The following is a 140,420-nucleotide window of genomic DNA, read 5'->3' on the forward strand; positions in this document are numbered from 1 at the left end:
CTGAGGTTCAAAATTTCCACAACTTGGCCAAAAACGAAAAAGTGAACGTGTTACTCAGTTGTGTCCAACTCTTTGGGACCCCATGGACTGTAGCCCACCAGGCTCCTCTGTCCATGGGATTCTCCTGGCAAGAATACTGGAGTGGGTAGCCATTCCCTTCTCCAGGGGATCTTCCTGACCCAGGGAATGAACCGGGGTCGCTTGCATTGCAGGCAGATTCTTTACCATCTGAGCCACCGGGGAAGCCAAAGTCATCAATTAATGGGCAGCATCTGAGTTCTGCTGCTGCTGCTAAGTCACTTCAGTCGTGTCTGACTCTGTGTGACCCCATAGACGGCAGCCCACCAGGTTCCTCCGTCCCTGGGATTCTCCAGGCAAGAACACTGGAGTGGGTTGCCATTTCCTTCTCCAATGCATGAAAGTGAAAAGTGAAAGGGAAGTCGCTCAGTCGTGTCCGACTCTTAGCGACCCCATGGTCTGCAGCCTACCAGGCTCCTCCGTCCATGGGATTTGCCAGGCAAGAGTACTGGAGTGGGGTGCCATTGCCTTCTCCAGTCTAAGTTCTACCCCCAGTCTAATTCCAAAGCTTGATCTCTAATTTGTTGAATCTCTGATTCATTAGAGAACAGGATACACAATCCACATTAGCTTTAAAGATCAGGTATGAGATTCCAAAGGCAGCTACTTGAGGCTGTGTTTCCAGACAGACAGAAGGGAGGCACTCTGGGAGCTTCAGTCTCCTCTCAGCCCCTCTTTGAACTTCCTCACGGTCTTGTTTTTCCAAAACCACTGTTCCTTCCTAGCTGGCCAGTTGAAGCAAATGGAAAAGTGGAAAGGCACACTGCCAGCCAGGGACCTTGGGGTCAGACCCAACTCCGTTACTATCTCCGAACCTCCCTGGGTTTTTCTATCGTAAAATCAGAGCGCTGTACTAGGTTAGTGGTTTCCCTTACGTGAGCCTGAATAAAAGCTACTTGACATTTTGAGCTGGCAGAACTTCAGCTGTCTCCTCCTAGCCTAAGATACCATGACCGGCGTGAATTCTCACCAAGCCCTTCTCGACAGCTCACACCAGCCCACCACGATCTCTTCCTTCTCTGAATTCATGGCTCATTATCTACCATAGACAATGCTGCCCTGACATTTACAGGGCCCAGGGCAAGAATGCAAGGCCCACATACCCTTTGTCTAAACACGTAAAAGTTATCAATCAAACTAACAAGCTGTGATACAAAACATGTTCTAACCTTCGAGGTAACAAATAAATCTTCATAAAGCCTGGGCTTAAATTTAGAATTCCCAGACTTTGTGGGGAGCTGCTTGGGAAACTGGGGGGCATCTTGGCTCATGGCCCCTCACCCCTCCTGTCCCCACTCGCCTCTGTTCTCACAAAGAAGGACAACATCACACTTGTGGGTGTGGACACAGCACAACACAAGCTCCATCAGCCTTCCCCAACACACACAGATACACACTGAGTGGTCTTCGCCCACTGTTGCATCCTGCCACGTGTGTTCATTCCCTGGAGAACAGACTTGGAAAAAAAACACATCCAGACCCTGAGGGTTGGCTCAGGACCATGGGGAGGAGTATTCTGGAGTCCAGGGAACCCCCAGCACATGCAGAAGGTGGGTGGGTACCTCCCCTGCCACACACAGCAGGCACTCCTTCCCTGCAAGGTGGGCTCTGGCTGGAAGAAAGCCAGGCCCTCTGAGACCTGCATGCAGAGCAGGGAACTCTCTTGCTGGAGACTTGGACGCTTGCCGGAGTTATTGATGGAGATGTCACCAATAACTTGGGACATTCCTTTCATGCTTTCTTAATCTCCCCTTATCTTCCCCTTGTCAGATAAGATCTTTAGCGAGTTTTGCTTCCTGTGGGTCCCAGTCTTTCTCTAACTACCAGGTTTAGGTAAGAGAATTGGATCTTTTCCTTCCAGACTACTGACAGAGTTTCCTTTGCAGAAAGCCTCTTCTCTTGCAAGCTTCCTTACTTCACATTTATACAGAATTCTAGAAATCCAAGCCACCAAGGCTGGTGACTCAGATGGTAAAGAATTTGCCTGCAATGCGGGAGACCCAGGTTCAATCCCTAGGTCAGGAAGATCCCCTGGAGAAGGAAATGGCAACCCACTCCAGTATTCTTGCCTGGAGAATTCCATGGACAGAGGAGCCTGGTGGGCTATAGTCCATGGGGTCTTAGAGAGTTGGACATGACTGAGTGACTTAACAAGTTCACACTCACTTTCAGGAACCAAATGTATCATCAGCCATTCGGATTTTCATAGCCTAAAAGTATTTCCTATCCACTTCATCTCAAAGTTGATTTTCTAATTTACTTGTTGTTTATTGTAAACAGATTTCTCTAGTATATTCATCACAGTCTTTGAAACAGTGTATATCCATGTAGGGCTTCCCCTGTGGCTCAGTGGTAAAGAATCCGCCAGCAATGCAGGAGACACAGGAGACACGGGTTCGATCCCTGGGTCGGGAAGATCCCCTGGAGAAGGAACAGAGTCTGACATGACTGAGCACATGTCCACGTAGGTGTCTGTGGCTCCCTGGATGTATGGCTCTTCGGCCAGATATGGGATCCTTGGAGTCCAGCCTTTTCTAGCAGCAGTTCGTAAATACTATCCAGCTGCTTCCCAGCCTCAAGTGATGACAAATGAGACAGTCAGCACTCCGGATCTCTTTCTGTGGTAAATTTCTTATACTTTAGCTCAGAAGCTTTTCTGATCTGTAAGGAGGGAGTCCAACAGAGGGTGAGGGGAAGACGGGCAAGGTCCTTGTACACCTGAATCCTGGCAGGTCCCCAGGAAAAATATGGAAGTCCCGTAGCCCAGCAGCTGTTTTGCTCAAAAGTAGCTGGAAGAGGGGCACAGAGGTGTTTAGGTTGCCATCTTCCCAGAAAACCCACTACATTTACGGCACTTTTTTTTTTTTTTTTTTGGCCTCGAAGCATATCAGGGGATCTTAGTTCCCCTACCAGGGATTGAACCCGTGAGCCCTGCAGTGGAAAAGTCCTAACCACTGGATTGCCAAGGAAGTTCTACAGCACTTGTTAAAGTGCCTATTAAATCTTGAAGGAGTCTGACAGACCACCACCCCCGCCCCCCCGCCATGGTGCCATTCCCTACTCGTATACCATAAACAATACGGTAGTGTTCTTTTCGTCCACAACTTCACAAATGTCAGATAACTGTCAGTCTTTGAAATTTTTCCCATCTAATGAGTATGAAATGGTATCTCACTATTGAGATTATTGTTTAGATAGCTTTATCCAGATAGCGTTGAACACAATAAACCACATATTCTTAAATTGTACAGTTTTCGAAGTTTGACACAAGTTGATACCCATGAAACCATCACCATAAACAAAATAATGAACATATCCAACACTCCCCCAAAATTTTCTCGTGCTTTTAAAACAATCTCTCCACTCTGCCTTTCCTCACCCACTCCACACCTGTTTTGCAGAAAACCAGTGACTGCTTTCTGACAAGACAGATTAGTGTGCATCTTGTAGAACTGTATGTAAATGAATTCATTATTTTGAGATTCATCTGTGATGTAGCGTGCATCCCTCGCTCATTCCATTTTACTGCTAAGGAAGTACTCTGCCGAATGAATATACCATAATTTATTTATTCACCTATTGTTAAACATGAGAGTAATGCTTGGGGCTTCCCAGGTGGCGCTAATGCTAAACAATCCACCTGCCAGTGCGGGAGATGCAAGAGACCCGGGTTCGATTGTGGTCCGTGGGGTCACAAAGAATCAGACACAGCACAGAAGAGTATCTAGTTTGGGGCTACTCCAAATAAAATTGCTATGGGCATGAATGTAGAAATCTTTGTATAAATGTATTGCTTCATTCCACTTAAGTAAACTCCTAAGCTGGATTTGATGTCAGACGTCAGACCTACGTTTGACATGTTAGTAAGCGATGGAGCCGCCTGGGCTTGCCATGGATTCCCCCTCCCTTCTCTATTGCCTTGATACAGATGTGGAAACGGAGGCGCAAAGTTTCAACGTGTGTTTGTTAGTCTCTCAGTCGTGTCTGACTCTTTGCGACCGCGTGGACTGCGGCCCACCAGGCTCCTCTGTCCATGGATGCTCCAGGCAAGAATACTGGAGTGGGTTGCCATGCCTTCCAGGGGATCTTCCTGACCCAGGGATGGAACCTGGGACTCCTGCATTGCAGATGGATTCTTTACCATCTGAGCCACCAGGGAAGCCCACCAACGTTTCAGTAACGTGGCCAAAGTCACCAATTAATGGCCTCATCTGAATTCTGTCCCCAGTCTAATTCCAAATCCTCACTAGAGAATGGGATACACAAGTCACATTATTTTTAAAGACTGGGTATGAGATTTCAAAGGCAGCTACTTTAAATGGCACCCCACTCCAGTACTCTTGCCTGGAAAATTCCACAGACGGAGGAGCCTGGTAGGGCTACAGTCCATGGGGTCGCAAAGAGTCAGACACAACTGAGCAACTTCACTTTCTTTCTTTCTTTCCAGACACAGAGGGAAGGCACTCTGGGAGCTTCAGTCTCCTCTCAGCCCCTCTTTGAACTACCGCACACTCCTGTTTTTCCAAAGCTGCTGTTCCTTCCCAGATGGCCAGCGGGAGCAAATGGGAAAGCAGAAAGGCCCAGAATTGCCAGCCAGGGACCACGGAGTCAGACCCAGCTGTCACTATCTGCCGAACCTCCCTGGACTTTTTCTATCACAAAATAAGAGCACTGTACTAGGTTAATGGTTCCCCAGTGTGAACCTAAAGAAAAAATACCTTTTTAGCTGGCATAGTCTCAGCTGTCTCCTCTTAGCCTAAAATACCATGACCGGCAGTGAGTTCTCACCAAGCCTTTCTCAACAGCCTACACCAGCCCACCGTGATCTCTTTCTTCTCTGATTTCATGGCTCCTCGCCTCCATTGACAAGGCTGGCCTGACGTTGACCGGGTCCAAGTTAACGCAGGACTCACTGCTCTTGTTTTCTGTTTCTCTGGGATCGCTTCTTCTGCGGACTGATGTTCAGTGTATTGGGAACCACTGATTCCTGCAGGTCACCCAGTTTTCTGTTGTTTCAGGCAGATGGGTAAATTCAGTCCCCATTACTCCATCTTGACCAAATGCAGAGAAGTACCTTTTCCAAAGCCATAAATTCGTATTTATTTTTGTCTCTCTTTTGCACTTGATCTTAGCCAAAAGGCTGAGAAGTGATATTTTCATCATTCTTTTAAAAAAATAATAAATACATTTAAGGTTACAAGTTTTCCGGTGAATGTTTCTTCCATATCCTTCAGACTTTGGATGCTTAGTTCCTTTTCTGCTCATTTGAATGGTTTCTAATTTCTGCTTTGTTTTGTTACTTAATCTATTGTCTAAAACAAGGGTCCCCAACCTCCAGAGTCTAATGCCTGATGATCTGAGGTGAACCTGATGTAGTAATAGAAAAAAGTCATCCGCAAACCATCCCCTACTTGGTCCGTGGAAAAACTGTCTTCCACAAATCAGTCCCTGGTGCCAAAAACGGTTGGGGACCACTACTCTAAAAGACTGAAGTGGGTTGACATTTCCTTGCTTGGGGGATCTTCCTGACCCAGGGATTGAACCGGAGTCTTTTATGTCTCCTGCATTAGCAGGCAGGTTCTTTACCACTAGGACCACCTGGGAAGTCCGTTATAAAACATGCCTCAAATTTCAGAGAACAGTGCAATGAACCTCTGTGTCCCATTTCCCCAGATTCAGTAGTTATCAAGATTTTTCCATATTTATTTCATCTATGCATATGTTTTCTTTTTTATTGTTGTTATTTTCAAGAGAATCCTAGACAATATGTCATTTCCCTCCAGCATATTTTAGTCCCTACAATATAAAAACATTTTCTTCTTTAACCACAATGTTATTATCACACCTAATAAAATTAACAGTAATTATTCAGAACTGTTTTATGATCAAGTTCTCCTGATTATCTCAGAATATTTATACACATTGTTTATTTAAAATAGGATCGAGGGACTTCCTTCCTCCTGTGGTTGAGACTCCACGCTTCCAGTGCCTCCACTGCAGGGGCCACTGGTTCGATTCCAGGTCAGGGAACTAAGATCCCACATGCCAAGCATGGCAAGGCCAAAAAAAAAAAAAATTTTTTTTTAAAGGATTGAATCAGGGTCCATTCATACATTTGGTGGTTGTGGATTTTAAGGCTCTTTTGATCAAACTGAATCCCCCCTCTTGCTCCTTTTCCCCGGCCATTGGCTTGTTCAATAAGCCAGGCTACTTGTCCTGTAGAATGTCCCACATTCCGGTTTTATTTACCTTCTTTTCTATCCCCTGTATGTCTCCTACTTCACCGAAGAGACTTGATTAGGTTCAGGTTCTACTTCTTTTTGGCAAGTATGTCACAGTTGGTGCTGTGTGCTTCATATCGCATTGCATCTGGAGGCAGCTAATGTCGAGTTTCTATTTTCAGAGACGCTAAGGTTGATCAAAGGATTTGGGTGGTGACAGCCTGATCACTCCATTAGAGCTCCCCACCAATCATGGGTCAAGTGACATCCTTTGCTGACTGTTGTCTGACTCAACTATTAGGGGTGACAGAGTGTTACTTTCCTATCATTTCTTGTATGTATTAGCTGGAAAGTGAAAGTGTTCGTTGCTCAGTCCTGTCTGAGTCTTTGTAAGCCCGTGGACTGTAGCCTGCCAGGCTCCTCTGTCCATGGGATTCTCCAGGCAAAAATACTTGAGTGGGCAGTCATTCCCTTCTCCAGGGGATCTTCCCAACCCAGGGATTAAACCCGGGTCACCTGCATTGCAGGCGGATTCTTTACTATCTGAGCCACCAAGGAGATTGGAATTCTAGTATTAGCTAGACTTCCACTGTAAATAAGAACTGTCATTCTTCAATTAGGGCTGTTTGACTATCTGAAGGGTGAGGTAGGTACATAATTCTTTCCTTCTAATTGCCAATTTTCAGAGTAAGAAACTGGTGCCCTCAGACAAAACCCCGATTCCAAAACCTACAGGCACCGCGATGTTCACAGCAACACCGTTCACAGTACCCGAGACCAGGAGGCCCCCTAAATGGCCACTGGCAGGTGAGTGGGCAAAGCAGATGTGGTGCATATATACATATGTACACACACACTGGAATATTACTCAGCCATGAAATAGGAATAAAAATGCCATTTGCGGCAACATGGATGCGCCTAGAGATTATCACGCTAAGTGAAGTAAGTCAGACAGAGACAGATAAATATCATATAATATCACTTATACGTGAAATATAAACTATGACCCAAATGAACTTATCTACAAAGCAGAAACAGACTCACAGACAGAGAACAGACTTCTGGTTGCCATGGGGCACAGATGGGTTGGGAGGTTGGGCTGAGCAGATGCAAACTGTTGTATACAGAGCGCATGAGCAACAAGCTCCTCCTGCACAGCACAGGGATCTCTAGTCAATATCCTGTAATAGACCAGGATGGAAAATGTGGAAAAGAATACATACACGTAACTGAGTCATTTTGCTGTACAGCAGAAATTAACACATGATAAACCAGCTATACTTCAATTTAAACAAAAGCAAGAAAGGAAATGGGCACCCTGGTACTTGCAATGATGTGCAGTGAGCTGGGTCTCTCCTTCGTTTTCTCTCTTCCATATATCCATTCAACTGGTTGAATTAATTGAATGAATACACATTTCTTATTAATTCCCTAATTGTGCCCCTCTGTGAGTTGAGGGCCCTCTAGAGCCAACAGCTTCAGGGATGAGGTGGGGGTGGGGGGTAAAAATTCCCCCAAAGAGCCAGTGGCCACTTTATCTCAGAAAGCTATGATGCTGCTGCTGGGGTGAGTCCTTCACAAGCAAACCTTGGTGGGCTCTCCCCACCTGTAGCCACTGAGTTCCAGTTTACTGCCTTCGGATGGGAATATCAGCCTTGAGAGTCACCTGGTTTCCATGAGAGCCCAAGAGCCCAGGAGCTGCTCTTCAAAAGGTGGGGTTAGGAGGGTCGCATCAAGGGGTGACAAGTTCAAAACCCCTGGGGCTGCACCTGAGTGGAGGCTCCTCTCTTTGCCCAAGACTCCACTGCCAATAATCATTAGTCACAGAGACTTACATTAATAGCTCAGACCTGGCCGAAGGCCATCCCCTGGGAACTAGTGCTCCTCTGCGTGGTCAGAATCACGCTCTCTGGCACTCATGGGACTGAAAGGGCAAGGACCTAACATCGTCCGGATATAAAAGCATCTACACCAGCAACAGTCATTAACTTCATATCTTATTAGAGAAACGCAAACTCAATATCCTTGCTGAAAGGGACCTTTGCAGGTATCCGTTTCTGCTTGGGTCAGGTCAGAGAAAAGAAACCACACATTAATATAACAGGGCATGTCAAACACAGAGAATTAATAGCTGTAACAGGATATTGGGATAACGAGGCATTGGCTATTAAGAAGAGAGCAAAAAGACTGTAGAAGCAGCAAATACAGGGAGGAGCTGCTACCCTTAGGGCTGGGACGGGACCCCCTTTTCCCCACTTACCTCCATCCATGGGGCCGAAACCCACATCTTGTTGAGAAGGCAGGGCCCCAGCAAGCCTGGTGGGAGAGAAGTTGCCTTGGTGGTTGGTGCTGGTCATATTCCTTGGAAGTCTACCCTAGAGGGTGCCAGGGAAAGGTGTTCCCGGGGAAGGACTGAGCTACAAAACTGTTTAAGGATGTTGGGGGAGAGGGGGGTTCACTGCTTCCCCTGGTGCTGCTGACTGCAGGGTCCCTTGCACAGCACAGCAGAGGAGCTTTGAGCTCAGCAGGAGCTGGGGCCTGGGGAGGCCGCATGTGCTGAAGGAGCCAAACCTGGGAGGTCCTCTCGGTGGAGCCAGCGCACCTGGACCAGGAGGCAGACCCTGTCCGCCTGCGCCCTCTACTGGCAAAAGGTAGCATTGTTCCCGCCGGCAAAGGAAATGTATTTAAGGAACCCCCAGCTATTTTCACAGAGCAGGCAAAAAAGGGTGAATTTCCCTGGTGGCTCAGAGGGTATGGCGTCTGCCTGTAATGCGGGAGAACAGGGTTTGATCCCTGGGTTGGGAAGATCCCCTGGAGAAGGGGAATGGCAACCCACTCCAGTATTCTTGCCTGGAGAATTCCATAGACAGAGCAGCCTGATAGGCTACCCCCATGGGGTCGCAGAGTCAGACATGACTGAGCAACTTGACTGGTTCACTGGATGGAGCTGAAAGGCAGGAAGCCTGTGATTGGCACAGTTCACCTATTGAAAGGGATGGTTCCTTGTATCAATATTATGAAAAAACTCCAAAAGCAAATGCTTCCCAGGTGGTACCAGTGGTAAAGGACCCACCTGCCCACGCATGCAGGAGATACAAGAGGTGTGAGTTCCATCCCTGGGTCAGGAAGATCCCCTGGAGGAGGGCATGGAACCCCACTCCAGTGTTCTTGCCTGGAGAATCCCACAGACAGGGGAGCCTGGCAGGCTACAGTCCATAGGGTCGCAAAGAGTTGGATGTGACTAAAGTGACTTAGTGCGCATGGACGCCAGAAGCAAATACAGTAAAAGGTTATGTTAAAATTTTAAGTGGTGGGACTTTGGTATTTATTATATCTGTTTTGTAACTTTCTAGATATTTTAAGCTTAGCAAAGAAAAGTCCTGGTGAGAAAAAGTGATTGATATATTACTTCAGCTTGAGAACCCTTGAGCTGATAGATAAATCCCTCTGTACTGTGCTAAATTCGCTTCAGTCGTGTTCAACTCTTCTCAACCTCATGGACTGTAGCCCACCAGGCTCCTCTGTCCAAGGGATTCTCCAAGCATAATCCCTCTACATTTAAAGAAATTGACCTACATAAACTTTTTAAACATGTAGGATCCTGAATTCTGTTGAAGACACAAGAGATAACTTGTTCCCATCATTTATTCATTGTGTCACTTGTCTTAGTCGCTCAGTCGTGTCTGACTCTTTGCGACCCCATGGACTGTAGCCCATCAGGCTCCTCCATCCATGGGGATTCTCCAGGCAAGAATACTGGAGTGGGTTGCCATGCCCTCCTCCAGGGTATCGAACCCAGGTCTCCCACTTTGCAGGTGGATTCTTTATTGATTGAGCCACCAGGGAAGCCCATTATTTATTCATACTTTAATTTATTCATTAAACCTTTAAGAGCATTTCTTCTATGATGATAATCATCCCAGCCCCCAGCCCTCAATTTCCTCACAGTCCAGGGGGCAGGAGATAAAATCTTGGCTAGTTAAAGTGGAAGAGAATGCAAGAGAGGTTTATACTCAGAAAGTGTTGGAAGTTCTCCTGGTACCAGGATGCCTGAGTTGTGCTGAAGGAAATAATAATAATTATCCAGGAGTGACTGTTTCAGAGAGAAAAGCAATTGTTTCAAAAAAGAAAGACTCTAGCTCAGTATTTCACCTATAAATTAATTAAACCAAGAGAGTGGAAAGATGTATACTCTAAATAAGAAACATCCATAAAAATATAAAAATGAGATAGATATATTCTAAATAAAATGAGTGATAAGTTGGAGGGAGTTGAAGCAATTATAAATGGTCTATGATCCTAGAGCTCTCATTGTGCCAGAAGAGTTAAGAGAAAGAGAGAGAGAGGCTAAATTTGGGACACAATTTTCTGACCATCTGCAACACCAGAGGTTTTTAAATGGTTGGGATAACTCAGCATGCGTTTTGGACTGGAATGAACACATTCTGGGACAGCTAACACATACATCTTTCATGAAATGTGCATTTTATCACATTCATCTTCTAAGTGAAAGAGAGCATTTGCATATTCTCTCCTGTCTATCTCGGGCTTCTCAAAGATCAGATCGCTGTTTTCCACGTATGTGTAATTGAGTATTTCCGATCGTATTGTCTATGTGTTGAGGCATCCTGCAGCCCCTTCCTTTGGGAGCAGTCACTGTGTTGTTCCAGGACCTAGAGTGATTCATATGTCCGGAATGAAAAGATGATCCCGGACCGGTTCCACTGATAATGCCACCCTTACTGCTGTGCTGGGCAGATGACCAAGACTGTAACCAAATCAGCTGATCTCTTGACACATGTGTAAAGCACTTAAGCTGCCGTGCAATTCGGGGTTTCAACTTGCACTGACTTGATGATTGAATTCTGATTTCTGCTCAGGGTTTTCTATTAAACGTTGTGAGAAGGGATTAGCAAAAGATCAACTTGTGAAATTTTTTTCTCGAAGAAAACTGAAATGGAACCCACCCTGTATTGTCACTTAAGTTTCTTAACTAAAATGTTAAATCTTGAGGCTTTTCATTGCCATTTGGGGCTTTTAATCAATCATTTTATTGTTTAGGGCCGTTCTAGGTTCACAGCGTATCTGAGGAGTAAGTACAAAGAGTTCCCGAATACCCCCCACCCTGGGCACCGCCTCCATCAACATTCCCACCAGGATGGTACCTTGGTGACAGATCTGTGAACCTGCCCCACAGCACCAGCCTCACCTAAAGTTCACAGTGTACATTAACCTTCATTCGTAGAGTTGTGCATTCCACCAATTTTGGCAAATCTGTGATGGTGTGTACTCACCATGATAGCATCCAACAGAATAATTTTATGCCCAAAACACCCTGTGTGCTTAATTCTTTTTCATCCCTACCTTTCCTTTAGCCCCCGACAACCACTGATCTTTTACTATAGTTTTGCCTTTCCCAGAAGGCTACATAGTTGGACTCATACAGTACATAGACTGTTCAGATTGGCTTCATCCACTTAGTAATATGCATTTCAGATTCCTCCATGTCTTTTTTTTTTTTTTAGCTCATTTCTTTTTAGCACTGAAGAATATTCCATTATCCGGGTGGATCACAATTTCTTTATCCATTCATCTATTGCTTCCAAGTTCTGCAATTAAGAGTTTATTTATGAGTAAAGCAACCATCAACATCCATGTGCAGTTTCTTTTGTGTGTGTAGACATACATTTTCAACTGCTTTGGGTAAACCAAAGAGCAAGGCTGTTGGATCATATGGTAAAAGTATGCTTAGTTCTCTAAGAAAGCACCAAACGGTCTTTCAAAGTGGCCGTACCATTTTGCATCCTCACCAACAGTGAATGAGGATTCGTGTGGCTTCACATTTCCACCAGCACTTGGTGTGCCAGTGTTCTGGAATTTGGTCATTCTAACAGGCGGGCAGTGGTATCTCGTTGTTGTTCTAATTAGCATTTCCCTGATGACGTTCTATGTGGAGCATCTTTTCATATGATTATTAGCCATCTGTGTATCTTCTTTGGTGAAGTGTCTGCGAAGGGCTTTGGCCCATTTTAAATCAGGTTGCTCATTTTCTTACTGTTGAATTTTAAGAGTTCTTTGTACAGTTTAGATAACAGTCCTTTGTCAGATGTACCTTTTTTAGATATATCTTCTGCAATTATTTTCTCTCCATCTGTGGCCTGTCTTGTTCTCTGGATATATATTTGCCCTTCGCAGAGTGGAAGTTTTAATCTGAATGAAGTCCAGCTTATCAATTCTTTCTTTCATGGAGGAAGTTTATTTTTATTGGACCCATTGTTTTGCTTTTTACTCTGAAAAGTGTTGCTGTCCTATAAGCTTGCTGCTGCCCTTGGAGAAATGTTTAATAGAAACATTCCTCCTAGGCTACCATCCCCTGTTTTCAATGCTATTTTTATGGATCTCACAACATTGCTATGAGCAGCAAATGAGGTGATGTGTATGAGTAGGTTTTGAAACCTGAAAATCACGTGTGCCCGTGTCAGGCAGCATTACTAGTCTCTTGGTAGCAAACACGTTTGTTTTCCTTTGGCCAATGGATTGTATTCATGATACCAATTAAAAAGAGACCGTGTTCTTATTACCACTGACAATACCATTTGGAATCTAAGAAATGAGTCAGTAAATACTTCCCGGGTGGCGCTAGTGGTCAAGAATCCACCTGCTAATGCAGGCGATAGATGTAAAGGATGAGGGTTCGATCCCTGGGTTGGGAAGATCCCCTGGAGGAGGAAATGGCCACCCACTCAAAGATTCTTGCCCGGAGAATCCCATGGACAGAGGAGTCTAGGGGGCTACAGACCATGGGGTTGCAAAGAGTCGGACACGACTGAGCACACACTCAAATGTCATCTTTCATTCCAGAGGTTGTCAGTGCTCACCCTCCCACAGAGAGAGTGGGTCTGTTCCAGGGCCTTCTGTCTCTGAAGGCACCAAGAATTACTTTGTGATTTTGCAAGATTTTCCCAGTTTACTTTTATTTCCTGCTTCTGGATTTTTCTTTCCATTTATTTTGATATAAGCAAAGAAAAGTGTGGTACACCTTAACTGAATAAGTGAAGACAAGAAAATAGAGAATATGTGAAGCTCCAAAAGTTTCAGAGTGTTCTTGCTGAAATTCTAGTCAACAGCTGTAGAAAGAGCAGTGTCATTATTGGCAAATGTCCTAATGAGGTGGCTTACCACAGCTTCTTCTGTCTTTATGCCACTTAAATGGCAGTGTTCATCTGGAACTGGTTTTCCACTAACTCTACAGAAGGATCTTGGAAAAGACAGTTTCCCAGAACATCTTCAAAAGGTTTATTCCTTGGCTCCTGATCATTTTTGTTATATTGTAAATGGCATATTTTAAAAAATTACACTTTCTAAAATTTGGGGGTTAGCGTATGACATGGAGAGGGCAATGGCACCCCACTCCAGTCCTCTTGCCTGGCAAATCCCATGGACGGAGGAGCCTGGTAGGCTGCAGTCCATGGGGTCGCTAAGAGTCGGACACGACTGAGCAGCTTCACTTTCACTTTTCACTTTCATGCATTGGAGAAGGAAATGGCAACCCACTCCAGTGTTCTTGCCTGGAGAATCCCAGGGACGGGGGAGCCTGGTGGGCTGCCGTCTATGGGGTCGCACAGAGTCGGACACGACTGAAGCGACTTAGCAGCAGCAGCAGATGACGTGGTTTTATACATGGTCTTGTACAAACAAACTCTATCATTAGTTCTACCAGTTTGTTGATAGAACGTACAGATTAATCCAGATTGAAAATCCTTCTGTGTGAAATTTCTTTCCTCCTTTCTAACCACAATACCTCTGGTTTCATTTCCTCGTTTTTATTGTACTGTCCATACCAGGAGTACAAGGCTGACTAGGAAAAGTGATCGCAGATACCTTTCTTTCCTCCCTGTCTTTGTCATTTCCCTCCATTTAATGTACATGGTGCTGAGGGCTCTCAGAGGATCCATTTTATCATGGTTCATGAAGTTCCCTTGCTTCGGCGTGCGTGCTCATTCACTTCAGTCGTGTTTGATTCTTTGCCGACCCATAGACTGCAGCCCACCAGGCTCCTCTGTCCATCGGGTTTCCCAGGCAAGAATAGTGGAGTGGTTTGTTGCCATGCCCTCCTCCAGGGGATCTTCCTGACCCTGGGATGAAACCCATGTCTCCTGAGTCTCCTGCATTGTAGACGGATTCTTCACCGCTGAGCCACTGGGGAAGCCCAGTGAAATATTAGTCATAAAAAAGAATGAAATAATGCCATTCACCGCAACATGGATGAACCTAGAGATTGTCACAGTAAGTGACGTAAGTCAAACAGAAAAAGAGAAATACTGTGTAATATCCCTTATGGGCAGAATCTGAAAAGACATGATACAAATGAACTTATTTACAAAACAAAAGCAGACTCACAGTGAACAAACTTATGGTTCCCAGGGGAGAAGGACAGGGGGAGCGGGCTAGACAGGGAGTTTGGGCGATACTTGTACACACTGCTATGTTTAGAATGGAGAACCCACAAGGACCTGCTGTAGGGCACAGGGAACTCTGCTCAGTGTTACGTGGCGGCCTGGATGGGAGGGGCGTTTGGGGAGGATGGATGCATGTGTATGTAGGGCTGAGTCCCTTTGCTGTCCACCTGAAACTATCATGACACTGTTAATCGGCTCTGTGTGTGTGCGTGTATACTCAGTTGCTTCAGTTGTGTCCAACTCTTTGTGACCCCCCAGGCTCCACTGTCCATGGGATTCTCCAGGCAAGAATACTGGAGTGGGCTGCCAACGCCTCCTTGTCAGTTCACTCACTCAGTTGTGTCCAACTCTTTGCAACCCCATGGACTGCAGCACACCAGGCCTCCCTGTCCATCACCAACTCCCGGAGCTTACTCAAACTCATGTACATTGAGTTGGTGATGCCATCCAGTCATCTCATCCTGTGTGGTCCCCTTCTCCTCCTGCCTTCAATCTTTCCCAGCATCAGGGTCTTTTCCAATGAGTCAGCTCTTTGCATCAAGTGGCCAAGGTATTGGAGTTTCAGCTTCAGCATTAGTCCTTCCAATGAATACTCAGGACTGATCTCCTTTAGGATGGACTGGTTGGATCTCCTTGAAGTCCAAGGGACTCTCGAGAGTCTTCTCCAACACCGTAGTTCCAAGGCATCAATCCGTCGGTGCGCATCCTTCTTTATGGTCCAACTCTCACATCCATACATGACTACTGGAAAAACCATAGCTTTGACTAGATGGACCTTTGTCAGCAATGTCTCTGCTTTTTAATATGCTGTCTAGGTTGGTCATAGCTTTTCTTCCAAGGAGCAAGCGTCTTTTAATTTCATGGCTGCAGTCACCATCTGCAGTGATTTTAGAACCCCCCAAAACAAAGTCTGTCACTGTTTCCACTGTTTCCCCATCTATTTGCCATGAAGTGATGGGACTGGATGCCTTGATCTTCGTTTTCTGAATGTAGAGTTGTAACATTTAACTGGATGTAAATTTATATTTTCCATTTAACTGGCTATACTCCAATATAAAATAAAAAGTTTAAAAAGAGAGAGTTTAGATCTGTCAAAAAAAAAAGTGTTCAGAGTGCCTTGCTTGCTAGGGATCTATTATTTCATGAGAAACCCACTCTGAGAGCAGGAGACTTACAGAGCAAAGGGTAAGAGTTGGGCTCTCATGACTGGTGAAAAGCGGAAGAAGGAAGCACCTCACTCTCTGTTGTGTTGGGTTCCTGGAAAGTCACTCTCCTTCTAGGACAGAGCCCTCAGAGGCCGGCTCGTTCCAGGCTGGCCAGCCAGGAGGCTGGAAGGTCACCCCGCACGGGGTGGTTTGAGTTTGAGTGTTCTTGCTGAACATCCAGGAAACAAGTGTAAGAAGAAAGATCTCTATTGGCAGACGTCCTAACGAGGTGGTTTATGACAGCTCATCTTACCTCTATCCCGCTGAAATGGGAGTTTTGTTGAAGGTCAGAGTCAGCATTTGGGGGAAATCAAGACAGGTTAAACTTTGGTCACATGACTCAGAATTTGGTGTAGGGTTGTCTTCAAGCTGGGGCCTCCATTTTGCCTTTTCTTTAACAATATCTTCATTTCCAATATTTTTACTCTCTCTCTCCGTCTATGCGTGGGTGAGTGTGTGAGTGTATGTGTATGTGTGTGTGTGCGTGAGATATGTGTCTTCTCTCTCTCTGTCAGATACGTCCCCTTAACTTAAGTTCATTCATTTCTCCTCTGTCTGCATCTTGGAGTTCAAGCCCACAGATGCCTGGAGTTCAAGGACTTAAGCATAATTCTCCTACCAGTTAATAAAGAGGAAGGAGTAATACGAACACATTAGGAAAAAAGATTAAACTTCTTAGTGCTTAATATGAAATACTGACACTGGAGAAGATAAATATAAAGCTTACACTTCACTACAGAAACAAGGGCATAGATCACAATCTTGTCAATAAGTAGTGTCAATTCAAAGAATATTTACAGCCAGTCTATTCATAAGAATAATTTAAGCGCCCCATAATCTTACAAGTCATGTATGAAAGAAGTAAAATTGACAACCTAAAAATTTACATTGGTTTCCCTTGTAGCTCAGTCAGTAAAGAATCTGCCTGCAATGCAGGAGACCCGGGTTCGATCCCTGGGTTGGGAAGATCCCCTGGAGAAGGAAATGGCAACCCACTCCAATATTCTTACCTGGGAAATCCCTTGGACAGAGGAGCCTGGTGGGCTACAGTCCATGGGGTCACAAGAGTTGGACACAACTTAGCAACTAAACCACCACCAAAAATTCACATGATACTACCAATAATGGGTTTTCAAGCCAAAGAAACTTTATCAATATATCTTAATTGAAATAAATTTAAATGAACCTTGACAGAAGAAAAAAAATTTATTAATGTTTTATCTTCTCTAAGAAATGTATTGGTACCATATAAAATAGTCAAAAAGTAGGCAGCCTAAAATTTAGGAAATATTTTTAAAACATTGCAGTAAGTTAATTTTGTATTATACTAATACAAAAATTTAATATATTCTTACATAGTTATATTACATAATACAGTTAATTATTATAAAATACACAATTATTACATTGTATAGTTGTAATTGTATACTGTGTTATACAATTATCATTTTATTTATTATATGTAGTAAATCATGATTATTAATACATTATTTTTAAAATATTCTATTTTTTCATTAAAATTTTTTATTGAATGAAAGATTTTTTAAGTTCTATAGTGCTTTACAGTTTTCAAAAGCTTCACATATATGGTTTATATAATCCCATAATAAATCTCCCTCCCCACTCCCGGATGGTCCCTCCCCTCTTCCTCTCCCCACTGGTAACCACTAGTCTGTACTTTATATCTGTGAGCATGCTTACTTTTTTTTATTCACAAGTTTGCTGTACTTTTTAGATTTTACATATATAATAATTATTATACTCTATTGTTATATATTATATCATATAGTTATAATAATTATATTTGTTATATATAATAAATCATGAATGTTAATATATTATTTTTCACCTTTTAAGATTTTGTTAATTTTGGTGCTTTCTTATTTTAAATAAATATTACTTTTGGACCTGAGTTTGTATTCATAATTAATTTTTTTTTCTTAAAGAGTATATTCCCCCCAGATTGCATAAACATCAGAGCCTGCCCCAAAGCTGGAGTCACCCTGGTCCCAGATAAACCATCCTGTCTTCCCAAGGTCGTAACTTCTGGCTTCCAAAAGCATCAAAACCCCAAGGATTCTGGATTCCAGGCCTGCACCTAAGTCTAACACAGCCCAGACTGTGGTGGCAGGAATCCGTTCACTTACTACTGTGGCTTTGAGTTCCCTCTTCGTTTATGGCACGTAGAGGTTTTCTTTTCTTTCATTCTTGGATATGCATTTCTAAAGCATCTTTGAAAATAGTGTTAGTCACTTAGTCGTGTCCGACTCTTTGTGACTCCGTGGACTGTAGCCCACCAGGCTCCTCTGTCCATGGGATTTCCCAGGCAAGAATACTGGAGTGGGTTGCCACGCCCTCCTCCAGGGGATCTTCCCGACCCAGGGATCGAACCCCAGGTTTCTTGTGTCTCCTGCATTGGCAGGCAGGTTCTTTACCGCGAGCGCCACCTGGGAAGCCCGAAGCTTACAGAAGCCCTGTAATTTTCGTAGCCAGTTTGTATCCTTTGTCTCCCTTGACTCCTAAAAGGACCTACAGAGAAGTACTTAGGAGATGTTATCATCTCTAACAGAGGAAGGAAAGGGAGCCTATGGGTGTGACTTCTCTGGGAACACACAGCTGGCGAGAGGGAGGGCTGGCTCCGAGGGAACCGCCTCTCTACTGCTTCATGCCCGTCTCACGCCTTTCACCTGGATCGATACTGAAATCATTCAGTACATCTTCCCAAACCCACGACCGCACGGCCCTTGATGAGCATCCATGCTTCTCAAATTGAGTCTGCCCGAGAATGAGGGGAAAGAATGAAAGGAACGCTCCATGGCGGCTCATCCCAGAATAGTCCCACCAGGTAAACATTCTTTCCTAGGCAAAATCTGTTGGGAAAAAATGATCTTTCTGAACACGGACGGGTCAACTGCTGTTGCTAAAACCAGAGCATGATGAGTTACTGCTAAGCCCCTCTAAAAAGCACCATTTCCAAGCAGCTGATGGCGATACGGAAAGAACAGATGGCATTGGAGGCATCCGCTCCTGGCAGGGAGCTGGGAGGTTGTTGCAGTCACTTCTGCTTCCTAGATCTGACAATAAACCTGGAACCCAGGGAGCATCTCCCATACTTACTCTCAAAGGTGACTTACTGTGAGAGTTTGTTTGTTTTTTCCAGACCAATAAATTCATTTGGTTCCATCTAGCCTACTATTAAGATAAACATCAAAAAGTTACGCTTTACTAAATTTTAAATTAAGAGCGATGTTACTAGCAAACCAGGCTTCCCTGATAGTTCAGTGGTAAAGCATTTGCCTGTCAATGCAAGAGATGCGGGTTTGATCCCTGGGTCAGGAAGATCCCCCAGAGAAGGAAATGGCAACCCACTCCAGTTTTCATGCCTGGGGAATTCCATGGACAGTGCTCGAAACCCGGTGGGCTACACTGAGCCTGGTGGGCTACAGTCCATGGGATAGCAAAAGCGATCGCACAACTTAGAGACTAAACAACAATTAGCAAGCTCACTCTTGTTTCATAGATATTTCCATGTCAGGATTTCTTATGTAACCTATTTCCTAAGTATGACATTCCTCCACGTGATGAGTATCACAGGCTTATAGCTCAGCTCCAAAGCACTCTTGGCTATTTCGATGACATGAACCTTGGCGATGACCAGTTGTAATTTGTACATGGTGACAGTCGAAGATTCTTCTAAAATAATGATGACATTTCTTTGAGGGGACATCTGTCTTTAAGAACTGGCTTGAGGAAAAAGTGAAAATAGAAACAAACAACCAAGTACATCTCTTCTCCAAAATGCATGGAACTCCTTCAAGACTGCTGTGGTTTCCTGTCAGAGCCATTTGATAAGGAGGATAATTGACAGGAAGCCAGCCCTTTCCATGTGATTGAGTGTGGACTCAGATGCTTAGGACCAGGCTTGTGCTATTTTTAAAATGAAAAGACTGGAACGTCACTCGCTTTTTCCGAACATATTGGATCGCTTCACTCATATTCTTTCTTCTCTCCTCACTGGTAATGTGTGTCATTATACAAAGGGTATTTCAAATGAAACAGAAGTATATGCTCTATGTCCACATGGCTGACAAAATTTAAGTGTTACCTGAATGTTTTTTAAACTCTGACTTTAAAATTTCTGATGGTAGTCTCTCTTTAACAAGACAAGGCATCCATCTTCTTTATGTTTCAGCCAAACCAAGACAAGAAGAATTCTACTGTAAGGTCCTGCTGGGCAGGTTTCCTATGTCTGATTCTCCACAGTGCGGACTGGTCTAGACCTTTACATTTCCCCTTAGCAGCATCAGTGAACCCTTGCCCCTGGCACCTTCACGGGCTCCCCAAGAAGTCTGGCAGGCGAAGGGGTATGCTGCAGCCCTAGATTATTGGGTTGGTCAAAAAGTTTGTTCATTTTTTTCTATAAGATGATGTGGAAAAGTATGAACCAATTGGTTGGCCAACCCAGTATTTGACATGAGTATCATAGACTTTGAGGCACTGTATTTCCAAATTATTGAGGGGTCAGAAATTCTGGAATTGTGACCAAATATTATCTGCATAACACACTGAAAAGCCACACGCTTTTTAAATGTTAGTGGTTACCAGGCTTTAGGAGAACATCTAGTTCTCCACCAAGACTCTCATCTCCCTGGAAGCGTATTCCCACCACAGTCTCCCTTATAAGTAAGGATGGTGTGTGTTAGTCACTCAGTCACATCTGACTATTTGTGACCCTGTGGACTGTCGCCCGCCAGGCTCCTCTGTCCATGGAATTCTTCAGGCCACAATACTGGAGTGGGTTGCCATTCCCTTCTCCAGGGTATCTTCCTGACCCAGCGATTGAACTCAGGCCTCCCACATTGTAGGCAGATTCTTTATCATCTGAGCCACCAAAGAAGCTATAAGTAAGGATAATGGACACATATTTGTCTGATCAGCAACCCTTCCTTGGCAGAAATTTTGGGGAAGGTTATGTGAAAAGCAGTGAGTCTCTTGTTCATATTCTGGGTCGGGACCAGTGGCTCATGATAAGTGGTGATGAAACAGTTATTGTCTTTGGTCTCCTGGAAATGCCTGCCTATTGAGAGGGAAGCATGGAAGTAGTGAAAAAAAATGGCATCATCTAGAGGTTTCAACTTGAAGAACGGCTCCATTCTCTCAGGATGCAGTGGCCAATGAAAAGTAAAGTGAAAGTCGCTCGGTCCTGTTCAACTCTTTGCGACCCCATGGACTGTATACTGGAGTGGGTAGCCTTTCACTTCTCCAGGGGATCTTCCTGACCTAGGGATTGAACCCAGGTCTCCCACATTGCAGGCAGATTCTTTACCAGCTGAGCCACGAGGGAAGCCCAAGAATACTGGAGTAGATAGCCTACTCCTTCTTCAGGGGATCTTCCCGATCCAGGAATCGAACCGGGGTCTCCTGCATTGCAGGTAGATTCTTTACCAACTGATCTATGAAGTTATCTTCCACTGTCGAGAAGATGAGTCCCCATTTTTAAATTGTGTTTATGAAAATAAGAAAGTGGGCATGTACAGCATGGCCGGGAGGAGAGGAGGGCCACACACAAAATTACTTGTTTGGGGCTCAGCTTCCCTCTTGGAGTTGCCAGCCCTCCTCCTTGTGATCCTGCCAGATGCTTCTCTCACCCGGACCAGCCCTGTCTAGAAGGCAGAACTTATGACCAAGTTAGACCAGTCAGAATCGTGTCCCCCAGGTCCTGAATCTGCAGTTGCACAGGTGGAAGGTGACTGTGGTTGAGGCCCCCACGGCACTGTTCAAAGAGGAGGCCATGAACTCCTGATGCTACTGAGCCGTCTAGGACCAGAGCTGCCCTGGGTCTGTTATTTCTGAAGCCTTGATGCTCAGCTTTTTCATTTGCTTCAGAGAATGACCCAGAGCCCTTCCAAGCAAAATTCTAGTCCAGCCCACAACTTGGACAACATACAATTTAATACAAGATGTGTTATTGATGACCTTCTAGGCCACCAGATGCTGTGCCAGATTCTTTCCAGTGTATAAAATTTCACTTCTTACCGTGGGCAGAGAACTGAGACCATCTCACTATTCCTTGGACACATCTGAGCGCTGCAGCCTCTGTCTCTGCATCTGTGCTGACTTGTTGGTGTAAAGACGGCCCAGAAGCCCTCCAAACATAGAGTAGAATGGTTCTGAGGTCTGTGTTTTGCCTCATTTCCAAGCCTTTTCCCATGTGATTAAGTTTGTATTGTCCCCTGTGGTAGATGCATGCGTGCCTGTCTGCTCAGTCATGTCTGACTCTTTGCAACCCCATGGACCGTAGCCCACCAGGCTCCTCTGTTTATGGGATTTTCCAAGCAAGAATATGGTACTGAGTTGCCATTTCCTTCTCTAGGGATCTTCCCAACCCAGGGACTGAACTGGCATCTCTTGTGTTTCCTGCATTGGCAGGCAGATTCTTTACTGCTGAGCCACCTGGGAAGCCCCCTGTGGTATATACCACTTCTAAACATCCTTCTCTGGATTATTCTCCTTTCCTTGTCCTGCCCCGCCCCCCACCACCCCCCAAAGTACTTTCAAATCGTTGTCTCTAGGTCTGGTCCTGGGAGAAACCAGAAAAAGCCAGGGGCTGCAATGCTGGGTCTCTGTGGGGCTGTAGCTCAGAATCCAGCGTGTATTAGCCACTCTGTAAGTGCAAACGCACCCATTTTATGGATGAAGACCCTGAGCATGAGGAGGCAGGGATTAGCCTGCTGGTAGACGGTATTTGCAGGATGGCAATTAGAATTTACTCTGCATGACAACTCCCACCCATCGCCTAGACTAGGGTTCTCAACCTGGACCCTGCTGACCTTTCTGGTGGGTTAGGTCTTTGCGGGGTGGTGAGAGTGCGGGGGATGTCCTGAGTGACATAAAACGTCTGGCAGTATCCCCTCTCCCAGCTGTGACAAGCCAAAATTGCCAGATGGTCTCCAAGTTGCCAAACTTTTCTGGGAGGAAAGGAAGGCTCCCCTTGGTCGAGGACCACTGGCCGAGAGAGTTGGAAGACAGCCCAGTGGTACCTTGGGATCCATGCTGATGCAGGAAGGCAGAGTGGCCCCATATATGCAGCTTTCTCCCTGAGCCTGCGTAAACCTTTATCCGGGCTTCCCTGGTGGTTCAGTTGGTAAAGAATCTGCCCACAACTCGGGAGACGTGGGTTGGATCCCTGGGTCTGGAAGATCCCCTGGAGGAGGAAATAGCAACCCGCTCCAGTATTCTTGCCTGGAGAATCCCATGGACAGAGGAGCCTGGGAAGGGACAGCCTATGGGGTCATAAAGGGCAGGACACGACTGAAGCAACTGACACACACACAGACTTTTATCCAACCTTGCATCTTCTGGCTCTAAACCTGGCCCACTGTCCATCAAGCTAGTTCCCCATGATCAGTTGTTTCGGGGCTCGGCTTGTTACAGAATTCTTTCCGATTGTGCCCAAATCTGCCTCCTGGAAACTTACTTCACCAGTGTGCCCCGTAGAGCCAGGCAGAAGGCTAATCCCTCTCAACCAGCGGCACTTCAGCTATGTGAAAACAACCCGCTTGTCCCCTGCCCTGTGGATGGACAGCTACCGCCCGCCGGGTGCTACAGACATGCTAGGAACAGTTGTCCAGTGGGGAGTTCAAACTCTTAGGCTCTTTCTTAGACCAATTGCCAAGAATTCTCAGGAGCTGAGTCTGTGTTCTGTAAAGCCTCCAGGTGATTCCAATGTACCCCATCCACAGTTCAGCCTTCAGGAACCTTGGACTAACTTACTCGAGCTCTGGGCAGTAGACTTCTGATTTGCTTCCAAAAGCAGCTACCAAAAAGATCGATTCTGAAAGCAGTATTAAAAAAGCAACTCTTAATAGAATATTCCATAGTAGCTCAAAGACACACATACTTCTATCTGGTTTCATTTCTAGTCAAACAGCTTTTATAAGGTTTATACAAAAAAAAAAGCCTAGAAGTTGACATTAAAAAACGTTGGCCAGGCTTCCTTTCCCAGATATTGGAATTAAAGAGATCCAAAACATCTTTTTTTTCCTTTGTCCTTTTCTTCATTGTAAGGCATGCAGGATAAATGTGTGTGCGTGTAAACATACACACCCACGTAGTGTATAACTTGCAATCAGTTTTGAAGAGTTATCTATGGACATGTAATGATGGCCCTCTTACTGCTGTCTCTACCAGGGATGATGATACCTGGTGGAAAGGAGTCAGCAAGTGCAAGCCGCAGTCAGAGGACTGGACCATTTGGGGAATAAGAGAGCTTTCGAACCGAATGCCAGACTTGAAAAAGACTGCAGGTCACCTCCTTCGTTTACGGGAGGAGGAGAGGAGACAGTCGGGAGCAGAGCACGTCTAAATGAAGACCCAAAGTGAACAGAAATGGACCAGCGGGAAAAAAGTGACAGCAGAAGAAAGGCTTCCAAATTTGGGTAACAAAATAGGCTCAGATCTATTCAAATTCAATCATTCACTCAGCTCATTGGGTAAGCATGGTGCCTCATATATGTGAAGATCTATTTAAATTCCCATTTGCCCAAGGCTTTAGTTTACAAGCCCTATCTTCTACTCTAAATGTTTCCAGGCTACCTTGATGAGCACACGATCTTCCTCCTTCTTAAATTGCCCTTTATTTCACTGAAATCAATGACAACAGCTTGCTTTTTTCTTGGAAGACTTTTCTGACTTCTCATTCACTCCTGCCCCAGCTAACTTTACTCCTTATACGACTGTAAGCCTTTCACTCAAGCCCCTTCTTATGGATAGACGTTCTCTAGTCCCTCTCAGGGCAGAGTCTTCTGCTATTTTTGGCTGCTGGAATCAGGGTCTAGGAGAGAGCCCACTCCAGACAGGCCCTTTCATTCCCCCACAGGAGCTGGGCTGATGAGCATCCAGAGTGCAAGTTTGTACGAAACCCCAACTGTCCACCCTCCACTGTTTTTCAAAGTGAAACGTTAAGTCTACATTTCAGTCCACATCACAGCCACTGGATACCACAGAGAAAAAGGTCTATTCTGCTGCTGTGATTTTCTGTGTCTTTTGAGAGTGATTCCTTTTCATGTTGAAAAAATTGTGTGTGCGTGTGTGTGTAAGATAGAAAATTGAGAAAGCCATAGAGAGAAGGAGAAAATTCTAGCAAAATATGTCTGGGTACTGGTGGGTAATGCTACCCTAAATAACTTGGATTTCCACTGGCTGGCTTTTGTTCATAAAATGCTAATCCACTCAGGTGCAGACCTCTATAAAACATTGAGGATACAAGGCTGTACAGAAATCTCAACTCTCTTCTGCTACATAAGGTAAAGATCTGTTTAAACTAACAGTTTGAAATTATTTTTTTTTTCTGTGTTAGAATTTGCTTCCTTTTTATTTTATTTTATTTTTTTATGTTAATAAACTTGTTTGATTTTGTCCTGCTATTCTGTCATTTCTTACAGAGATCCTCAGCTAAGAACTCAGAAGGGTAAAGGGAAATAAGCCTCTATGTCACCCTAAGTCAGCTTCAATAATTGCCATAGTGAGCAGTCTTTTTTTTTTGGGGGGGGGATGAAATGTCCTATAGCTATCAATTAGGTCTAACTGGTCTATTGTATCATTTAAAGTTTGTGTTTCCTTGTTAATTTTCTGTTTGGTTGATCTATCCATTGGTGTGAGTGGGGTATTAAAGTCTCCCACTATTATTGTGTTATTGTTAATTTCTCCTTTCATACTTGTTAGCATTTGTCTTACATACTGCGGTGCTCCCATGTTGGGTGCATATATATTTATAATTGTTATATCTTCTTCTTGGATTGATCCTTTGATCATTATGTAGTGACCTTCTTTGTCTCTTTTCATAGCCTTTGTTTTAAAGTCTAATTTATCTGATACGAGTATTGTGACTCCTGCTTTCTTTTGGTCCCTATTTGCATGGAAAATCTTTTTCCAGCCCTTCACTTTCAGTCTGTATGTGTCCCCTGTTTTGAGGTGGGTCTCTTGTAGACAACATATGTAGGGGTCTTGTTTTTGTATCCATTCAACCAGTCTTTGTCTTTTGGTTGGGGCATTCAACCCATTTACGTTTAAGGTAATTACTAATAAGTATGATCCCGTTGCCATTTACTTTATTGTTTTTTGGGTTGAGTTTATACACCATTTTTGTGTTTCCTGTCTAGAGAATATCCTTTAGTATTTGTTGGAGAGCTGGTTTGGTGGTGCAGAATTCTCTCAGCTTTTGCTTGTCTGAAAAGCTTTTGATTTCTCCTTCATACTTGAATGAGATCCTTGCTGGGTACAATAATCTGGGCTGTAGGTTATTTTCTTTCATCATTTTAAGTATGTCTTGCCATTCCCTCCTGGCTTGAAGAGTTTCTATTGAAAGATCAGCTGTTATCCTTATGGGAATTCCCTTGTGTGTTATTTGTTTTTTTCCCTTGCTGCTTTTAATATTTGTTCTTTGTGTTTGATCTTTGTTAATTTGATTAATATGTGTCTTGGGTGTTTCTCCTTGGGTTTATCCTGTTTGGGACTCTCTGGGTTTCTTGGACTTGGGTGATTATTTCCTTCCCCATTTTAGGAAGTTTTCAACTATTATCTCCTCAAGTATTTTCTCATGGTCTTTCTTTTGTCTTCTTCTTCTGGAACCCCTATGATTTGAATGTTGTAGCGTTTAATATTGTCCTGGAGGTCTCTGAGATTGTCCTCATTTCTTTTAATTCGTTTTTCTTTTATCCTCTCTGATTCATTTATTTCTACCATTCTATCTTCTAATTCACTAATCCTATCTTCTGCCTCTGTTATTCTACTATTTATTTGCCTCCAGAGTGTTTTTAATTTCATTTATTGCATTATTCATTATATATTGACTCTTTTTATTTCTTCTAGGTCCTTGTTAAACCTTTCTTGCATCTTCTCAATCCTTGTCTCAGGCTATTTATCTGTGATTCCATTTTAATTTCAAGATTTTGGATCAATTTCACTATCATTATTTGGAATTCTTTATCAGGTAGATTCCCTATCTCTTCCTCTTTTGTTTGGTTTGGTGGGCATTTATCCTGTTCCTTTATCTGCTGGGTATTCCTCTGTCTCTTCATCTTGTTTAAATTGCTGAGTTTGGGAGTCCTTTCTGTATTCTGGCAGTTTGTGGAGTTCTCTTTATTGTGGCGTTTCCTCGCTGTGTGTGGGTTTGTACAGGTGGCTTGTCAAGGTTTCCTGGTTAGGGAAGCTTGTGTCGGTGTTCTGGTGGGTGGAGCTGTATTTCTTCTCTTTGTTCAGTCGCGCTGTGGGGAGGGAGGGAGGGATGCTGCAAACAAATGACACTGGCGTGGGCTCGCAGTGCCTCAGCCACACTGGGTCTGCCCCCGCTCACGGCGCGTGTAGCCTCCCTGCCCACACTGCTCGGGCTCTAGGTTGTTCCGCCGGGAACAATCCGAGGCTGGCCCTGGGTTGCATGCACCTCCCAGGTCCAAGCCGCTCAGGTTCAGGCACTCAGGTAGTCCTCAGAGGCGCAGACTCAGTTGGGCCTGCGTTTTGTGCTCTTCCCAGGTCCGAGCAGCTCAGGTGATGAGGTGTTTGGCGAGCGCCAATGCTGCGACTTATCGCCTCCCCGCCACTCGGTTATCTGGGTGTAAAACCGGCGCACCTTCTCAGGCAGATGTTGACCGTCCAGACCCCTAATAAGTTTTAGTTAGCAAAGAAGCCAGTTTTATAGATAATGTCTCTCTGGGGCTGCGATTGCCCCCTTCCGGCTCTGGCTGCCTGTCACCAGAGGGGAAGGTCTGCAGCCGGCTATCTCTGTTTAGTCCTTTGTTCCGCGCGCGGGCTGGCGGTGTCTTAGGTTAGCGCTGGCTTTTCGCATGGTAGATATCCCACAGTCTGGTTTGCTAGCCCAAATTATTTCGCTCAGATAGTGCTCAGGGTATTCAGGCCAGATTCTTACTCTCAGCCATGCAGCCCGCGCCGCGCCTCCCTGCCCAGCCCCCGCTTGCTAATGGCGGATGCAGGCGTCTGCCTGAAATTATTTTGAAGGTACTAACAAGAAGTCCTTTTCAGAACTTCCCAATTCTTTATTAAATATTAACCTATGTTATAGAGCCTATGGTGTATTGACCTAATAATGAACACTAGGTAGACTACTGTAGTTATTTTCAAGGTTGCTTTTTGGAGGAAAAGTTAATTTTTCATGTCAACTACAATAATGGGGAAGGGAGTCATCTCATTCCACAAGGAAAATTATTACTTGTTACTGAACTGAAAACAGATCTCCTTTCCTTGCATGCAAAATGAAGAAATGTCTTAAATTTGATGCTCGGGGTCCCATGGTGCTGGGAGGGTGTCTTGTAAAGAGCATTGTCTTGATTATTCTCTGACTTCGGAGATGAGAGTAGCATCTAATACTGTATGTGTGAGAGGTTTTGCAGAGATTACCTTGATTAATTCCTACAACCATCACCTGAGATCAGAATCACCCTTATCTGCATTTTCAGCAAAGATACTACATGGCAGAGCCGACATCCAAATGCGGGGTCCCTCCCCGAGTGCTGAAAATACCCTAGGTACTCACCAACAACCAGCTGTCTTTTAGGGGAACAATTAACTTCCTGGAGTTGGGGACAAGTTGAAAAGATGAAGCAAGTAAATATCTGCAAGAGAAAAAAATTTCTTGGGTCAGCAAATTGGGGTAAATATTTGTTTGATTCTTTATTGTTGCTGTTCAGTCCCTCAGTCATGTCCAGCTCTTTTCTACCCCAGGGACTCCAGTGCACCAGGCTTCCCTGTCCTTCATCATCTCCTGGAGCTTGCTCAAACTCATGTCCATGGAGTCAGTGATGCCATCCAACCATCTCATCCTCTGTCGTCCCCTTCTCCTCCCTCCTTTAATCTTTGCCAGCAGCAGAATCTTTTCCAACGAATCAGTTCTTTGCATCAGGTGGCCAAAGTATTGGAGGTTCAGCTGCAGCATCAGTCCTTCCAATGAATATTCAGGGTTGATTTCCTTTAGGATGGACTGGTTGGATCTCCTTGCAGTCCAAGGGACTCTCAAGAGTCTGCTCCAGCACCATGGTTCGAAAGTGATTCTAGAGCAAGTGAAAATGCTAAATTACATTCACAGCAGCCTCCATGGTTTGAGTCCTGCTAAACATTGATGGCAGGGCACACAACCCTTCCAGGTACAGAATAATTTAGTAACGGTGTGGCCAGTGTGGCTGGCTGCTGTCCAAGGTTGGCTGAAAAAAATATGATGGGGCAACTGCGGAGTGTAAAAGCAGATGAGGAAAATAATTTACATTTTGTTTAAAAAAAAATGGAAGACTAGAAAACATCCCTGTGACAACTAAGCGTTATGAGTCACTTCAGGGAAAAAATCAGCCAGAAAACCCATGGCTGAAGTGAGACAACTCGGGCTGCGTCCCACCTCATGGTCAAGAACGTGGCCCCTGCAGTTGGGCCTCCTGGACCGAATTCTTGGCTCTGCCTCTGGCCGGCTGCGTGATCCTGGGCTGCTTTCGAGTCTCTCTGTGCCTGAATTTCTCTCATCTGAGAAGAGGCGTAAGAATAGCATCTGCTTCATAGGTTTGTTGTGAGGATGAGACGAATCGATACGCTAAAAGCACGAGAACAGAGCTTGGCAGCAACCCGCGGAGTCCCGCAGGAATGCCACGCGTTCTTATTTGGACGCTGAGCAGTGGTCCCCCCAGCTAGGTCCTTTTTTTTTCCTCCCTGAATTGGTAGGGTTTTCCTGAGCTGCTTTTCACTTTTGCTCTCCTGTTTCTCACCACGGCTCTAGGAGGTAGGCAGATATCATTATCTTTCCCTTTTTGCTGATGAGGAAACGGCGTGGAGGGAATTAAGTGAGTCGCCAAGAGTCAGAATAGGGAGCCAACAAGCTTCCTGGCGCTCAGCCCCTAGAGCTTTCTACTATCTTGCGCTAAAGCCTCAGATGGAAAGGGAGCAGTCTTGCCTTTGGGCCAAATGCATGATGTCATCAAGCCTCGATCCACAAGATACTCTCAACCATACGTACCGCTGGGTCAGGCTTTCTTTGTCAACATTCAGTCCCCAAAGCTCTTAGAGATACACTTCAGACCACAGCGAGGCAGCGCCTGTCTCGCTACCAGAGGCTCTGTTTCTGCCTTTCTCCAGGCACAGGAAAGTTGGAGCAATGCTTCCTCGTCTCCTTCCACTTTTCTCTGCAGCACCAGGATGGCAGCTCGGGGTGGCTGCGTTCCTCATCCAAGGAACTAAGCTGAAAAGCAGGTGTTCTTTCCGGCTCAGCAGATGCTAAGGCGATAACCTGCACCTTGCGGAGGCTCTGGGCAATTCAGACCCGGCGGAGCACTCGGACCTGGCCGGCTCTCTCCTCCCCAGTGGCCCCGTGATGGACGCGTGTCTGAGCTCCGAGCAGCAGCCCCGGCCCCTGGACGAGGGCCCGAGCCCCCCGGACAACGAGGCTCTGCACACAGACGGCACCAGCAAACGCCCGGGAGGTAACCTCCTTCCTCACCTCTCCACGCTCTCACTTGGGGATGGCATTTTCCAGTGAACCTCAGGGGCCAGACAGTCCATTTCCTTTGAACTCTAGATCTTTTTCTGATCATGAAACGGTAGGATGCCCTTATGCCAGCAGAAGCCTGGCAGTAATGGTAATAATCCCTACGTCCACAACTTTGTCTTCTCCAAATTCTAGGAGAGTCAGATGTTTGTTAACAAGAACTTTTAAAACAGAAATGAAATCTAGATTCCTTCCTGCTCTTGGCCAAAATGTATTCCTGGCAGCCGCAGTCTACAGTGAATCCTTGTAAAGCCATTTTCCCATTAGGACAACATAACCAGTCAGGCTTGCATTTCTGGACAGCGAATCAGTAGGAAATAAGTAACAGACATAACAAATGATGTCATAAGAGCCAAGTTATAACATTCAAAACATGTACAGTCGTTGATCCTGGGAAATTCTCTTCCAACTCTGCTAAACCAGGACGGTATTTATTTTTACTAAGTTGTTTACATAAAAATGCGACTCTGCCTATCTCCAAAAGCTGACCTCTCTAAAACTATCAAGTGAGCATGTGTGTGTGTGTGTGTGTGTGTGTTAGTTGCTCAGTTGTGTCCAACTCTTAGCAATCCCATGGACTATAGCCCACCAGGCTCCTCCATCCATGGGATTCTTCAGGCAAGAGTCCTGGAGTGGGTTGCCATTCCCTTCTCCAGGGGATCTTCCTGACCCAGGGATCGGAGCCAGGTCTCCCGCATTGCAGGCAGATTCTTTATGGTCTGAGCCACCAGGGAAGCTCCTACAGGTGAGCATAGATACAATAAATGAAAATCATGCGCAGTCAACACAAATTTCTTTATCTTTGTAGCAAAGAAAGGGGTCTTATAGGAGGGATATTTTTATGCCCATTTTCTTTACAATGTTGACCCAGAAAGGAAGACCATCAACTTATTGTTTGTCATCCTATGAAAGGATGAGCCATTTGTAGAGCAGCCCATCGACTTTTCTTTCAGTCTTGAGAGAAAAGTTAGCTTCCATGTGGTGATCTGTGAGAAGAAGGAAAGAAGGACCGGTCTGGCCAACGTGGAAGGGCTGGAAACTGGCAGGAAGTGCCCTGGGTCCCTGATGGTCTGCCTGCTCCAGTGACCAGAGGCTCAGATGGAAGGAGGGCAGCCCACGACTCCCTCCTCTTACCCAATGGCTGGTCCAGCTCCTGCATTTTGGGAATTTTTGCAAGCTGTTTTTTTAAACATGGCCATTGTTAAAATTTAAGTCATATAAACATACAATGAAATGGATTACATAAAGGGGAAAGTTATATGAAAAATCTTAGGTAATAAATACTCATGTCTCATCATGAATTATCTTCCCACATCTTACGATGATCTGTGCTCTTGAGGCTGTTGGTGGATGTCGCACCTGTGGTAGAAACGCCCATGATGCTCAGCAGCTGCGTCTCTTCCCGGGGGACGGCCATGTTGGGAGCACTGTCACCATGGTGATGGCCAAACCCTACAAATCAGTGGTTCCTCATGCTCCCAGCCTGGTTGTTGCATGCTCCTGGGCACCACATGATCTGTTCCTCTGCCTTCTTGCTGCCTCTGAAACCAGAACTCAGAGTCAGCTGCTCAGCCTATGGGAGAAGATGGGTCCTCTTTGCTGTGTGATAAATTTGAGGTTCATGTTGTTAGATGTCAATAGCTTCCCTTATAAGAAGTTGGTGAGAATCATAGGCCCCCTTCTCTCCCCAGGGTCTCTCCAGGGCACATGGCAGGAAAAGATGATGTCTCAGGACTGACTTGGCCACTGTGCCTCAGAAGGTTCTTACAAGCTTCAGTGAAGTCTGCGTTTCTTGTCTTTGTGGTCAGGACAGAGAATTCTCCTTCCGGGGCTGGAATAGTCTAGATCAGAACCCACGGCTGAGAGCTGCAGGTGTCATTCTGTTAATTTACAAACCGGTCACTTGGCTCACAGAGAAGGCACTGGCACCCCACTCCAGTACTCTTGCCTGGAAAATACCATGGATGGAGGAGCCTGGTAGGCTGCAGTCCCTGGGGTCGCTACACGTCAGACACGACTGAACGACTTCACTTGCACTTTTCACGTTCATGCATTAGAGAAAGAAATGGCAAGCCACTCCAGTGTTCTTGCCTGGAGAATCCCAGGGACGGGGGAGCCTGGTGGGCTGCCGTCTATGGGGTTGCACAGAGTCGGACACGACTGAAGTGACTTAGCAGCGGCAGCAGCACTTGGCTCACACGACAATCAAAGACCATTTGAACACTTTTTTATAAAATGCAACACAAATGAATTTCTGGAAAAACAAGATGAAAAAACGTACAAAGGCATAATACCCAGTACAAGCTTCAGTTTCTCATAATCAGATTCAATAGGCATGGTCAAGTTTTCGTAAATGTTTGTAAGTGTTTACTCCACATGTCTAGACTCTTCTGACTGTGACCCTCTTACAGGGATTTGCAGAGAAAGCTGCAACAGAGAACTGCTCTAGTGCAGGCGGAATTCAGTGAAATGTGAACTCCGAGGGGTGGACCCCTGATTTGGCTTCTTCAAAGGCCCCCTACCCTTCACCCTGCACTCAGCCTCGTCTTCCTTCCTGAACATTTATTTCCGACTAGAGCCCTACACAAGCTCACTGACAGCTCCCTTCTGCTATTCCATCCCTGGTTACCTCTCCCCAGGCACAGCTCAGGCAACAAAGGCTGGTCTCATGTGCCGTCCCCCACCCAAACTCCTCGCTACCCATGCCTCTCCCTGGGGACACCAGCAGTGCCCCCCTCTTCTGTACATGACCCCTCCATGTGATTAGCATCCTCATTCTGACCTTTTCACTCTTTTTTTTATTAAATGCTGAAACCCTCTGGGAAACCTGTGACTTCTGGGCTTCCATGATATCATCCCTGATCAGGTGCTCGTTTCCTCTCATCTTATATGATATCTGAGCACCGCTCAAGTGGGTCATGAGTGTAAAGGAGTATTTAAAGGAAGAGTAATTTAATAGTCAGGGCTCAAATGACAGCCTCCCCCAGGGCTGTGCAGCTGGCTTGTCTTTGGGTGACCTGTACCTTTTGAGGAGCGGTTGTAGAAGGACTTAAGGAACATGTTCCAGCCACCATGTGGGATGTTACTTCACTTCAAGGCCTAAAAATAGTCCAGTGTGTGCCTGCCCGGGTCCTCCTTATTGCAGACGGCTCAGTCGTGCCATCCTGCCTGGTAGTAGAGCTGCCTCCTCACGCCCAAACTGAGGGAGGGGCGGATCCACACCCATCTCTGTCCGAAATTGAGGGAGGGGCCTGGGGCATCCCAAGGCGTCATGTCATCTGATAAAAATCCCCATCGGACTGTTCCGTCCCAGTCACCCCATGACATTCTGTCTGAGCTAGTTTGTGACCATTGTCACCAACAACATTCTCTGTTTCTAGAAGATGGCTCAATCTTTTCCCATTTGACTAACTGTACCTATAATTAGTATATTTGCAGTGGATCCACAAATCATGGGGGCCTTCCCTTGTGGCTTAGCTGGTAAAGAATCCACCTGCAATGTGGGAGACCTGGGTTTGATCCCTAGGTTGGGAAGATCCCCTGGAGAAGGGAAAGGCTACCCACTCCCACATTCTTGGGCTTCTCTTGTGGCTCAGTTGGTAAAAAACCTTCCGGCAATGCGGGAGACCTGAGTTCGATCCCTGGGTTGGGAAGATCTCCTGGAGAAGGGAAACGCTACCCACTCCAGTATTCTGGCCTGGAGAATTCCATGGACTATATAGTCCATGGGGTCGCAAAGAGTTGGACACGACTGAATGACTTTCATTTTCACAAATCATGAAGCCTGTTATTTTTGGTCCCACAGACTCTAATGAGATAGAAGCATCACTTCGAAGCCTCCAGAAATTTGTTCCTACGAATTACGCCAGCTACACCCAGGAGTACTATCGGTTTGTGGGCAAGAAGATTGTCATTCAGGAATCCATCGAGAGTTACGGAGCGGTGGTGTGGCCGGGGGTGAGGGGGCCGTGACGTCGGGGCGTCCGGGTTTCTGGGGATGGGAACAGCACTTTTGTACAACTGTGTTGCCTTGGGCGCCTTGCCAAATGCTTTAACGTTCTGTGCTTCTCAGATGGAGGGTCCCTGGCTGGCCCTGAGGGTGAGGCTGGTGTGCTTAGAAGCTGCAAGAACACAGCGTCTCTCCTAGAAACCATTTCTGCCACGCTGTGTTTCTTGAAACACTCTTTTTTAACATTAACATAAACTTGAGCATATTGGGAAGTAGGATGAAAAATTCGTATGAATTGTTAAGAAAGAAAATCAGAAGTCTTTAGGGTTTAGATTTTGCAGTGGGCAAAATCTTTGGGGCCATGTCCAACAACCCTCAGGGGGTCCCCCCGCTTTCACGGTGTGGCTGAAAGTGAACGTTAGTCCCTCAGTCGTGTCTGACTCTTTGTGACCGCGTGAACTGTAGCCCGCCAGGCTCCTCCACCCATGGGACTTCACAGGCAAGAATACAGGAGTGGGTTGCCATTTCCTTCTCCAGGGGATCTTCCCAACCCAGGAATCAAACTGGAGTCTCCTGCATTGCAGGTGGATTCTTTACCGTCTGAGCCACCAGGGAAGCCCCGGGGAGGTGGAGGAGGGTTTGCTAAAAGATGTAGCTGCTCCTTCGGGAAGACCCATCCCCGGGTGGCACCCACCGGACCAGCTTCTCACAGGGCACACCCCACAGGAAGGGCACCTAAGCCACCGCTCCAGAAGCCCTCAAGTCACACGTGAGTCTTGGTGGCCCTGGTGACACTCTTCCAAATGGTGAAACCCCCACTCTGCATAACGATCCTTTCTCAAGATCCAAAGGACGCCTCTCTTCAAAACGTCCATTCCCAGCCTGCAAGTTCATGCCATGGGTTGGATGCTGGAGTCACCTCGCACCTGTGCTTCAGTTTCCATCCCCCAACTCCTGGCCGCCCCCTCCAAGCCCCTTGAGAGGAGCTAAGGATGAAATGGACAGACCCACGGCCTTGGGTATGCCACCCGCCCTGGGGCAGGCCACCGTGAGTGCGGCTGGCGTGTCTCACATGATCCTGGCCAACCCCCACCCCTGCCACTCCAGCCTTAGCTACAAATAGGAAGTGAGTCACGACAAGTCCCGAGCATCTGTCAGAAGGCGAGGCCTAAAGGTGTGTGCACACTTGAGCTTTCACACTGGTTCTTCAGCTCAGGACTCACGTTCCCAACCCGGGTCACGCCCTCACGCTCACTCCCCTAGTCTCTGTGGCCCCCCGGCATCACTAGCTGACCGCACCCCCCCCCACCGTTGCCTCACACAAAACACCTCCCGCATCCACACACATCGAATTCCCTTTATCTCTTCACAGACAGGGGGCGGGCAGAAGGGAGTGAAGAAAGAAGGAAAGGGACCTTTGGTTTTCTGTGTAAAAATGGATCTAAATGTATTCACCTTGGTTCTTTTGGGCGGAGTTGTTTTTGTTTTGACTGTGCAAAGTATACAATTTCTTTGCTACCACCCAAAGCGTGGTCCATGGGCTGGCTGATTAGAAAGGCAGACTCGTTAAGAGTTGCAGTCCTGAGCCCCATCAGACCTACTGCACGCGGCGGGGCGTCTTTAACCAGGCTCCCCAGTGATCCGAGTATGCACCAGAGTCTGGGAAGCGCTGTCCTCCCAGAGTGTTTATTAGATGAGCTACTTAAAAGAAAAATGACTGCCCCGCTGTCCAGTGTAGCAGGCAAGGTCCGGGGCGACCTGCTTGCTGATGGGCTCTGGAGGGAGGTGTTGAGAATTTTAGAGCCCAGCGGTCTTCCAGCAGGTTGGGGGCCTGATGCGACTTGCCCAGGGTGAGGGGCTGCTGTCCTGCAGCTCCTCAACTCCTGCTTCTGGAAGAGCTGAGTTGCTCTTCCTCCTGGGGGTTGATCAAGAGTCTTCGGATACAGGCCCTTTAGCAAGTCGGCATCTCGAGTTCCTCTGATTCAAGTTGCTGCTGCTGCTGCTGCTGCTGCTAAGTCGCTTCAGTCATGTCCGACTCTGTGCGACCCCATAGACGGCAGCCCACCAGGCTCCCCCGTCCCTGGTTGCTCCTTTCATATTCCACAGGTCAAAACACTCCGTGGCACGTGTGCTTTGATTCCTGTGGACCCCTCAGTAAGCTGGAACTGTGAACATGCCTTCTAGCAGTTCACTGGCGGTGGGAATAGGGGTCTCTGGTTTTCAGTGTCCAGTGACAAGTGTGAATGTTTTCCAGGCCATGGCGTTGTGCCAGTATTTGGAAGAACACACAGAGGAACTCAATCTCCGAGGTGCTAAGATACTGGAAATCGGTGCTGGACCAGGCCTCGTTTCCATCGTGGCCAGTATTCTAGGTGTGTCTGTGTGTCTATTCTCGACCTTGTTTCAAAAGATGCTTACCAGGACAACAGTAGTAATACATGTTGACTGAATGATGGGCTGTGGTTTAGGTGCTTGGCCGTGATCGCCCTCACTGAGTCCCCGCAAACGTCCAGGCCAGAATGACTCCTGTTATCCCTGAGATAAGATAATGGCATCTTAGAGACACTGGAGAAGGCGATGCCTCCCCACTCCAGTACTCTTGCCTGGAAAATCCCATGGACGGAGGAGCCTGGTAGGCTGCAGTCCATGGGGTCGCACAGAGTTGGACACGACTGAAGCGACTTAGCAGCAGCAGCAGCAGCAGAGACACGAACATCCAACCCAGTGCTTAGCATGTGAGAAAGTTGACATCCTGAAGGGGTGACTCTCGAGTTCCGGTTGTAAACAGCTATGTTATGCTGTGTCCTGCTTTTCATTGCAACTATCATAACTAAGGTTTTAGAAAAAAAAGAAACCAAGTCAGTGAATCCAAGATGAAAACAGATTTACACCCCAAACACCAGCTGTGCGTCCTGGACGCTGCGTAAGAGGTGGCTGTGTCTGGTCTACTTCTGCCTGTGTGATTACACATCTATCAAAATCAGTCTGGAAATACGGCCATCTACTTTGTGAACACTGATCACTTTCTTTAAAATGCCTAAAAATTAATTTAGTACATTTAATAGGGGGGAGAATCATACAAAATAGATCATCCCCTGTGGAAAGCTTTGTGCTGATACCTTCCAGACGAGAAAACCAAAATTTTCAGATAAACACAGTTTTAGAAGGAAAACATCATGCATTATTATAGAAGTGAAAGTGTTAGTCACTCAGTCATGACTCTGCGACCGGGCTCCTTTGTCCAAGGGATTCTCCAGGCAAGAATACTGGACTGGGTAGCTATGCCCTCCTCCAGCGGAATCTTCCCGACCCAGGGATCGAACCCAGGTCTCCTGCATTGCAGGCAAATTCCTTACAGTCTGAGTCACCAGGGAAGCTCCAAACCTTGGTATGTTAATTATTCTGAAATCTCCCCAAACACTGTTTTAGTTTTTTAAAAAGTTTAAAAAACTTTTAATTTTGTTGGAGTATCATTAAAAATGTTGTGATACTTTCAGGTATACAGGAAGATGATTCAGTTACATGTATACAGTATCTATCCTGCTTCAGATTCATTTCCCATTTAGATTATTGCATAGTACTGAGCCGAGTTCCCGTGCCATGGTTTCAGTTTCTTAAAAGACGGAACCGTTATTCTACCTCAGTGGTTCTCAACCAAAGGCGGAGTCTGACCCCTGAAGGACATTTGGCAATGTCAGGGGACATTTCTGAGCATCCTGCCTGGGGGTTGGGTGGGGAGGTGCCGTGCACCTCGTGGGTGGGGACCAGGGATGCTGCTGAACGTCTTACAGGGCACAGCGCGGGGTCTACCCCACGAGAAAGAATCCAGCCCGGATGTCCACAGGGCCAAGGTGGGAAACCCAGCTCCATTCTCCCCCCGAGAGTATGTGTCCACTGGGCTGCCCCGGTATTTCCAGGTACTTAAGACAGGCTTTCTCTCTCTCTTAGGGGCTCAGGTCACGGCGACAGATCTGCCTGATGTGCTGGGGAACCTACAATACAATCTCCTAAAGAACACACTCAACTGCACCACGTATCTGCCGGAAGTGAAGGAGCTGGTGTGGGGGGAGGGCCTGGAGCAGAGCTTCCCCAAGTCCACGCTTTACTACGATTACGTGCTGGCCTCCGACGTGGTCTACCACCATTACTTCCTGGACAAGCTGCTCGCCACCATGGTGTACCTCTGTCAGCCAGGGACGGTGCTGCTTTGGGCCAACAAGTTCAGATTCAGCACCGACTACGAATTTTTAGACAAATTCAAGCAAGTTTTTGACACGACGCTCTTGGCTGAATCTCAAGAGTCATCAATCAAACTCTTTAAAGGAATACTAAAATGGGACTGAACGAAACAAAATGCCTTTCAAAACATTAGCGGGTCTGTTGAACAGTGTTAGAAATTTTATAAGACGGCGAAGGTAGTGTGTAGAATCAACGTGTCTACCTAGAATAAACCTGATTGTTACAGCAACTCTCTAAAATAACCTATTTAGGATTACCTGGTTAATCGAAATATACACAGGCACAGCACGAAAACATGAAACTAGCTTTGTTGGCTTCCTAGAGTTCTCAACTTAGTGTTTAATAAATTTTACATGAACACATTAACAAGTGGATGTCCCCTTGTTATTTCTGCTGGAGAGCATGGTCTTAAACTTGTCAATATACTTTTGTCAGCAGACTCTACTTCATACAAATTTTAGCTGTAGCAAAAGGAGAGGGTACAGAGTAATAGAAAAGTTATAGGCTTAACTTACAACTTTGGAAAACTCAGCAGTGGCCACAGAACTGGAAAAGGTGTTTTCATTCCAATCCCAAAGAAAGGCAATGCCAAAGAATGTTCAAACTACTGCACAATTGCACTCATCTCACTTGCTAACAAAGTAATGCTCAAAGTTCTCCAAGCCAGGCTTCAACAGTATGTGAACTTAGAGATGTTCAAGCTGGATTTAGAAAAGGCAGAGGAACCAGAGATCAAATTGCCAACATTCACTGGATCATCGAAAAAGCAAAAGAGTTCCAGAAAAATATCTGCTTCTGTTTTATTAACTATACCAAAGCCTTCGACTGTGTGGATTAGAACAAACTGGAAAATTCTTAAAGGAGATGAGAATACCAGACCACCTTACCTGCCTCTTGAGAAATCTGTATGCAGGTCAAGAAGCAAGAGTTAGAACTGGACATGGAACAGTGGACTGGTTCCAAACAGAGAAAGGAATACATCAAGGCTGTATATTGTCACCCTGCTTATTTAAGTTATATGCGGAGTATATCATGTGAAATGTCGGGCTGGATGAAGCACAAGCTGGAATCAAGATTGCCGGGAGAAATATCAATAACCTCAGATATGCAGATGATACCACCCTTATGTAAGGCAGAAAGCCAAGAGGAACTAAAGAGCCTCTTGATGAAAGTGAAAGAGGAGAGTGAAAAAGTTGGCTTAAAACTGAACATTCAGAAAACTAAGATCATAGCATCCAGTCCCATCATTTCATGGCATAGATGGGGAAACAATGCAAAGAGTGACAGACTTTATTTTTGGGGCTCCAAAAGAACTGTAGATGGTGATTGCAGCCATGGAATTAAAAAGATGCTTGCTCCTTTAAAGAAAATCTATGACCAACCTAGACAGCATATTAAAAAGCAGAGACATTACTTTGCTGACCAAGGTCCAAATAGTCAAGGCTATGGTTTTTCCAGTGATCATGTATGGATGTGAGAGATGGAATATAAAGCTGAGTACTGAAGAATCGATGCTTTAGAACTGTGGTGTTGGAGAGTCCCTTGGACTGCAAGGAGATCAAACCAGTCCATCCTAAAGGAGATCAGCCCTGAATATTCATTGGAAGGACTGATGCTGAAGCTGAAACTCTAATACTTTGGTCACCTGATTTGAAGAAGTGACTCATTGGAAAAGACCCTGATGCTGAGAAAGATTGAGGGCAGGAGGAGAAGGGATGGCAGAGGATGAGATGGTTGGATGGCATCACTGACTTGATGGACATGAGTTTGAGTAAGCTCCAGGAGTTGGTGATGGACAGGGGAGCCTGACGTGCTGCAGTCCATGGGGTTGCAAAGAGTCGGACACGACTGAGCGACTGAACTAAAATGACTGATAGGCGTTAACACTGGCTGAAACTGAAAAATACAGAAACAGTGCTGGGACGAGGCCTCGAACTAGTGCTGAGCACAGTGTACCAGCCCCTGGTGCTTCTTTCAGAAGGTTTCACCTGCATCCAGCTCTTTCCACTGTTTTCAATGGTGTGGTGCAGACACTGGCCAGCAGCACCTCAAAGAGGAAAACTGTCTCAGTTTTTAATAGTACTATTTTCCTAGTGTCATCATTTGAATCAACCATCAGCTGCTTTGCAGTATTTCTCTATTGGCTTATTAAGAGATGATATATCCTGTATGCTGTTGGCTTGTAACATAACTCTCACAATGAACCTCTGTTAAGTAAATTATTGGCGAAGACAGTCTCTGAAACAACCAGCAAACAATTTGCTGAAACAATTTATCTCCTCAGGAGATAAGTTATCCTTAACAAAATTTCAGTCATAATCATGGTTATCACTAAAGACTGTTTCTCTGTTTCTAAACTTTACATAGATGAAATCTGTGTATATTCTTTTATGATATGCTTCTCCACTGAATACTGTATTTATGAGACTTATCATGTGTTAACTTGTAAAGCATTTTTTGAGGTTGATGTACATTTTCCAAATTAATTTAGTAATTCCCTTTTTTAAGTTATTTTTTTTGAAGTAAGTATGTATAAAAAATAAATGTACACACCATTAGACTACCATTTTGGGAATTCTCTGGTGGTCTGGTGGTTAGAATTCTGCCCTTTCACTGATGAGGGTGTGGATTTGATCCCTGGTAGGGTCTAAGATCTCAATAAGCCATGTGGCATGATAAAAACAAAACAAAAAAATCCCCATTTTCCTGTGATAACCATAATGGAAAAGAGTGTAAAGAAAGAATGTATGTATGTGTATAACTGAACTTAAATAAAAATTTTTAAGAAGGTTATCACTTTTCCTCAGGTTTCAATCTCATAGAAATCTAAGTTTTGCGAAGAGTGCCTTCTTCCAGGATGCATTAGGGTCTGGCTGTCAGCATGGAGGCACCGAGTGATCTCAGTAGAGGGGCCAACAAGGCAGCTTCGTGTCACTGCCGTGGATAGAACTGCGGGGCTGGTCTTCCTAGGATAAACAGTTCACAGCGGATTCTGCCAGCCTGTGGACCTATCTCTAACTTCCACAGTGAGCTCAAAATTATCTGAGAAAGACTTATATCTCATTGAAAGAAGTATTTGGATACAAAAGTCCTTGGTACAAGACAGCCAGACATGACTCATATTAAAAAAAAAAAAATTCATCTGTGTATGAATTTTATGGTGTTATCATAAATACATCCATGCTGTATCACACATTCTATTAAGAAGCACTGTCAATCACCAGCTCTCTCTGCAGACTGGCACCCCACCTGATTGCCTCGCACTACATCAGGACCTTGACGGCACCAGAAGACCAGGCTCCTGTGGGCCTGGCCTGCCATGAGGGCCCGGCGGTTCACTGCACTCGGAACTCCACACTTTCTTTAAAGAGCGTATCCAAAACTCTCCATGGGCTTAATTTTTCCTTCCACGTTAAAAAATACAGCAAAAAGACCAAAACCTGAATAATAAAGTGAGAAATCAGGGAACTCTGTAACAATGGTGATTTTACATAAAAAAGTATTTGAAGGATTCACTATATCCTGAGACAATTCAGAAGGTAGTAAAATCTTCAAAATCTGTTACTAGAAGTTTCTAATCTTAAAATTACATTAAAATTGGACACTAAAGTCATGTTCTTGGAAAAAAAAAAAAAAGGTGTGATTTCAATGAAATGGTGTCAATGAAAGAGCACCTCTGAAAATTCTCTCCTCCATCAGGTTAAGAGAAAACTGACAAAAATTCTCAGAAGCAACTTTTTTAAAACTCAGTCATTTCCCAGAAAACACCACATGCAAGGTTGTCCTGGACAGGACTCCGCTCTCTCATGGACCAAGAAGCCTTTTCCCGGGGGTGTTTGTTGAGATAATTACAAGCAACTGTATAATTCTGTGGCTGCCTGAGATGGAGGACAACTGTTGGGACTAATTCAAAAGCTTAAAGGCAAATGAGATGCTCAGAGGGGCTCTGAAAGCTGTCATATTCCTGGATGTCAGCCACACATGTCGCGGGGCTGAACGCATCCTCACGGAAAACCCGGGCACTTACCCATGGCTGAGCCTGAGGCTCAGTGCGGCAGGAAGTTCTTTCGGAAATGAAAAACTTGTTGTACAACACCTTCTCTAATTAGTAGTCAGCCAGCAGCACGACCTTGGGGAGCCACCCTACCCCTCCTGAACGTCTCAACTTTCTGACTGGATTGAACCTGTGTATGTGGGCGCCCATATGTTTAGGTCAAAGTATGTGTGTGTGAGAGAACACGAATGTGGCTGTTCATGGATGGACTTGAGATGAACAAAGACGGCTCAGAAACTACAAATGTCTGCATGCATATTTGCACTTTTTCATCTGATTTCATCAGATACAGGAGTCAATTACTCAAAAATAGTTATGAATGATTAATAAGACCAGATCTCTGGTAGGCCTTTTACAGTAGTGAATTCTAAGGAAAGAAGATTTAGAAGCCACATACATACATACACACGCATGCACGCATACACATGTATTTGCTATAAGTGAGTAGAGGCCTCTTAATATTGTCTATGTGTGTTTATTTTACAGAAGAAAGATGAAAGAAGGATAGTAGCCAGAAAGATAATAATAATAAAATTAAACATACACAAGTTAATCACATAAAAGATGCGGAAATATATTCAAATAATTGCAAGCCTATAATAAACAGTATAAATTAAATTACTTCATATTGAATTTTTTATCTGTAGGTTTAATATATTATTTCTGTTCTAACCCCAAATTTTATTCATGAAAAATTAAGACCAACTTTAAGAAGCTTCAATATTCACCTTTATTATTTATAAAAAAAAATTAAGGTATCAGAGTGCATATGGTGTGCTGCGATCTTGGTTTTGCACATTTATTCACGTTGTTTACATTATTTCAACTGTAATAAACAAACCATAGGGTATCTTTACAATACCTGATACAGATTTAAGCTGTCTGGCACTTATACATGTATTTTGGTTCATTCTGATGCTCTGCACGTCAAGAGATACTAAGAATGATTGGCCTGAAAGAACTCCCAGATGAAGAGTGATTGAAGCAGTTATCTGCTCCAGCAATTGCCACGCATTTATTTGTGCCGGTTTTATTTTTTCCCCTTAATTGAATGTAAACGTTTGCCAAAAAAAAGAAAAAAAATCTGGAAATGAAGTTCTGTTACTTTTTAGTCCAATAAATAATTTAGCTACGCTTAATGTAGCTTTTTTAAGGCCTTCATACCATTCAAAAAAATTAAGTCAACCATGTTAAAACCCTGTTCATTTATAAAATAAAAAATAGAATTTTACAGGTTTGCAGTTAAAAGTTACTGTTCAAATCCTCTCATGCATGTAAGAGCTGCAACCCAACTGAAAGTCCTTGGTGCTGGCACCCAGGGCACAGCCCGCTGCCAGCAATGTGAGGCATTAAGAAAACACCATGATGTCAGAGGTCTAGATTTACATGTATTAAGCCACACGCCAGCAAATTCTCTGATAAATACACATCATTTTAATAATCAGTATTTGATAGCGGATGAAAACATGCATTAGACTAAAAATGCCACAGATTTGCTTTTATATCCATTCACTATAAAACCTTCTTTTTTAAAATGTAAAGTCTTGGTTCCTATCTTAGAATACACAATAATCAGGAGGATACATGATGGGGAGCCAGTTTTCAGTAAAAGACGCACAATGGGTCCATCCAAGCAGCTTCATCAGCTGTAATAAAACATGAAAATAATAAAACATACAAAAATACTATTAAAAAATAGATGTTCCAAGCTCAGAATTTAGGGTAAATTCCGTGTTAAATACGTAGCAATAATAAAGAAGTAGCAGGTAGAACTTTCCTTCCATCCAACCCACCATCAACCCACCCACCAACCTTCCTTCCTACCAACCAGTGTTCTTCATGACCAACTAGTCTACCAACTTTCCTACCAACCAACCTGAAAGTGAAAGTTGCTCAGTCATCTCCGACTCTTTGCAACCCCATGGACTATATAGTCCATGGACTTCTCCAGGCCAGAATACTGGAGTGGGCAGCCTTTCCCTTCTCCAGGGGATCTTCCCAATCCAGGGATCGAACCCAGGTCTCTCACATTGCAGGTGGATTCTTTACCATCTGAGCCACTAGGGAAGCCCAAGAATACTGGAGTGGGTAGCCTATCCCTTCTCCAGGGGATCTTCCTGACCCAGGAATAGAACCGGGGTCTCCTGCATTGCAGGTGGATTCTTTACCAACTGAGCTGCCAGGGAAGCCCACCAACCAACCTCCCTGGTGATTATCACCATCCAGGGAGACTTTCCTGCTTCCCTCCCGTCTTCTTCCCCATCAACATGACTTGACCTGCTCCTTTCTTCCTTCCCATCCTAGCTTCCCTGCTCTAGGTGTTAGGAAAAAGCATTCAGCAAAGTCACTTCCCACTTGCAAGAAACTTATGTTCTGTTCAGGAAAGTAAAAAGCTATTGAACAGATGAATAAATAAGTAAATAATTAAGAATATATCTGGTATATAGTAAAAATAAAATTTGCTGTTAATGCAGATTGGGAGGGGGTGGGTGTCAGTCACACAGACAGGGGAAGCAGAGGGCGGACGTGAGCGACATGAGAATGAGACGTGAGACATCGGTGAGCTGCGGCGGGGGAGAATGGCAGCAGCAGGACCCCCGGGCCTCACGAGCCACGGGGGATGTGGATAGTACTCTGAATGTGACGGAGCTTCAGCCCGAGGGTATGAAGCTGTCCTTTCCAGCTGCTGTGTGGAGAACAGACAGCCGGCGAGCGGACAGAGACAAGGTGTGCAATGTGCCCTGCTGAGTGAGTCTGGGTAGACGGCTGGCTTCACAAGTACAAGCGCTGGGTTTATAGAGTCCGTGACGGGACGATAGTACTAGCTGGTTCCAGGAAGAGCTCCCTCCACCTCCTCGAAGCTCTGCACACGTGAACTGAGATCTAACAGGGCTTCCCTGGTGGCTCAGAGGTACACAATCCGCCTGCCAACGCGGGAGACGAGGGACGGATTCCCGATCTGGGAGGACCCCACCTGCCTCGCAGCAGCTAAGCTGATGTGCGCCACAACCACCAGGCCTGTGCCCCAGAGCCTGGGAACTGCAACTGCTGAGGCCTGTGAGCCCTGGAGCCCCTGCTCTGCGACAAGAGACGCCACCACGATGAGAAGCCCGCTCAGCGCAACCACAGAGGAGCCCTCAATCACGGCAACTCAAGAACAGCCCACGCAGCAATGAAGATTCCCAAGGTAATAAAAACATTTTTTGATAAAACAAAAATTTCAAATGTTTTATAATCTGAACTGACTTGGTCAAGATACACAGAAGAGGTCCAAGAGAAAAGGTAAGCTATAGTTTACCAAAAACGGCCACAGGTGAGTTTTTACTGCCACCTGAAATATGAAGACCAGGCCCCTGGCCGCCTTGGCGTGACCAGCTCTCAACTGTCATCTACCTTTTTGGCATAAACTAATCATGTTGGTCCAAAGACAAGACTAGGCTGAAACAATTTCTTCAGAATTCACTAAGTTTCTACACTTGACATTTAACTTGTGCAGAAAGCTCAGGCACAGAACTTGCTTGCATATAAACACATGGTAAAATTAAAAATGGCCTATCCTTTTAAATGACAAAGCAAATGAAACAGACTCTAAAAGCTCAACCATTTTGGCTCTGAGCCAACATGTATTTAAAGAGAATTATTTGTTTCCTTCATAAAGGAAACCTATCTTCTAACTACACAATATTTGCAACACATTTTGCCTGTGTTGAAAACACTAGAGGCTAAATATAGGTTTTCTAGACAGGAGTGAAAAATGTTAAAAAAAAAAAAAAAAAAAAGTAAACAGCTTACTATCTTTCATGCATTTATAGTGTATTTCCCATCACGTTAATTAGACTAATAATTAAAAGTCACGATGAAGCTGGTGTTATCCTGTCACCACGAGGCTTCTGTCTTGCCACTAACGACACTGAAACGACACTCCACATTGCTGATTTAAGTACTGAGTACAAGTCACTTACTTGAATACAGTTTTTCCAGTTTTCTTTTGTTGGTTTTTCTTCTACAAGTTTGGTTGCAAATTTAAGGCCTCTCCCATACATTTTATTCACTAATGCATGTTTGTATGCAAATGTCAAAACCTAGGATATAAAACAAGATACAGCTTATCTACAAAATAGTTTACAATTTAAGCTATTGCTTTAATAATGAAAGAACTGAAGCATTAACAGAAGTGTAATTTTTCAAATGAACATATCACATCAAGCCAATTTTTGAAACTTTTTAAAAGAACAATTGGTGTCTTTAAAAGACCGGAGTATTGCAAAGAACAGATAATTGATTGGGGGAATAAAGCTATTATGATAAATCATTAGCAGTTACTTGTAACCATTTATTTTTTCCTGCCTCAGTAGACCATGTTTTGTCAAGACCCTTCACTATGACCCATCCATCTTGGGTGGCCCTGCATGGCATGGCTGATGGCTTCATTCAATGACACAAGCCCCTTCAGCACAAGGCTGTCATCCATGAAAGGGGTTTATATGCAATAGTCTCTACTTTTAGAATGTGGAGAATGTCCTCAAAGAAAGGAACCCACTCCCATTTATATGTACTCTAGAGTCAAGCAAAGGGTTCAACACCCGTTGCTACAAACACAGTAAACAGATAGGTAATAAAATGCAGAAGTGGCCCTGAATGACAGAAGCACTATGGCAAGAAGAGAATTACTGTAACAATTTTACCGTGACGCTCAAGTGTTTAGCCAGGTTCTTACTCATCTTTTCCCAGCAGCAAGTGCCGTGTCTGGCACACGGCAGACATGTGGTAGCTGCTGCAGTAACAGTGAGTATTGCTGACGCCCATCCGGGCTCTCAACACTCACTCCTGAGAGCCTGCGGGAGCCCACAGCCCACATCAGAAGCCAGCCACCCGCCTTGGCCCGCACGGTCAGCACTGCAGGGGCAGGCCTGGCTCAAGCTCCAGGCGCTGATTCCATATCTAAATTCTTAACCTCTGGGGCTGACTCCTTCAGTCTCCAGAACGCAACTGAGTTCCTTCTCTAACCACACTTCTGTCCTCAGGTGGAAAACCCTGGTGGACAGGAAGAATTTCCTCCTACTTCCATCCAGAGGTCGTTACTACTAATTACCATAGCTGTTCTTGAAAACAAGCATCTGTCTGCTTAAAACAAACAAACAAAAATCAACAACACACCCAAGAGTCTGTGCTGGGTAAGAAGCATTCCACTGACTTCATTTCCTTTATGTCCAGGAAAAAGACAGGCTGACCGCTCCTGCAGTCACATAATCTCTACCCTAAGAATTATGGCTGAGCGCCAGAAGGGATTTAAAATGCTTCTATAATGAAAATCCAAAAAGCTCATCCAGGTTGCTTTTTCTAAAACTAGGTTTTAAAAACTGGTCAGCTATAAATCGAGGTGGTATCTCCTCAGCAGTTAGAGCCTGGAGGGAAATAACACACACCGGAACTAACCAGAATACCCTCGCCTCCAACCCTGACAAGCGAGCATGTGGACAGGTGTGGGAGGCAGAAGACAGCTCCCAGGTGCCTCAGTTTGGGCTCCTACGTAAACAGCGTGACCCGAGCCTCCAGCTCCATATATACTCTCCAACTCTTTCCAAACTAGCGTGGCCACTGGTAACCATGCACACAGACAGAACAACGGTCAAGTGGTTTTCAAAGCCGGGAAGCCAGGGGGACACCTTGCTAGGACCATGGCTTCTTCAGAGCCCAGCTCAGCTTCCATCCATGTACTCTGTCCTCTCTGGTCCGCCTGCCGGGCCCAAGAGAGGCCTGGGACACATCCTCAAGAGCTGGGCCCAAACAAAAAGCAGAAAGGGTACCTTATTGTCAAAGAGATCGGTCCATTTAGTCGTCTCCCAGAAGGTCTCCGTCAGAGAGTCCAGGGTGCTCTCTCCTTCCTCCTCTCGCCCCTCTGAGTCGCTCGACACGGCACCATCTTGATCCTGGGCCTGGAGAAGGTGGTCAGCCAGGGCGCAGCCTTTCCGGCAGAGCGCATCTACCAGCGTCGACTTCTGCTTGTCCATGTCACTGCACACCAAGCCCAGAACAGTCCACAGGTCAGTAACACAGCATTAAGAACACAGCCTTATCTGAGATTAAACTCATGCACCTTTCGCCTGAGCTTTACAACACAGCAATATCGTACAGCCCTGGATAGATGTTTGCTGGTGTGACAACATAAGCCATGTATTCACACGCACGGATTACATGAGTGGGGTCGCTGTACTTGGTTGAAGCAGCCATAGGCAACAGAGGGGAGAGTGCTGGGTTCTAAATTCTGTTGGCTACAGAAGTCTTAGAACAGCATCTTCTAAGTGTTTAGGCTTCTCGTAAATATCACTTATTACATATTTCTGTAGTTGTGAACTTCTGTACATGCGCAGAAATGCAACGCTTACTCTGCATGTGCCACCAAGTGTTCTCAGTATTCTAACGTATTAACTCATCTATACTCAGAATAATTCTGTGAGTAAGCGACCACCAATGGCCCCCCATTTTCCACAGGAGGAAACTGAGGCACAAAGCAATCAGGCCATCTGTTCAAGGCCCCAGCCAGGAAGTGGCAGGGCCAGGACTCAGCTCCGCGGTTGGTCCCGCCACTGCTGCTCCCATCCCGAGGTCCCCTGCTTTCTAGGCAGGCGTCTCTGTTTTTGGATGTATTCCAAGTGCCCAGAATAATGCCTGGCACAGAATACTCAATAAACCATTGAAGAATGAAATGCAGTAACTGCCTACACTCTGGGGAACAGCGTGCGCTTCAGAAAGCTTGCTTACTTGAGGCACCCTGTCCAACTCGTGTGCAAACAAGGACCTAAGTGCTGAGATGACGACCAGAAGGCACTCAAACACAGGACGGACAGGCTGTCTAATGATAAGGAGGATTCTGAAGGATGCAGAGTGAGACGTGCCCCATATGAGATCCACAGGGACTACCAAGTCAACAGTTATCAGTACAATAGACAACTAAAACGGGAAGGGAAAAAACCCCAAACAACGCAGTAACCTGCTACAACCTAAGCTACCCACCTTGATACATTTGCAATGCAGATGAAATTATGCCGAAAAGTTGCCTAAGAGTTTATCAGCAAAGAGTTTCAAAGTTTTAAAAGAGCCCACTCTTACATCTTTTCATGGAGACGTTTCCGGGGACCTGACGTGCTTGGTCACTCTGGACTTGAGAACAGAAGGACGGATGGGCTTGGGGCAACTATGCAGCTTTTTGTTTAATGGGGTCCCCTCACCCCCAACCTTGTAGATGCTGGGCAGCATCTGGAACGTCTCAGGAGTATTTCACTTGTGCTCACAGTAACTCCAGGAGTCAGGCACAGGCACGGCGCCCACTCTGTGAAGAAGCAGGGCCGTGAAACAGGAAGGGGCAAGCATGGCGAGGTCTGGACATCTGGTCACCCATGGCATCCTGACTGACTGTGCCTGCTGCCCCAAGAAGGGCTGGAGGACGCAGAGGGTGGAGGCCAGGCTGGGGGGAGGCTGTGCCGGACAAGCCAGGCCTGGATTAGGTCACCTGTAAGATGCCCTGCTATTTCCACATTTTCTGATCCAACAGTTCAGATTCCATATATCTGGAATATTCTTTTCCTCCCCTCTTCCGAGAACTGACCTGCTCAGATTAAATACCTATCATTCCATGAGGTTTTTCCTTCCTTGAAAAAAAAAAGTCAGCTCTCCTTCCCATAAGCGTTCACAATTTAAAATACTTCTTCTCTCAGTCACATTCTATCTCACCATTTCAACTTCCATATTAGACAGTACATTTTCTAAGAGTAGAGACTGTCAGGTTCTTCTTCTTTTTTTAACATTCCTCTCAAGGGTGTCCCAAGCAGTGTTTGCTCAATAAACACCTCTGAATCAAATTTAGTTAGGGACTGATGAAGGTGGCAACAGATACATTTGAGGAAGCAACTTCAATCAGACACTTTAGTGGCCAGAGTAAATTGTAGTTTAAATGTAATTAAAACTTAGTATTAGATCACCTAAAAAAATTAGAATTTTTAAGATTACAAAATGGCTGTCTTACAATTGTTGACACAAGAGACTTAAGTGAAAAAGCAGTTTTGCATGGAAATGAGAAATTAATGCTCCTAGGAATCCCTTGTACATAACTGGCAGCTACACTGTCCACTATTATTATTTTTTTAAACACCCAAAACATTTTGTATTGGGATATAAGTCAATTCCACTATCATTAGTAACAAGAACATAGCAATGTTTCAAGAAGGCTCCGTGGAAGGATGCTGACAATGGCCAACCACCTATTTTGCAAACATTTTATTCTGCTTGAAAACTGCTGCTTGTAAGATTCATAAGACCTTTATCAGCAGTACGAATGATGTAATGCCAAGAGTTCCAGCAGTTTACCATCAAGCATTTTGTATTTAAAAAAAAATCCTGACTGCAGCAGGCGGAATCTCGAAAGGAAATGACCGTCCTTTCAGGCAGTCTGAACAGTTTCTGTTTATTAGTTTATAGCAACTCTAAGAGAAGGTGGGACTTTCTACCCTTGTCAGTTAAGGACCCTGGGGTTGGAAACAAACCCAGGCGACAGAGGAAGAAGTGATCCTGGACAATCCATCAGGAGATGAAGGCAGGAGCTCACGAAGGGTAGACCGTCACAGCAGCACGTGGAAACACTCCCACATGGAAGGAAACTAATAAACGCACAAATCTGGCTTCACTAGTTTTACATATCACACTAGGGTTTATTACGGCTAAACTATAATCCCCCTTCTCAAGTATTTCTGTCAACCAGTTTCATAAAACTGAGGTTGCTAGATAATAGTTTTAAGCTAATTTTCTTTTCATTTTATTAAGCGTTACAAGCTAAATTTGGAGTATGTCATGCTATATTATTCGTCAATAAAAGGTTGAAAAATTAGTTTTACAGGCTGCTATGTGCTTCTCCGTATGTCCAGTTCACACAAACCCCCAAATGGCTGGACTGTGTGATGACAGTCACTCTAATCTCTCCACCACGACAGCACCTGATGGTGGAGAAAGCCAATGACTTTGCTTTTTCTTAAACGACTAGAGAAAACTACCACCAAATATTTAAGGATGGAGTATCCCCAACCTGATAACTCCCAACGATAAGGATATAAACAAATACCAGAAAAGGAGGATATTTTCAATAACCAAAAAAAGTCACCAAGAAATGAGATGCAAGAAAGAGTATTTACTGGTTAGGTACTTTTTTATAATAGCTGCATCAGGCCTGGGGTCAGTCTTCATCGCAATATAAACTGCTAGGGCTGTTTGATCTATGTGAGAAATTACAGCATTTGCAGCTTCAACAATTTCGTTCAGTCTTTTCATTCGTTCCTGAGGAGGAAAGAGAAGAATAAATAAGAAAAAGGAAGTATCTCTGAGCAGCCGGACTCTGAGGAGTGACAACCGCGGTGGTGCAGGAGCAGGCGGGCTGCAGGCCAGGGCCGGGTGCCACCTCCCAGAGTGACCTTCATGACCACCAGCACCTCTAGAGAACCTGAGCGCAGACGGGAAAATACCTGCCCCTACACTCCCTGCCAGCAATGAACAGTAAGACTCAGCCAGAGACCAAGCTCATAGAGACGTAAGTGTTTTCTCCAAGGCAACCCCTTTCCCGGGTATCTTATCAAGACTTAAGAAATGTGATTGGCTATGTTACCCTGGTTGCACACCACACGCAAACAGGAGTAAGAAAAGCACTAGCTGATGAGTCTCACTTTGAGGACTGCAGTGTGGCGGCCCCAGGAATCTGCTCCCATCGGTACCTTCTGGCTCACGCTCAACCCTTCAGGACTCTGAGCTGATCAGGGCTATAAGCACCGTCTACAGCCACGGCTCCCATCAGGAGCCGGTCCAGTCAAGACAGCTGGGAGCTAGGACAATCGTTAAACACACAGGAGGATCACTCTGCTTCTGCTGCAGCTGCTCAGGCTTCCAGGAGGCCAGGACCACTGCCTTCTGCTTCCAGCTGTTTTCAGGTCAAGGTCAACAGAGCAATCCTTAGGGTTTCCTATCTCCTCTTTCTCCCATTGACCGAACAAGACCAGCTAAGAATATTCGTTCAACCAAATGATATAGTAATGGCCAAGTCCAGAGCTTTAGGAAAATAGCTCAACAGATCATTCAAGGTGAGGAAACATGTTTTCAGTCACCAGGAAGAGATGATCAGGACTGGATCTTTATTTCAAATGCAAACATTATATAATACTGCAAGCAAAGAAATACACTCATAGTAAAAAATAAGCATGCCCAACCTTTTCAGCATCCAACTGATGAAGTCGTGCAACGTACAAAGGAAGGTAATTAGGGTACGTTTCCTTCAATTCATTATAAATGTCACTAGAATCCAGCCTATGGAAATAAGAAAGAAACAGTCATTATTTAGTTCTTTTAGAAAGAAAAAGATCTGTCACTCCTATTTAATACTGTTTTGAAGCTCCAGTCAATATCCTAATGCATCGATCTGAAATATAATTATTAACAAAGATTTACAGGTAGTATAAATCCATGTCTCTAGAAAACCAAAAGAATAAAACTGAAAATTATTTCAATTATGAGTTCAATAAGATGGCTGGATAAAAATAAGCATCAACAGCTTTCCTACATACCAGCTACAACTCAATTTATTAAAAGGAAGCAGGAAAAATTCAGAAAGAGTTAAGATGAAAAGATCTAGAAAGGTCTAAGATCTACAAAGAAGGAAAATTTACACTTTCTTGAAAAATCTGAAGTCTTGAATGAGTACAGAGACAAATGTTGCATGTTCCTGGCTAGGGAAGCTGAGTAAACTATATTCTTGCTGATTATATGTTGGGAGGAACAGCAGCTGAGGTTGGGGTTTGCCACACTGGGTGTGATGTCACTGCTTCCCAGAGCGGGCAGGGCCTCGGGGTCTCAGCGGTGCCCGGCCGGGCAGACCCTCCGCTTCAAAAGCAGAGGCTGAGCAGGAGGGAGTCCCTGCCTCTCAACCAAATTCACCCAGGACTTGGCCTCAGCAAATGCTGTTCCTCCATTGTCTGCGTGTTCCCGGGATCATTTCCAGATGCCTGAAAAGGTGGTTTTAAATTTGCTCATAACCAAACTGTAACTGGAAAACCAGGATCCGCCCACCTGCTACGTGTATAAACACAGAGACAGGTAACAACGGGACACTGATGATCTCCGCAGAGTGGGCAAACGGTGACAGGTTTTCTTTGCACCTTCCAATAAAGTTCCCTTCCAAGAGCAAATGAGGATAGGATTAAAATAAAAACTCTCATTACAAAGGGGAATTCAAAAATAAACAGAATTACAGGAAAAATTTAGAAGCACCTGCAATCCTATTCACTGTTGACATTTCTGAATACAGTCTTTGCATATTTACTAAGGGCTGTTGCAGCTGGGAAAAGAGAAGTAAACACTTGGAAGATTCAAAGCCATTTAGAACTTACTTTGTCATCCACTGAATTTTAAGATCTCGTAATGCTTCGGTGAACTCTTCTTTCAGATCTTTCTCTTTTTCCGAGTCTTTTTCCTTGTCCTTGCTGCCGTTCTTAGTCTTTGTTGGAGGAGATATCAGGTAATAATGAACAGGGATTACATCCTGCGGAGAGAGTCTTAAATTAACACGCGTGATTATTTTGCATACTTAGAAATCTTCACTAGCTGAACAGCACGTTAACACGGGCTGCCCCTGAGCGGTACTACATTGCACTTTGGATTCTAAGGGCCACAATGCATCTCAAGTTCCAATCTGTGATCAAAGTCATTTTCTCCCAAACTTTAGGGAGATGATGCTTCTACTATCTCCTTTAAAACAAAGGAAATAAGGACAAATTTTTCCCCATGTATGTGTATTTGGTATTCTTGGTTTTCTGTGAAAGATTAACTACAAAAAAGTACTGAGCGATCCACATTTTATTTCTGAGGAGGGAAATTAATTAGAATTGAAAAAAGGAAAGATCCTCTTTTCTAAGTAAATTTAAAGAGAAATTTCTTTCTTTATTCAACTGAGACCCCAAGACGTGCAAGGTAATTGCTCTAAAACAAAGCAGACAAGGGCCTTCAGCGCTGCGGGAAGACAGCCAACAAATGGGGTAACGGGTGAGTAAATAAACAACTTGGGTAACGACACAGAGTATCAGGAGAACAGACCAGGGTGAGGGCACGGTGTGACAGCTGGGTAAGGGGGGCTGGTGGTGAGCCTGTGTAGACAAAGTTGTTAACAGAGACAGTCTAAGGAGCTGATGTCTGAGCTCATGGAGCCTCAGTGACCTAAATGAGAGAACTGCAATGAACCTAAAGAACCAAAACGAGGCGGGGAAGGAGCACTTGCAGGGACAAGACGAGCAAGGGCAGAAACTTGAGCGGGGGCGGCAAGCGCAGGGCGAGCTGCTGAGACTCGGGCGGTGGCACAGGGAGCCGAGCTGACAGGACACGGTTAGAGAGGACGGGGGTTATTCTGAGCCCAACAGGAGGAGCCGGGCGCAAGGCAGTGGCATGATCAAAGATCTGTGCTCTTGGCTGACTAACACTGGATCCTGGATGGATGAACCATTCTGGTTGGCGCTTAAGAACTCTTTGATACGATATTTGGAGACTGGATGACAGAGGGCAAAAGTGGAGAGAGAGCGGAACGAGTTGGCAAGAAGCCCGGGTTTCCTGACACAGCTTGGAAAGGAAGAACGGCTGAGAGAAGAAATGAACAGACCGGGGATGCCCCGTGAGTGCAGGGCCGATGGTGTCTGCTGGGGTGCTTAAGATGAGGGGCTGGACGAGACCAGCAGGGGTAGAGAGAGGGAAGAGAGTGGGCCCTGGTGTGGGCCACAGCGCTCCATCGCGGGGGGACCGTCTGAGGCCACCTGAGAGGTGGCATCAGACGGGAGAGGGAACTGTCAACCTGGCTGCACAGTGGCCATGGGCACTGACGGGGGAGTGCCTGCAGGGGAGGAGGGCAGGGGGTCGGCAGTGAAGGCCGAGTGAGAGGGAGTCGAGGAGAGAAGGGGAAGTAAACAGGTACAGATGGTTCTGAGAAGTTCTGCTTTGACGAGAGCCCATGTAACTACCTCGATCTGCATCTATTTCATCAACGTGTACATCTGCTCTTGAGAAAAGTTAACGCGGTGTCTGGGCAATGACAGCCCATGTTATACTTGCTGTTTTTGACCCAATAACTAAGCGGCCCTAATTACATCATTATTAAGACAACTTCTAAAATTCTATCTTCAGGTTTATAGTAAAAGTGGTGCTATGCTAAAATCTTGTATGTGTTTTCATTAACGGAGCTGCTGCAATTGAAACAAATGGCACTTCTGATGTTTTTAAGGCCCCAATCACGTAATTTCAGGAAAAAACTCTGCACGGGTTGAGCCACAAAACAGTACTGGCTTCATCTTTGCTAAAACAGGCTTCTGAGGTGTGAATGCTACATAAAATACGTCCATTCTGACAGCTTCCACAATTAAACTTTACCTGGGGGTACTGTAACAGGAAGCACGGGAGCCACTGGGTAGCAGTGCTAAGAAAACAACAACTGCTGTTTCAGGAGGACTCACTCCAAGCGCAGAAACCCACGGACGGGGAGCAATCTAAGAAATCCACTCTTGGCCATTCTGGCGCCACACAACCTCTGAGGTCAGGGGGCCAGAGCCCGTGGACAAAGGCCTCCAGAGACATGTGAGCCCGGGGAGAGGAGAGGGTCCCTGCCACCACCCTGCTCACCCTTCCAGGTTCACTGTCCTGGGTGGGCGCTGGCCTGCGCTGGAGCCAGGTCAGAAGTGCTGGCACCCTAGAGTCAATGATTCGTCACCAAGTTCTTAAAGGGACAGACACTGTGTGTCATCTGTGTAGCAGAGGCCGCACACCTAAGACTTCGAGGGGGAAGTGACTCCAACCTCTGCCCCACTCCCTTGGAGTCACGCTCCTGTGCGGTGCTGGACTTGCCCAGAGGAGGGCACCGGGCAACCAGCACTCCCTCTGACCGAATGTGCGTCCCCCTGGGGAGCCCGCCTCCTCGCCTGAGCAGGGAGAGGGACAAACTTCAGGAGGGGAAGCCTCTCTGTTGTGAGGCAATGCCTCCTCTGAGGCCCACAGGTAAGGCATTGGCTAAGATGTTTTAGTAAAGAGAGAAAACAGTTGAATTTAAAATGAACAATCCATTAAACAGAACTGATGATTAACAATGAACTCTAACAAAGATCTATATATAGATAGAGAAAAACCATATATAATAGCAACCATAAACTACACTGAAAATGCAAGAGACGGGGGAAGTTAATGATGAAGGATCTTGATTAGGTAATCAGCATTATATACATTAAATATATAACAAATTAGTAATTATAAATGTTAACACTGTCCTATAACAAAAGTTCAAGACAAGCACTACTTTTTATTATTAAATATTATGGACATGGCAGTTTTAATCCCCAACCAAAAAAAAAAAGTTATTTTTTATTTATTTTATCATGGTCATCTGTTCTTTTTGTCAAAACATATTTTTACAACTCAACTTCTAAAGGGCTTAGTATAGGGTCAATTTAACAGAAATAATTTTATACCATTAAATCAAAAGAAATCTTGATTATGATTTAAAAAGACAGTCAAAAAAGACTGTTCAGAGCAGAAATGCTAGAAGTTTCTCTACAGCAGACAATAGTAAGCCTTTTTTTAAAGAAAAACAATCACTCCAGCTATTCACAAAGAATTTCAGCAGTGTTTGAATTTATCAACAGTTAGAAAATCAAACCTATCTGCCAAATCAGTAACTATTCTTTGGACAATAAAACACACCACCATTTAAATTCTGGTTCAAAACATAATACCTTTATCTCTTAAATTACTTAAAAAATATAAATTCAAAATTTTAATATCTTCACACAAAGTACAATAGCTATTTTAAAAACTAATATCATATTTGAGTGCTATTTATGATGTTAACTATATTCTTTCACATTACAATGAACTTAAAAATGGGTAGCATACATTTTCAAATCAAAAGTCACCGAGACCCAGAGGACAAATCCACTGAAGATTATGTACAAAAAGTTGGTATTTTGTTCAGGTGATAAATTATATATATATAAAATTTTATAATATATAATTAAAATATAAACTATATATTTATATAAAATATATAATATGAAATTATAATTTATATAAATTTATATTATGTAATTATATTATATATATAATTTTATCATTGTAATGCAATTAGAAAACTATAAAAATGATTATTTTTAAAATAAGAGTGTCCCATGCACTTGCACTGAAGACGTGGGAGAAATGGAGGCGGTGACTCCAACTATCAGCTCTAGAAGCTTCCTAACCACAGGAATAAGGTTTCTATTCATATGATAGTTTCTTATCTCAAGTAATCTAATACTAACAAAATTCACCAAAACTCCCGAAGACCAACCAGACTACACAACAGGAAGAAAACACCCGCTCTGCCTTTGAGACGTGCACCGTCTTTTGAGTAGGCAGAGAATGCCCGCCCTCATTCTCTGAAGCAGTGGCTTTCAGGATTCAGGATGTTTTCAAAATGAATCAAAGATCAGCTACACACAAAATGAAATTACAGTTTTGTGAGCCTGATGAACTGACACTTTGTTTCCTTCTGTTTTTGTTTTAACGCTGGTTAAGTTCCACTGGATGAATCGGCAGGGCCTTCCAATGGGTCAAGATGCTCAGCTGAGGAATGTGGTCTTCAGAGAAGACAATGTTCCTTTATCCCCCTGTGGTGCATTTTGTTTGAACAGTCTTTACCGTCACATAGTAATACAGAATTTCAGAAGTCATTTTAATAAAGACAATTGATCTTTTATAAAATGGTGAACCCCATTTTCAGATCACTATGAATTTTCTAGATCACTAGAAACAGCATTATCTTTTGTTTCTATCTCAAAGCACTAACTCTCACCCTGCAGTACTTACTGCCTGAGCCATACATCTCTACAACAATGCATGATGTCAGCAGGTCCTCTTCTCTAAAGTAGACTTGAAGGAGAGTTTTTCAAGTTAAATTTCGCTCCAGCAGCCAGTCAGAGACTGTCTTAAAAAGCAGCAGGGGAGCAGGTCAGGTCACTTACTAGTTATGGTCTTAAGGTCTGCTCGTGCTCAGTGTAAGTTTTAATTTGGGGCCAACAGTTCTTAACTCCTGTTCCTGCTACACCTGCTGCTCTTTTTGTCTCTGCCTTTCTAGAACTAAGAAGACGCAAGGGCAGGAAATACACTTCACTTTAAATATTTTAATAATATTTTATTAATCAAATCATCCCACTTAAGAAATGTCTTTAGACTTTAAAAATAACTTTGTCATATATAGCTAAAAAAAAAAAAACACAACACATTCATCTCTCTATATGATTTTAGAAATTCAAAAGTTCAAGTATTATTCCTTGGTTACGTAGAGTACGAAATGAATAGTATTAGAATTTTCTCTATACACAAATAAACCAGGGGTCTTCAAGAAATTTATGGCAGGAAACAACATTTCAGAGAGCAGTATGTCAACACTGATAAGCTAAAAGCATTATACTGCAGAACTCAAAGAAAGGAAACTAAGGGAGAGATTTTTTTAAAAAGATAATAGTGACAGAAAAAGAAGTTTAACTAATATGCAAATAAGGCTTTAAGACATCTTTGTAAAGAACTGACAATCAGTACCTTTTTAAATTTTCCTTGTCGTTTTGCGGCAGACTGCCCCTGGGAGTTAGAAGGACATTCTGTAAGAAAACATGCAAAATCTACACAGGATGGTGACACCACCTCTGCCTAATTCTCGTCCAGCTTCCGTTCTACCTGGATGTGTCTTAGAAGGGTCAGGTCTGTCACCAAAATGGCAGGCTTTTAAAGAAAGCAATCCCGCCACTTGAATTGTGTTTTTTGGGAATAAAAGTGCACTCAAAAATGTTATTCCTAAGGGTCAATGTATTGCAACAATTTGTAAAGCAAAATCCCATCAGTTATCACAACAGTTTTGAAGACGTTAAAAGTTAGCTGACGGTTCAGAGCCGGATTTTCAAGGACATCACAGCAAGCACACACGTCCAGGCGCTAGGACAGCATCATTCGAGGTGACTGGGAGCATCAGGGAGGAGCAACACGGACCACAGTTACCTTCGCCACCGCCCAAAGTTTAAGAAACGCAGGCCCAGACTGAGGTCAGATGAAATAAACAATGTGCTGCGAATGACAATTAACTCTATGGCTTTAGGATTCCTCAAGAAAATCTACCCTGTAAGTAATAACTACAGCCAATCCCGTCTGCTTACAATTTAATTTCACAATGGCCTCTTAAAGAATACAGCCAGGAAGCAGAGCTCTGAGTGGCTAAAAGCGAACTTCCACGATCACAATACTCTTCTGCCTTACTCATTACAGGCAGCGGACACTTCAGAAGAGTTGTCTGGATGAGAAGCCTCGCTGGTGAGGCCCCAGAGCAGAGGCAGCAATGTTTCCCTTACCGGAAAATGAAATCTCCCTAAAAAAGACTACTAGGACTTCTCAAAATCAGTGCATCTATGAATTCCAGAAACTACGGATTCACTGCACATTACACTGAATGTTTATAACTTACACTAAAGTACACATAAGCAAATAGTATGAACTGAAGTAAGACTCAAGGAATGTTAGGGAAAACAACTCCTAAGGACAAAAGTCACAACTGATGACACTTCTCTGTTAGCAAATAAACCATCTTTGGTTCAACAGTGGTTAAAAAATCAATGAGCATACTTGTTAAGATGTTTGAGATCTATTCATTTTGATAACAGCACTCATAAATTCCAGAATTAAGTGGTAGATTTACTTTGTAAGAACTAAAGCTGAAGAGAAATGTAAAATTGTTAAGAACGACAACTTTTATTGGCATGGAGATGAAATGACTTTAGGACAAAAGGAAATATACCCACATAATAAACACTGTTCTCACAATAAATCTGTAATGAAAACAGATGGAAAGCAAAACAGATACCATCAAACCCAACATTTACCTCTAAAATATAACAACCAGATATGTTTTTAACAAGAGGCGCAATTTTGAAACTACAACACCAAAAGAAGAATCTTGCAGTTATCTCTACAATTACACAAAATTCCCATAAGAGAAAGATCTGTGCAAGTGAAAATTACTGCTTATTAGCAATAATTGTTCTGACTGGTTTTTAGAAGTCACCCAAGAAGATCTGATTTTTTTCCCTGTATCCACAATACTACATTCTTAAAACTCAATAAATTCTCTAATTTTAAACATCCCATTCACTTAAGACAAGTTTAATCTGGATCTATGTATTTCATGGGAAGTTCAAGTACAGTAACCGTGCAAGAGAGGACAGGTTCAAGGCCCAAGAACTTAGACTTGGGAAAAAAGAATACTAAATATATAAAAATACAACCAAACATTAATTAACCTTTACTAATAACTTGGGAAAAAAACTATTAAATTTCATTTTCCAGAGAGATCTTCTCTTTTACTGTAATGTGGAATTAATTTCCATTTTTAAAGAAAAGGAAATTTTAGAACAGGCAATTTCAATTTAAAAAAAAAACAAAAAAACTACTTACAGCTTTCTTCCCAAGTTCAGTCTTTGACAACGTTAAGGATCCTGTGAGGTAGCACCCAGGCCCGGCCCCTTTAGGTACTCTAATCGGAAGATTCAAAAGAGGAGAAGAGGAACAAAAGAGAGAGTTTCACAAGGGGAATTAGGGGGAAACATCACAACAACTGCATCCTGAAACGATCCCCTTGGCTAAGATTTCAAAAGCCAAAGGGAGAAATAACTTATCTCTAAAGGGGCATGACAACGCAGTCTAAGTGTAGCCTCAGGCAATAAACTAGCACTTTAAAGACCACAGAGAATCAGACAGACACTGAAAGCAAGTCATGTTATCACTTACTTGTCATCGGGTAAGGAAGTGACAAAGAACGGCTGGTTGTATTTGGGGGGTAACGTCAAGTTACTTGATTTCTTCTTTCCTAGAAGTGCAAGGCTATGATTCTCATGGATATCTAAGCTCAGGGTATTAGACAACCTATGAGAAACAATGAATGGGAGATCTTTCAGACGTTCCAGATCACTGATTTGCTCGTGACGGATCTGCAGTCGAATTGTGTAATCTCCTTTCTCCAGTTTCAAGGAATACTGCAAAAGAAAAGTATTTGGGAAGAGTGAAGTTGAGCCACATGAACGAAAGCCATCACCTAGGGGACTGACAGTAGACGCCCCCTTACACAGCGCTCAGTGTGCGACGCACAGGGCACGTTACGACGCACCCATTTACACGGGCAAAACATCCCGACTGTGCAGGTGAGCAAGGGTGAGGGCCAGAGTCGTCACGTGACCTGGCCGGGTCACGTGCAGAGTAGAGAATCAGGGAGCTGAAGGCGGCTCTGGCTCTGGAGCCCTGTGCCTCCTACAACAACAGGCTACTCCTACGCTCTCAGCTGACTCCGTCTCCACTCAAAGGCAATGACCTCCCTGTTCATGGGTCTTCATAGGCACGTATAAAACAACACGAGAATGAGCGAAACTGAGGTGCTGTGTAATATCGCAGACAGACACAGACGCTTGTTTCCATACACACGACTGGTAACCTCTGGATTACATCCAACACGCCACCCCGCTTACTGCAGACAGCAGAAACGGGAGCCCGTGGACATGAAGGAATATGCATCTACTCAGCACTGTGCTCCATCCAGTCAAGCTGCTCAAGAGGATGGAACACTGTCCTCTCTGTACCAACAGGTTCTTCTGAGACTAAAGCAACCGCAGGAGCGGCTGCAATAGTAACCCGTCCGCACTCGGGACACGTGCCTGGCCTCGCCGTGATGAGAATGGAAACCATTCCTTAAGTGACTGAAACCCTACAGAGGTTATTTTTACTATTTAGCACTGAATTATTAATGTTACAGGAAGTATGTAATTTCTTGGTCATAACATTTCAATCAGGGATAAAATTCTTATAAATGCTAGGATTAAGAGACTGTTTTCCTTCCAAACGACAGTGCCAGGCACAGCACCTGGCGGACAGTCAGTGATCAGTACTCAGCCCGCCGACAAGGAACACATCTCAGAGTTCTAATAACCTGAGGACAGGTGCTCAGATCCAGTTCAGACCTGGGACCACTTTTCAGTGCTCATGTATCCTGATGGTTTGCTCTCAGCATTCAGATGGCAGTGAGCACAGGGTCGGAAGGAGAATAATGAAAGGCTCTGCCAGCCAGTGTCCGTGAGCGTCCTTCTGGGCCCCTCTTGACCCAAAGCCAGACGGAGCCCAAAGGTGCAGCTGTGCAGCTGCAGCAGACAGAGGAGCTGCCAGCCTCGTGTCAAGCACTGAACACGCATCACAAAGCAGGGACGTCACCAGAGCAAGAATCCGGGCTTCACTGGCTCAGGAAACGGCTTCTGTGAATTCTAAAAATCACTGCCCACTTCCTACCTGATGAGGATACGCGTCGCCGGAGCCCATCTGTCTCTTGTTCTGGTCAAATATGATCCAGAGCTGACTGTCGAATTCTGACTCATACAATAACTCACAGAGCAGCGGGCAGCTGGGGGTCACTTCCCCGCTTTTGGGCTGTAAAAAAAAAAAAAAAAAGAATGATTACTTGAAATGGTTTATACGATTTCTAACAGATCTGTAATACTGTTATCGATGAAACTTACATTAAAAGTATCAAACACATTTTATTGAGGTAACCAATCTTAAAAATGCAGAACACTCAGTATTTAGGGACTAAAAAAACGTATTTCTCCTTTACAAGGTTTAAAAAACACAAACCTAGGTAACTGCATTCATTTATAAAGCAATATGTATTCTTTAGGATGCTTAATTCATTGGTTTTTAATAAAACAAATATATTTATAAGGTTGAAATTAGACAATCCACCAGTATCAAACCTCTCCCCAGCGGTAGCTCATATTATGCTTCAATAAGAGTTTTACTAAAATCTTACTGATTCTCCATAAACTTCGATCTGACATTTATGCTCATCTCAACTACCTTTACCACCCATTCAACCAAGGAGCCATTCTGACATCTCACTGTGTCAACACAGAGAGCAAAGAGGCCCAGTTTCCTAATCAGAAGGCAGGTGGCTTCGACAAGACACTGAACCAGAGGACAGGCACCGGAGGACAGATGTCAGTGACGACAACTAAGACTCAAAGGTCAGGTCGCCACGAAGTAAGAAGTTGTGACTTCAGATCTGAATGGTGCTTACATCATTTATATCATAATTTCCCAAAGAATAATTCTAAACTAGCCAGTGTTATTTATTTGATTCTATTTCATATATATGTATGTATACACACACACCCCCATTGAACACACTGTCCTTCCCTTTTTTATGATTTATAAAAACACAGAAATTTGTTGCAAGGGTATACCTGATCACACAAACACTTACTTGATGAAAGTTGTAAGTCAGGATCATCTCATAAAGTTGACGATTATTTGGCAAAACATCTCTCGATCCTAAAGGTTTTGTTTTTGCACTCAGTGGGCTGTAATCAGACAATTGCATAAGAGTCAAAGGTTCATTTCAATGAGAAAAAACTATAAGCAGCGAAAACTATGGCAAATCACAATAACTGATAAATGAGCATTCCTGGACACTATCCTTCCCAGTGTATTTTATAACACTTTAATCATTAACTTACATAATTCTTTATTGACCAAACCACAGAAACACACAAAGTTAAAACTCTGCAGCATTAAAAAGGTAACACCCTTTTCATGATAAAAACATTTTCAACTACCAACTAAGAGTCCTAATGTAATCAGATCCTGGTACTAGCGTGATGATCCTTAATGGGGCTGAAGGACAGGTCTGAACGCAGACAGTCCTGCCCTCGTCACAGGGTGGGTCCTGTCAGGTGCCCCCGAGGGCTCCAGGTGCATGTCACGTAAGGTCTCCCCAGAGACCTGTCCAGTTTTCTAGGCTGGAAAGTCATGCAGTGAATTTTCATCTCCAGCCTTCATGTGACTTAAGGAAAAAAAAGACCCTTTCCAAGGAGCGCAGAGGGCCCTCCCACCCCCTTGAAACCCAACACTGTCGCCCTGAAGCACGTAAGATACCGCAGTGTTTGCACCCAGCTCTTCAGAGTTATGCAGGGAGCCAGGTCTTCATACTTCAAGGAGGACTGCACGTCAAAACGGTTGATTCCTTCTGATGCATGCTACGAAGGATATTTATCAAATTAGTTTCTCCAACTTACTGAAAATGAACTACATTTTAAAATACTTAAACCTCAAATAAATGTGTCAAAGTTTGTAAGCACCCATTAAAAAAGACTATTGCTATTTCCTGAACATAGGTAATGTCCCCATTAAAATTTAAATCTAACCATCGACATTATTTCACAGTGACATGCATAACTGACCTTGAAAATGATGGAAAGGTGAACTTACAATGTTTAACTGTGGAGCAGTACATACAATCCCATGGAAAGAAACAGTGTAGTCAATGTTGACATCGCTGAGACTTGCCCACCAGCGAGCAATGCAAAACTCGATTGCTTTCCCACCCTACAGAGAAAAATGAAACATACTGTAAATGTGTGAATCACAAAATACAAACAGATTTGCACAGAGAGAAAACTCCAAGAATCTTGTTATTAGCTACGCCTGCTGCTGCTGCTAAGTCGCTTCAGTCATGTCCAACTCTGTGCAACCCCATAGACGGCAGCCCACCAGGCTTCCCGTCCCTGGGATTCTTCAGGCAAGAACACTGGAGTGGGTTGCCATTTCCTTCAGTGAATGAAAGTGAAAAGTGAAAGTGAAGTCGCTCAGTCGTGTCCAACTGTAGCGACCCCATGGACTGCAGCGACCCCATGGACTGCAGCCTACCAGGCTCCTCCGTCCATGGGATTTTAGCTACGCCTGGAGTTACCCAAATCAGCTGCAGAGACAGAGCACAGGTATTTAAATACACAGTTATCTACCCATAATCCTAAACTGCTTGTTGTAAGAGATCTGAGACGGTTTCCAAGTACATATAATAAATTAACAGTGAAAACAACCAGAATAAAAACAGGACCAAAGGAAAAATCATTAAGAACGATGGCAAGAGAAGGGGTATGACAGCTGTGTAGGAATTTTCAGTAGTCACAGGTAGTAGTCTTGGGCTCAGAGCTGCCTGGCAACCATGGTCAAATGAAATTATGGTCCCTCCCTTCTTTCTTTTTATTAAAAAAATCAGAAACAAAAGCTGTTCCTTGGATACTGAGTTTTCAATTTTCTAGTAATCAGTGTACTCAGTTCAGTCTCTCAGTCATGTCTGACTCTTTGTGACCCCATGGACTGCAGCACACCAGGCTTCCCTGTTTATCACCAACTCCCTGAGCTTGCTCAAACTCAAGTCCATCGAGTCAGTGATGCCATCCAACCATCTCATCCTCTGTTGTCCCCTTCTCCTCCTGCCCTCAATCTTTCCCAGCATCAGGGTCTTTTCCAATGAGTCAGTTCTTCACATCAGGTGGCCAAAGTATTGGAGTTTCAGCTTCAGCATCAGTCCTTTCAATGAACATTCAGGTTGATTTCCTTTAGGATTGACTGGTTGGATCTCCTTGCAGTCCAAGGGACTCTCAAGAGTCTTTTCCAGCACCACAGTTCAAAAGCATCAATTCTTCGGCGCTCAGCTTTCTTTATGGTCCGACTCTCACATCCATACATGACTGCTGGAAAAACCATAGCTTTGACTAGATGAATCTTTGTTGGCAAAGTTATGTTTCTGCTTTTTAATATGCTGTCTAGGTTGATCAAAGCTTTTCTTCCAAGGAGCAAGCGTCTTTTAATTTCATGGCTGCAGTCATCATCTGCAATGATTCTGGAGCCCAAGAAAATAAAGTCTCACCGTTTCCATTGTTTCCCATTTGCCATGAAGTGACTGGACCAGATGCCATGATCTTAGTTTTCTGAATGTTGAGTTTTAAGCCAACCGTTTCACTCTCCTCTTTCATGTTCATCAAGACACTCTTTAGTTCTGCTTTGCTTTCTGCCATAAGGGTGGTGTCATCTGCATATCTGAGGTTATTGATATTCCTCCCGGCAATCTTGATTCCAGCCTGTGCTTCCTCCAGCCCAGTGTTTCTCATGATATACTCTGCATATAAGTTAAATAAGCAGGGTGACAATATACAGCCTTGACGTACTCCGTTCCCAATTTGGAACCAGTCTGTTGTTCCACGTCTGGTTCTAACTGTTGCTTCTTGACCTGCATACAGATTTCTCAAGAGGCAGGTAGGGTGGTCTGGTACTCCCATCTCTTGAAGAATTTTCCAGTTTGTTGTGATCCACACAGTCAAAGGCTTTGGTGTAGTCAATAAAGCAGAAATAGATGTTTTTCTGGAACTCTCTTGCTTTTTCCATGATCCAACAGATATTGGCAATTTGATCTCTGGTTTCTCTGCCTTTTCTAAATCCAGTTTGAGCATCTGGAAGTTCGTGGTTCACATACTGTTGAAGCCTGGCTTGGAGAATTTTGAGCATTACTTTGCTAGCAATGTTAGATGAGTGCGATTGTGTGGTAGTTTGAACATTCTTTGCACTAGAAAGTTTAAAGATGAATCATATTACTGAGTTGGTGATGGACAGGGAGGCCTGGCATGCTGCAATTTATGGGGTTGCAAAGAGTCAGACACGACTGTGCGACTAAAGTGAACACATACAAGAACACAAGTGAAAGTTTATCTTCTCATCACTTATCTTCTGAGAAGAGATAAAGATAAGGGATCCAACTCAAAACACTAGGTAGCAAGTTTGAAGAAGGTCACCAGTGTATTCCCCTTCTAGAAGGAAGCCCCCATTTCTCACACTATAGGTTAAGTGTGGAAATCTGCAACACTGAAGTAATTTGTAGGAAGGAGTGGCAGTTTTCACCTATAGAGCAAATTAACCTCATGGATTCTTAACAACAGGGCAGTAATAAAATGACTAAAGTAAATAAAAAAGTCTTAAATATGGAAATAGTCTACCATACAATGAGAAAACAATCTCAACCAGGGTCCACTTTGTCAAGTGCCAGCATCTAGCATACCAGAACTTTCTTTTGACTAAATTATTTAGGAGTTAGAGAGATTAGTATTTACCTCACTTGGTCTTCACTTGGTCTTAAGTGCCTTAGTAAGATGACCTATCTTCTGACATTACTCAGCATTAATAAAACACACAGGCCCAGAGTGCTCTGAATGCAAACTACCAAATCAAATCAAAATACTTAAGTCTTAGGTCACACCAAGGGCTTTCAGGTGGCTCAGTGGTCAAGAATCCTGCTTGTCTGCCAAGGAGGAGACTTGGGTTCAATCCCTGGGTTGGGAAGAGGCCCTGGAGGAGGGTGTGGCAACCCACTCCAGTATTCTTGCCTGGGAAATCCCATTGATATAGGAGCCTGCTGGGCTACAGTCCTTGCAGTCACAAAGAATTGGACACGACTTAGCGACTGAGTAACAACAGCTCACACGAAAGACAAATGGAAAACAGTTTTAGGATTTCAGACTGTTAATTAAAACTTACTAAGACTGGAAAAGCTTCAGTGAGCGTTCCCTTCTCTGGAAGGGAACAAAATTTGTAGAATTCGTGACTTCTGTACGCTCTCTGCTTCACAAGCTGCACTGCGTGGAGGACGAACTTGGCAGACACCTCAGAAGAACAGGAGCACACGGTGACCTCTGAGGCGAGAAGGCAAGAGGCAACACTGTCACTCAGGTTTCAAAGGGACACAAATTCCGTAAGGCCTACGCCTACATTAGGGGAATCAGCTATCAAGAATAAAATGATACATTCAAGTGAAACCTGCATATTTCCTTAAAAACAATGAATTGACAGAATATTAATTAAGATGAGAGGGTAGGAAAGTTAGCTATGGAAAATAAACAAATCAGGATTTAAGTGAGCAACCGCTATGCTACAAAGAACATGAAACAGAAGCGGTCCACAGATGGACACACAATTATCCTAGCTGGGGTATTTTAAAAATCTCTTCCTCCTCTGTTGCTAAGTTCAGCCTTTTCTCTTACTTTAGCTAAAAGCCAATCAGTCCCTGATAAAGAGGACTTTACTTTTAGAAACCTCTGTTTGTTACCATGCCAAAGTTCCATTAGTTTCCCTCTATTCAACTTCACTGATAAGTTTTCCTAATCTCTCCCCCTTGGTTTATCTGCTCTGGCCTTCAGAATCCACATACAGATGGGGGGGGCAGGTGGTGGGAGGGAGTTTCAAGAGGGAGGGGACATGTGTCCTGACTGATTCACGCTGTTGTATGGCAGAAACCAACACAACATTGTAATGCAATTATCCTCCAGTTAAAGAAAAAAGCAAAAAAAAAAGAAAAACAAAAAACAAAAAAAGACAAATGGGCAAGACAGACTTTAATTTTACTTACCAGCCCATGTTGCACCCTCAGGAACTTCAATAAAATGCCTTCGAATCTGACCAGGTTTAAAATGTACATCTGTCAAGGCTAGGTCATAATGTGTTGATTCATTTACTCTAAAAATTAATAAAAATTAATGATTAAACATGATACTCTCATTAAAAAGGGCTTCATATTGTAAACCAACTGGCACTCTAGATTTCAACAGCTCCTGAGAAATGAACACAGGAAGTTAAAGGCTGGGAACAAAACGGTATGCACAGTATCATCTCATCTTTGCAACACTTCAGCAGAGAGAACTGGGGGGAGCCCAGTGTAGATGATTTTTCTGCTTTTTATTCGTTTTATAATTTGTCTATAATACACCCAGACACACAGTTCTTTTTTGTTGCTGTTGTTAACGGAATTCTACAACATCCACATAATTTTCCAAAAACCAGAATCTGGACTGTTTTGAGTCTAAAATGCTAAAATCAAAGGCAATGTTTTGTGACTCTGATACTGTCTTATCCTCTGAAACTGCTATTAAATTTAATCCCTTTTGTAGCTTCAAAATGCACCCATGCCAGAAATGACACAGTATGAAGAAAACTACTTTCATAGGATTTTTAAAAAGGATCAGGGAAACCCCAAAGTCAAATGTTTACTTATCCACACTGGAAAGCTAAAGTAGACACTAAGGACTAACTCTACTCAGTGTGACGAACATTTAGTGAGTGCCTACTCCATCGGGGGCACAGCTACTAGAAGCTACAGACGCAGCAGTGAATGTTCTGTTTTCCTTTTCCTCGGCCAGTCCCGTGGGACAGAGCGCCCAGCAGAGATGCTGAACGCAGCATGCTCTGGGAGGCGGGGAGTGCTGGTGGAAAAGATGCAAAGTGCTTCATCTGTGCGGAGTGGTCCCAGACAGCTTCCATCAGGAGAAGAGGTCTTGGCCGATTCCTGAATCTTACACGTTACCTCGTCTAGTAAGTTCCTGTCGGACTTGCAGGGAAAACGCGGCTGAGAATTTAACCGTTCTGCATTTCCTCACCTGTGTCACTAGTTATCTCTGTTTCATTCTATGCTTCATACAGGCTGAGACCTACTGCATGTTAAATATTACTATGCAACTAAGTCAAAAGAAAGTGCTAACTCACGTTTCCCAGTTTCCAGAACTCCCATCTCGGTCTTCCCCTTCCTGTACTGGACCATTTTTTTGTCTGTTCTGTACAGTGGGCTCCATGTGGGATTACATAAGATGCAGGCCCTGAGTCTTCTGTGGGCTCACAGTCAAATGGGGTCAATTAAAAATGACAGCACACTGGCTCAAGCCTAAACCACGGGCGTGTAAAAGCGAGAAGCAGCAGAAAGGAAGGACTCCCTTCAGCTGGGGATGACCGGGAACCTGCCTGGTCGCTGGGTTAGGAGACAGGGGCCTAACGCAAAGAATCAGCTGTGCAAACAGGCCCGTCCTGGAGACAGCGGAAAGGTCAGCTCTGGTGAGCTCGTGGGAATGTACAAAGTGGTGATGGAGCCGCAGGAGACACGGGCTCTGCAGGACCACCGCTGGCCAACTGCAGAGCAGGATGCTCGGGCGAGATGCTAAAGGACCTTATACGGAAGCAGTATGATCAGACCTGACCCTTCAGTCCGGGGTGGAAGGCAAGATGAGAAGGGAAGAGCCTGGAAACAGAGGGGACTAGAAATGCGGAAGAACCAGGGGACAATATGATTCCAGAGATGGGGGTAGCGGTGGCAAGGTCGGGGTGGGAGGGGACAAAATCACTGTCAGGACACTGCAGAGGCTTCAGGCCTCCAGCCCAGGCGGTCGGGAGGGCGCCGTCACCCTGGTGGAGGGCAGATGGCAGACGCCATTAATCCTCCTCCCTGTGAACAGGAGCAGCTGACCGACCACATGCCATCTTGGATGCTGAGCAAGGAGCAGAACTAAAACCCAGTTCCTTGGTTCTGGCCTGCGGATCCTTTACAAGCTCAGCCTGTTTCCATGAACAGCCACCTCACACTTACACGAACAGCACACTGCTGGTGACTGGGCACTTACTTTGCTGCGATGACCGCGGTGATGGGGACTCTGAACAGAGGACCTGCGTTGGGCGACGCTATGTCATAGCCACATACCTTGAGAAAAGAGTTAAGTGTCAGTATCCACAAACGAAGCTTCTTTAAAAGGAGAGAATGAAAGAAGGTGGACCTACTCACAGAATAAATTAATCTCATATTAAAGGTGAAACGTCCTAAGTAAAAGCATCAATTTTCTGATGTCACAGCACATATCAATGGCAAACAGCCTGAACAACTACATGCAGGCCAAGCCTTGACTAACTCAGACTAATGGGTAAACGGTCTGCCACACAAACACTCTGCACAGTGCAAAGAAGGCAGAGCAAAGGCACACAGGCCGTACCTCCGTGTAATGCAGTCCTTCCCGTAAGCCCCTGGGGTCCACGCGGATGTTTACATGTCTGCACTGGTTCATGAGCTCCAAGTGGCTGGGACACTGAACCCACGACGAATTCGAAGTTAAGGCTAAATGAAGCTGGAGGGATATCTTCTCAGAGTTTTCTGGCATTAAAAAAAACAAAAAGTGAAGATTAGCTCTGTTTTCCTCTTCCATTTTAAAACGTTCTGTAGTCTCTCAAGAACATTCAGCAGCAGGAAAGCACCGTTGGCTATAAAATGTAGGAGGCACAGGCTCCCCAAGCACAGCCCACACACACCAGTCACACAGCCTCCCTCACACGTGTTTCAGCACGCTTGGTGCTTGGGGTCCATCCACACGCCTACCCAGCACGGCCACAACCTTAACATAAGGCGTTTAGCGCTGTTTTCTCATACTGCGTGCAGTCAACAGAATCTAAGAGACTCCTAATTTACAGGCACGACAGTCTTGTTTACATTCACTGAGCTGGGCTTCTCCCTGGTTGCTTCTGATTTTCCCACTCTGCAACCAAAATCTGGCTCTTACACTCAAGCAGTAAAGGTGGGAAAGAAAAGGCATCTGACGCTTTATGATCCACAATTTAATTAAGAGCTCTAGGTGACTGAAGGCCCATTCTATTATTTTCTTGTAATCACACTGCTAACTCAACTGCCACTGTATCAGGGTCCCCAGTTGCCATCAGTTTCCCTTTGCTCTGAAATGCACAGTAATATTAACATTGTTCATTCCTATCTCCTCTTTAAAACATCAGCCTAAACAGCACCTCTCTATTACAGTACAATTCAAACCAAAAATGTGAACATGTGAGCTTACTCTCTGGCTATCACCCACCAGTATTTTCTGGAAATACAGGTTCAATGCCAACGCCATGATCCGAAGGTGCGGCCACCTGAACAGGATCTCGGAGGTAGATGCCACGGTTAGTTCCCACAGTAACAGTGAAACCTAATTTATTAGTGAACGATGTGTTCTGAACGAGGTAGTCATAGGCTTTATCAACCTAATTAAAAGGATACAAACAGTAAGATACACATAGTTGGGTCAAAAAAACCTTCTGTTGCAAATCACCCATTTCATTTCAGTTATAGCAAAGTACAAGCAAGAGTCAGCTTCAACATTCTCCTCTCTGAACTACATGACAAAGCCCATCAGGAGGACAGTTCTACCTCACTGGACAAAACCCTGGTCCAGCCACGGGACTCACCTTCCACTTCACCCTCTTACTCCCAAGTGATGATGCTAGGAATCCTCCAAGTGCCATTATGCCTGGTCAGCTTTTACCTGCTGCCCTCTGCCATCTCTCTATATGTCTTACATCAATTACATTTCTCTATCTTACCACCACAAATTCAACTATAAAATCTCTTTTCATACCTTCTTCGTTTATGGTTCAGAGAACTACTCTGGCCATATAGTCAACAATTAGAAAAACTCAATCACTATAGTAGGGATATTATCCAATAACAGCTAAAATATTATCCTATTGATCTACAGCCTGCTTCTCAAACGACAATACCTGAATAATACCGTGTCCTTGGGCAAATACTTCTATGTTGTCAGCCTTCACTGCAGTGTTTTCAAGAGCTCTTCTGACCGAATGAACTGTGTAGTTAACATCATTAGCTTTCAGACCTAAAATCAAAAGATGAAATCAAGAAACTAGTGTTTATTACAGAAGACAGTTACTGGAAACGCTTCCCCAGCCTCCCCCACCCTAGTATGGATAATGTGTACGTTTTCTGCTTTTAATGTTTTTGTGTCTCAACACTCATTTTTTAATCTTTTTTTTTTTACAGTATGACTCATAACACAACGACTTCATTCAATGAAAACTTCCGCATGCCCACTGTGACACAGCATGAAGGTGGGCTCGGCACAGGGACCAAAAGGCATTCCAATCACGTTTTCCTTAAGACAGTGCTGGTCAATCAACATGGTCACTGGCAGAAGGTCTCAACCAGGGCGCACAGGATGTACACCAGGGGTACGGAAACAAGCCAGAAAGATGCTCAGGCCCCACGCAACCAATCAGCACCTTGGAGACCGGATCCCAGGAGGCTGCTGACAAGCCTCCTGGTCGACAACAGGGACAATGAGGCTGCGGGTGACTGTCTACATGACGCGGAGGCCACCCAGCCGCCCACCTTCTGATGTTGACTGTTTTGAGGTGGAAGCGAGTAAGATGGCACGCCTGTCCTCTCCAGAACTAAACATGCAAATACTCATGAGGAGTGTAGAACGTGAACCAAAAAACATGGGAACATGACGGCACTTTAAGAGTCAACCGAAAAAGCAAACAATTTTGTCAGGATCTGGAGAGGCGATGCTCCCATCAGAACAGATACTGGGTTGGCTCTCAGGGAATACACGGGCGTTCACAGGGCCAAGACTCGGCGGGAAAGGAATTCCAGGCAGACAGAATAGTGTGCCACAGACAAGAGGCACCAGCGAGCCCGAGATGCTTGGAGAGGCTGCACAGTAGAGCGAGAGTGGAGCCCAGTCAGTGCCGATGGCCCCATCCTCCACGTCAAGCATGCAGCCGCCTGCCCATCAACCTAGAAAGTCCCGCCTCCCCATGGTCCGGTTCACCGGCTCCATGGCAACGCTTCCTACCCTCTACTATGTCAAGGAAGCGATTTTTTACTTTGTTCATAGTCTGTTCCTCCTCCAACTTTAATATCAACTCCACACAGGCAGGTCTTTTTGATGTTTTGTTCCCTACTTTAGCCCCAGGCCAAAATAAAGCTTAATAGTCAGTAACAGCCAATAAATATGCTTGCTGAGTGAATGCACGTTCAAACCATTAAGATCCCATAAATGATTCTCCACCACTTTACTGTGGGCCAGGTCATTACCAATTCAACCACGTTTTCTTGCCCTGAGAACTTTAGAGAACAAAAATATCTGTCTGCAAGAAGAGAAAGGTACTCAATTACTTTTTATGGCTACAATTTGTCTTTATTTTATGCCATCAAATTTATTTTATGAAACTGTCTAGACACTTCACACCTCCTTAAGCAAGCTTATAAACAAGGAAGCCGTGGATTTTACAACTAGGACTGAGGTGAAGCACAGGAAGGACAGAGGATCCTGGCACGCTGCAGTCCATGGGCTCAAAGACAGACACCACCGTGACTGAACAACAGCAAGGCGAAGTGTAAAATGATACTTTGAAAATCCATTTCTCCGTGTCACTTCTATCTCATTAAGAGTACTTAAACTGACAGAAACATGTGGAAGAGCCGACGACTCGCAGCTCCAGCAGGAGACTCTGCGGCGGGGTTAGCTGGGCCGCGGGGAGGCGCTCCTCACCTGACAGGACCAGGGCGATGCCCCCGCAGGCGTTGGGAGACGACATGGACGTCCCGTTCATGAGCTGGGTGCCCCGCAGCGTCCAGTTGGGGACGGAGGCGATGGCGCCGCCCGGGGCGCTGACGCTCACTCCGAGGGCCCCGTCAGCGCTGAAGGAGAGCAAGGCAGAGTCTGCTTAGGGAGGTGGGCACTGGGCCAACGGGCAAATGAACTCAGGGCAAAGCCCTGCGCTCCCCCCAGGCAGTCGGACAGAATGGCTGTGACAATCCCATGTTGGGAAGACCCCTGGAGAAGGGAAGGGCTACCCATGCCAGTGTTCTGGCCTGGAGAATTCCACAGACTGTGCAGTCCATGGGGTCGCAAAGAGGCGGACACGACTGAGCGGCTTTCACTCCACTCCACTTCCACGCGCAACCTACCTGGGGCCTCGAGAAGACCACGTGTACTGATTTGCAGGTAACTTCTCTCTCAGAGAGTACTCGGCAACCATCATATCAGGAGAAACGTAGGCGCCGACACCTGCGGGGGGCGGGGAATGTGGTCACTGACAGAAGGATACAGAACAGGGGTCGCGACTCGAACCCCACTGCTCCCCCAGCCGTGGGATCCCGGCGAAGCCCCTGTTCTCTGGACACCACCGTTCTCTCTCACAAGATGGAAAGGTGAAAAAACTTAACGACCCAGGCAAGGTCACTACATACCAGACACTACATGAGGTGCTGCGCTTTTGTATATAAAAATACCTACCAGCACTATTATGTGGACTAAACAGGATAATGTAACTAAAAGTGTGTGTATGCGTGAAAGAGAAAGAGAAATGTGTTTCAAACTGTAAAAATATAACTTCAGAAAAATAAAGGAATTAGTTGATTGATCTTCATTTTTAAATGGCCATGGTATAGAAAATTCTACCCGTGAAATTGGCAGTAGCCTCCCCTGCAAAGTGGCTGCAGTAACATGCTACGGTCTCCTAGATAAACGTGCAGATGAAACTAGTTAAGACTCTGAAATCACAGAACTCAGAGATCAAAGTCAGGTCCTTCATTCCAGGGATGTGCAAACAGGGCAGAGAGGGGTTAAAAAAATGTACTGAAGATAATGACCGGCAGAGACAAGACTCAGAATCCAAGACTATCAGCTCCTCATTCTCCTTCACAACACACACATCTCCTGGGTAGAAGGCTGGACAGAATGAGTGAATTAAGAGGACTTAGGTCAACAGTGCTGCCACATGAAACTGTAGTCATTTTGTAGAATTTAGGTTAAAGTGTTCTGCCAATGCGGGGATAAGAAAATGACAAAATGCTGAGCGCTGTAGAGGAGCAGTGCATTTTTATCACTAGGTACCTCTCAGGATTATTTTGTTTCATTTTGTGTCCTTAAAAGTATCCAGAGATCTGGAACACACAATGCATGAATCACTGGCAGGCACTGCTGTCTTAACACACGATTTAACAGAATTACTTTATCAAGAGATTTTAGGTTACTGAAAGCAAGCGACACCATGCTTAAAATTTACAAGCCACGAATACAAGCATGTCCCATAAATATAAGATCACTGATATTTTAAAACAAAAATATTTTTAAAAGGACCAGTTTCTACTCTAACCTTTAATGCCCAAATATTGCTGTGTATCTATAAAATCTCTAATACCTACGCAACTATAGTAACTCCTATGATACGTACGTATTGTGCAGTTAATGGTGGATACACCAGGAAAACTGCTTGGGACCAGCTTTTATGGTCACATGTTCAGTCACAAACATTAAGTGTTTTGAGCCCACATTTAAAAATAAACCAAAAATCTTCAGGTCTCATTTACTACTTAAGGGATCTCAATTCACCGTTCCTCATTCATGCCTCACATTAAAAAAACCAAGGGGTGGATTTCATGTTTTGTGGGGTTTTGTTTTTTGCACAAGATGGCAGCTACTGTCGTATAATAGAAGCTAATTTTATTATTTTCATATTATGACTGCAAATAATTCGATCTCTTACAACTTTCGTTGACAGGCATTATTGTTTCCTGTTGGATTCCAGTGAAGCAGACAATACCGTATCCGATCCTGAAGACAAAGGGTGGGGAAGGCCACAGGCACACAGTAAATGTGTTTCAACTGCTTTTCTCAGTAAGGAAGCTCCCTTCCTCTACCTCTAGGTCTTCCTGCATGCTCCAAGAGAAACTAAACGAGGGAACTCTGCTATAAATACACAGGCGGACACTATAAATAAAAAGTGAAGCAAGTGTCTTCATTTATGCTGCTCACTTAGCCTGGAAAGCCCTTCTCCTGCTTCTGTCTACCTACTGAAATCCTTGTTCTCACACTTCTTCCAGAAAGCCTTGCCCAGATCCTCAAATCAGAGGGAACAGCACTTTTGTGATCCCACAGCCTGATCTGGGACTGCAAGGAGATCCAACCAGTACATCCTAAAGGAAATCAACCCTGAATATTCATTGGAAGGACTTATGCTGAAGCTGAAGTGCCAGGACTTTGGCCATCTGATGTGAAGAACTGACTCATCGGAAAAGGCCCTGATGATGGGAAAGACAGAAGGCAGGAGGTCAAGTGGGCGACAGAGGATGAGATGGTTGGATGGCATCACCGACTCAATGAGTTGGAGCAAGCTCTGGGAGACAGTGAAGGACAGGGAAGCCTGGCATGGTGCAGTCCATGGGGTCACAAAGAATTGGACATGACTTAGCAACTAAACAACAGGCCTGATCTATACTTCTGCTACCCGTGATCTGTACCTCCACACTTACTCCAGTCTGCTGGAGATGAAATTCTACATCAGTGGGTCCCTACGAGAGTTCACTTTCCTGAGGGTCTATTATAGGCTCACAGTGTCCTGTGTGTGGGAGAGATACGATTAACACTGGATGGACTAAATCTTTTTGTCTGCTTGTTTTTAAGTTTATTTCTAACACTACAAACTCACCTATCACACTGGACGTGGTTCCTCCCGGACACCCGACTGTAGACAGGCAGGGGCCGTTATTCCCAGCACTTGAGACATAAATTATATTGTGCTTCCACACAGCTTCACTGATTACTTCACATATTCTCCTGAAAGAGGGAGAGGATTCAGTTGAACACACGAACTGTCCACTTTTCAGGAAATGGATTACTGTAATGTGAAAATATTTTCAAACATGGTTTATATAAAAAAAAAAAAAAACCATGGGTTGCGAGTAGCAGCAGCAATAGAATGGTGGTCACAGGTCAGGAGGGGTGCTTAGAATCACTCAGGGACATTCTCACACTGCAAGTGCCTTGCTTCTACTCACAAAGTGTTTATAAAACTAAAATACATTCAAACGCGAGGTCAGGTAAATTCCGGCACATGTGCCATTAGCAGAGCGCGACAGAGCCATGCCCAGAGACATACCCCAGTCGGGTTTCAGCGGAGGGAGTTAGGAGGCCCCGTTTTTAGTGGGGAATGTGCTAAAAACAAAACTGTATATATGTGGGGAAAATAAACTGCCAAGGGGCCAAAAGCAAAGACTGCAACGTTAGCAGAGACTGGGTCAGGGGCCACAGGGGGTCCACTCCCCCCCGACATGAAGTATGGAGAACCAACTCCTCACACAGCTGTCACAAGCGGCAAAGGTGAATGGGGAAATAAGGCGCTAGGGAGAGAGATTTAACATATAAGAGATCTGGTTAGAGCTTGACAGCAAGGAAGAAAAATACACTGGTAGTCATTACAGGAGGTAAAGTTAGACCACAAGGAAAAAAAATGAGGTCAATGTAAAAAAGGTTAAGGGCCAGGGATACTCCAAAATCATAAAAGTGAAGGAAAAAGCACATTAGAGTAAGAAGACTGCAGAAGAAGGAAGGTCCCAGGAGAGAAAGATATACACCGCGATAATGCAGACACGGAAGCAGATTCCTTCTCCCTCCTGCGAGGTTACGTTCACAACTGACGCTGACAGCGTGCTCGCTTCCAGGTCTGGAAATGAGCAATTGTCTCACAAGGAACCGTGTACCCGTCAGCTGAGGAAATTATGGGTTTTAAAATTTTTATTTCTTAAATCAACATGTGGTAGAACCGACCTTCTCTTCGGTGCGTAGTTCTGAGACTGCACATATGTACAGATTGTGAGACCCCCACCGTTACGTACAGGAATGGTTCCAGCGCCGCATTAAGCCATCTCCCGGGGTTATCGGGCCATCTGCAGGTACAGGGCCCCTTCCCAGGTGCTCACGGATCGTTCTGGAGCCCTGTCACTGTTCATGTCACCTAAACACAATCCTGAGACACAGCCACTGAAATGGCTCTTTTCATCTAGCAAAAGCATTTATGATGCACCCATGAAAACTCAATCACTGACGACAGCCAACTACAGGCTCGTTTGGTGACATTTGCGTTTCGGCAGAGCTCTGTCACAGAGCTGCAGAAAATGCACAATGGGTGTATCTGGATGGGGTGGTGGGAGGAAACTCTCCAGATAGGGTCACTGCCAAGTTAGCGCTATGAAGACAGAAAGGCTGAGGCAACATGAGGTCACGCTAAGCCAGAGGCTGGAAGACCCTTACAGCACAGGGAGGGGAGCAGGGCAGGGAGACCCGGCGATGGACAACGGTGAACACACCTGTCTCGGTTTTGCTGGAAAAGCAAAGGCCATGGGAGATGAGGAGGCTTGTTATTAGTTAGTTTTAAAGCTAGTGGATACTTGAGCAGGTCTGTCTAACAGTAAAGAGAGCCAGGAAAGGAGCGAGTCGATGCTGGAAGGCATCTCTGAGGGCGGAGGGGACCAGAGCCGCTCTTCATCCCAGGCACACTCCATGAGAAAAGAAGGGACGGCAGCTGGTGGGGTCAGGCGGGTCACAGGAGGGCCCGGAGTCCCCTCTGAGCGCTTTCATCTGCTCTGGGAAAGAAAGCAGCAAGGACGCCAGCTGAGGACTGACGGGGAGGTCGCCGAGAGTCCCCAGGAAAAGGTGTGCAACGGCCGTCCCAGAGGGAAGGGCACGCACTGTGACCAGAGACAGAGCTGACCGCACACCCGCGGCTCACGGCCCCCGAGCATGCCGCCAGGGTGGCCTCCGCAGAGCCGGCAGCTGAGGGGCGCCGTCACCGCAGGGCCCGCGGTGCACACCCGAGGTCCGGCTGCCTGTGGACGGGGGTCCGAGGGGCCGTCGGGTCCACCGGCCAGGAGGGGACACCAGCGTCAAAGACATGACTGTGGACCAAGGGCCTCGGGGCCGCACAGGATCTGCCCAAGTCTGCTCCTCGTCAGTTGTGACGTTCGCTCCAGTTACACAGAAGCGCTCACTGCTCTTACCAGCTACGCCCCCACGGCTGACGAGTGGCAAAGAACACTCACCCGGAATTTGGCCAGTGAGTCGCTTCTCCGTAGCTGTAGTTGACAAGATCACATTTATGATTTATAACCTCTATCATCTATTAAAAAGAGAAACAGTCCAGCTTAGACAGCCATTTATAAAAACAGAAAAGCCAGCACAAAAAAGGCATCCCACAGTTCTGTAACCAATCATATTCCAACTCATACCTATATTCATAAGTTACTGCCAGACATATGGCTAACGAACTTAAAAAAAGGTGTGTGTGTGTTTGGGGGTGGTGTTGATACACGGCACAGGAAGTAGTCAATAAAAAACAAACCAGCATCTGCAGAATTGAGTTGGAGAAACGAGGGAGGTCTCTTTAAAGTCTAAATTCACTCAAGTGAAATAGAATTCATATGTTAAAGTCAAATGAAGAATAAATTCTTACACTGATGGAGCAGGCTGGCTGAGATGTCTTCCTGTCTTTTTTCATGCTTTTAAAAGTATCTCAAAATAGTTTGCTAAGGGATTTACTACAAGTGAGAGGTATAATGTAAACAATGTTTTCATGTTTCCCCAAATCTCTTTAACCCAAATAATTTCTAATAAAAATATTTTTAAATGAGTTAAGCATTTTGGGCTTTTGCAAACAAAGTCCTATACACTAAATACAGTGCCATGTATTTTTGATAAAGCAAGAGCAGCTTGCTAATCCAAGTATCCACGACCATGAACCATCAGTCCTGGACACCAGCAGCTCAGGAGCACTCACAGCTCTGATGAGGCCTGTGCCTGTCTCCATCGTGCTGAGTCTCGTGTCTCCAATCTTGATGGAAAGAATCTGAGCACCAGGAGCTACGCCATTCCGCTCAGGTTCTTCAGGAAAATGCCCAGCAGCTATACTAGCTACGTGTGTTCCGTGGGCTCCTAGAGGCAAAAAGGGGAGAAAATGAGGAAACACCCTCAGAGGCTCAAAGTTTTAACCACGAGATTCAATCTGCGTAGTAGTAATCAGAATAAAAACACGGTTATCTTAACGTGTAAGGGGGTACTGTTTCTTCTGTCTCTTAACAATAATTCACAAAAAGTGACTGTGATTTACATACGCTATTCTGCCATCCTGGATTCTACGCTGTTAAGTCACAAAGGTGAGAAAGTATTTGCACACATGTAACTGACAAAGTGCTTATATCTAGAACATAATCTTTCAAAAAAAAAAAAAGAACCCCCCCCAAAAATGGGTAAAGAGCGTTTGAAAAACATTTCCCAAGAGGATGACCAAATGGCAAATAAACGTATGAAAAGGCGAGTCACCTGGGAGACGCAGAGGAAGGCCACGCAGAGCCACCCCTTGCTGAAGAGCTGAGGCTGAGGGTGGCCGCTGTGGGCGGGGGCGTGCACTCTCCGCTGCGGCGGGTGCGACACGCCTCTGCTACTGCCAAGGGGAGCTCGGAGGGTCTTCAATCCTGTATGGCCCTACCACACCCAACCAGCTCTCCCAGACATGGGTTCCAATTAAAACAAAAACCAACTTCTACACAGACCTGTACACAGTTGTTCAAACAACCCAAGTGTGTATCAGGAGGTGAATGGATAAATAAACCATGGTGGACACACACGGTGGAACACTGCTCCACAATAAGGAACAAGCCACTTATAATCACAGCACGGATTCAGCCCAACATGCTGCAATGGGCAGGCAAAAACAAACTTCATTTTTTTAATTCCATTTATATAAAATTCTATCAGATGTACAGTAATCAAGGGTGGACAGAAAGCCATTCAGCGGCTACCAGAGGATGTGAGTGGAGACAACTGGATTATAGGAAGAATAAGCCAGCCTTTGAGGGTGGTGGTGATGGAGATGTTATTTTGGTTGTAGGGATGGTTTCCCGGGTGTGTGCACACATCAGAACTCACCACATTATGAGTGTGTAGTGTGTGCAGTTTCCTGTACCTAAGCTGTGCCTCTATGGGCGGGGGGAGCTGGGTACCCTACTTCACCCTCCTCACTCCCTCCCAGAAGCAAGCACTGCCCTGCAGCTGGTGCACACCGTCTTCACACCTATGCTTTCATATTTTTACCAAACACACCCATAAACAATTTTCACACAAATTTTTTTAATATCAATATATTTTTTTCAGTAAAATTTATATGAGATTTATACATAGTTATATGCAGATTTATTATGATTACTATATAACATATTCCACAGGATGAATAACATAATTTATAAAAAACACACAAATTTCAAGAAAGTTTATAACTTTTTTGAAATTACACAGAAAGCTGTGTTAAGGATCCTTTTACCTGATCCTTCACACTCATGGGTGAATTTTCAAGAGTTAGTATTTGGAGGTGAAATTATTGTTCATAGAATGAACTGTGTTTACATTATTTTTTGTAGCTGGACCATGCTCACACTCCTGGAATGGATCCTACATGGTTTCGGCCTTAAAAAAAAACAATACCCAATACCTTTCCAGGAAATCAAATCACATCCGTGACTCCAGACCTAGTTCTGTCGTAGGGATCGGTCAATTCTCCTTCGGGCTGTTTTTGGGTAGAGGAATTTATCCTCCCGGTACTTTGCACGTTCATCTCTAGTTAGCAAACCTAAGACAGAATACCTCCACTGGTCACTATGGAGAGCAGGTTCCCGTCGTCGTATATGTTGACAGAGTAGTTCAGCATCTCGGCAGCACCGAAGGAGCCATACTCCTGAGCCTCTTTGTAGTTTCTCAGAACAGTCGATTTACTCAGATCCCCATCTTCACTCGAATCAATGCAGGCTCTGGAAAAGGAGAATTAAGAGCAGGTAATGCAATTTATCTTCTTTTTCTACCTTTCTAAAAATCACACAATACTGTTTCTCGAGGATCTTCTCACCACACTATCTCTGTTTACCAGCACAAATGTGGCAGCTTCCTCTGTCACAGAGGCCTCAGTAAAGACTGGGTAAAGTGACTTAAGCAACCAGCCCTTAAATGAAGTCACGCACAAGGGTCTCTAGGAACCGTCCTTCACAGACCCCCAGGAAGAAAACCACCCACCCGCTTAAGGAATCAGACCAACTTAGCGTCTAGGTCTCCGGTGGTAAATCTTTATGCCATTTTCCTCCTCTGCCCTTAAAACATTTATAGTAGATACTCTTGCCAGACCCTCCTGCACTTACTTTACAAAGTGCCCAGCTTCAATCAGGAAGATTCCTATGATCAACCTGCTGTTGTATATTTAATGACTGCTGTCTGGTTAAGGGGGTAAGATTCTCTAAGAGAGGTAAGAGTCAGCTTTCATGCCTAAAATACTAAGAAGTTTAAGAGGCTTTATCCAAAACTACTCAAAAGCCAACCCGGCTCTCAAGGAGCTTTGCTTAGAGATATTAATGTCTTGTAAACCAAATCTCCGGGTAGTTTGAGGGCTTAATGTTCTTCAGAGCAGGCAAGACCATGTTTAAATGAAGATGTATAAAATCCACATGGCTTACCTCCAGGTCTCACCATCAAACCACACCAAGCAGTCGTACACAGGGCCAGGATCACTGTACTTTTTCTCAAAAGAGTTTAGCAATTCCACTTGACTGTGAAGCTCCTCCTTGATTAATTTATTTGCCTAATCAATTAGAACATGTGCTAATGTTAGCACTTTGTGCTCTTGGCAAGTGACAGTAACAGACAACCAAAGACAATGTGACCCAGTAGTAAAGTCATTTTACCCTGGAAAAACGGAAGAAGACTTTCCTTTTATGTCTGTACAATTTGAAATTCAATTTAGTGGCAGATATCAATTAAAATATTAAATAAAAAATCCTTCCCTCACTATCACAGTCAGCCCCTCACTACAGCTGCTTTGGGGAAGACACGGTGCTACATGGCGGGGACCTCACTTGGCCAAGGGTATTAGTCACATGCCTGTACCTGCATGATTCAGTTCCAAAAGCAACACTAAAACTGCTACACGTTAGTTCATCTACCTTTAGATTTTTATAGCCAGGAACATTTCCACTTCAAATCTGTTTCTTAAGAACCCAAATAAATAATAGGAATTATGAATAGTCTCGCCTCTGTTGAATTTGCTGAGTTAAATACATACTGTATTTTTGACCAAGTACATATAAACTGCTATTCAACCATTCTGAGCTATAAAAATGGAAAATTTGTATGCTTCAATCTAAGCACTTTAAAAAAAGTACTGTATGAGATGGTCCTATATTCGCCTGACTAGTCCAGGTGAATAAAAACTTAGATTTCACATGTTCCCAAAATCTTAAGTTACGCTTCATTTTTTCCTTATTCAATATATTCAATGTTTACTCCTCCTCAAGGAAAAAGACAATTATATAAACATTTTTGGCATACAAAATAAAATGGCTAATTAAATTCAGATCCCTCTTCTATAGTTAGTGCTCTATATGTAGTACTTGAAATACTACATTTCACGTCTCCAACAGGAGGTTGAAGAACCAAAAGTGATCTAACCAAAAATTATACAGCTGTTAAAAATGAACACAGATAAAGTAAATAAAAGTGTGCGTGTGCAGATCTATATAGGCTGGTGGGCATTGACCCGACCTGCATGTTAATGAAAACTCTTGACAAGTTTTTAAAATATCTGCCTCCTCTGTAAGGTTCTGATTTATTTCCTCTCTAGGACACAAACATGGAATTTTTAAAGCTCCTCATGTGATCCTAGCAGGGAGCCAGGGTTCAGAATCGCCAATACAATCCCATTTCTGATTAAGAAATGCACGCCCTAGAAGCCTAAGTAGACGTTTCCTCCAAAAAGACACACATGTGGCCAACAGGCACAGGAAAAGATGTTCAATGTCACTTATTATTAGAGAAATGCAAATCAAAACTACCATGAAGCCATCACTTCATGTTGGTCAGAATGGCCATCCTCAAAAAGTCTACAAATAATAAATGCTGGAGAGGGTATGGAGAAAGGGAACCCACCTACACTGTTGGTGGGAAAGGTAAATGGTACAGCCACTACGCTTCAGAAACAGTCTGGGGATTCCTCAGAAAACTAAAAATAGAGTTACCACATGCTCCAGCAATCCCACTCCAGGGCATATACTTGGAAAAGAGAAAAGCTCCAATTCGAAAGATAACATGCACCCCAGTATACACAGCAGCACTGTTTACAACAGCCAAACAGGAAGCAACCTACATGTCCATCGACAGGTGGCTGGATAAACAAAACGTGGCACGTATATAAATACACACACACACACGATGGAGGACTGCTCAGCCATAAAAAGAACAAAACAATGTCATCTGCAGCAACACGGATGGATATAATCATACTACATGAAGTAAATCAGAAGCAGAAAGACAAATACCATGACATCACTTATATGTGGAATCTAAAAAGGAATGACAGAAATGAACTTCCTGACTGACAGAAAAGACCCACAGACACGAAACACATTACGGTTACCAGGGCGGGAGGGAGGGGAAGGGGTAAGTTAGGAATGTGAGCGAAACAGATACACACTACTACATATTAAATAGATAAACAAAGACCTACTGTATAGCACAGGGAATTATATTCAATATCTTGTAATAATCTATAATGGAAAAGAATCTGAAAAAGAATATATATATATATGTATGTATAACTGAATCACTTTGCTGTACACCTAAAACACTGTATATCAACTATACTTTGATTAAAAAATTCATTTAAAAAGTGGCATGCATTAACAGAAAAATTCAGAAGGACGAACATCAAGTTGCTGCTAGCATCCCTGGGTGGTGACCTTCCAGAGACTTTCACCTGCTAACCGTTACATACCTCTGGTGCTCCAGTTTCTGCAACAGCACTTATAGCTTTCATAATAAACTGAGATGCTATTTTCATCTCATACACTGATTTACAAAACATGCAACACAAGAATGTAGAAGAATGGGAACTCTCGTACACTTCCTATGCAACTGGTACGGTCACTTTATAACCCACCAGAAGACCGGCCCAAGAACTTCCAAAACAGGATTTTTTCATCCTGGCCCAAAACTGGAAACAAAGCAAGGATCAATCTGCAGAACGGACACATACATTGTGGTCCAGCCCTCACAGAGTAACGAGAGTGAACTACTCCAACACCCCGCACTGGAGGATCGTACGGAAAACATCGGATGAAAGCGGTGATGCGTAAAAGGACAGACACCGTATGATTCCATTTTACAAAATCCAGAACGGGTGAGGTCACTTGACAGTGTCAGCCATCAAGGACAGTGGCTGCTCCTGGGTGGAGGTGGCGGTGAGCAGCCAGAGGCACGAGCGGCGCCGGCGTGCTGGCGCTCGGGGTGCTCCCTCTGTGACAGTTCATGACACCACATCTAGATGTGCGCACTTTTCCGTGCGGGCACTCTATGTTCATTAAGAACTTTTAAACATTCAACCAATATATAAATTGATTTCAGGACAAATGAGGAAAGGAAAATAAGTAAAATTAGACAAGTTAAAACATGGGGGAGAAAACAAACTTGGGGGAAAAGTCTGTGCATTCTCTAAGAACTGTTAATTCTCCAAGAACACGCTAATGTTTAAATAAAAGCGACTAGCACCAACTTGAGAAGGACAGTTGTTGGCAACGTCAAACTCTTCCTGCTTCCGACAGGCCTCCGCGAGGGCTGCTCTGTGGACAGGGTCCCAGATTTTTTCCTTCCGTTCTTTCTGCAAAGACAGAGAAATGGCCTTCCAATGAGGTGGACTAATATGCAGGTAAACTGAGATAGGAACTTAAGAGTTGCTATTAGCTGTGATGCTATACAATGCTCATACAGAGGTTAAAAAAAATCATTTATAATCAAGTTGATAAAGCAATGAACGGATCAGTTATAAAAAACTTGATTACTTAATTCACCATGCCTAGACTCTAAAAGCCCAAGTTTACCAAGGCACAACCAGATGTTATTTTTATACATCATAGGCCCCCATTTAAATCCTTCTCCAAGAATAGATAATATCATGTCAAGTAACAGCCTGAAATACCATCATTTGAGGAAAAAGAAATGCCTTCAGCCAAGAGCAAGCAGAAGACAGGGTAAGCCCACAGCTACACTCTGGTGGACTTCCTGTCTCCCACCTCCCTGGCCTGTTCTTTTTTCCCACCCTCGTTGACTTGATGGTTCTTTGCTGCTGAAACTGGTCTTCCCGCCATCCCGAGTGTCTTGAACCACAGTGCCTCCCAGTGGAAGTCAGCTAGTTAAAGAAAGCCTCTCCAGTAAAAGAATCAACTCCACTGGACTAAAAAAGGGGATCTGCTTGAACCTAATCCATACCTGAACATGGCTGATTAAATTTAATGTAATGCATAAAAATACTGTGCATTTCAGCCTGAAATATTAAAACAAAATAGTATCTAATAGAAGTTGCGTTACATGACATTTGTTTTCTGATTTTTTTTTTTTTTTTTTCAGAATGACTGGAATCTGCCAAGTAAATATTTATATGTAAAATACTGAGTAACTTCTTACTGGCTCACTGACCCCTGGAGAAGCAAATCACAACCCTAGACTACATGGCCCATGGGTCTCACCCTGAAGGCCCAACTTGCAAGGATCACATCTTGTTTTACTACTTTAAAATCTTACATAAAATTAAAACTTCACTTCCTTAGTCATACTAACCACATTTCAAGTTCTCAATAGCTATTTGTGGCTCGTGGCTCCTATAATGGATGGATAATGAACATTTCAAACGCTCCCGTGACTACCGAAAGGTCGACTGTGCTGTCATAAAGCAGGCTCCATCTCACTGGTTTTACAATTCTTAGCTCTCCAAAGACAGACTATGTTTCCCGTCCTTCAGCTGCATTAGGTCTGAGTTACTTCCTTCCCTAGTTCTGAATCATCACTAACTGGGATCAAGAAAGCAAGGCAAAGACTAGGAAAATGGGAAAAATTACCAGAGAAACGACAGGAACAGGAATAAATAAGGCAGTCTAGGCTTTAAATTGATTGTCCAATGAAAGCATATCCCTCTTCCCAGAAAAACACAAATACACAAAATGTGAATAAAATTTCAAGGTTTTCAGATTCCCTAAACTTATCCATGTATCTCAGATTAGGAAACACAAATGGGTAACATTTCACCGGATACCATCTTTCTTGAAGCAGATATCATTTGAAAGTCTCCAGATCCCCTTAATAATCATCAGGTTAGTGAGAGCTAAGGAAGTCTCTTTCTTCAGTCTGAATAGAATCTGAAGAAGTCATCGATACTAGATTGTCCGTTACCTGAATTCTTTCCTTGAGAGCCTTTGGATAGAAATCGTAGCCATTTTTTATGCCAATGTGATATCTGCCTGAGGGATTTGTCCAGGTCACAGGAATCTATGGGAAAAAAGAACATTTCTCACTCACTAAATGCTTCCCAATTCCAATGGTGCAGTCCTGGGGGAAAATCTGTCCTTGGGGCTCAACTTCAAGCAGGCCGCCTTAGAGCATATCTTTAATACTCTAAGTTGCCATTTAACATATCTCTGGCTCCTTTTGTCTCAACAGTGAGATAGCTTAACTAGAGTACTTTCATTTACACAATGCTTTACAGTTTATGCAGGGCTATCAACATCACATTAAACCGCTAAGACATTCAGTTCCCAAGCGCTCAGGACAGCTCACTCCCCCATCACCCAACTGCCCATCAACCAGGGGAGGGAAGCAACTTACAGAACCTCTCCGCCCTCGGATGTCCCGCTAAGAAAAAGAACTTCACTCTCCTCCAAGATACTACAGGGATGGGCCCAGAGCCTATAAAAAGAGCTCTTTGTGTTCTTAAGAAAAAAGCTCTATAAAATTATGATAATTACATACAACATCTTATAATAGTCTTTCCTGCTCTCTCAAAGTATTTAAAAATAACACTTCAAGCTTTTAATTTACATAAAATACAAAGAGCATGCCCAGTTTACAAATGGAGAAAGCAAACAGGCAAAGAGAAATTAAACTTCTGGCCCAAACAGGAGGGTTGAAAAGAAAGCTGGAATCTAGTTCTATCAAGAGACAAAAACCTGGTGTAAAGGATACAGAATTTAAAGCCAGACAAACCTGGCTATGGCCCAGACTCTGCTCCTCACCAGGCGGGAGCCACGGGCTTCCACTTCCTCATGTGCAAAAGGAAGAAAATCATCTTTACTTCACAAGTCCCATGAATAAGAATTTGTGTGAACATCAACCAACTTTAACTGTCAAATAAGACCATGGGGACCCTTCACATTCTATCATCTCAGGACCCATGATCACTAAAAACAGCTTTTAAAGTGTACAGGTTACGAAGCTGAACTAACAACCACCAGAAGCTGTGGACTGACTCACAGTCCTCACTTGTGCAGGATCTCTACTCGACTCGGATCCTCAAGTCCCTCTTCATCAGACTATTCCCCAGGCAGGAAGCCTGTGGAGGAAATTTTCTCACAACTCAAGAGAGGAAGACAATTGTGCACAGAACTTCCAAGATCTACTGACCTTCAAAAGCCTGCACATACTGTAAAGCAATTATCCTTCAATTTAAAAAAAATTTTTTTAAAAAGTCTGCGCATCAGTCATCATTTCTGAACCAACGACATCTAGAGTTCGTGAAATTTTAAACATGCTGGCATACAAATTAGCACTTTTCATTCAAAACTGACCAGCCTTCTTTAGATAATAGAGATTCTTATTCTCGCAACATCCATGACACACAATAATAACGTGTTGCAACAATAAAAGAGTGAGCAGCCACAAGCCTGTTTAATCACAGGTGTCCCACCACCCAGGTGGCTTTGTTCCCATATGCTACTGACAACTCCTTTGTGCAGAGATTACGAAAAGCTGTGAAATGCCAAAGGATTAAATGAAATAACCGATCAAAGTAACTGCAAAATAATCAGGTGTTGAGACAATCACAATTACTTAAACTATGTATGTAATACAATAAAAATAATGAGTAGACATAATTTGTGTTGAAGTAAAGCAAGACTAAATTCTGCAGGGACCACGAACCAGATATTTCTCAAACTGCTACCACGCATTTTCTTCACAGTACATGTGGACTAGTTAGTTACAAAAATGTAACTAAAACAAAAAAATAAGAAAATAAAAATTATGCATAATCACGGTTCTACTAGTTAACCTTCACCATGTTAAAGCTAGCTCTGTTGCTTGTTGTTCAGTTGCTCAGTTGAGTCCTACTCTTTGTGACCCCATCGACTGCAGCACGCCAGGCCTCCCTGTCCATCACCATCTCCTGGTGCTTGCTCAGACTCATGTCCATTGAGTCAGCGATGCCATCCAACCACCTCGTCTTCTGTCATCCCCTTTCCTCCTGCCCTCAATCTTTCCCAGCATCAGGGTCTTTTCAAATGAGTGGGCTCTTCATATTAGGTGGCCAAAGTATTGGAGCTTCAGTTTCAGCATCAATCCTTCCAGTGAATATTCAGGGTTGATTTCCTTTAGGATTGACTGGTTTGATTTCCTTGCAAACCAAGGGACTCTCAAGAATCTTCTCCAACACCACAGTCCAAAAGCATCAGTTCTTCTGTGCTCAGCTACCTTTACTCTGAGGCCATCGGAGAATATGTTATTTTACATATTTGAGTATTCCATACAAATGAAGTTATTTTGGGTCTCTCTTAAAAATCAAAGCATTTCATTTATTTTTTACCATTTTAAGCTGCTCTCTTTAAAAGAGTTTTAATTACATAGTAACTAACAATGTGATAAGAGTGATTCTCAAACAAGAAACAGAATTTCTTTAATTACTAATTACACCTCATTTTACTGACTCTTTTAAAGAAAGGCTGTTTAATGAACTAAAGGTTTTCTCAATGAGACAACTGTCACCGTGAGTTGTTGACATTCCATGCAAGAAAATTATGTTGAGTTTTTTGCCTCAAAACGGTACTTCAGACTTGTCAGCCTCACGGTCGGGGTGGACACAGGGACCCTCTCCCTTCAGCTGTCACTGCACCTAAATTCGATGTGAAGTGTGGCTGAGGCATTCACGGTCTCTGAACTAGCCTAAACTAGGCTAAAAAGTGATGATTTGAAAAATGACTTCAAGTTAAATGAGGCAGAACTTTAAAAGGCACTGTGCTTCCTTCCAAATGCTGCTAAAAGTAGAATAAGGAAAAGGAAAAAACCAAAAATCCTAACGACAAAGAATGGGAAATGAGGCTTTAGAAGCCAAAAGTCACCACGTTTTGAAGGCTGCAAAGTAAAAGCCGGCACTGAAAATTGGTGGGCAAACTATGGACTTTTAACACATGCGGTGGGACGAGTGGGTGTTCAGATGGAAAAAAAGAATATAGGGACTCCTATTTTAAACAAAGTGTTAAATCAATTCCAGGTGAATTCTAGAACAAACAAGAAAAGAAAAATGATGGATGCCTTTAGAAAATAAAAATGGGAGAATATCCTGATTTCAGGTCAGGAAGGGTTTTTTTCTTTGCTATCAAATACAATTTAAAAAAAATGAAAGCAGGTGATCATATTTACTCAAGACCTTTACAGTTTCTTTTGCTTGTCCTTCATTTCTGCTGCCCCATGTTTTCCTTTGAAAAGTCTTTTTTTTTTTAACTATTTTTAAAAAGTGTATCTGCTGGCTATAAATACTCTTACTTTTACTTTATCTGGGAATGTCTTTATTTCACCCTCTTCCCCTGAACATATTTTCAGTGCATATAGAATCTGGGATCGACAGATCCTTTCTTTCTGCACTGGAAAAATGTCACGCCACACCCTAGGATTCTGATGAGAAGGCCGAAGTCAATCAATCCTTCCCATCTATATAGTGGGTCACTTTTTCCCGGCTATTTTTGGCAATCTGATTGGATGTTTCCGGGCATGAATCCCTTTCAGTTTATCCTATTTGGGGTTCACTCAGCTTCTGGAATTAGTAGGTTGGTATCTTTGCCAAACTTGGGAGAACCTCTCCCCCAATTTTTTTTCCCCGCAGCACACCCCTTTCCCATCTTTCTTAGGGTCTAATGATGCAAATATCTGACCATTCATTACTGACCCACAAGTTCCTCAAGCTAAGTTCGTTACTTCCCAGTGTTTCTCTTCGTTATTCAGAATGGTTATTTTCTATTGGTTGATCTTAAAGTTCGCTCAGACTCTTCTGTCATCTGCTTTCTGCTACTGCATCCTTCCAGTGATGTTGTCTTAAGATGTTGTCTTAAAAAAAGTTTCACCTATCATAAAAATATTTCAGTTCTAAAATATCCATCTGAGTGTTTTTTACAGCTTGTACATCTTCTGCCGAGTCTATTAGTTACTGCTGTGTTACGAATTACCACAAATGTGATTTAAAAGAACACACATTTCCTGTCTTACACATTCTGTCAATCAGAAGCTGGTCTGGATCCTCCACTTGGGTTCAACTGAAGTGCTGGCCAGGGCCCTACTCTCATCTGTGGCTGGTCTGGTGGCAGGTTTGGGGGTGTTCGTTTCCCTTTGGTCTGTGAAGTTAAGGGCTGGTACTTCTCACTCATTGTCAGCTGGAGGAAGGATTTCGTAAGACACAAAAAGCCCTAACCAGAAAGGCAAAGGGCTGATTTCCAACTACAAAAGATTTGATGTCCTACGCATGAAGAAACATCGCCTGGAAGGTGAAAACGAGCACAGAGTGGGAAAAGACACCCGAAACATATGTGACCCAAGGACAGGTCACCCCACACACGAGGAAGAAAGTGACGGACGACTCAGGATTCAAAACCACCAGCAAAGGCACGCGGAGGGGCACTTCACAAAAGAGAAGATCCAGACGCCTAAGTGACACATGAGAAGGGGCTCAATCTTAATAGTCGTCGGAGAAACACAAATTAAAACTACAAAGTGATACAGCTAAATTCTAAGCTATTCGCAAAAATTAAAAAGCCTGAAAACATCAACTGGTAGCAGCACAGCTACTAAGAGGCCTCCACATTGCTAGTGGAGACGTATTTCAGTACACCCAGCTGGAAAACTGGTGAAGGTGTACCACCCAGGAAAGGTGTCTCTATGACTCAGCAATCCCACTCCCAGGCACGCATCCTAGAGCTCCCTGCGCATGGGTGCGCAGAGTATGTCTGCAAGAACGTTTTCTCAAGAACTGTGACAGTCCCAAAGCGGAAACAACTGTTCCCAGCACAACGGACACCCCGTGGTACAACCATGTCCCAGAGACAGCAATGAAACCGAACACATCACTGCCCCACGCGAATCAGGGCTCAATCTCATGCATCTCATAAACACCCAGGAACAGAGGACACAAAATGACACGGAAGTGAGGCCATTCATATAAAGCCCACAAACAGGCAAAACTACCAATAGATCCCATGAATCCGCACAGAGGTGGTAAAGCCGTAAAGGAAAGCAAAGAACTGATTTCACAAAAGCCAAAATCCGTTGTGATCTGGAGAACACAGTGAAGTCCTGAGGCAAGGCTCTGCCTTATCTATAGCAGGCAAAGCGGTGTTCACTTAAACTACTCATTCAACTGTGCATATGTGCCTTGTCACTTTTCTTTTTGCCTGTACAATTAATCATGAAAGGCGTCTGCTTCTATTCACTTTTTTGCTCTTATCTGTTCCCCTAACTACTACTGGCCGTAAGTAACCGACCACCAGTTACTCAAGACGGCTTAGCAATAATAGAATCCTTAGAGAAAGAGAGGACGAGCATCCTCAAAGCACCTGAGCAGCAGCTGATCTCACACTGGCGGAAGAATTAGACGTCAACCATCGGCAGTTTACGTGCTATTTGGAAGAAGCAGAATTAGAACATAAGTTATTTAACCAGAGCACAGCTAAGTCAGAGAAACGTGAAGACTTTACTGTGTTGCTTTCCTGACGCACAGAAGCCGTGAACGTTTGAGGCTTGAAAGCATGACGTCTCGGGGTGATCTGTGACACAGCAACAGGTAATCAACATTACCCCACGGAACGTAAGGTAAAAACATAAGATGCCTTGAGGTGACAGCACAAAAAAATAAAGAGAAAAAATCAGTGAAAAGATAAAGGCTCCAACCTTGAGCACCCTTCCTGAAAGACCAACAATTTCACCATCCTTTGGCTCCACCACCGTGGCCGTGTTCACGTCGCCACTTCCCGTTGTGTCGATGATATCGATGATTTTCGGTTTCCCATCAGTTGTAACCTGAAGATTAAGAGACCATTAAAATATGAATTATGGAATCCAGTTTTTATTCTGAAAGCAATGCCAACCCCCAAATGTGTGTGTGTGTACACGTCCCAATACATAAAATATCCTATAAAACCTGCATTCATTTGAAAAAGGGAACTGAATGGTTTTAAGCCAAAAGCTTGACAAATACTCTCAAGAAAACATAGTCATATATTTAGGTAAATACTTCCTGAGCACTTACCATAGGCCATACTCCACTAGGTGTACAGTACAGAAAATTCTTGACCTCAAAGACTTTGTGTTATATGGACTCAATAAACCAAGAAATATACAACATGTCAGTCGGTAATCACTACAACCAAGAAAATCAGGCAGGGAAAGGAGACAGGTGGTATGGGGCATTCAGCGCTAACGAGGCTGCTCAAGAAAGGTCTCGTTGAGAACGCTAACATTTTTGAAGAGAGATCTGAAGAAGGTGAGTTTGGGGCTGGATGAGTACAAAGCTTGAAGGGAAAAACGCTTACTAACATTTCATTACTGGAGCCCACACTAGCACTCAAACTTCTTAAGTCAGGTTCAGACTCACCACTCACACTTGCCCCCTCCCCAGGCCTTGCCAGCCCAGGAAGCCAACACCCACTCGGGTGCCCAAGCCAGAAACGCAGGAAGGCCTTCTCAGCCTCTCTAGTTTAGTGCTCACAGCCAGCTTCCCGAGGTCCTTCATTCTACCTCTGAAGTGCGGTTCAGACCCACCTTCTCTGGATGATCACACGGGCATCCTGAGCTTCTCCACCACCGTCACCTCCTGCCTTCCGAACGGGATGCCACCCCCGGGAGGCCCTCCAGGATCAACAGGCGCACCCTCCCGACCCAGACCACTTGGCCTGCTTTCCACTTGTCGGCCATGGCCGCCACCTTCCTGCACCAGGGCCTTCTGCTGAGAACTGTCTGTCCCTTCAGTTGTTCACAGGGTCCTGGTCTCGTCTCAGGGACCCCGTTTTCTAGAGAACGCTGCCCCTTCACAGAGACCTCCCTGCTGGCCTGGTCTAAGCGCTCGTCACCCTAAACCCAATCATTCCTCCTCACGGTACCGTGGGGCCTTTGCAGAACTCCACTCACTTCGTAATCACGGCTGGGACTCTTCCCCGATTCGCACTAGTGGAAGGGAGGCTGCACCGGGGGGAGGGCCGTGTCTGTCTTATTCCCCAAATTACTCCAAACCCGGCAGCGTCTGTCAGGTACATGAGGCTCCTGGCTTGTTGGACAGCCTGACACTCCTTACTCGGCATTAAGATGGATTTTCCTCAGCTGCGGGGTGGCCTCCGACTGCTGCAGCCCACGGTAACACTGAACACCCCACTGCCCTTATGGGGGGGACCCTGCTGGGGCTCTTTCTGGGCTAGCTTCGCCAAGGGGATTTGTCACATTCAAGAGACACGTGTTGAGTGAGCAGTGGGAATCAGGTCCGGAGGCCTTAAAAAGATAGAAAACAGAAGACCCCTGCCCTCACAAGAGAAAGAAGAACAGCCAGCCAGTGGGAATCTGCTGGATGAGGCAGGGAGCTCGAGGCAGGGAGCTCAAAGCCGGCGCTGTGTGCCCACGAGGGGTAGGAGGTGGGAGGGAGGGACGTGCGAGAGGGAGGGGACCCACGTGTGCCCGTGGCTGACTCATGCTCATGCGTGGCAGACACCAACACAACACTGGAAAGCAATTAACCTCCAATTAAAAACAAATTAATTAAAAAAGAGAGAAACAGGAATGTAAAAAAAAAAAAAATGCCTACAGGGTGCCAAGAGCCCAGTCTGCAGATTCCCCCTGCACCCGAGAATTCACCCTCTTTGAGCTGAGCTGAAGTGCAGGGTCCATTCCTGGAGTCTTTCCCGCCACACCGCCGCCACACACACACCCACCACTGCAGGGTCCTCAGAATCTGCAGTTACGGTGCACCGGAGAGGAGGAGCGGGGAGCTCGCTATACGGAGGAAACACACATGCTTTTTTCTTTACAAGGGAAAATTAGGGGGTGGCTGGTGGATCTCAGATCTCACTTCAATCATCGACCAACCAGGGGCTGAGAGTTCTGTCGGGGGCTGCAGTGCTGTTATTTTTAGGTGACAAAATTCTTAAACTAGGTGATTATTTCTCGGGGGCTGTCTATATTAGGAATAAGTATTCTAATACACTCAGAAGGCTCCAAATCATAATTAAAAGTCACGGCAGAAATCACATCCAACCCCGACAAGATTATGATAAGACTTAAATCAGACACTGATTTTGAAGGGACTGGCTAAGTATCTTCAAACATGAAATGAAAATATAAGAATGAAGAATCTAACAAGATAAAAACAGAAACCACTAGAAGGAAGTGCAAACTCTCCTATAAACTCTCCTATAAAACTAGCTAGGATCATGTGTTAAGACCATACACAAATAATCCATTTTAAAACGTTTTCCAAATAAGTGTGTGATTTGAAAGCTGCATAATAGCACTAAGAATACAAACCATTTGCCTTCATTTTCTCATTCAAAAAAGCAAACAATATCAGTGCCTTGAGATCAAGAATCGTAAGAGATCGCTAACAAGTCCGACACGGATCCTTCTCATTAGAGACCTCATTCATCAGTGTGAGAGCAAAGAAAGAGAGCCTGACGGGATTTCGTGCTTTATTCTGCATCTGCTACTGCGATCAGCTTTACTCAATAGGACCTCTCTCTTACCCATGAAAAATTCTCATATGTACGGTTTTCTATCTGTGTACTTCTCCCTTCATCATTAGGTGAAGGGACCTACTCCACTAGAGAGAAGATGCAAGAGGGAATTTAAGGGTAGGAAGGTTTTAGAAAGGCAAACCGGCTGAGAGTTCTGCAAGGAGCTCGAGGAGGAGGAGAGGAAACTGCACTGCTAACCTGAGACCGCTGTCCCTCTACTGTGAGGACTGGATGGTCACGGGGGACTGAAGACACAGCCACTGTGACAAGAGCAAAGGTGATAAGCCCTGGGAATGGAGTGGGAGACTGAGAGATGCTTCCTGGGCGATGCTGACTGAACAGAAGAGAACTTGCCCAAAGGATCTTCCCCAACATCAAGAACCTCAGCTACTTTTTATCTCCAGTGAAACACTTATTGTGGCAAAGTTGGCGAGGGTTTACAGAAGATCAGAATCAGAGTGGGAAGTTCGCCAATTTTTCTGCATAAACTGCAGTAAAGGAGCAAGCGCTCACTTGAAATTTCAGGGACAACACTGAAAACGCTCCTGTGAGCAAAGCATGGTTATGTTGCAAACAAACACTACGAAATGACTCTTGTTCTAAGAACACAGTGATAAAATGAGTAAGACAGGCTTTGCTTTCGGAAAGCTTACAATCCAGCTGGGAAGACAAATGAGACAAGAGAACAGTGACGTAGGACAATGAATAATAAAGATGAAGGACAGTGTCCAGGAAGGCACATAAGAACACACAACCCAGCTCGGAGGAAATCAGGAAAGGCAAACTTAAATCCGGCAGCACTGCTATTAGTAACCAAGCACACATCTGTGATAGTTTCTTCCCTGTGCTCTGTCTTGCTGTTGAGTCGCTAAGTGGTGTCTGATGACCCCATGGTAGCCCGCTGGCTTCTGTCCATGGATTTCTCCAGGCAAGAATATTGAAGTAAGTTGCCATTTCCTCCTCCAGGGGAGGACCCAGGGATCTAACTCGGATCTGCTGCATTGGCAGGTGGATTCTTCACCACTGAGTCACCAGGGAAGCCCCCTCTATTACATTTTAGTGAATACAAAATTAGAAAGACATTTACAGGACTACTTGTAACCTCTGTCCCCAAATTATATTTTTTCCCCCATGAGGAAATTACAGATATTATCACACATATACATTTTTCCCCCCATTCAACACAAGCACATTTCACAGAAAATGAATCTGGATAGGTGCTTTTGAGGAATTTTAACTTAACCAGGAAAAAGGTATGAAAAGCAAGAGACTAAAACGAAATGCTAAGTGCTACAGGAGGATATGAATAAACCGCTATGAGAGCAAAGAGAGAAAAGGAACTGTGAGCAGGGACTGGGCCCTATCCCTCTTTGAAGTCCCAGGTCCTGACACAGCGGTTGGCATATACACAAAAATACACAACACGTGCGGTGGGAGATGGCTGAAATAAATCAGTAGATATCCCCAAAGGTAACAGGTGAGGGCCCAGCCAGGGGTTACGGGATTAAACAGGCCTTTACAGGTGCCTGTAGAAGGCCTGCGGGCAGATTAAACCCCACGTGTAGCGGCATGCGCTGGGGAAAGACCTGGAAGATCTGGGAAGGGGTGAGTGTTGGTGGTGGAAGCCCAGGATCAGGGACGTGGGACAGAAGTGCTGAGACGCGAACCAAGGTTACGCAAGGAGCTGCAATCAGGTGGCGATGGCCCAGTGCAAAGTTCAGGACTGGGGCTTTTCATGTAAAGACAACTGGGAGGCCCAAATGGGTCACTGTGGTATTAAGCAAGGGTGTGATGGCGGGGTTTTTTCTTAGTTTTTAAGGAAGGGTACTCTGGCAATGTGGAGGATGACCAGTGGTGGCCGGGAGGCCCCTGAATTCCAAGTCCTGTCCAAGCTCCGCCGCTCCTCCGTGAACTCTGGTTGGCCCACTGATCAATCTCTGTTAACAGTTACAGTCTGCACGACTCCAGCATCTTTTAATGCAAAACCGTAGATGCCTGAATATCTGCTACAGAAAAGACTTAACCACTTATTTAATTATTACTCCTCTCATCCTGCCACCCTCTGCATTTAACAAGCCTACACGCTGTCACAAAAAAGAACTGAACCCGAGGCTATCTCCAAAGAACGGGACTCTCCACCATATTCCTCAAAGTTCTCCTTGCACCTCCAGTCCTCTGCTCAGACTTCACTGGCTTTTCAAATGTCCAGTTCAAGAGCCTCTTCCTATTTCACTGGCTCCTTCCACTTTATTTCTATCTACCTTCTTACCTTAATGATGCATACACAGATCTACAAAACACATTTGTTACAGGTAAGGAGGGTAAAAAAAAAAAAACCTTAAAAATTCACTCATGTTTGCAAGTCACCTTATTGAATTCTTTTTGGATGGCCATGTTTAGGCCAATCTCTCAAAGCTGTTAGAAGGTAAGAGTTAAGTTTTCATTTCCCTTCAAATACACTGTCGTGCAAACATTTATTGTTACATGCACACACCTAAGGGCTCCCCATGTGGTGCTAGTGGTAAAGAACCTGCCTGCCAGAACAGGAGAGTTAAGAGATGAGGGTTCAATCCCTGGGTCAGGAAGATCTCCTGGAGGAGGGCATGGCAACTCACTCCAATATTCTTGGCTGGAGAATCCCAGGGACGGAGGAGCCTGGCGGGCTACGGTCCATTGGGTCATAAAGAGTTGGACAAAACTGAAGCAACTGAGCACACACACATCGAACGCACATTTATCCCTCAGAGAGCTGGTGATTTAAGATCCAGCATAAACTCCCTCAAGGTTATTTAAGCCTTGCTTAAAAGCATGAGTTTCTTGAAGGCTTTTCTTGAGCTCTTTAAACAGTCACAGGTAACTAATCATCTCAATTTTCAGAGCAGGGCGGTGGGATGAGAGTCACTGCCTATACTTTATAGAGGGAGGAACGGAATGACGGGATGAGCAGGTCTGGGAGATTCTACAAAAGCGTCTTTTCTCCAGACAGTACTCCTCCAAACTCTTCCGATCCCTTTATTATCCTGACAAAAGAGCCAGTGAACCATGTCCTCCACCCGTTCTCCTCCCACTTATCCCTATAAAAAGGAAACACACACACCACCCCGGAATGGAAACCATTACTACCCGGGAATAGGAGGTGATGGCTGTCACTGCTGTGAGTCTCCTGAGTTATTAACACAACTGGACCACTCGAGCACAGGAGGAAAGGCATCACCTGCTTCTCTTTTGAGGCTCCAGAGCGGCCCACAGGGCCAGGAGCTTTAAGGGGAGGAAGCAAGATACCCCCCCGGGGGGGATTCTCTACAGAGCGGACCTGTTTCCTCTTTCCCTTGAATTACACCCTAACTTGCCAAATGCTATCTCACTTATAAGAAAACACAATCAAGGATTTGAGAGGGCGGAGGCATGGGTGAGGAAGAGAATCCCTCAACTTCAGGGTTTTAAGACATACAGGTGAAGGGCTGACACAGGGGAAGAGATCAGCAACCAGCTACTTTAGACGTCCCAGAGATGGGACCTTGAGCAACGGTGAGGTTCTGCTGACTACTGGGTTTCCCTGCAAGTCTAAGGCTAAATTTACAAAAGCCAAACTTTGAAAACTTTAATCAGAAGGCTTTCAACGGAGATACAACGTTTTAAAAAAATTACCTTTTTCACAAGGGTACCTTGATTCAGCGATTCCAAAGGTGCCGAAGGCCAAACAAAATCGTCTTTTAAAAAATCACAAAGTACGTGGTCTTACATTTTGAGGTTGAAAAATTAAAAAAAAAAAAAGCAAGCATAATTGAATGCACCCTGGAAGAGTTCGCAAAAAAAAAAAAAAAAAAAAAAAACTCAATCGGCTTCTTCTTTACGTAAAAGCCTAATAAGCCCTGCGTTTCAGCTGACCCTAAACAAGTACACTGCAGAAGAGGGTTTAAAAATAGCACACAGAAAACTACCGGAGGAAACAATTCCGGAAGTTGACTTATCTTCTTGAAACCGGCGGCTTTCGTTGTTTCGAGATTAAAAAAAAACAACAAACCATTCCACCCCAAATCAAATCACCCGAACGACAGTGAGAAAAAACAGGAGAAAAAAAAAAGCCACTTAAAGTTCTGATTTGCCTCTTCTCTGTAGCCTCCCCACCAGCACCACACCACCCTCCCGAGGATAATAAAATGGTAAATAACGGGCACTGGTCGCTCGGGTCCACGAGGCAGCCGCGGCGGCGGAGGAGGGCGCTGGGCTGGGTAGGAGGGAGCCCGCGGGCCCCGGGGCCTGGCGGCGCCCAGACTGGAAGGGACTTCCCGGGGGTGGGGGGGTCGACGATCGGCTCCCCGTCCGACCGCGCCGGGCCCCTCCGCTTTGTCTGGGCCGGCATCGGGGCCCAGCCCCGGCGCCCCGCGCCTCCCAGCTCAAGATTTCCTCCCGGCACCCGGCTCGCCCTCGGCCGCACAGCAGGGCTCCGAGGCCCGCGTCCCCTCGCCGCCCCCGACCCCTGCGCTGGGGCCCTTGGCGGCAGCCGCACCTGCATGCCCGGGGCCCCGGGGTCGACCCCCGTGTCCAGGACGGCGATGAGCACCCCTCGCCCGTCATACTCCGGGTAGCGGCACAGGAAGGCCGCGGCCCCGGTCTCCTTCTTCGGGAGGAGGCCGTGGAAGGGGAAGGGCTCCTCGGTCGCGGCGGTGGCCATGGACGTAGGCTGCAGGGTGGCGGGGAGGCAAACGGCCGGGCGGCGCGCGGACAAGCGGCGGCGCGAGGACAACCCGGGCGGCCACGGGCCTGGGCTAAGAGGGGAGGTGCGGTCGGGGTGGGCGGGGCCAGCGTCCGGCCAATAGCCGAGCCTCCAGGGAGGGCTGGCCAATCCCGCGCCGCTACGTCAGAGCCGACGGCGCCGCTCTCCGGAAGCCGAGCCCGAGAGGTACCCGGGGCCGCAGAGAAGGGGGCGGAGCCTGAGGCGTGGCCGGAGGGCTTAGGGGGCTGGAGGGCTTAGGGGGCTGGAGCCCCCGGGGGGCCTTAAACCAGAGAGAAGTGCGGGGCGGGGATTTTGTTTTTGTTTTTTTTAAGGGGCGGGCCGGCTTCTTAAGCAGAGGGTCCGCGTATCCCCGCCCCACCGCGGGGGACAGAGAAGGAAGTGGGGGCTTGCCCTCTGGAGAAGCGGGAAGCCCCCTTCTGACAGTCGATGGTTTCTGAACGTGCAGGGGTGGATGAATGAAACTGCGGTCAGCTGCGGCGGAACCCTCCGGGTGGACCCCGAGCAAAGGGAGCCCACGCGAGCTCGCTTAAACTCCTTAGGCGTATCGGATATTGGCGAAAAGCCAGGAGACCAATTTTTTGATTTGGGAGAGTGGAAGTGATTTTTCTGGTTGGGAGCTCTTTGATTTAGTGGTATCGGGCTGGTGTTCCCGTCTCGAAGGTGTGTCCCTTTGAAGGATGGTGGTGGTGGTGGGCACGGGCCAGGGCTGCAGTCTGCAGTCAACAGGAAGCGGGTTGCTGGCCATTCCATCGGCCTCTGTAGCCAGTAACAAAGTAGCATCGCAAAGGGGCCCCTCCTATCCTCCTGCCTTACCCTGGGCTTCCGGGATTTCTGAAAAACATTTTTTTTTTCTTTTTTCTGCCCCCACCCCCCCCCCCCCGCCCCGACTCTCTCTTTAAGTTGGTGTTCCTGGTTGATCCTCAGGGTTCTTCACTCAGCTGAAAGTGAAAGTCACTCAGTCTTATTTACTCTTTGTGAACCATGGACTGGATGTAGCCTGCCAGGCTCCTCTGGGCATGAAATTCTCCAGGCAAGAATATTGGAGTGGGCTGCCATTCCCTTCTCCAGGGGGGATCTTCCCCGACCCAGGCATCGAATCTGGGTCTCCTGCATTGAAGGCAATTTCTTTACCATCTGAGCCACCAGGGAAACCCTGATAGAGCCATAATTGGCAATTTCCAGATAAGGGGGGCTGCTATCAATTGCTCCATGCTGGCCCAGTGGCCCTTTAATGATTTTTCTGTCTGTATTCATGCCAGGGTAATCTCAGTCTTTGTGAGGATGTGCCAAGGATGGATGTCTTTGGCAATCTGGTCAGCCTTAAGGTCAGCTTCTCAGAACAATTTTAAACTCATAAAATATAATATAGAGAATTACAAAAGAAATTATGTTGGAATAGCTATCAAAATATGAAAACCAACTTTGTTATACAGAAATAGTTTTATACATGTGTGTATGTAGTTATACATATGCTTCTTTGCATAAAAACAGGAGCTAGTGCCAAATCTAATAAGTGCCTGTAATTGCACAATAGTAATGAGCATAAATATTTTGAGACCTGTACTATGACAAGAAGCTGATTTTTTATGGGTGACACAGGAACAAACAGTAATGCTAATACCATTCTGGTTATTACCTACATCTACAATTGAAGGAAATACTTAACTAAAAGGTTAGTGGAAGTTAGGCTGTATTTATCTTTTTCTACTCAAGTTTTTGAACCCCTCAGATTCTATCATGGACTCCGGATTATGAATGCACGGTGTCAAGGGAAATCCCATGTACACCAGTTTGCACTTCACGGGATTGGGGGATTCTCCATGAAGTCTCAGAAATTACCGTAAAGGCTGTGCAGTTCCTTTGAATTGATTACTTGCCCGTTCATTCTACTCTGTAAGTCTTAGAGAAGCACATTCTCTTTAGTGAAGAGGAAACAGGATAGTTAAAGTTTTCCTTCCTACTCCCAACTGTGTTTATGTTACCTCAAAAAGGACTTACAGTGATTGAGAAAGAAAAGAGAAGGACAAACCCAGAAGACATTCAGTAAAAACATACAGTGCCAGTGGCATAGCTTCCAGGCTCAACTGTTGTCCAGTCGTTTCATTTTACAGATGAGGAGCAAAGAGACAGGGTTACTGACTGCCACAGATCACAAAATGAATCGAGGAAAAAGCTGGATCTCTATTCTGTCTCTGATGTTTCTCTACCACACCAGTTGAGCTCTGCTGGAGTGTCACCCAATGAATGGATGGGGAATGAACTGTTCACTATGAAACCAAAGTGGCAGGCTTTTTTTTTAGACTCCTGTAACAGTGTTTAAAAAATTTCTTCTGCTTATGTATCCCATAAAAATGTTTTAGAAAGATTATGTACCCTCTTATATAGTTTTAATATAACTTAGAATTTGTCATCATACTCTCAAGGAATAAAGGATGTAATATCTGACATTTTGTAAATATTGACATTCTTTAAACTTCTTTAAATAATGTTACTCTTTGATACTCTGTTGTTGTTTGACACTTAGCATTGTAGTTTATATACCTGAACATATCCATTTAAATTCAGTCAGACATTTGACATCACTCTTCCTTCTTGAAATTTTATCATTCTACACAGAATTTTATCCTAATGTAATTTATAATGGAAAGCCCTATTGATCATTTATTATCTGCAACAAAAATATGTATGTTAATATTTTAAAAATTTTCCTGGGATCAAAATGTTAATATTTTTCTTTTGGATTACCTTTCAATTATTGGCAGGTTGATCAAAACAATATACATCCTAAGCTTTACTATTTGATTAAGATAAAAATTACAGAACAAAAAATTCTTATTGAAAATGCAGGTCTTAAAAAGATGCACGAGATGCATGCTTTGGGGCTGTGATTAAAGATTTTGCTGACGGTTTTTCAAATCATCCGTTTATTTGATGTTCAAGAAGCTATTTCACCTGCAGGAGATGCCCCATTGTAAAATGCCTTTTTATCTTTAAGGCGGGAGACCCAGCTGTGAAACAGGTGGGAAGGCGGTATGTCCTTCCATCACAGGCACGTCTTCAAGCAGGTCAATTTGGAAAAGAGGAGATAGGACATTTAAGCCTCTGGAAACTGATCGGACTGAAGTTATCCAGGACTTTGTACCACAGTTTGAAGACCACTGCTTTTTAAAACCTCTGAAATCACTTGAACTCAGGACGAAGTCTTATGCTTTGTCTTGGAGCCCCAGTATTTTTCACTCTGTGTTTTGACCCCGGCTGCTCTCTGGATTTAATGACATTCCCAGCTAAGGCAACTCTTTCAATGCTCAGTCCGTTTGCGCAACCGGACAAACAGCTCAATGGTTCACCCATCATTGGCTCTCCGAAGGAAACAATGAAGATACAGATAAACATAACGAGGGCTTAGGAATGGGGAGGAGGAGGAAGGGGAGGACGGGACACGGCAGGGTCAGGAGGGCAAGGCCTGGTATCCGGAGTGAAGTGCCAGGCGGGACGCCCGCACCTTCCCGCGCAGCACTGTCGGAGCGGGAAGCCCTGAGCCAGGTGTCCCCAGGCCCACCTCCCTTCCGCATCACCTGCGGGGCTGGGCGGGGCGGGGGGTGTTCAGCGTACCAAGGCAGAGGCGCGGGTAAGAGCAATCTCTTCCCCTGACTCACCTGCTTTGTAACTATTGTGGCACCGTATTATTTGCAGAATATCCTTTGATCGCATCCCAGGCCGCGCCGAGATTGGGAAAGCATCCCACGTGTCCAGATGCCGGGCTTGGCAATTCAGCGCCGTTTGCCAGCGAGGCCCCTCCTCCCGTGGGCGACCCCCCCCGGGGCGATGATGCGGGGGAGAAGGAACGAGAGAGACGCTCGGGTCCTGTAAGATGAGCAACTTCCTTGACAGCAGACTGGGGCTGGAGGACTCCCCCGGCGGCTTTGCCAAGCCTTCGCTAGGCTGCGGGGCACCCAGCGCTGGCTGTTCTCGTCTTTACTCAGGGGTCGGGCTCGCAAACCCTCACGGCTCTCCCAAACCTTTGGTGGACTCTTCACCGTTTTTCTTCGGGCAGGCATTTCCCCTGATAGCATCTTTGCTCCTTGAAGCCAGGCTTGGCATCTGCTTCTCGGAGGATGCGGATTACAGCAGCTCACACCAGAGAAAAGGTGATTCAGATGCTTCAGACTTGAGCACTGCCGCCCCCCGGAGGCAAAGACCGTCCTTGCCTCGCATAACAGGCCCACTGCCTGGACAATCTCCAGGGCACAGCCGGATGGACCAACGTGCTCCTCTAAGTTTAAGGCCCAGGTCTGCGCTTAGCTGTAAAGGAGGCTGGGAGATTAAGTTCTGACTTCTTGCATGGGCAGGCAGGACTGATAATGTGGGAAATTCTATAACCATAGCAAGGCCGTTCCAAAGATGCCTCAGTTCAAAAGATTTGTTCATCATACCGAACGTTCACTATACCAACATATAAATAATATCTATTCATTTAGTCTTAAGACTTATATGAGTCTAAATACTTTAAGTGATACTTGCCATCCTCTCTATTTCTATTCTTTCTACTTCCGAACTCAATTAAACTATGTAACACAGGTCCAGCTCCAAGAAACTTCAATACGAGAAATAATAAACTAGATAATTTGGATCAAGACTCCTACTGAGAATGTTGAGGGAAATCTGGACGACATATGAAAAATACTTGCTTGTAGGCCTCCTAGGGCTAGCAGTAGGGTGAAGAATTTCTGGAGTAGATATAAACCCAGAGCCTGGAGCTGAACATTTAGTACAGTTTTGCCTTTCAGGGCAAAGGGAAGTGGGGAGAAAAATCCTGGAAAAATTGAAAAGGTGAAGATCATGTGCCTGTGGGGTAGGCCATGTCAGAGGGCCGTTCATGTCTCCCCCGCGCAGAAATTAGCACTGGGAGGTGGATGTGAGCTGCTGAAGCTGAAACTCCAATACTCTGGCCACCTGAGGCGAAGAGCTGACTTATCGGAATAGACCCTGATGCTGGGAAAGACTGAAGGCAGGAGGAGAAGGAGACAACAGAGGATGAGATGGTTGAATGGCATCACCGACTCAATGGACATGAGTTTGAGCAAGCTCTGGGAGATGGTGAAGGACAGGGAAGCCTGGCATGTGGCAGTCCGTGGGGTCGCAAAGAGTCAGACACAACTGAGCGACTGAACTGAACTGGGAGCTGGCTTTAGGAATCTGGAGACCTGACCTTTAGTCCTAGTTCATTGGTTTGTCATTTTAACAAGACAGTGAACCTCTCCGGACTTCAGTTTACTCGTTTGAATGGGAAAGAGTTAACGGAGCCCCCTTCCTTTGTAGTTACAGCCGGGGCGGGAGGTGGGGGGCGGAGTGTGGGGAGATTTTGAATCAATTTCAAAACAGTACATTTTATTATCAGTTAATCTAGGAAAGTTTAAACATGTCCCCCAGGGTATGTGCTCTTAGCATACTAAGGCTAGAGTTGTCAGTTCGTGAGAAATAGAGTCAGTGTTATATAAATAGGACAAGTGTGAGTTTTTCACATACGAGAGAGAGGTGCCTTTGGAAGGAAATAAATACTGGGAGAGATGAGATGCGTTTAACTGCAGATATTTAGTGCAGGTAAACAAGCACACCGGAGAAGGCAATGGCAACCCACTCCAGTACTCTTGCCTGGAAAATCCCAAGGACGGAGGGGTCGGGTGGGCTGCAGTCCATGGAGTTGCTAGGAGTTGGACACGACTGAGCGACTTCACTTTCCTTTTTCACTTTTATGCATTGGAGAAGGAAATGGCAACCCACTCCAGTGTTCTTTCCTGGAGAATCCCAGGGACGGGGGAGCCTGGTGGGCTGCCGTCTATGGGGTCACACAGAGTCGGACACGACTGAAGTGACTTAGCAGCAGTAGCAGCAGCAAACAAGCACACGCCACAGCATAAGTCTCTCTCCATTTTTCTCTCGTTTCTGGGACCAGGCTGCTCTTTACCCCTCTGACCAGCTGTCCCTGGGACCAGAGACCACCCCTTCCTTCTGCAGAATCAGTAGAAAATGGGAAGAATAGCGAATCCATTGGCTTCCAGAGGACATTTGGAGCCGGTAGACTTAATGGCCACACAAAATACATGCAGTGGTTTGGGACTGATTATTTGTGGAGATCGCGATGGTGGGGATTTAAGATGGATCGTGATTTAAGAAGTATGGGGAGAGCTTAGGCTTCCCTTCACACAAGGCACATGGTCCCCACTATGTGGGCAGCAAGAATGTCCCCATGTTCTATCTGGCTGTAGCTGAAGGGACTAAGAGTCGTCCTGTGCTCAGGCAGATGAAAGAAGCAGACGGCATGTAGTGTGTGATGGAGGGTTGGACCGAGGTTCTTGAAAGTTGGTTCTTGAGCCCCACTGCTGGGGGGCTGAGAACACTCCATTATCCAGGACTATCATATTCTCAGAAAAGCCCTAGCCCACTGAGCTGTTGCTTTTGGTTTGATTGGTGATCCCCCCAAGTTGTTGTTTAGTCATTAAGTCCTATCCAACTCTCTGTGATCCCCTGGACTGTAGCCCGCCAGGCTCCTCTGTCCGTGAGATTTCCCAGGCAAGAATACTGGAATGGTTGCCACTTCCTTCTCCAGGGCATCTTCCTGGACCAAGAATCAAACCTTCATTTCCTGCATTGGCAGGTGGATTCTCTACCACTGAACCACCCTCCTTATATTAAACACTTTTATTTCATAGTCTTTGGAATTTTGTCTTACTTAATTGAAAGAGCTTTACCTAGAACAGAGCATGTGGTATTTATTTTGTTCCACCCTTATTAGTTATGTGTATCAGTTAGCAAACACATTGCTCCCATTGAATCCCAGGACAGTAAACCACACTTACGTGGACAGACATGAATTAAGTTGTGCAATGCAGGAACTACCCAAGGACAGTTCCTGCCCTCTGAGATGTCACTGCAGGAGGCAGTGGGTCTCTCTCGACAGGGCAGGCACAGGCCGGACCAGCCCAACCACTGCAGTTCTTGATATTTGCACACCTGTATGGGATTTCTGAAGTCCCATCCATCTGCCCAAACTCAGAGTGCCAGGAAAACTTGTTAGTTTCAGTATCCAATTAAAGGCCAGTCCTAATGATGGTCCCAGGGCTTCCCTGGTGGCTCAGCTGGTAAAGAATCCTCCTGCAATGCAGGAGACCTGAGTTCGATCCCTGGGTTGGGAAGATCCCCTGGAGGAGGGCATGGCAACCCACTCCAGTATTCTTGCCTGGACGATCCCTATGGACAGAGAAGCCTGGTGGGCTATAGTCCATGGAGTCACAAAGAATCAGACATGACTGAAGGACTAAGCACAGACAGCATAATTATGAGCCCAAGTTTCCTGACTCGATGGAGAGAGGCCAAGAATTTGCCAGCAAAAGCACTTAGAAGCTAAGGGATCTTGCCTCGGGGGACTGGCTCTGCCACTGATTAGCTTCATGACCTTTAAGAAGGCCTCAGTATCCTCAACTACAAATCTGAAGGTTTTATCAGGGTTAAATGAGAAAAAGTACCTTCCACAGAGACAATAAATAATCAAATGATCACTATTACTTACTATTACTGTATAATATTACTATTACAGCTGGCTCGGATGCCCTAGTGACTCAGTGTGTGGGGGCCAATCATATCATGTGGCATCCCGCCACCAAAAGGTAAGACTTCCAGAGAGCAGGCAAATCAGTTTTTTTAAAAAAGGATTATTTAGTTTGTAAGAAATGATCTGTAAAAATCAACTGAGGCTGGGCTTCCCTGGTGGTGCAGGGAAGATTTAAGAGTCTGCCTTGCAATGCAAGGGGCACTGCTTCCATTCCTGGCCCGGGAAGATCCCACGTGCCATGGAGCTACTGAAGCCCGAGTGCCTGGAGCGCCATGCTCACTGAATCAAAGAAAAGCAAGAAAAGTCACGGCAAAGAGAAGCCCGCGCACTGAAACGAAGCAGCAGCTAGAGAAAGCCCACACGCAGCAATGAAGACCCAGCTCAGCCCGAAAGAAAATAACTAAATAGAAAAAAAAATCAACCGAGGCATGTAGTAAAGAGACCTTAAACACCTGTTTTCTCGAGGTAAATAGATCAGACAGCTTGCTGCATTGTTGGTGAAACTTAACATGGACAGGTAAGTTTTTTTTTTACTACTTATAAATGCTGGAGAGGGTGTGGAGAAAAGGGAACTCTCTTACACTGTTCGTGGGAATGCAAACTAGTACAGCGACTATGGAGAACAGTGTGGAGATTCCTTAAAAAACTGGAAATAGAACTGCCTTATGATCCAGCAATCCCACTGCTGGGCATACACACTGAGGAAACCAGAAGGGAAAGAGACACGTGTACCCCAGTGTTCATCACAGCACTGTTTATAATAGCCAGGACATGGAAGCAACCTAGATGCCCATCAGCAGATGAATGGATAAGAAAGCTATGGTACATATACACAATGGAGTATTACTCAGCCATTAAAAAGAATACATTTGAATCAGTTCTAATGAGGTGGATGAAACTGGAGCCTATTATACAGAGTGAAGTAAGCCAGAAGGAAAAACACCAATACAGTATACTAACACATATATATGGAATTTAGAAAGATGGTAACAATAACCCTGTGTACGAGACAGCAAAAGAGACACCGATGTATAGATCAGTCTTATGGACTCTGTGGGAGAGGGAGAGGGTGGGGAGATTTGGGACAATAGCATTGAAACATGTATAATATCATGTATGAAACGAGTCGCCAGTCCAGGTTCGATGCACGGTACTGGATGCTTGGGGCTGGTGCACTGGGATGACCCAGAGGGAGGGTAGGGGAGGGAGGAGGGAGGAGGGTTCAGGATGGGGAACGCAGGTATACCTGTGGCGGATTCATTTCGATATTTGGCAAAACTAATACAAATATTGTAAAGTTTAAAAATAAAATAAAATAATAAAAAAAGAATTTTAAAAATTAATTTGCTTTGACTACATACACCTCCAGTCTCAAAGAATTACAAAGTGTCAGACATGACTGAGCAACTAGAAGCATGACAACATATTCACTAACTTTTCTTGTATCCATTCGTCTGTTGATGAGCATTTGGTTGTTTCCATATCCTGGCTATTATGAATAATGCTGCAAAGATCATGGGACTATAGATGTCTCGTCAAGATCCTGATTTCAATTCTTTGAATATATACCCAGAAGTGGGATTCCCGGAGCATCTGGTAGTTCTATTTTTAATTTTTTGAGTGACCTTCGAATGGTTTCTCATAGCAGCTGCATCATTTAACATTCCCATCAAGAGTGTACCAGGGTTCCAATTTTGCCATATCCTTGCCAACACTTCTCTTTTTAAAATTTTTTATAATAGCCTAACAGGTGTGAGGTGATACCTCATTGCACCTTTGATTATAATTAAAACCATTGTCATTCCACTGCTCTGAAATAGAGACCAATAGCCAAAATTAAACTTTTACTATGGATTAGAATTTCATATGCAAACTTTTCATCTAGCATTGCATTATTCTCATTTTCAGAGTTTAAAACATTTATATACATGATCTTTATATAGTCCCATGAATATACCAAATTTTTAAAAACATTCCCAATTTTTAACCATTTCAATTGTTTCTTAGTGATTAAATGATTGTGATATTTGCAACTGAGAACTGATGATAGAAGAAAGTAAACTGCAAAGCTACACATTGTAGGAAAGCGTGCTGCAGTGGTCACAAGGTTAAAATATGTGTTTAGTTCTACAGTTATAATTATTCTTAAAGGGGTAAAAATGTCATATACAAGCTTTAATTCTATTTCCGTGTCTGTGTGTGTGAATTCTGGGAAACGTTCCTTATCCGACAATTCGTTTAGGTTTATTCACTCAGCTTTGCCTTTGCAACAGTGCCACCGTCTGGTTAGAATTGGCCTTTACAGGCTGGTGTCCCACCTTGCTGGGTAACTTGTGATTCTGTTCCAGTGAGTGAATTCTGGTAAATCAATCTCAGCAGAGCACCACCCTGAAGATGTTGGTCTGATAGATGCTAGAGGACAAAAAGCATAGGGGATGCTTCAAAAACTAAGAAGTTATGTCAAGTATATAAACAAAAGAAACGAAAAGTGTTAGTTGCTCAGTCCTGACTCTCTGCTATCTCATGGATTGTAGCCTACCAGGCTCCTCTGTCCATGGGATTTTTCAGGCAAGAATCCTGGAGTGGGTTTCCATTCCCTTCTCCAGGGGATTTTCCCGACCCAGGAATCAAACCCAGGTTTCCTGCATTGTAGGCGGATTCTTTACCATCTGAGCTACCAGGGAAACAAAACCAACCTTGTAAACTTGGAATGCTCCTTTACTTCTAATTGACCCTTTCTCTTTTAGAAAGATGTAATGGAACTGTTTTTGTTTTTTTTTTAGTTGGAGCAGAGGGGAGACACTCAAGTGTCAGGAACAGCTGGAGGAATCATCCTTGAACCACAGAAGGACGACTGTGCCATGACGTTTGCGTGTAGATCTCTGGCACGTGCTCCTTTGTGGACTGCCATCAGCAGTTCCTGTGTCATTTCCATCTTCTACTGCCCTTCATTCCTGAGGGACCACCCTCCCTGTCCCCCAGATTTGACATTTCAGTGGATTCCGCAGGATGTACAACCTTCTTAGTTGAGGATTGAGGGAGGTACCCAAACTGGCGGGGGCAGGTGGTATGCCAGACTCTTCCTGGCTGTGAGGCAAAGCCAGGCACTGCGTGCGTTAAGAGCTAGGTCACTTGCAAGAAGTCTAATACAATAGGCTCTTAGGTTTTCTGAGCAATGTGTCTCGTGCACAATAGGTACCTCATAACTATTTAGGATTAATGGTTTCTAGGACTGGCATTATGGATGTCGTCTTTGCAGCCCACCATTCTGTCTACATGTACCTGTGCGTGCTCCGTCGTGTCTGACTCTTTTGAGACCCCATGGACTGCAGCCTGCCAGGCTCCTCTGTCGTTGGAATTTTCCAGGCAAGTATACTAGAATGGATTGCCATTTCCAGTAGTCCAGATCTCCAGCGGATCTTCCTGACCTAGGGATCAAACCCAGGTCTCTTGCGTCTCCTGCATTGGTAGGTGGGTTCTTTACCACTGCCCCACCTGGGAAACACACCATTCTGGATAGAGAGATGAAAATTTTGAGACAACAAGCCATCCCTGTACTTCTAAGTATGACTCTATCCGAGGAAACAATCTAATATTGTCAATTTCCTACCAGAGTGCAGTTTCCCGTTGTTTACGCTGAATCCTGTTGAGCATACGTACATGACGACTGCTCAGACGATTCCCCGTGGCACCCCCTCAAACGGGAAGGCATCTGTTTGGTCTCAGCTGGGAAGGCATGCTAAAAACGTCCTCACTTTGTCATTGAATCAGTTTTTTTGGAACGTGTACTCTCCAAACGAGATGCTCCTTACATTTCTTTTTTAGTGAGGTGTTTCACATTTACCGTCTATTTCTGGAGGATGCAGGGTCTTTAAATACAAGGTAAGGACTTGTTTTTGCTAGCTAAAAATAGTCACTGTTTTAATTACAGAGTGAAATGATCAAAGAGGAGAATTTCTTCACCAAATATCTGAAAAGATTTACTCCTGAGATAAAAATTGATGCGGACACATGGAAATATTATCTCAGCAGAAAAATCACTTTCCACTCTAAGTCAGAAAAGAGTGTAACAAAGCTGAACCCCAAAGGAGGTTTTTCATAGCTTGGTTTTTGACAATAAGCTGAAAATTTACTTCTAAACAATGGCGGGGGAGTGGGGTGGGGTGGGAGGGTGGAGGTTGGGGTGAGGGATGGGGAATCAGGTTATATAGAAGCTTATAATAAGGGGCAGGTAGTCTGAACACCAAAAGAAAACCAGGAAATCTCAAGTTAAGGAATATATCGCCCTGTTGTGCTATATATATGTATGGGAAGATGCAAGAATCTGGGCTTCCTGAAATCATTCGTTTAATGATTATCTCAGCTATCTGGGACCAGCATCCTGTGATCTGATTTTTCGAATGCTTCACTCCTCCTCATAGTGGGGAGTGGTGGCAGACTGAGAGCTACCAGATCACAGGCATTGTTTTTTTTGCCTGGGCGCACTGTGGGTTCAGAAATTCACATTTGGAGGGCCAGAACAGCTGATGGCTGTGGCATCCTTGTTTATTGCTGTGGCAGGAAAGACTCCATTTCATAGGGCTGACATGCAGAGGCTGCCTGTGACCTCACAGCCAGCAGCTGGGACCCAGTGCTTCCTGCAGTGGGATCTTGGCGGCGTCTCTTTGAGTTCACTACAACCCCATGGCTTCCTCATCTGTATTCAACTCCCCCTAGGTCTTCAGAAGTGTCTCCACATTAAAAGTTCTTTCTGATTTTAACTTTTGTGTATAATCTGAACTCCTAGTCTGAGCCAAAACAATAACAACAACTACAAAAAACAACATTTACTGAAGGCCAGGGATAATCTGCCTGCAGGAGACACCAATACAGGATACTCGGGTTTGGGTTCGGGTTCGATCCCTGGGTTGGGAAGATCCCCTGGAGAAGAAAATGGTAACCGACTCCAGTATTCCTGCCTGGAAAATCCCACGGACAGAGGAGCCTGGCAGGCTACAGTCCATGGGGTCGCAAAGAGTCAGACACAACTGAGCATGAGGCTTCCCCGCGATTACAGACATTTTCATAAACATCTATGGATGATATATTACAAATCTCTGTATGAAGCTCAGAAAGGCAGAGCTTAAGACAACATGCCTGTTTGGCATGGATACTGCTGATTAAAAAAAAAAGGCCTAATGTCAGAGACGAGAGTTAAGTTTTATTTCAGCCCATGAAACAGCATTTCAGGGAGCTCTGAGAAATTGCTCCAAGCTGTTTCTGCAAGGGGAGGAGCTAGGAAATGTAGGAGTTTTGCAACAAAGGGCAAGTACTTGGGAACATCAAAAGATACAGCTAATTAAAGAAACTGGATATGTCCAGGGATTTAGGGCTTTTCTCTGAGAAGAGGCAAGAGCCAGGGCTCTCTGAGATCATTCCTTTGATATGCACCTCAACTCTCCGGGGCCAGTATCCTGTGTTTTCACATGAGTTTCCTTAACTCTCAAAGCAGGGAGTGCCTGCACTCTGATGGCTGCTAGAAGGCAGGTGTTCTTTTCAGCCCTGAGTTCCCTCAGGGCTCAAGGTGGAGGGCTGCAAAGGCTGATGATTGTGACACCCTTGTTTACTGCTATAGCAGAAAATTCTCCATTGCTCAATACCTACATCATTGCCACTATGAAATCCTTCATGCAATGAAGCAGGGGTAATTTAGTAATTAAAGTAAGTCTAAGAACACATCCGATGCTCTTTGTACCATCCACCTGATGAAGATGAACTTAGGACCAAACACTATTTGGTAAAGAATCCACCTGCCAAGCGGGAGGCGCAGGTCCAGTCTCTGGGTCAGGAGAAGGAAACAGCAGCCCACTGCAGTATTCTTGCCTGGGAAATCCCATGGACAGAAGAGCTTGGTGGGCTACGTCCATGGGGGCACAAAAAATCCTACACGACTTAATGACTAACCAACAACAAACAGCAACCATGTTAGAACTAGTGAGTTCTAAGTTACCCCTTTAAACATGCTAATTTCCCCTCAAACTCATTTTGGGCTTTTTGCCTAGAGAATCCTCAGCTGTTGCTTCTGACTGTCTTGGCTCCATCTTTACCAGCCGACATCTGTCCTAAAATTGATTTACCTTCGCTTCCAGACTCCTTGGATCCCATCTTTGTGTCTCCATCACAAGCGTCCATCTGTGTGCTGTTAATCTCCCCGCCTCTCCCTTCTGCGGCTCTTTCTGCTTTCAGAGCCCTGATATTGCAGGGCTCTTGTCATTGTTAGTTTGACCAGCCTCTTCTAGCTCTTAAGGGAAAGAAGACACCTCGTAGGGGTAGGTTCGGTTTCCGTGTAACTCCGCTTGGCTGGCGGACGTTGTCTTTGTGCAAGGGAGGGTGCAGTCCTCATCTTGGATGACGTGGATTTGGCTGGAGGAGCATCAGTACATGTGTGAATTGGCAAAGGAGTCTACATGACCAGTCCCCCTGTGTGGGATTACAAAGTGGGTGTCAGGACAGGCACAGGGAGACATAAGTCAACGGTACTTAGGGGAAAAACATTTACAACAAAGCTCTCAAGTTGGTGGGCATGTGAATCTCTAAGCATAAATCCGAAATACATCCAATGACAGAGATGAAGGTTGTTTTCAGCCTCCACTGTCTATTCTTTCTGCCCACCTGATTTACATATGCTTTTCTAACTGAATGTTAGAAGTTTGAGTTAATACGAGGAGTTCCTGAAACTGACACAGATAACAATTTGCTATTAGAGACTTTTGGTAATTAAACTATTCATATTTTAAGATGATGCTTTGGAATTATGGTGCCAGAGAAGACTCTTGAGAATGCCTTGGACTCCAAGGAAATCAAAACAGTCCATCCTAAAGGAAATTAACCCTGAATATTCATTGGAAGGACTGATGCTGAAGCTGAACTTCCAATACTTTGGCCATCTGAGGAGAAGAACTGACTCATTGGAAAAGACCCTGATGCTGGGAAAGATTGAAGGCAGGAGGAGAAGGGGATGACAGAAGATGAGATGGTTGGATGGCATCACCGACTCAATGGACATGAATCTGAGCAAATTCTGGGAGATGGTGAAGGACAGAGGAGCATGGCGGGTTGCAGTCCATGTGGTCTCAAAGAGTTGGACACTTGTAGCAACTGAATAACAAGAAGACTCTGGGCCCCACACTCCTTTCCTTCTGCCTGTTACTTTAAGAAGAGCTCCATGGTGCAGAGATTTTGTCTACAGGCTTTCACTTCTACTACATGTAAGAGTTAATTCTTTTTTCTTTGACCAAATCTTGGGGTCATGTGGGATCTTAATTCCCCAAACAAGGATCAAATCTGTGTCGCCTGTATTGGCAGTCGTAACTACTGGACTGCCACGGAAATGCCAAGGGTTAATTCTGATGGAGGTTACCCTCCTCTGGCCTATTGTTGAGTAAGACAAGACCCCATACTTTTCTTAAATAATTGAAATAAGCATACAGCATAGACGGTTGGACCATAAAGAAAGCTGATCGCTGAAGAATTGATGCTTTTAAACTGTGGTGCTGGAGTAGACTCTTCAGAGTCCCTTGGATGCAAGGAGATCCAACCAGTCCATCCTAAAAGAAATCAATCCTGAATATTCATTGGAAGGACTGATGCTGAAGCTGAAGCTCCAATACTCTGGCCATCTGATGTGAAGAACTGACTCATTGCAAAGACCCTGATGCTGGGAAAGATTGAAGGCAGGAGGAGAAGGGGGTGACAGAGGATGAGATGGTTGGATGGCATCACTGACTCGATGGATATGAGTAAGCACACTCCAGGAGGTGGTGATAGACAGGGAAGCCTGGTGTGCTGCAGTCCATGGGGTCACTAAGATTCGGACACGACTGAGCGACTGAACTGACAGAGCCCCTTAGGTATGCTTCACGGTTATTAAACACTAGTATCTACAGAGAAATAAGGGCAAAAGTGACAAGAGAAAACACTGAGACTTTGCTAAGACTCCCTGAAGAAGTCGCCACTGATGTTCATTGGAGCGAAACTCACCTTGTTTGCTTTCCTTTGCTACAAACTCCTCTCCTTGTTCACAAGCTTCACACAACCTTCTTTTCTTTTTTCCTTCCAGAATTAGTGGGCTTGGGTGTCCCTTTCTTATAAAATAAGGCCAACCCTACGTCTTCATTTCTCTGTTGTTTGACTCCTGAACTTAAATGAGTCATCCTTTTAATTTTGGAGTTTTTTGATTAACCTCTTGGGGGCAGCAATCCCTCAGTTCTTTAGGATATATCCCCAGATTAGATGATGTTAAATTTCAAGTGAATCAGCATTGGCTTATGTGTTTTGTTTTTCCCATTCGAGTTTGTTATGATGTCACTCTGTTAATTTCTGCCTCATTCCATTAACTAAAATAGTAAACCTATGAATCAAATTCAGATGTCTTTGTAACTGAACAGAGAACAAATCTGCATGTTCAATGAAGAAGCAGTTGATAAATTGACTTTCAGTTTCATTTAGCTCATTTTCATCCTTCTGAAAATCTACAGGGAAAAATTCACCTTTACCTCATTAAGCAACCCAAAGAGTTGGATTATTATTCTTGAATTGTTTTATGTGTTTGTTTCCATAGCTGATTGTAACCTCCATGAGATCAAGGGCTACAAATGACAGTTCCATTTTTTCCCCATTTATTTTGTAATTAGCCTGGTACTCATGAATCTATTTACATAGGCAGTGAACAGTGAGAACGCCATTGGCTTGAATTGAATTATATTCTTTTAATGGATATTTGTGTCCATTTTAGAAAAGGCACAATGCTAGATAATTAGAACACAAAGACAGATAAGATATAACCCCCATCATTCTCAAGGACCTCACACGTCTTTACCTTTGTGTCTTAAGTCTCCGTGCTTTGTTCTGAGTAGGTAACTAGAGACACATGGTTCGCAATGGAAACGAGATATTGAGATTTTCGGGGGCTTCCCAAGTGGTGCGGCGGTAAAGGATCCACCTGCCAATGCAGGAGATACAAGCGATGCAGGTTCAAGCCCTGGGTCAGGAAGGTACCCTGGAGAAGCAAAATGACAACCCACTCCAGTGTTCTCGCCTGAAAAATTCCATGGACAGAGGAGTCTGGCATGCTGAAGTCCATGGGCTCTCAGAGTTGGACACGTGACTTAGCAACTGAACAACAATAACAATACTGTAGATAGTTTCCTGTGAGAAGGTGATTTAAAAATACCTAAGAGCTTATGGAGACAATATCTTATTACTGTGTCACAAAGCTTTGATAGTCAGTGCGTGAAAGAACCTCACTGTTTAGTTTACAAATCTGGAAAATTTCCTCTGTGCAACTGTTGACATGTTTTCATATATGATATATATATAAAACATATACACGCACATACTATATATAATATATATACACACATATACTAGATATAGATACACACACATGTATACACATATATGCTATACATAATAGGGCTTCCCCAGTGGCTCAACAGCAAAGAATCTGCCTGCAATGCAGGAGACTCAGGAGACAAGGGTTTGAGCCCTGGGGTGGGAAGATCCCCTGGAGGAGGAAATGGCAACCCACTCCAGTATTTTTGCCTGGAAAATCCCATGGACGGAGGAGCCTGGCAGCTACAGTCTGTGGGGTTGCGAAGAGTTGGACAGGACTGAGTAGGCACAACTATTACTACTACTATATATGATATATACATTTACATATACTATATATACACACAGTGTATGTGCATTTTACATTATAGACATATGTGTATACATATTATGTACACATATATATAAGGTATATAATACATATATACTTTGGATACATAGACAAGTAGATATCTTTATATATAAGTATTATATATGGTATCTGTACAAATGTATATTATGTATGTACGTATAAAAATGTATATATAATTATCTGTGTATTCATATATAGAGTATGGGCTTCCCTGGGGGCTCAGACAGTAAAGATTCTGCCTGCCAATGCAGGAGACCTGGGTCCCTGGATTGGGAAGATTCCCTGGAGAAGGGAATGGCAACTCACTCCAGTATTCTTGCCCGGAGAATTCCATGGACAGAGGAGCCTTGTGGACTATATAATCCAGGGGATCACAAAGAGTTGGACACAACTGAGCAACTTTCCCTTTCACACGCATTCATCTATAGAATATATTCATATTTGTATATGTACGTATATAGCTCCATTAGAATGTCATTAGGACTCTGTGTTCTTGTGCTGGTAAAATTTACTCTCTCACAAAGCTCTCATGATGATGTTAGTTTTCTGCTTTGTAAATATTTCTGGAACTGTTCCTTCTGTTGTTTCTGGTTCAAAATCGCCTCTACTCCAAGGTTCCCTTTGGACTCTGTCCTGAAGCTGTTATGGTCTTTGCTGTCCTGTTTATTATCAAAGGAGATGGAAGAGGTGGCTACATCTCACCCAGAAATAGTGCTAGAAGGCCAGGCAGCATTAACACGGAACTGAAGAGATGTAAAAGGAAGTCATATTTCAGGATATTATTTTGCCTAAATTTGTTAGCAGTCCCCAATTATTCTCCATTTTTCCATAGAGGGCTTACTTAATCACAATAATTGAGATTTTCATTTCTGGGGCAATTTAAAGTGTTTTATGAAGGTTTCACACTGACTCATTATTATTAACCTCAGGGAGCAGAGGAATGTAGAGAAAACAGTGCGCAGAGAGAGTGAGCTCTTGAGAGGCTGAGAGGCTAAACACAGGAGAATATCTGCTACTTAAGGAACAAGGCATTTAATAGAAACCACCTTGGGAGATTCATAAACACAGAAGCTTAACACATAACAAGCGCTAACTTGAGCTTTAAATATTAAAAGGGTAAAATGAAGGCGTTTAAACACGCCTCAGGTTTTAGGCTGTTTTTATATCACCTTGGGTGTACTTTCCCTTCTTAAAATATGAATTAGCTGTGCCAATACATAAGTGACTCCCCTTTGTAATCACTGTAGGGAAAGCCTCAAAGTTAATGACACAGTTTCTATCTTATGCCACTCATCTTCCAGGCCCCCACATCCCCACTCAAACCTAACTCCCCTCCACCATTTTCGGGGCCTTCAACTCTATTCTTAAAGCTCTTGGGGCATTTCTGTGTATAGTCCTAGTCAACAGCTACAATGATTGGTGATGTTTCTGTCTGTGTTTCCTAATGGAGCGTGAAATATTTGGAGACAAAGAGTGTACCTGATTCAACTTTCATGCCCATTATCATGAACAGTTTGAGACACATGGTACTGAGGAAACAAAATCAAGGAGGGCATCACATGTTTTTTCCCAGCTCAATTTTCCTTTTAAAAATCTCCACGGTTGTCACTGAAATATTGTGCTGGGCAAAATGTTCATTTGGGTTTTCCATACTATCATATGGAAAAACCTGAACAGGCTTTTTGGCCAACCCAATATTTACATGTTAAACAGTACCAGGATTTCCGTGTCACTTTAGTGCTAGGCATGCGGGTAGCTCCTTCTTGCTGAATTTCCGTGTTGGCCAAGAGACTGGTTGATGGCACACAGCGCCTCTCAGGCAGTCTGCAACCTTGGTGGGAAGTAGGCAAGCAAGGGAAACGTGTGCATGGTTTGAGACAGAAACATATTTCTCTCAGATATTCAGACAATAGAGTCTGAGTATTTCAAGCTGTTATGGGGAGACGTTATAGGGCTTCTCTGATAGCTCAGTTGGTAAAGAATCCGCCGGCAGTGCAGGGGACCTCAGTTCGATTCCTGGGTCAGGCAGACCCCCTAGAGAAGGGATAGGCTACCCACTCCAGTATTCTTGGGCTTCCCTTGTGGCTCAGCTGGTAAAGAATCTGTCTGCAATGTGGGAGACCTGGGTTCGATCCCTGGGTTGGGAAGATTGTCTGGAGAAGGGAAAGGCAACCCACTCCAGTATTCTGGCCTGGAGAATTCCACAATCCATGGGGTCGCAAAGAGTCGAACACAACTGAGCAACTTTTACTTCACCTCATGGAGAAATGTAAACAAAATATGATTTGTTTAGTTTAGGTTGAAAGTGAAGTTGTTCAGTCGTGTCAGACTCTTTGCAAACCCATGGACTGTAGTCCACCAGGTTTCTCCATCCGTGGGGTTTTCCAGGCAAGAATACTGGAGTGGGTTGCCATTTCCATCTCCAGATCTTTCCAACCCAGGGATTGAACCCAGGTCTCCCGCATCGCAGGCAGACTCTTTACCATCTTGAAGACAGCACAAATGGCCAATTTAAGATAAAACCCACCTTAGGTATTGCAATGGCCAGATTTTTTGTTGTTGTTGTTATCAAATAATTGCCAAGTCTGTTTTTTCTTTCCTATGCTGAAACAGCGGAAGCAGTTGTTTATTTGAGTCACTCAGATAATTGTCTTAGGTTTCCTTTCCTGATTGATAAGTTTCAGGGGATTAGATTCCCTTCCTATGACTAAATGATAGTCATAATGAAACCAATTTTTCAACAGAAGAACAATAAGGGGAGAACCTACAATAGATATTTCAGGAGAAAAAGGAAAGCGAAAGTGTTAGTTGCTCAGTTGTGTTCAACTCTTTTACGACCCCCTGGACTGTACCCTGCCAGGCTACTGCCCATGGAATACTCCAGGCAAGAATACTAGAGTGGGTTGCCGTTTCCTTCTCCAGAGGATCCTTCTGACCCAGGGATTGAACTCTGGTCTCCTGCATTGTAGGTGGATTCTTTCTGTCCGAGCCACCAGGGAAGCCCCTACCGTAGATAATTCAGGAGAAGGAGGAGTTGAACTACTGAGTGGTTATAAGGGTTGTGAGACTGGTCCCCACACTATTATCAGGAGTATCCTAATAGCAGGGGTTCGTTCAGGAATGTCTTTGGCTCTTCAAAGTGGTTTGAGGCTCAGGTCCGTATGAACCAGGCCCCAGCCTGGTGGGGCAGGGGGTAGGGTGGTGGTGGGGGGCACTGCTGAAGGAAAAACTAGGGGGCTGGGGCTTGAAGCACTTCCTTTCTTGGGTTATGAGTTGAGAGAGTGGCATTGACGTACACACGCTACCATGTGGGAACTAGATGGCCAGTGGGACGCCGCTGTATATCAGGGAGCTCAGCGCTGTGCTCTGCGATGACCTAGAGGGGAGGCATGGGGGGAGGGGGGGGGTCCAAGAAGCAGGGGATGTATGTGTACATATAGCTGATTCACTTTGCTGTACAGCAGAGACTAACACAACATTGTAAAGCAGTTATATTCCAACATAAAAAAAGACTGCCGTGAAAATGCATTTATTTTGCAAAGCTACCATTTGATTGAATTACCCATTGTGCATGTACATCCTAGTTAAATAGCATATAGAGTGAGCTTATTTCAAAGAAATAATTTTGCAAATTTTCCCTGCTTCACCCTTGAGTCATTTTGCTATTTTTCACATAAAAACATCCAATTAATTATAAGACATTTCTCCTGGGCCATTACCCTTTCAATCATTTAAAAGTATACAGGCTATAATTACGTAATTATTGGCTGTTAAAATGTCAATGCTTCGTTTTTAAAATGCTAACTTAGATTTCAAAAGGAAGATATGCAACAGAAAAGTGTTTGTTGTATTTCAATTAGCGCCACTACAGTAAGAGAATTTCTAGTCACATTACATAAACATCACTTTTTTTTCTCTGTTAAGGTGGAAGAAATTAGCAACTGTTCCTTCATCAATTATTCTCATAATAACTTCAACATTATTTTGCCAACAAAGGGTCCGAGTAGTCAAAGCTATGTTTTTTCCAGTAGTCATGTACAAATGTGAGAGTTGGACCATAAAGAAAGCTGAGCATCAAAGAATTGATGCTTTCTAATTTTGGTGCTGGAGAAGACTCTTGAGAGTCCCTTGGACTGCAAGGAGATCAAACCAGTCAATCCTAAAGGAAGTCAATCCTGAATATACATTGGAAGGACTGATGCTGATGCTGAAGCTCCAATACTTTGACCACCTGATGCGAAGAACTGACTCATTGGGAAAGACTGATGGTGGAAAAGATTGAAGGCAGGAGGAGAAGAGGGTGACAGAGGATGAGATGGTTGGATGGCATCACTGACTCGATGGACATGAATTTGAGCAAATTCTGGGAGATAGTGAAGGACAGGGAAGCCTGGCGTGCTGCAGTCTGTGGGGTGGCAAAGAGTTGGACACGACTTAGCGACCAAACAACAATAACAAAATGTAGGAAGCAATAAAAAAGAACTTTTATTCTGAAACAGACCTGCTTTATCTCTTGAAAACATCTATGAAAAGTTCTACACCCAGAACTTCAGAATTTCTTCCTCGCAGGGAGAGCACTTTAAATTCATTATAAAATAAGGTCCTCTCCATAATTCTGAGAGGGAGAGTGTTATTCAGGCCATCTCTTGATCTGGTCTGCTAACTCTAGTAGCGGTGGGCAAGAAAAAAAAAAAAGCTAGAGTGTCGTCTTTCTTGTATCATAAGAAGAATTTGAAGGTCTAATAAATGTTAAACTTTCATAAAGAGCGTGGGAAGAAGTAAGAGGTATTTTCCTGTCTGCAGCGTGAGTTTTTTTTTTAAAATAATATTCAAGGGCCATGTGTTAATAATGGAAACCTCATTTGGGTGTCCAGGAAGATGTTGCGTATTGAACTGCAGGCTGTGGATCAATCCCTGATAGCTCAGTTGGTAAGGAATCCATCTGCAATGCAGGAGACCTCGGTTCGATTCCTGGGTCAGGAAGATCTGCTGGAGAAGGGATAAGCTACCCACTCCAGTATTCTTGGGCTTCCCTGGTGGCTCACTTGGTAAAGAATCTACCTGCGGGAAATACGGGAGACCTGGGTTCAATCCCTGTGTTGGGAAGACCCCCTGGAGAAGGAAAAGGCTCCAGTATTCTGGCCTGGAGAATTCCGTGGACTGTATAGTGCAAAGTGTCAGACAGGAGACCGAGCGACTTTCACTTTCACTGTGGATCAAGGCAGTCTTTGCTTGTTTTCATTATTCATTGTTTGCTAAAGAAATCTTTTAAAAAGCAAGCATCCTTTCTAGGGATATACTTTTTGACTTCACTAGTGGTTTAGACAGGGGTTTTTCAAAGGATGGTCTCTGAACCACCAGCAGCAGCATCACTTGGGAACTTGTTGTTCAGTCACTCAGTCGTGTCTGACTCTTAGTCACTGACCCAATAGACTGCAGCTCTCCAGGCCCCCCTGTCCCTCACCATCTCTCGGAGTTTGCTCAAACTTATGTCCATCGAGACAGTGATGCCATCCAACCATCTCATCCTCTGTCGTCCCCTTCAATCTTTTCCAGCATCAGAGTCTTTTGCAATGAGTTGGCTCTTTGCATCAGGTGGCCAAAGTATTGGAGAACTTGTTAGAGATGCAAATATTCAGGTCTTGAATCAGACCTACTGAATCAGAAACTCAGGGGTTGGGGTAGTGCCATCTGAGGTTTAAGAGCACTCCAGGTGATTCTGATGGAGTTTTAGTTAAACTAAATCAGGCATTCTCTACAACAATGGTTTTACTCGCCAAGCTGCCCCTAAGACATTTAGCTATGTCTGGTGACCTTTTGGGTTGTCACAACTTGAGGTGATGATGATGAGTTGGCAATGGACAGGGAGGTCTGGCGTGCTGCTGTCATTGGGTTGCAAAGAGTCAGACACAACTGAGCAACTGAACTGAACTGGAGGTAGGAGTGCTAGTGCCATCTAGTGGTGAGAGGCCGGCAATGTGGGTCAACTTCTTACAACGTATGGGGCAGTCCTCCCTGCGCCAATGAACAGCACCCCAGAACTCACCTGGCCAAAGCATCAAGAGTGTCGAGACTGAGAAATTCTGCACTAAGTCCTTTAGGAGGAACTTCTTCAATGTCAGTAACCTGAGTCTACAGAAAGGCAGAATGAATTAGGGAATGAGCCAAAGTCTAGAATTCAGGTTCTGACCCTGTTAATTGAGTTGTGTAATTTCACGTTACATATTAAAAAGCAGAGACATTACTTTGTCAACAATGGTCCGTCTAGTTAAGGCTATGGTTTTTCCAGTGGTCATGTATGGATGTGAGAGTTGGACTATAAAGAAAGCTGAGAGCAGAAGAATTGCTTTTGAACTGTGGTGTTGGAGAAGACTCTAGAGAGTCCCTTGGACTGCAGGGAGAGCCAACCATTGGAAGGACTGATGCTGAAGCTGAAACTCCAATACTTTGGCCACCTGATGCAAAGAGCTGACTCATTTGAAAAGACCCTGATGCTGGGAAAGACTGAGGGCAGGAGGAGAAGGGGATGACAGAGGATGAGATGGTTGGATGGCATCACTGACTCAATGGACATGAGTTTGGGTAAACTCCAGGAGTTGGTGATGGACCGGGAGGCCTGGCGTGCTGCAGTTCATGGGGTCACAAAGAGTCAGACACAACTGAGCGACTGAACTGAACTGAATTTCACATTGGTCTCTCTATCTCTCTGTTTCAGTTGTCTCACTTATAAAGTGGGAATGATCCCTGCCTCTTGTGTGGATTACTACGAAGATCAAATGAGATAATGTGTATGAACCCACTTTGTAAACTGTCATGCTAATTAAAATGAACTGCAGAATTTTTCCAGTGGGAGAAAGACACAGACCTGAGGTGGGCGTAGGATGCTATAAAAGGTTAAAGCATCTGATTCAGCTGTCTGGAAATAGCCGGATTGCTTAGTGTAAATGTGATTTGTGTTGGAGACTTTTTTTTCCCTTTGTGCTTCTTAACCCTTTCCTATAACTACTTGAATTTTGCATTTTATTTTTCACACTTAGTCATTGCAAGGAGATCAAACCAGTCACTCCTAAAGGAAATCAACTCTGAATATTCATTGGAAGGACTGATGCTGAAGCTGAAACTCCAATATTTTGGCCAATGTGAAGAGCCGGCTCAGTAGAAAAGACCCTGATGCTGGGAAAGATTGAAGGCAGGAGGAGAAGGGGACCACACAGGATGAGATGGTTGGATGGCATCACTGAATCAATGGACATGAGTTTCAGTAAACTCCGGGAGTTGGTGATGGACAGGGAAGCCTGGCGTGTTGCAGTCCAGGCGGTTGCAAAGAGTCAGACTTGACTGAGTGACTGATTAACAATCGAATGATAAGGAAATAACTGGCTCCTGACTTCTCTCTATGGCTCAGTTCAGTTTAGTTGCTCAGTCGTGTTAGATTCTTTGCGACCCCATGGACTGCAACATGCCAGGCTTCCCTGTCCTTCACAATCTCCCAGAGTTTGCTCAAACTCGTGTCCATCGAGTCAGTGATGCCATCCAACCATCTCATCCTCTGTTGTCCCCTCCTCATCCTGCCTTCAATCTTTCCCAGCATCAGGGTCTTTTCCAATGAGTCAGTTCTTCACATCAGGTGGCCAAAGTATTGGAGTTTCAGCTTCAGCATCAGTCCTTCCAAAGAATATTCAGGACTGATTTCCTTTAAGATGGACTGGTTGGATCTCCTTGCAGTCCAAGGGACTCTCAAGAATCTTCTCCAACGCCACAGTTCAAAAGCATCAATTCTTTGATGCTCAGCTTTCTTGGGTCCAACTCTCACATCCATACAGGACTACTGGAAAAAACATAATTTTGGCTAGATGGACCTTTATCAGCAAAGTAATGTCTCTCCTTTTTAATATACTGTCTAGGTTTACAGGTTCTCAAAGTTTTACCTGCATTGGAATCACCAGGGAATTCTTACTTTATATTAGTAATTACACTTGAAATGAGATCTACTCTGAACAAAATTTTAAGTGTGCAATTCCATACATGGTTGACTCTAGGTTGTATAATGTTGTACAACAGATTTCCAGAGTTTATATGTTTTACTGAACTGAAACATTATACGTATTGATTAGCAATTCACATTTCTGCTCCCCCACCAACTCCCAGAAGCTACCATTCTATTCTCTGCTTTCTATGACTTTCCTTCCTTTAGATACCTCCTGTAAGTGGAGTCATGCAGTATTTGTCCTTCTTCAACTGGCTTATTTCACTGAGCATAATTCCCTCAAGTTTCAGTCATGGTGTTGCATGTTGCAAGATTTCCTTCTTTTTAAAAACTGAATGGTATTCCATGGTATGTATATGCCACATTTTCTTGATCCATTCATCTGCTCGTGGGCATTTAGGTTATTTCCACACCTTGGCTGTTATGCATAATTCTGCAATGAACATGAGCGTGCTGATAACTTTTCGAAATCCTGATTCCACTGTTTTTGGAAATATACCCAGCTATGAGATTGCAGGATCCTGTGTTAATTTTTTGGGTGAGCTCCACACTGTTTTCCATAGTGGCTTCACCATTATATATTCCCAATAGTGCCCACAGGTTCCAATTTCTCCACTTCCTCACCAGCTGTCACAGTTTTAGCCAGAAGGCTCTTGTTAACCTGCAGGTTGCTGGGCTTAATCTCTAAGAGTTTCTTACATGCTGGGACTGGGAGGGGTTTTAAGATGTTACTTTTCTTCTTTTTACTAGAATCCCAGGTAATGCTGGGATAAGAGGATGAGATGGTTGGATAGCATCACTGGTTCAGTGGACATAAACTTGAGCAAACTCCAGAAGATAGCGAGGGACAGGGAGACCTGGCGTGCTGCAGTCCACGGGGTCACAAAGAGTCAGACACAGTTCAACGACTGAACAACAACAGGCGATGCTGCTGGACTTGCCCTGGGCCCACGCTACGGAAAACCTGCTCTGTTGTGAGACACTGGTGGGAACTGCTCATTTCTAATTGTCACTGACGAGCTTTGACGTCAAGCTTCTTTGCCAGGCCTCTCTTGACATAAGGAATAGTTTCTATTTTCTTGGCAAGTGAATCCATTCCCCTTATTAATTCCTTGCCTGAAAAGACCCATTTATTGCTCTTTCCTTGTCCCAGGGATGTTAACAGCTTCAGCCATCTAGTTCTGATAATAGCTTTGCCTTGTTCTCAGCTAATTGAGGCCACTCTACTTTAGCAATCATTGTTAATGACAGAGGACGCAGTCTAAAGACAGCCTGTCCTAATGTATTTTAGATAAGGGGTTGTTTTGTTATTTGGTGTTTCTCTTTAATTCGGGAATTTTGGTACTATCGAACATGCAAAAACATGAAAACGAAGGGACAGATCTGACTTGAAGTCTCTGTGTTTGAAATGCCTTTCTGCAGTGTGGCTCACAGACTATTTCCTCAGAGTAAACTGGGACATTTGCTTAAAAGGCAGTTTCGTAGGCCCCACTCCAGGAGCGCGCGTGGTGCTGGAATGCTAGTTGCTGCAGACGGACCCTGAGAAGGGGCCACTCAGGGCTCTAGACAGTGACAGTGACTCAGCGAAATGGCAGAATGGTCCCTCCAAGAACGCTGATGAGCCTATGTGGACACGAGATTATGCCCTGATAGTCCATCGTTTATACTGGGGCTCACTCTCGGTGTTGTAGGTCCTGTGGATTCGGACACACGCAAAAAGGCCTGTATCCATCATGATGGGATCATACAGAACATTTTCACAGCCTTAAAAATCCTGTGTTGGTTTCATTCTTTGTGCTGTGTAGATTATGACGTAATACAAACTCATTGAATAAATACTGGGTTGGCCAAAAAGTTAGTTTGGATTTTTCCATAAGACGTTATTCACTTCTTGGTCAACCCAATGTCTGCACTATATTCAAGCATGCTATCAGTTCAGTTCAGCTGCTCAGTCGTGTCCAACTCTGTGCGACCCCATGGGCTGCAGCACGCCAGGCTTCCCTGTCCATCACCAACTCCCAGAGCTTGCTCAAACTCAGGTCCATTGAGTGGGTGATGCCATCCAACCACCTCATCCTCTGCCATCCCCTTCTCCCCCTGCCTTCAATCTTTCCCAGCATCAGGGTCTTTTCCAATGAGTCAGTTCTTCTCACCAGGTGGCCAAAGTATTAGTGTTTCAGCTTCAGCATCAGTCCTTCCAATGAATATTCAGGACTGATTTCCTTTAGGATTGGCTGGTTGGATCTCAATACTCAGGTATATTTTTTACATGAATGGCTTTTAAATCATTGAGTTTTTCACCCAGAAAAGAGTCTTGGAGATTATTTACCTGCCTTTGTTTCTGTTGTCGTTGAAGTCCAAGACGGTTGGGGTGCTTGTTTAAGGTCCCGCATCAAAATTTCTGTTCTAAGGTGTTTTTCCCTCACTAAGGGCTTTTTTTTTTTTTTTTTTTGCTAATCACTTACCTCTTTTTGTTTTCTGGCCATAGCACACTGCTCACTTCCAGTCCCCAAATGAAAGAACTATTTCCACACCCTTGTGCCTTTGCTGATGCTGTTCCTGATTCCTGGAACATCCTTCCTTCCCTGCTCAGTCTTCAAACCCCAGCTCAGTAGTGACGTGCTGACCTAAACCAGAGGATCACTTAGTTTGCCTCTGATTTCTGGCAACATTCCAAGTATTACCGGTCAAACTGTATGCAAGATGCTGTCTCCTCTCGTCTCCTACTAACTGATGATCTAGTGATAATTCGAGGTCTTGAAGGAGAAAAATGCACAAACAATACAGGACCCTGATGTTTATTCTGAATCCTTCTTATGTTGAATCAAAACCAAAGAATTTATCCAAAGAAAGTAAAGTCTCCCTTTGTATTGACTTGTAGTATATTCAGGCAAGGGACCTTTCTAGTCTTCCAGGCACAATATTTTATATTGATTTCTGACCAACTAAAGCCTACTGTTCATTTCTGACATCAAGCCTGATGTCTTTCTCATATGAGTGGCAAAAGGGATGACTTACTGTTTGCTGTGAAATTTTGCCTTTCACATACCGTTCATCTTTCTGCCCACACAGCTGTCCCCACAGTAAAACAAGATCTTGTAAATTCAAGAATTACAGCACATAAGAACTGTACACGTATGGAGTGGTTACCCTCTCATCAACTAGCAGACTCTCAGTAAATATTGATTGAATGACTATATCAAGGAATAAAGGAAAACAACCTGTAATTTCATATGCTTGTTGTTTAGTTGCTCAGTCAAGTCTGACACTTTGTGACCCATGGACTGTAGCCCTCCAGGCTCCTCCGTCCATGGAATTCTCCAGGCAAGAATGTTGGAGTGGGTTGTCATGCCCTCCTCCAGCGGATCTTCCTGACCCGCTGGGTTCGAATCCATGTCTCCTGCATTGGAAGGCAGATTCTTCACCACTTCATGGTAGTGAAATGAAAATATCTTTTCCTCTAGGCAGCGAGACCTACTCAATATTGTTTTAATACCTTAGAAGAGGTAAAAGCTTGCCCTTCTTGAGTATAAAAGTAACACTATTTAATTATAATAGCAATGAAGTTTGGAATGTCCTCCCAACCCACTATTTGGTCTCTACTCACACCCTATATTAACCCAGGTTGCATATATTTCTTTATTCTTATACTTAAATTTATTTATAATACATGCAACATATACTTATTATGTTCTATATTTACTTATTATTACACTGAAATGATTAAATAGGAGTAATTTGTATTTTTGTGTGAAAAATGAGGTTTTTTTCAGCTGGAGAAATTAGTCAGCTGGGGCCTAAGGTCATCTCACCTTTGGTGAATGATCTTCTTATGACCCCTCGAGAGTCATGAGCTGTGATACTTCCATTGGTCACTCCTCCTGGGCCTTCTACCAGTATTAATCAATAACTGTAAAGATTAGGTCTTGGTCTATTGGTCTATATTAATAGAAGGCATGTAGCTTTCAGGACTAGTATAAACCTTTCGATTTCACCAGAATAGAGTGTAACGTCCATAAAGAAATCTCTTTTGTGATACTAAAGTATATGGAAAACTCTCAAGAAAAGTTTACTGGTCATTCATTAATTTATTGATGCCAAGCAATTATTTTCAAAAAAAAAAATCTGTTTGCAAGGCTGGGATACTGCTCTCTTCATCTTTTGACTCATCTATCCAGCCAAATATCTGTAACTTAAAAATTTCTGAGCTTGATGAGGAAACTATAACAACCAAAATATTGGCTTCCCCAGGTGCTAAGCAGTAATGCAGGAGACACAGGAGACGTGGGTTCGATCCCTGGGTTGGGAAGATTCCCTGGAGAAGGGAATGGCAGCCCACTCCATTATTCTTGCCTGGGAGGATGCCATGGACAGAGGAGCCAGGGGGAATGGGGGCTACAGTCCATGGGGTCACAAAAGAGTCAGTTACAACTTAGCAACTAAGCAACAACAAAAATAGTGACGATCGAGGCCCTGCTGGCACCTGCACTCACTGTTCCGAGTGTCCTATGTGGTCCTTCGTGAGCACATCGTGAAGAACTGTATAGTTTTAATTCTGGTTAACCCACTTAAGAAATTAAAGCCATTGATCTGTATGCCGTTTGTAAATAGACTGAAAAGCAAACCACATATTTGATGCTCATTTCAACAAAAGGATGGACACATTACTGAGGACCTAGGATGTATGAGGCAGGAAAGAAGGATGTGTATATTGACCATAGAGGGGTTATGCAATCTGGTTATTAAGTCATACAACTACAAAAACATGCATGTTATAGAGTGCCTTAAAGTACTATCAGGCTTCCCTGGTGGCTCAGATGGTAGAGCGTCTGCCTGCAATGCAGAAGATCCGGGTTCAATCCCTGGGTCAGGAAGATCCCCTGCAGAAGGAAATGGCAACCCACTCCAGTACTCTTGTCTGGAAAATCCCATGGTCGGAGGAGCCTGATATGTTATAGTCCATGGGGTCTCAAAGAGTCGGACACAACTAAGCGACTTCACTTTCACTTTCTTTCACTTTAAAGTATGATATGTGCAGTTATTGGAAGAATTCAAAGAAAGAAATATGCATCCAGGATTAGGCAACTGGATTGGCTACCCTCATTGCTTTTGACTGGCAGGTGCAGAAGTCACAAAGCTGTAATGTGGCTGAGGCTTTGCTTCAGTAATCTGAGGAAAATATGAACAAGCCTCACTCTGATTTCTAGTTTGGTTCTTTGAAGCCTTACTTTTTATCCACTGGCCTACCAGGCTTGCTTTAGCATCAGACAGAGGCTGAAGATCGGAAAGAGTCCAGGTGGCAAATGTTTGCGTCTAACTCACAGGGGAAAAGAAATCAACAAGAAAAGAATTTCATTTCCCTGCAGAAACATGGAGCAGCTGCTCTGTGCAGGAGGAGCAGTGGCTTCTGTAGACTGTTATACACAGTGCTCGTGGTGTGCAAGCCTGAAGTTCTGGAACCTTATAATCTATGTGTCTGTGGCTCCGATCAGCCTCCTTGCTGAATGAGTCACCAAGGAGCTGTCATGGGGGAAAGACAGAAAGATGAATCAGATAAACCTGCTCTTTTCAGAACCTGTATTTCCACCCACAAGCGTGTCAGATGTGGCAGCCCTCCTTTCTGGAAGCTTCTTTTGGAAGGAATTATTGTGATTCTGCAGCAGTTCATGGCACAAAGGTCACTGCAGGCTGTTTTTATTTATTTATTTGGCTGCGCCACGTCCTATGCGGGATCTAGTTCCCCAACCAGGGATCAAACCTGGGCCCCAGCATTGGGAGCACAGTCTTAGCCACTAGACCACCAGGGAAATTATTATTATTTTTCAATATAGAGCTTTTGAAGAGAGTTTTGAGCCTGGACAGCCCATGTTTTCCTGGGAGATAAGATGATGTTTTTGAGAAAGTGAATGAATGAAATGAAAATACAAGTTTCCTTGCCCCTAAAATTAGACAAATGTCACGGTCAAGTAAAGGGGGGAAAACTAGTGACCATCTTGAAACCATTTTTGGTAAAATAAGCTAAGTGGATTAAAAAAATTTATATTCTCTTTTCTCATGGTAATTTGATTTATTATGCCCAGTGAAAAGAAGTTTCTTCATATCTTAATATATTCCAAATTTGCTCATTACAAAAATGATCTTCTCTTTGTTGACTGGTTTTTATTTCATTATTACATTATCCATCAGAGATTAGTGAAACCCTGCTACGTGCATGCGCACTCATTCTCTTCAGTCGTGTCTGACCCTTTGTGACCTCATGGACTGTATCCCACCAGGCTCCTCTGTCTGTGGGATTCTCCAGGCAAGAGTACTCGAGTGGGTTGCCACGCCCTCCTCCAGGAGATCTTCCTGACCCAGGGATCGAACCCAAGTCTCTTACATCTCCTGCATTTGCAGGCGAATTCTTTACCATTAGCATCACCTGGGAAGTCCTGAAACCCTGCTACTTAGATAAAAATTTAAATCATTTTTATTTCCTGTAAGTTTAATTTTGTAACAAATTCTGATATAATGTGATTCCTTTTTGCAAGTAGTTTCAAACTATTCTGTGGCAGAAGATAAATATATATTGTATAATATTATGTGAAATAATATGTAATAAATATCTATATATTTAAAGAGCTGAGTGCGTGTGTGTAAAGTCCCTTCAGTTGTGTCCAACTCTGTGTGACCCCGTGGAGTGTATGTAGCCCACCAGGTTCCTCTGCCCGTGGGATTCTTCTGCAGGCAAGAACCCAGGAGTGGGCTGCCATGCACTCCTCCAGGAGAATCTTCCTAACCAGGGGTCAAGCCCGAGTCTTTTAAGTCTCTTAAGTTGGCAGGTGGGTTCTTTACCACTAGTGCCGCCTGGGAAGTCCAAAGGTCTGAGCAGCTCCTGGATATTCATAGACACATGACTGTTAATCTGAGGTCCATGGATCAGCTGCAATCTGGGGCACAATTTTGTGTGAATGTATTATTTTCTGAAAATTAGACGCAGACCTCAAAAGCTCTGTGATTCAAAAAAGATTATAACTTCCTATATTAAAGACATAATACACCTTAGTTTATATATTGACAGTGTTTAAATGCCTTGAGACCCACCTTACAATGTTAACAGGGATTATTGTAATTAAGAAAAAATGCGTTTTTCCTGGTACTGAAACAAGAGTGTCTTTCCCTAAAGTCTGCATTGCAGTGAGCACTTACACCATAAAGAAGTCTTTCTGGACATTTTCATCCTTTTCTTCCTTCAGGTATGGCACCTCTGCATGTTCTTGTTGTGTGACTGATGTTTCATAGGTTAAGACTTGGGGTTTCATAGCTCAAGATTTCATCTAGAACAGGCAGGGGTTGAATTCACACACTTCATATCTTTGACTCCACAATTTCCTGGTAGATTCCTTGTTATTTAAGTGTATTAAATAATACCGTCATAGATCTCTGAAAAATTTGTCAGAGATGGATGTAATTTGTCAGAGTGTAGATGTGATTTGCCTGGTTCTCTCACTTACATTGCCAGGACTGGAAGACTGGCAATTTTTCCCCCTCAAAATAGGTTTTCTTAATACATAGACTATAGAAGTGATTTTTCTGAAAAACATTTTTCCCCCCCAAGAGAGTTTCTTAGTAGAGTAGACATTTGTAGAATATACTGATCCATTCTGACATTTAAAAGGAGTCAGAGGGAAGTAAAATTTCTTTGTTTCAAAGCGTTGAAAGTCTCAGATGTTTAGTTGCTCAAAATTCGAGTTCCTGGTGTATCAGGCACTGTAATAGGCCCTGTATTCTAGTCTGGTGGAAATGAAAAGGCTCTATAGTCCAAATCATTCATTTATACGTGAATAAACCACACCTACTCTGATGGCTCCTATATTAGCCAAGGGAATCAGAAACCACCAATTTGCTCCTCTTTTATCTGGGTCCCTCAGTACGATAGGTCTAAAGACTCACTCCCAGGCACTTATGGAACAAGGAGAAAGATCCCGATGTTCTGTTGGTGGTAACGGTGGAGCAGGCACCACCCAGGCCAGCACATACTCCCTGATCCTTTGCTGTAAAGCAGGTTACTCGCATTTGCCAGGAAGCCTTCCCCTTCTCAGGGTCCAAGCCGTTCAGGTTGGACAATGGACCTAGCCCAACACCTCCTTCACTCCAGCCCCACTGTGACTCAAGTGAAAGCAAAGTCAGAAACTAAACACTTAAAATACTGTTGATTTGGAGTTGAGGTTACTGATTACTGGAGTTTCTAAGTTCAACTCAATGAAAAAAATGTCAAAACATATCATATGTAATCAGAGATGTTAGGAGGCTTATTTCGGAAAACATTGAGGCTTATCAAGTGTGTGTGTGTGTGTGTGTGTGTGTGTGTGTGTGTACGTGTGTGTGTGCACCTGCTCAATTGTGTCCAGCTCTTCGTGAACCCGTGGATCGTAGCCCACCAGGCTCCTTTGTCCATAGGATCTCCCAGGCAAGAATACTGGAGTGGGTTGCCATTTCCTTCTCCAGGGATCTTCCTGACCCAGAGATTGAACCTGTGTCTCTTGCATCTCCTGCATCATCAGGTGAGTTCTTTACCACTAGCACCACCCATACCTCACTGCTTTTCAAAGTAAAATTTAGGACTACTGCCTCACAAGATGAATTGTAAAGCTATCTACTGTGAGAAGGAAGGCAGCCTCTCAGACAGCAGTAGTTCTGAAGTTGTTCAGGAATAGATTAGATCCACTGAGGGATTGTATCGTCCTTGGTCAAATTGCTTACTCAAGCTGAACCTCGGTTTCTTCATCAGATAAACAGAAATACATGGGGATTAGTAGTATTTACATCAAATGGCTCTTGTGAGTGTCATTATTGCATGCTATTTAGAAGACATATAGGTTATGTGTGTGTGTGTGTGTGCGTGCTCAGTTGTGTCTTATTCTTTGTGAACCTGTGGATTGTAGCCAGCCAGGCTCCTCTGTCTGTGGGATTCTCCAGGCAAGAACACTGGAGTGTGTTGCCATTTCCTTCTCCAGGGGATCTTCCCGACCCAGGGGTTGAACCTGCATCTCCTGCATTGGCAAGCAGGTTCTTTACCACTGTACTAATTGGGAAGCCAACGTCTGCTGGATCATGGAAAAAGCAAGAGAGTTCCAGAAAGGCATCTATTTCTGCCTTATTGACTATGCCAAAGCCTTTGACTGTGTGGATCACAATAAACTGTGGAAAATTCTGAAAGAGATAGGAATACCAGACCACCCGACCTGCCTCTTGAGAAACCTGTATGCAGATCAGGAAGCAACAGTTAGAACTGGACATGGAACAACAGACTGGTTCCAAATAGGAAAAGGAGTACATCAAGGCTGTATATTGTCACCCTGCTTATTTAACTTCTATGCAGAGGACATCATGAGGAACGCTGGGCTGGAAGAAGCACAAGCTGGAATCCAGATTGCTGGGAGAAATATCAATAACCTCAGATATGCAGATGACACCACCCTTATGGCAGAAAGTGAAGAGGAACTCAAAAGCCTCTTGATGAAAGTGAAAGTGGAGAGTGAAAAAGTTGGCTTAAAGCTCAACATTCAGAAAATGAAGATCATGGCATCCGGTCCCATCACTTCATGGGAAATAGATGGGGAAACAATGAAAACAGTGTCAGACTTTATTTTTTGGGGCTCCAAAATCACTGCAGATGGTGATTGCAGCCATGAAATTAAAAGATGCTTACTCCTTGGAAGGAAAGTTATGACCAACCTAGATAGCATATTGAAAAGCAGAGACATTACTTTGCCAACAAAGGTCCATCTAGTCAAGGCTATGGTTTTTCCAGTGGTCATGTATGGATGTGAGAGTTGGACTGTGAAGAAGGCTGAGCGCCAAAGAATTGATGCTTTTGAACTGTGGTGTTGGAGAAGACTCTTGAGAGTCCCTTGGACTGCAAGGAGATCCAACCAGTCCATTCTGAAGGAGATCAGCCCTGGGATTTCTTTGGAAGGAATGATGCTAAAGCTGAAACTCCAGTACTGAAACTCCACCTCATGCGAAGAGTTGACTCATTGGAAAAGACTCTGATACTGGGAGGGATTGGGGCAGGAGGAAAAGGGGACAACAGAGGATAAGATGGCTGGATGGCATCACTGACTCGATGGACGTGAGTCTGAGTGAACTCCGGGAGTTGGTGATGGACGGGGAGGCCTGGCGTGCTGCGATTCATGGGGTCTCAAAGAGTCGGACAGGACTGAGTGACTGAACGGAACTGAACTGAACTGGGAAGCCCATACGGCATACTCACGGCATTCAGTATATAGTCATTAGAGTTTATCCCATATACCCAACAGTCATGGTTCTTTCTAGGATAAGGAAAAAACGTCTTTTAAAAGTGTTTTTGTGTCATAAGTTAAAACTGAAACTGGAAAGGCAGAGCAGACCTGTACTGGACTGGTACTTACAAGTAAAATATAATTTGAACATCATTAAAGACACATCTTTTTTGAATTTCCTGGCAGTCCAGTGGTCAGGACTCTGTACTTCCACTGCCGGGGGCCCAGGTTCAATCCATAGGCAGGGAACGAAGATCCACAATCCACGTGGCTTGGCCAAAAACCAAAACAACAACTCCTACTCCATTTTCGTAGCTTTTAAAGGTTAACTTTGATTTTCTATCTTGCTTGGAGCTAATAATTAATAGTAGCATTGAAACAAAACTTATTTTGGGAGGGTTGACTAATATAAATGTCTTCCTATAAACTTTGAAATTCAGTTAGATGCAAACGAAATGAATTTTTATAACTACAGCTCAACCAGTAAATAAGAACATTTGCAGAAACATCATTGTAAGTATTTTTTAAAAGACAAACTATACACACTAGGAAAGCAAAATTGCATAAGTATATGCCCTGAAAACAAAAGAAGTAGCTTGTGGTGCTCTTAAATTCTAATAAGAGGCTTTGAGTAAATTGCGTTCTATTTGCTTTAAAATGGGAAAACTCAGAGCAAGTTAAACTAGTTGCCTGACTACTGACATAAACAGTTGACATTATTCTGGCTGAATTCTGTCTAATCATGACTAACTCAGGCATATTATCTGACTGGTTTTTTTTTTTTTTTTTTTTTTTTTTTTTTACCAGCAAGAAGAAATTAGTAGTAATTGTTTGGATTTACTAAAAGTACAGCTCTCTTTGATCTCTCCAGGATTGTGACTGTGGCCTGGGCTCTCTAGCTGTGGTGAGTGGGGCTAGTTGCACCGCAGCACAGTGGGATCTTAGTTCCCAAGCGGGGATTGAACCCCGTCCCCTGCGTTGCAAAGCAGACTCTTAACCTCTGGACCACCAGGGAAGTCTCCACTCTTCTTCCTCTCATTTCACCTCCTCTTTCTTCTCTCCCCCTCCTCCTTCTCCCCCTCCATATTCTCGCCGCCTCTTCTTCCTCCTCTTTCTCATCATCAGTATGCTAATAATCTAATTTTATCCAAGAGAGGTTGTTTCATGCAATTAAATATGTACCTGAATTCCATCTTTTCCAAAATGCAGCATCCTTAGTTAATCCCAATACAAGACTCAGTAGGTACTGAGCAAACACTAGTTACTGACTGGTAAGAATAGAGATAGAAGCTTGGGTTTTTATTTTAATTTTTTATGGAAGCATAACCGACTTATAACGTTGTGTTAACTTCTGGGATACAGCAAAGCGATTCAGTAATATATATATATATATATTCTTTTCCATTATGGCTTACTGTGAGATAGCAAATACAGTTTCCTGCGCTGTACAGTAAGACCTTGTGGTTAATCTGTTTTATACATGGTGGTTTGTGGGCGCGTGTGCTAAGTCGTTTCACTTGTGTCCAATTCTGTGCCACCCGATGGACTGCAGCCGGCCAGGCTTCTGTGTCCCTGGGATTCTCCAGGCAAGAATACTGCAGTGGGTTGTCATGCCCTCCTCAGTTTGTATCTGCTAATCCCAAGGTCCTAATTTATCCTTCCCCCATCCCCTTTTTCTTTGGTAACTGTTAAGTTTGTTTCCTATGTTTATGACTATTTCTATTTTGTAAATAAGTTCATTTGTATCATATTTTAGGTTCCACAAATAAGTGATATCATGTTATATTTGTTTTTCTCTGACTTACTTCGCTTAGCATGATAGTCTCTAGATTCATTCATGTTGCTGCAAATGACATTTCATTCTTTTTATGGCTGAGTAGTGAGAACCTTAACTTTGATGGATAATATGCTCGTTTTCCTTTTCAGTTGACATTTAACTGCACTCCTTCGGCTGAGCTAACACAGGACTACGTCTTAGGATCAGCTGCACGGGTGAGTGACCAGCGAACAAATGTTTGTTAGTCGCTCAGTTGTGTCTGACCCTTTGCGACCCTGTGGACTGTAGCCCGCCAGGCGCCTCTGTCCTTGGGATTCTCCAGGCAAGAATACTGGAGTGGGTTGCCAAGCCCTCCTCCAGGACATCTTCCCAACCCAGGGATCGAACCTGTGGCTCCTCTATCTCTTGCATTGCAGGTGGGTTCTTTACCTGCTGAGCCACGAAAAGAGTGGCCAGTGAGGTTGCACTGACCTCCTCAGTTAGAAGAACTTTGTGTTTGGGGTATGATGTTCAGTAATTGCAGTCTTAAAATTCTTAATACTTTTTCTTTGAACTTGTAAAGAAGTCTGTAGGCATGTGCAGGGGGGTTCAAGCCCGGTTCACACACGGTTCTGCCTCCTTTCATCTCCTTCCCACTTCCCGTGATGGGTTCTTGGCTCCCTGGTGTCTGCACTGTCCCTGCCCACCCCCATCCAATGAGCCGATGGTGAGGTTGGGAGGAAGGCCCTGTTTGGCCACTGTTTTCTCCCTGCCTGGGGACCTGGATGTGGCCCTGGGTGGACGATGTCTGTCCACGTCCAGGGAGTCTTGGATGCAGGGAGCAGCAGCACCAGGGGCTCTGGCCCATAGCCCTCCAGGTACTGCTCACCTCCTGATGCAGGAACTGATGGGGAGGTTGCTGTTCCTGAGGGTCGGTGGACTGCTGTGGGAGACGCAGAGGGCCTGATGGGAAGGGGAGATCCATTCCCCGATCCAGCTGGGACTCGTCACTTTCAATGTGCCCTGGAGCTGATGGGCTATGTAGCGGCTTCTGGTTCCAGGGTCATTATTAGTGTGCTCCGTCCTGAGGATCCTGGTTACACAGCCCCATCTCTGGATGAAACCATAACCATAACATGATGGTGGTTTAGGCACTCAACTGTGTGACCCCGTGGACTGTAGCCCGCCGGGCTCCTCTGTCCATGGAATACCCTCGGCAAGAAACCTGGAGTGGGTTGCCATTTCCTTCTCCAGGAGAACCATAAACTACACTGAGAGTATTAAAACTTTTACTTTCCGAATCCAGCTAAGCATTCAGTAATAAATGCTTTTTTCATATTCTCTATCATCGTGGCTTTTTGTGAGATA

General features: G+C 44.4%; 2 protein-coding genes and 1 non-coding gene across 7 annotated transcripts; 2 read left to right on the plus strand and 1 right to left on the minus strand.

Annotated features, from left to right (window-relative positions):
- The first annotated feature begins 29,376 nt into the window (after positions 1-29,376).
- On the plus strand, positions 29,377-40,727 carry METTL21C (methyltransferase 21C, AARS1 lysine). Its single transcript, XM_070380764.1, has 5 exons — positions 29,377-29,737; positions 30,144-30,434; positions 34,305-34,456; positions 36,703-36,820; positions 38,397-40,727. Exons 2-5 carry the CDS (start codon positions 30,326-30,328, stop codon positions 38,789-38,791), a joined length of 774 nt encoding a protein of 257 aa, XP_070236865.1. The 5' UTR covers positions 29,377-29,737; positions 30,144-30,325; the 3' UTR covers positions 38,792-40,727.
- A 2,720-nt stretch (positions 40,728-43,447) lies between these two features.
- On the minus strand, positions 43,448-101,723 carry TPP2 (tripeptidyl peptidase 2). 5 transcript variants are annotated; one of them, XM_070380765.1, is made up of 31 exons: positions 101,466-101,723; positions 94,131-94,259; positions 88,380-88,475; positions 86,710-86,814; positions 85,666-85,722; positions 83,621-83,745; positions 82,764-82,927; positions 80,905-81,059; positions 80,171-80,247; positions 77,782-77,909; positions 75,260-75,359; positions 74,841-74,989; positions 73,045-73,160; positions 72,360-72,528; positions 71,493-71,650; positions 71,130-71,206; positions 69,095-69,201; positions 68,227-68,381; positions 65,125-65,241; positions 64,792-64,892; positions 64,121-64,217; positions 63,151-63,288; positions 61,609-61,853; positions 61,276-61,354; positions 59,377-59,415; positions 54,162-54,313; positions 52,986-53,082; positions 51,935-52,065; positions 48,549-48,756; positions 46,704-46,823; positions 43,448-44,387 (listed from the first exon to the last, which is right to left on the minus strand). In XM_070380765.1, the coding sequence occupies exons 1-31, from the start codon at positions 101,628-101,630 to the stop codon at positions 44,298-44,300; spliced, it is 3,846 nt and encodes a 1,281-aa protein (XP_070236866.1). In that variant the 5' UTR covers positions 101,631-101,723; the 3' UTR covers positions 43,448-44,297. The 5 variants fall into 5 exon arrangements, with proteins under 5 accessions (XP_070236866.1, XP_070236868.1, XP_070236867.1 ...); XM_070380767.1 differs by lacking the exon at positions 85,666-85,722; XM_070380766.1 differs by lacking the exon at positions 59,377-59,415.
- A 30,092-nt stretch (positions 101,724-131,815) lies between these two features.
- On the plus strand, positions 131,816-131,888 carry TRNAC-GCA (transfer RNA cysteine (anticodon GCA)). The gene has a single exon. It is a non-coding gene; the product is annotated as a tRNA-Cys (tRNA).
- Positions 131,889-140,420: the final 8,532 nt, after the last annotated feature.

This window comes from Bos mutus, chromosome 12 (genome assembly GCF_027580195.1).
Source record: "Bos mutus isolate GX-2022 chromosome 12, NWIPB_WYAK_1.1, whole genome shotgun sequence".
Taxonomy (NCBI): domain Eukaryota; kingdom Metazoa; phylum Chordata; class Mammalia; order Artiodactyla; family Bovidae; genus Bos; species Bos mutus.

What these genes read in the sequence shown, in the direction of transcription:
- METTL21C (XM_070380764.1), top strand. Translation starts at nt 30,326, where the DNA reads ATGGACGCGTGTCTGAGCTCCGAGCAGCAGCCCCGGCCCCTGGACGAG. An exon ending in GAGCGGTGGTGTGGCCGGGG is followed by an intron (nt 34,457 to 36,702) that starts GTGAGGGGGCCG and finishes AATGTTTTCCAG; the next exon opens with GCCATGGCGTTGTGCCAGTA. An exon ending in CATCGTGGCCAGTATTCTAG is followed by an intron (nt 36,821 to 38,396) that starts GTGTGTCTGTGT and finishes TCTCTCTCTTAG; the next exon opens with GGGCTCAGGTCACGGCGACA.
- TPP2 (XM_070380765.1), bottom strand. Translation starts at nt 101,630, where the DNA reads ATGGCCACCGCCGCGACCGAGGAGCCCTTCCCCTTCCACGGCCTCCTC. An exon ending in TTTCAGGAAGGGTGCTCAAG is followed by an intron (nt 88,476 to 94,130) that starts GTTGGAGCCTTT and finishes TTTTTCCCATAG; the next exon opens with ATTCCTGTGACCTGGACAAA. An exon ending in CTGCTCCACAGTTAAACATT is followed by an intron (nt 64,893 to 65,124) that starts GTAAGTTCACCT and finishes TATCCTTCGTAG; the next exon opens with CATGCATCAGAAGGAATCAA.